This window comes from Cryptomeria japonica, chromosome 9, assembly GCF_030272615.1.
Source record: "Cryptomeria japonica chromosome 9, Sugi_1.0, whole genome shotgun sequence".
NCBI classification, from domain to species: domain Eukaryota; kingdom Viridiplantae; phylum Streptophyta; class Pinopsida; order Cupressales; family Cupressaceae; genus Cryptomeria; species Cryptomeria japonica.
Window position 1 is genome coordinate 472,502,781 of NC_081413.1, and position 126,966 is coordinate 472,629,746.

The 126,966-nt window shown below is 35.3% G+C and overlaps 3 protein-coding genes across 5 annotated transcripts; 2 read left to right on the forward strand and 1 right to left on the reverse strand.

The window, feature by feature from the left end:
- Positions 1-3,651: 3,651 nt before the first annotated feature.
- LOC131075950 (cysteine protease RD19A) lies at positions 3,652-6,046 on the forward strand. The gene is made up of 4 exons (XM_058012936.2): positions 3,652-4,151; positions 4,452-4,571; positions 5,109-5,352; positions 5,494-6,046. The coding sequence occupies exons 1-4, from the start codon at positions 3,687-3,689 to the stop codon at positions 5,772-5,774; spliced, it is 1,110 nt and encodes a 369-aa protein (XP_057868919.2). The 5' UTR covers positions 3,652-3,686; the 3' UTR covers positions 5,775-6,046.
- A 58,392-nt stretch (positions 6,047-64,438) lies between these two features.
- Positions 64,439-65,647, forward strand: LOC131858444 (uncharacterized). The gene is made up of 3 exons (XM_059211683.1): positions 64,439-65,201; positions 65,352-65,474; positions 65,541-65,647. The coding sequence occupies exons 1-3, from the start codon at positions 64,439-64,441 to the stop codon at positions 65,645-65,647; spliced, it is 993 nt and encodes a 330-aa protein (XP_059067666.1).
- Positions 65,648-80,782: 15,135 nt separating this feature from the next.
- Positions 80,783-121,198, reverse strand: LOC131075951 (N-alpha-acetyltransferase MAK3). Of its 3 annotated transcripts, none has more exons than XM_058012938.2 (5): positions 120,879-121,186; positions 108,486-108,606; positions 97,389-97,444; positions 83,483-83,568; positions 80,783-81,010 (listed from the first exon to the last, which is right to left on the reverse strand). In XM_058012938.2, the coding sequence occupies exons 1-5, from the start codon at positions 121,092-121,094 to the stop codon at positions 80,908-80,910; spliced, it is 582 nt and encodes a 193-aa protein (XP_057868921.1). In that variant the 5' UTR covers positions 121,095-121,186; the 3' UTR covers positions 80,783-80,907. The 3 variants fall into 3 exon arrangements, with proteins under 3 accessions (XP_057868921.1, XP_057868922.1, XP_057868920.1); XM_058012939.2 differs by lacking the exon at positions 80,783-81,010 and adding an exon at positions 81,630-81,946; XM_058012937.2 differs by lacking the exon at positions 80,783-81,010 and having other exon boundaries at positions 82,437-83,568; positions 120,879-121,198.
- Between the last annotated feature and the right edge of the window lie 5,768 nt (positions 121,199-126,966).

Below are 126,966 nucleotides of genomic sequence, written 5' to 3' on the forward strand. Positions count from 1 at the left end.
ACTTTGAGTCAAAATTTGCGACTTCATCCAAACCCATAGTAAGATTTTGGGAATCCCAAAAATCAAATGTAACCTGATTTACCGCAGTCCTTACGGATGTAACTTCATTTGTCGCAATCTAGCAAATGACTTTAGAATTTCCAAGAGATTTTGATCTCCCTTTGGATTTGGACTTGTTGCTCTTCTCATTCTTCTTGCCTTATTCCTTAGGTCTTCCATGAACAGTTAGGGCTTCCTTTGAACTAATGGATACCTTCCTCCACATCTCCCCACCAAATAGGGCACCCACAACATCTTCAGACTTCAAAATAATAGAAGTACTACCAATAGCCCTAGCAAGAGAATCCCACGAATCAAGCAAAGAACAAAGCAAGATCTGACATTTCTCCTCTTCATCCATCTTAACACTAATAAATACCAATTGAGCCACCAACATATTAAATGCTTCCAGGTGGTCTGCAACTCATCCACCCTCTTCCTTTCTCAAGGAATACAATTTCTTCCTCAATAAAATCTGATTTAGTAAAGATTTGGCTTGATACATCTCACCAAGCTTAGTCCATAACTTCTTTGCAAAGTTCTCTTCATGGACATTGATTAGAACAAAGTCTTCCAAGCACGGCCTTATTAGACCCTTGGCTCTACGGTCCATAACATCATATTGAACAGTTGTAGTGGGATCTCAGGGTCTTGAGACATTTGCATCAATAGCATCCCACAGATCTTGATCTATAAGAAGATCATCCATCTTCAGCTTCCACATCTCAAAATTACTTCCATTAAATTTCTCCACCTCTATTCTCCCTAACGAACTTGCCATTTGAAAATTCTTGCAACAAGATCAAAAAATATTTTCTGCATAACCTCCCACTCAAACCTAGATTAGTTAAAAAAAATCCAACAACCCACAACTGAAACCAAAGGTGATCAGGCTCTAATACCACTTGTAAGGAAGTTAAGTAGCAGAACAACTTCCTACACTAACCTTGAGAGGAGGGTAATGAAAAAAATTTATAGATCTTTACAACAGTTACAAAAACTTAACAAAAATAGACATAATAACAACATGCATACCACAACATAGTGATTTGCGTGGGGAAAACATTTTCGAGAGGAAAACCCCACACTCCAAAAGCAACTCAATATATTATTCAACAATAAATAACAAATTACAATGTACTTGCAGAGCAATCTCTTCATAGGAGTACCATTAATAAAAGATTTAGAGGTAACGCAATAGCCATAAGACTCTTACACACAATGTCTATCTCACGCACCTAATATATAGGAGATAAAATACAAGAAACCATCAAACGGTATTATAAAACTATGGGCTAAAACCACCCAATAAAGTAGAGTCAACCTTATCTCCAATCTAGATGCCCTATGACATGTCAAAACACACATCAACACGTGTTCCTTTTACAGCTCATTTATGTGTCTAATGCATTTTATATTTCCTATTTCAGGAGTCCAAACTTTTGAAGGCCATAACTTGTGAATCGAGTGTTCAAAAATTTGTTGGCATGCTTATCTGGCAAATCTGAAGCTTTGGGGAGAATTTCGCATCATCTCGTGCTCAAATGAAAACTTACTCTAAATAGTAACCTCATGTAAATGTAAGGTTAAGACACCATTTTCGCAACACTCTCTCTCACTCTTACCCCTCTATATATCCCTCTTTCTAGCCCTATCTCAACCTCTCTATCATGCTCACCCTATTGCAAACACATCATGAGCTTGTTGCTAATAAAACTTGATTATCTTCTCAATTCAAAGGTTTCAATTGAGTTATGATTGAATCCTTGTAAGTGGATGCACGATTGATTTTAAGCTATCACCTCTCAATTAAGTCCTTTGTTGCACAAACAACATTATGGCCACAAATTGACCTCATGCACTACAAAAATTTATCCAAAAAATAGACCAATTTTTTCCCAATTGACCTTCCACAACATGACGAATAATTTGATCGAAATCATTCAAAAAAAAATTCTATTTATTCATAATTATCCAAACAAAATGCAATTGAATACTATTTATAGTTTTATGTATCTATTTATTAATACATAATTCAAATTTTGTTTGAAAATCTTATGTTTTTTGTAATGTCTAAATTGTTTAATACATACACATAACAAGTATAATATTAGTTTTCTCTATAACACCTTATACTTTATCAATGCATGCTCCAAATTCTTAAAGTCATAATTGCTTTAAAACAAAAAAAAAAAGTATATATTACTATAATTATCAAAATGTACAACCATTGATATATTGATTTTGTTCATCTATGTTGTGCATTACATTCTACAATTTCTTTCAAATACTCTAAATCATCAATTCAACCATTTCACTTCAAACTCACTACTAATAAAATCGTTATTATTATTTAAAAATATATATTATTATGTATGAATATTAAATATTTTCATAATTTGATCTCTCTCGGTATATCTTACTTAGATTTTTTAAAATATAGGTATGCTAGTTTTATAGAAATATTTATATTTAATTTTTCATTTAATTTAATTTAAACTGAATCAAATCCCTACAATTGATTTTATTATCTATATTTTGAGATCAAAATGAATTATGACAATTGATATATCTATTTCGAAACAATATTATAAAGAATAAAAAGTGAAAAAACTATTTAATTTTTCTTTATAATACAAAAAAATCCCCCAAAAAAACTAAAAAATCTATCATTCCTAAAAATGTGCTCCTATAAAACAATATATTTTAACCAATCTAGATAAATAATTTTTACAATATCTTAAAATTAAAAATATAAATATCTAAACCAAAAATAATAATTAGTTAGACTTCAGTGAATGCAATAGTATTGCCTACATCAAGTACTAATAATCACATGCAAAACAACTGATAAACTGGACTTTGTCAAGTACTAAAAAAGACAACCCCCTCCATGACCCACCCACATGTTAATGGGTCCTTGATCTTGTAGTAATGTTGAATGGTTTTGAATGACTTCACCAAAGATAAGTCTTGTTGAGTGCAAGGGCCCAATATAAGAGATGAGGCCATGATCAATCATGTCCAAGACAACTTTGGGGAAATGGATACCCTTCAATTCTTCACTCTCAGTAACACAAGTTGTAATCTAACACTCATACTCTATACCAGATAACTAGAATACCTATATTTTGAAAAATTTAATCTCAAATAACTAGAATATCCGTATTTTGAAAATTTTATGTAAAAGACGTCCATATAATATGTTGTAGTCACCTATTAGCTTAACTAAAGAGTATAAATTTATATAAAAAACTTAAAACTAAAAGGAAAAAACTTGCTAAAAATTGAACTTCATTTGTCTTGGTGTAGGTAGTAATGTTTTAACAAGATACGTCTCTTTGAATAAAAGACACAAATTTGGCATGGACTCTTTTATTTAATATTAAATTTATTTATTCTTCAAATAATTGTTGAACGACTGCCCTGAAAAAGCGCTCAATCGTGATCACAATGTAACATCTTTATAATTGATTATTTAAAGCTATTCCTTTCTTAGCCAGTAAGGCACGCCTACTTTTCCAAAGGTCAAAACCGACAAGTCATAACTGCCATTCTCCATCCAACATTCTCGAGTTCCCTCATCTCGCCCTAATATATATATACCATTCTATTGCTTCCTTGAGAGAGAATTCAGTACAGTGAAAATGAAGATGCCATTGTTTATCCTTTCCTTAGCCATTTTAGTTTCTGCTAGTCTAGGAGAAGCTGTGCAGGCTTCTGATATCAATGGCGTACTTGTGGAAGAAAACCCAATTCGCGAGGTAACAGACCATGAGTTTGCAAAAGGGTTGTTCACTGCAGAGACCCATTTCGCCCATTTTATTAAAAAGTTCAATAAGAAATATTCAGGGGAGGAAGAGCATGCTCACCGCTTCTCCATATTCAAGATCAATCTAAGAAAGGCTATGCACCACCAGAATTTAGATCGTTTGGCTGTTCATGGTATCACTAAGTTTTCCGATTTGACAGAGGAGGAATTTCGTCACCATTATCTGGGTCTCAGGGGACCCCTCTCCATTAACTCCCCTGCCCCTGTGCTGCCCACTGATGATTTGCCTGAGGACTTTGATTGGAGAGAGCATGGAGCTGTTACTCCTGTCAAAAATCAAGTATTTTCTCAAATAAACTTTTGCCCTCTATTTTTTTCACCATAATAGGTTTAGCAATGAAAATGCAGGGTAAGGGATTATCAATCGTCCATGTTTGGTCATCTGCTGAATAGAGTCTTTTGATGATGCATTGATTTTACCCTGTATCTGAATTAGATTGCTCTCCAGTCAATGTTGCCTAACCTTTCCACTGAATTTGTATCAAAATATATTAACCAGAGGAAGATTCCTTTGTCTCCCTTGTTCATGCATATCTGTGATGTAAGGTTATTGAGAATATCTTGATATAATTTTGTTCAGGGTAGCTGTGGATCTTGTTGGACATTTAGCACAACAGGAGCCATGGAAGGAGCCAATTTCTTAAAGACTGGAAAGCTGGTTAGCCTCAGTGAGCAACAGCTTGTAGATTGCGACCATGAGGTCTGTTTCTCTTGTAAAGTAGTTGATAATTTCTTTTATAATATTTTTAAAAAATTTGCTTGCCCTATGGTATGCAATGCAAGGTGCAAGTATAAAGTTAGTTTGTCATTTAATTAAATTGAATTTGAGAGCTTCTAAATTTAATTAGTTTCTTATCATTGTTTCTAATAATATTTTATGATTCATCATCAAAATAGAAAATGGTGGTGATAAATCAAAATAGAAAATGGTGATAGAGTATGATTGTCTTGTTAGTATTTTTTCTTTTCATCATATTGGAATTCTGGTAATGAATCTTAGAGTATGATTTGAAATATTGAACTTACAGTTAAATCCAGAAGCTCTCAAATTCAATATGGACTCCAGAAATCTAATATCTTTAATTCAATTAGATTTCTGATGTGAATTCAAATGTATGAATATTGGCTCTGAATAATGATTTTTGCTTGGTTAAAGATTGATTCATGATGATTTCAGACTATTTTTTTTAAAACAGATTGTTGTAGTTGATTTAGATTTTTCTTTTGGGGTTGGCAGTGTGATGCTGCAGAACCAGATGAGTGTGACTCAGGTTGCAATGGTGGGCTTATGACAACTGCCTATCAATATGTCCTCAAAGCTGGTGGGCTTCAAAAAGAAGAAGACTATTCATACACTGGAGTTGATGGGACCTGCAAGTTTGACAACACCAAAATTGCAGCCAAGGTTGCTAACTTTAGTACTGTTTCCATTGATGAAGATCAAATTGCAGCCAATTTGGTCAAGAATGGTCCATTAGCAGGTGAGAACTAACAATAATGATATCAGATTTTATGTCTCTTAGCTTTCTACTATTCTCATGAAATAACAAGCCCACTTCCTTGTTTTATAACTAAAAGAGTAAGTTATACTCTTTGCTGATAAATACTTTTGGTTGATGCAGTGGGTATCAATGCTGCTTACATGCAAACTTATATAGGAGGGGTATCCTGCCCATATGTTTGTAGCAAAAGAAATCTAGATCATGGAGTATTGCTCGTAGGATATGGTGTATCAGGTTATGCCCCAAGTAGAATGAAGGAGAAGCCATACTGGATCATCAAGAATTCATGGGGTCCTGACTGGGGTGAACAGGGTTACTACAAATTGTGCAGAGGAGCCAATGTCTGTGGAATCAACACCATGGTTTCTACTGTTGCTGCAGCGACAATCAATGATGAATAGACAAACATTTGTCTGTCAAACTTTGTACAGATTTATTTTCTTTATGTATTGAACATTTAAGGCTGAAATCGTCAGCCAAAAATGCTTCACCCTGTGAATAGTTTGAAGGGAATTGCATGTCTATGACTCAAAAAATTTAATGTTGTAATGTTTTCAAATCTAGATTGCTCAGGCAACTGGCAACTGGGCCTTACTGACTTGGGGAATACAGAAAGATTTCTTTCATTATATGTAAATGTTGTTTATTTTATATATAGTTTCAATGTTGGCTATTTCCTTCTCAAGCATATATATATATAATTAAATTTAAATAGTATTTTTAGTTTACTGTGGAGCCGAATATGTAATTAGCATAAAATAAAATAAAATTGTTAGTTTGTGAAGTTGATTATTTTGTTAGTTAACTTGTTGGCATTAGTCTATTGTTCACGTTTCTGTAATGAAACTTTTATAATAGAAGAATATAATAAGAGAGATGCTACAAATACTTGATAATAATATATCACTTTAAGGGGGCAACCTCTTAAACCAATTCGAGAGGGCTGCCTCCAATTGTCTTCAATAAGAATACAATATTCAATATGATGATAATAAGTTAACCACTAGCTCCTATGCATACCGTACACACAAGCCAACATAGATATCTAAATACAAAACCTAGAACAACTTAATTATCTGAATAAGGATACAATAATGTTTAAATTACTTAATTAAGAGTTAGAGGTGGCCACAAACTGACCACTTTAGCCCTACATGCACTGTAGGATTAAGGGCATAGTAGTTCCATTGTAGCAATTTCCAATAGCTTTGGTCTAACTAATAATTGTTGCCCCCCTGCATATTAAATAACTGTAGATAAAGGAAATGTCTAAACTTGGCATGTTATCTAATCTATCCACGTGTAAACAAACTCTATTTGAACAAAACTTCTATTGTATTTTGTTTTGCAACTCTATCTAATTTTTACTTAGTTTCATCATAGTTTATCGAATGAAACAACTTGTACAATAGAAGAGTATAATTGGAAAATTATAATCACTTGAGAATATTATCTCATTTCGAGGGAGCAACCTCCTAAACCAATTTGAGAGGGCTACCTCCAATTGTCTTCAATAAGAATACAATATTTAATATGCTAATAGTAAACTAACCACTAGCTCCTATATATATCCTACACACAAGCCGACATAGATATCTAAATATAAAACCTAAGACAACTTAATTATCTAAATAAGAATATAATAATGATTAGATAACTTAATTAAGATTTAAGGTAGCCACAAACTATCCACTCATAACCTTATGCACTGTATAGGATTAAGGCAGTCGTAGTTTCCTTCTAGCAATTCCCAATAGCTTGGTTCTAATTGATAATTGTTGCCTCCCTTCATATTGAGTAATTTTAGATAGCGAAATTGTCCACTCTTGACATATTCTTTGATCTACCCACATGCAAGCAAACTCTATTTGAATAAAGCTTGTCTTATGTTTTGTTTTGTAACTCTATTTAGTATGTACTATTAGTTTCTATCATAGTATGCAATGGATAAAATACCCTAATAAGTAAAAAATTGGCACCATCGCGTGTACGAAGATGGGTTAGATTCTTAAAAATAGAAACATAAATGGGTAGACATCAATGAAACTATAGAAATAAATCAAGAGAGAACTATCTTATGAGAGATTTTGCATATTTGACTACCAAGTCAACAATGGTATGAGTCTGTAAGGCTCTCTAATTAGACACAACACCAGTCAATTTGTTCACTTCATCATTCTTCACAACCTTCAATGCAGACACAGTTCCAATCGAGTATAAACCAGTCATGTTCTTAAGGCCTCTTTCAAAATCTAATACGGTTGATCCAACCATAAAAAATCTCCATTAATTTTTCTTAATACCCTAATTATCTCCTCATCATTTAACATGGGAAAATTACTCCAACCATCCACCCTTATGCCCTAAACTAGCATATTATGCCCTTAATCTTTGCACACCATCTACTAGTTGAATTCTCTTGAAATCATTAAGTTAGTTGTGATCATATTCTTCCAAAGAAACATGAATATAACTGAAAAATGTCTTCTTTACATACCACCTTGTTGCACCAATCATATCGCACATCATCGAAACAAATAGTTTATATTCAGAACTAGGTCTTGCCTCACGGTTACCACTGATAATATTAGGGCTCACCGTCATAAAATATCCCAAACAAGAAAATTTAACTTTGACTGATTCTTCTTCACTTCTCTTCTTAGTCTACAATTCTTCGATCACATTCACACAAATGAATTTTGAACAAGCAGTATATAGTCATCATCTAGGGTTTCCTCAAAAAGCTGATACATTATATACACAAAATCACCGAAAAAGTTTTGAACCATCAAGCTTGCTTAGAATCCACCAAATATCACTTTCATACTTTTGTCATGCTAAGAACAAACCAACACTAAGACAAAATGGGATGAAAGATATGCTTTTAAAATCTCCCCCTCAGAAACAACTATCTAAGCTAGTTACTAGAAGAAGGGTCTACACCCATAGAAGGTGCAGATCCAACCTCAATCTTTTTTGTAGTCTTATCATCGCATTTCTTCACCCATTTCATCTTTATTTTCTCTTTTTATTTATTGATATCAATCTTCCTTGTCAGACCATTAGGATTTTCAATTTTGCTTCTGCAATGTTTCACAATATGACCCATCTTGTTACAATTTTGACATACCAAACCTCTCTAAGGTTTTTCACTACTCATTTTGTTGTTTCTGAATCTTCTATTGTTCTACATTCAAAATCTTTGTGTCCATATGTATTGCAAGCATATCACACTCCATTGAAAGAACGAGTATAACTCAAAATTTTGTATCCATTTCTCATCATCCTACTTCTACATTCAGTAGCTTTATGCCCAAACTTATTGCAAGAGTAGCATTTTATACTAGTAAAATGATTTCTAATTTGACTTATGCATTCACTAGCCTTATGTCCAAAACTATTACATGAAAAATAGTTACCATTATAAGATGAATACCTGATAGGAGCAGGAGGAGCTCTCCGAACAACTCTTGAGTTTCTGAAGCTTCAATTTTTCTAATCTTTGCTATCTTTAACTTTGTCTTTTCTTTTATCCTTTTTTGAACCTTCGCCTTCTTCAAAGCCAAGTCCACTCTCGTCTCTAATATGTTGTTGAGAATTAAGAACAACATCTAGCACTTCACTACCACCTTTGAGTTTTCATCCATTATCAATCTGATCTTTCACAGCTTTGAGTTCCTCCTTGAATTTGACAACTTCTTCAATCTTTTCACATTCTCTGGTATTATCATCAAGCTTCGTTTCAAATTCATCTATGACCTTCTTTCCTTTATCAAGCAGGGTTCTTCAAAAACAATCTCAACTGCCTTTTTATGTTTCTCTCTGTTGTCATCCAAGTTTGCCAAAGTATATCTCAATTCGCCTTCCATGTCCACAATACCATCCACATCGTTCCAACCATTCCAATCCATAAAATGCATGTCATTCAATTCTTCTTCAAACATAGTGTTTAAAATCCAAGATCTACCTCAACGGTTAAGCTAACTCTTCAAGAACCAAAGCTTTGATACCAATTGTTGAACACTACCAAAAGCATAGAGTGGGGGGTGGATCAACATTCACAAAAACTTGGTCATATTAAGTTATTTGAACAAACATTTATCCCAATACATGTGCATGAAAGCAAACAACTCAATCATCAAAACACTCTCATAAGAACACCAAGATTTTTACGTGGAAAACCCAAACTAGAAATAACCACAATGAGATTCAAACTCATAATATAATTTTACAATGAACAAGGCTTCCTGCCAAAAAGCTCACTGCGTCGGACTTGTTGACTAAGGCACACAACCTCAGGCGAGATACAAAAAGGACTTGCTCAACTAAAGATCACTTCTTCATGGCAAGATACAAAACTACTCTTACAAAACAATAGAAATAGTAGATCGAATTGTATAAAAAATAGCATTTGTTAGAATGCAAATGGCAATTCACAATGTATACTCATCTATATGCTATGTACATATCTAAATCTTTGCACTAGCTTCATAACACTACTTTTGCATCCATCACTTATACACACCAAATGTGTGAGGCTTCACACCAAGTCAGCACACCTTCCAACTAACATCAAGAGCCTTAACGCACAACCGCTCGGACCAATACTCACAAACTAGTACAACACTCGATCTGTTAAAAGAATATTGCCTTATCTCGAACCTAAACAAAGTGGTTCACCCCAAAATAACTACAACATAGTCACGATGAGCAAAGCAATCCCAATAGACAACATGATCATCATAGATATATCTAGTACAAACACTCATTCTAGACCACAATAAGTTTCACTAGAGCAAACACAAAAGATAAAAAAATTACTTCTTGACCAAGTAGGAAGCACCAGACTTTCGGAAACACATTAAATAATCACCTCATATCATCTCATATCATTTCATCATCACAACGTGAATCTATAATCAATTATGTAATATAGTATCATAGAAACAGACATCTGGACCAATAACCAAATACACCATGCATTAGTTGAACATATACATATCTGAATCACTAGCAAACAGTCGGTTCATATAGGATTGACAAAGGTTCGACATCAATGACAACAAAGACATCCATATATGCAACAAACAACATATTCAAGAGCTTGAACTACTCGATGAGCGTTGCCTAATTATTTCAAACACTTTCATAGTTATCCAAAATCTCTTTCTCATTACTCTAATCATGTTATTTCTCGCTCTTTTAAATAGACATTTTTTTCTTTACAAGGCAAGTGTAATATAAATGCACTTGGTATTAAAGATAAATTCAACCCTAACTAGTTGGGTCCTTACATCATCACCTCAATTCATGGTTTTAAAGCTTATGACCTTTCTAAAATGGATGCTAGGCCTCTTAAAGGACCTATAAATGTCATGCATCTTCATCATTTTCATTCTTAACTTCTTTATGTGGCATTTTATAATGATCAATCCTTTTTGGATTGATATTGTTTATATTATATCATATAATCATAAACACAAACTATTTTTATTAATATCTTCATGTGTATTTTATATTACGAGGGAATATAAGACCCATGTCTATAGAACAAAATGCATTATAGTGTTTAAATATGAAAAAATTGCAAACCTTTCAATTCTTATTGTTTCCATTATCGACACATTTTAATGTCTTGAATTATATTAGTAGCTCTCTTTCTTTTTTTAAATCGTTTGATAATTTATGCTACAGCTGATTAGTTTTAATTCATAAAAATATTTTTTTCATTTTTTAATCAATCTCTAAGCTTTATACAAGTTAGTTCATTTATCACATTTAATTTAGCATTGTCTTCAAGTTGTTTTATGTCATGTTCTTTAGTTATCATTTGCCATAGTCATAATTAATTAGTTCCATTTGTACAATTAATTTATTTTCTATCTATTAGTCAATTAGATCATTATTTTATTTAATTAAAAAAATTATCCAAGTTTGTTTGATTAAATCATAGTGAATTTAATTGAAAATTTGCACCATTTATAAAAAAAACTTGTATAACAATCCATAAAACATCAATACATGTAGATCAAATGCATCAATAGCATATATATAAACAAAGTCTCGTATATACAAATCATCACCATTGTATCAAAATTCGGTTTCTATAAATACAATATCATGTACAAAAATTTGCATCATTGTGTGTAGCTTTCTAACCCCTCCAATAGTGTTGGCACATATGCTAGAGGTGGGAATTTTTTGATAGAAGCTATAGATCAACAATATCTCCTAGATGCACTCTATGATGCACTTCATGGGCCTCTAAGATCACCCCTCAACTCTTTAATATTTTCTTTATGTCCTTGCTCCCACTCTCTCAAAGTTGCAACATGATCTATCAACTCCTATACTTTAGGAAGATCAAGGTAAGTGAGGATAGCAATCTATGCTCTCTAAAAATATCCACGCATCTAATCAAACCAGCTCTATAGAGTTTCTTGTGTCATCTCAAGAATCTCTACTCTCATCATGACCTAGTCTCACTCTCCCTTGAGTGCAATAACTTTTACCATGAGATGATATATGTATGTGGTCATTGCCTAAACATTTGATACTCTTTGATCTTTTTCAGCAATGAGTGTAGATAGCTTTATATCCCTTTGACTCTATTGCACCATATATTCCTCATATGTCACTCAAATATGTGTGATGGGCTCAAAAATCTCTAGGTGTTGACCAACAATTTGTTGCGATCTATATTCAAGTTGCACTACTTCCTCCAACTAGATAATGGAGACCATCTTGGTGATGATTCGATTGATAAACCTGATTCACTCTCATGTCCTCATTACAAAATCTAAATATAATTTTTGAGGCCATAATGCATGAAAGAAATTATATTCTAAATATACCATGTATATAAACAAAAATATCAGAAGTGATATATCGCATAGGTCCTTGATCTAGGATTTTGGATCTTGAGTAGAAGATGGCCTCAAAAGAGCTACAATGGTATTCATAGATGATAGAGTAGAGGATCTCACAATGGTTGCACCGCCAACTCCCCTCTCTCCATCTATCTTAGCATGTTTGCCAATATAGATAATTCTATTAATCTAGGCTATAATCTAGGATTCTCCTCTACTAGACTCTCCTTATTGTTGATGCTCTACTCCTCACTCAACCCCTATGCACTAAGATCTCATCTAAGATCATCCATGAAAAAATGGGTGTCAATCCAATAGTATACCACCATGTGATGTAGCCTAGAGTTACCCCTACATCATTTGCATCCAAAATTGAGAAAGTGTCATCTCCCTTGTTGTCTTGTTCACTTAATGTGATTTTAGAGACTATAGGATAAGGTGAGTTACCTACCCTAATTATTCTATGTTATGAGCACATGTAGGTAGGTATAGATATATGAAACTATTACACTTTCACAAACTACCTCATCACTTGCTCATAGTAAAAGGGCATCATAATGTAATCATATCTATCAAAAAATAATTGATCTATTCTTAATCTAGTAGGTTATCTCAAAATTCTTGGCCATGATCACATCTATATATAAGGCCTCCATATAATTTACGTGTTATGTAACCTGACAAATTTTATCTAAAAATTAAAAAGTTGAATCTCCAATATCTAGAATAATGGATGTGTATGGTCGAGGCATACCCAATGAGATATGGCCCAAGAAACCAACAATTCTTGTGCACATAATATGCTCAAAGATCTACATTTGAAGTAGTGTACAAGTCATTAGTCTATGGTCTTCATGATGCATGAAACACCCGAGATCAACATGCAAGTGGATAAGCATGCCCCATCCCCACTCAAAATGTCTAGTTCTCCTCCATAGCTAGGATGGAATGAATGAGCCCCCCATGTAGGTGTGTGCCTCTTCCATCCATTTCCACTCACATGGATTTTGGCGCAATCATGATGTGTCTCGCCAAAGGCATGAGAACTAACCCTAGTCAAGTCATCTCACATAAATATGACCATAGTGCCACCTGCTACCACTCATATGAGAGCATTTTGTTGCCCCTCCTATACAATGATTAGCGATCTCTTCTTCTTAATCATAATGCTATGGTCTCATATGGATAATCTCAATATGTTGTACATATCCTCCAAGGTCAACATCATCTCCCTTATCAAGAACATGATGTGGATCTATGTACATCAAATTGCTCCATTAGTTCCTCTAGCATAACAAAGCTCCAATAGATCCCCACCCATTAAAGGAGTGAGATATCATCTACCGAGAGTATTGATGACTGGCATCATACACCAATCACACTAACATTCGAGTCTTCCTCTAAATCTCTACCACATTCTGTCATACCATTCAAATGTAACGAGAGCATCCTCATCAAACCAACAATAAGATGGGTGATATTAAATGCGCAAAGAGTGCACCACCTTCTCATCCCTTTGGCCTTTCCTCTACTTCTTTAAAGTTTATTTTATCTATAAGGATGCCTTGGAAACATCCAACCTGTGATTTAGTGAAAAATTAGTTGATTTCCCATAAACCAACCCATGTTTTGTATATGAATTAGTAGTGTTGTTATGTATGGTATTAATCACAAGTATGTCCACCTTTTCCTAATCACATATAAAAAATAGTAGTTGTATAATTTATGAGAAATTTGAAGACTTGTTCCTTTAATCTTAGTCAACAACGTTTGTCCCATAGACGTCCTTTTCCTTCCTATATAGACTCATATTAATCACATCTTGCATATCACTGTAGTTCTGGTTGAACCTACAAAAAAAGAATCAACATCTTCAATGATAAGGGTTACCTATAAGGATGAAAAACCCTACCACATACTCCTTACGCCTCTAAATTCAAGAAAGGTCAGTATCCTTATCATGCAAGGGTAGAGGAACTAGTAGTTGGACAAATTGACTTCATAACCATGGGTACTTACATCAAATAATGGAAAACCTCATTCTTTTATGGAGGATGAGATGGCATATTATCTATCTATGACTATGGTTTGGAAATATAATTTGTCATACAACTTGCCACACAAACAAGTTCAATTAAAGGAGAAAAACAAATTTTAAGATCTAACCAAAACTTGTGGAATGGAAAGCCCAGTAGTCAAACAAAAAATACCATGTATTGCCAGCAAACATAATATCCTTATTTAAAATATAATTTATATGCAAAGTGAATGATTACAAAACTTTTTTTATAACTAAATATTATTATACCTTGTTGGATATTTTGTCATTGATGTCAAATGTTGATGGTCAAGGTTGTATGTGTTCTTGTCAAGTTGTTGATTATTCGTTAGATTTTCATCAATTGTTCAGTTGAGCTACTTGGTTGTGTGCTTGAATTGCTTGAGCTACTTGCCAACTTCGTTGATTTGCTTGGTTGTTTGGATGAGATACTTGGGTGTCTACTTCAGTTGCTTGTCTGTGTCTTTTAGCTACCTACCTATCTGGTTGAGCAGCTTGTCTGTGTGACCAAGTTGGTTGGGTGTCAGCTTAAGCTGGTTGCTTGTCTATGTTAATTGCCTATTTGTCTCTTCTTTAACATTTCATATTTGAATATTCAAAAGAGTCAATTTCTTTGAATCGAAAGTTTTGAGATAATATATGGTCGCTAAATTTACTATTTCCCCAATTATTGAATGTGGTCAAGAGTTTACACTTGTCACGACCATTATTATTTTAAAATTATTATTTAATAATAAAATTGATTATATATTTTTATTAATATTTTAATTAAATATTTGTTATTTTTTCTTTTAAATTTTAATATTAATAAAATTTATATTAGTAACTATATTTATTAATATTATTATAAAATATTTTATTTAAATATTAACTAGAAACTAAAAATAAAATAAAAATTAATTCATATTTTTTTAAAAAAAATTAAGAAAAGTATTTGTGAACTTAAGTAAAGTTCACATATTATAAAATAAAAAGAAAAAGCTACCTTATTAAAAGCTAAATTTTATAAAGGAAAGCTATCTAATATTTTAAGGGAAAAGCTAACATTTGATAATAAGGTATGTCCTCCACCATAAGCATTTCTTTTTGTGCTAAAATTATTACTTTCCTAAATAAAGGTTGTAGTAGTTGTGTTGGGTCTTCCTTCTTCTTTCCGCGTTCAGCTTCTATCATGGATGTCTGGAGTCTTTTCTTCCTTCATAGGATGCATTTCGGTACCCTTTGCGTAGGTGCCAATTTGGGATAGATAGGAAGGATGATGGATAGAAATTCGGTCTTACATCTGTCAATTGTATTTGCTTGAAAACAATCTATCAGTTTTCTTCATGCTTTTTTTTTGTTTGTTTGCATGCATGTCTTTCTTTGTAGCATTCTACCTTGAATCAATTTTCCTCACTCTTGAAAAAAAATCTGATACTTAACACCTTGGAGTTTTTTTCCAAATTTCTTATATTTAATTTCTAATGCGTTGATTAATGCATGAGTGTCTCTGTGTGACAAGATCTAATGGAACATAAAACGATTCTTTCTTTTGATTTTAACCCTTCTTACAAAGCATAAAAATTAGTAAGTTTGTTTTGGATTATGTTTCAAAGCATGGATCGTAAGTAGGTTATAAGTGTTGGCACTATTTCATAGTAGAGCATACTCAATGGTTATAACTGATTAGATCATTGTGACTGTAGTGACTGATACATCATTGTTGTCCTATTATTATTGGTTCCATATTGTGCTTATTATTAAGAATTGACCAAAGTGAAACTCTATGGCAACCCTCTTGAACTTGCTTCAGGTGTTGTATGATAACAAATTATAGAGAGAAGGATTGACCTTACAATGTAGAATCAACAAATAAATTAGAAGTATTTTACAATTAGTTTGACCTTTATTAAAGGTGCTAGTTATAATTATGTTTTGTAAGGCTCTTTTTACATTTTCATATTTGGTAATATATTATATTTATTTTGAAATTCCAACATAATTGGAGGTTAGAATATTGCATTGGGTTGGTATAACTGAGACATAGAATTAAGAAGAATATCAAATCTTTATATAAAAGATATCTCTTTTGGAATATTTTAGGTTATTCAATCTTACCTTTAGGATTGAGTTGACTAGTGTAAGACTTCATCTTTGTTATTCACTGACCATGATGCTAGCCTATGTGTACCCTGATCTTTCAACCTATTAGTTAAGTATGAGCTTTATCTAGTATTGTGAAGATTTGAGAATTTTATGACTAATGTGTTATGATATATCCTAATCGAGAAAAGTACGAAAATTCTCCTTTTGTTGATAATGATTGTGTTTAAATAAAGTTGTCTCTATGGGATTGGATGAATTCATTAGTTTACTTCAAATTAATATGCATGTATTGATAGTCATGTTTAACTGATTATGTATTGGTGCATGAAGGTTTCTAATATTGAAATATGTTGTCTTCAAATAGGTATGCTAGGCATCTGTCTATTAGATAAACACTTGTGATTAGTCATATGCTTGAAATAGATTTTCATGCAAGAATTATATTCACGGCAAGATATTGCTTGTTGATGCTCTTGTTGCCTATGAGTGCTTGTAATCTTGTATTTATTTATTTATAGAATTGAAGTAAATACATCATATGTGTACCCCTTGGAACAATTGTGATTAAGAAGGAATTAAATATCTTGAAAGGGTAGTTAAGAAACGTTTGTTGCTTCTATCTTCATATTTGTATTATATCCATCTTACATGTGTATATGATAGCGTTACATTAGTGCTAGAAGGTGGATATATTTTGTAGCACAATTTCCATTACTCTTGCCAATATCACATTGCTAGTCTTTCTCGTGTTGGGATGGGTATCTTTCATGTCATGAAAGATTTCATAGAAGTGTAACTACTTCATGGTAGGGTGGAAACGCGCTCCGATGGTGTTCTCGCCCATGATGTGGACAGTCATCATGTTTTGGTCCTTGTGAATCTATTGTTTCCGACCTTGTGGTTTAGTGTAAAGGTATATGTTTCCTTATGTTTATCTTCTTGTCAACTTATGTAATTTGACTTTATATCTTGAAATGTAATTTCTTGTCTCTAACCTTGTATATCTAGACACGTGGCAATGACATATTCTTAATTATGTGTATTTTGTGAATTATGTTATTTTGAAATTATGGTGGTCTGTACAACACTTGCCATTGCCTTCATATTTTCCATGTTCTTTGACTGTGTGGTTTGGTGTGCTGGCGTCTGGACTAGGAAATGTTTCTAAGTGCATTGTTATATGTTTAGCAGATTCCTTTGTGGTGGATGCTATTAAAAATGCCTCTTTGTTCAGTCTTACACCACCTTTTTTTGGGCTCGATATTTTGGTGAATCGAATAAGAGAATATTGTTGTGTTAGTAATAGCTGAAGGAGTTCACACTATTTTTTGGGGTGCGATGGCTGGATTTTGTGGCTATTGTACTTCAATCAAAAATTAAGTATACCCAGGTTTTGATTAGTTTGAAAGAAGATATGTCAACGCAAAAAAAATTATACTATGGTTGTTGGCTGTAAATTAAAAAGAACATAGACACAGTTGAGATTTTTGTTAAGGATGATAAGATTTGAATGGAGGCAAAATGGATTATTGGGATGCTATGGTTATGTTAAGTGTGCTCAACCATATTTAAATGATATATTTTGAGGATCAAAGTTCTCAAAAATTGATGCAAAGGTTGTGACAGTGTTATGTTGTGATATAGAGAAATGTTGTGATAGAGAAGTGTAGTGATAGAGAAGTGTTGTGAAATGGAGACTCTTACAAACTTCATGTAGAAAAATATTTAAAACAAGAAGTTTTGAGGTGCCTCTTTTTGGTGGAGTGGGTGCTTCACCAGTGCAATTTGTGTTTCTCGGAGAGTTGGTGTTGTTGGTGCTCTCTTATGTAATAAGGGTTGGTGTTCATCCGGTTGGTGCCCATTTTTTGTTAATAAAAGTTGTTGTATGTTGTGGTTTACTATCTGAAAGGATTTTCCACAATAAATTCAGTGTTTGCATCTTGATGTTTGCTCTCTTTAAATTATTATGTGTTTTCATACATTTAAAAAGTTTTAAAATTTATGGTATATGTTAGTCCACTATGGTATATGTTACTCCACTATGCTGGTAAAGTATTGTAAAAAGGCATGTGTTGTTGAAATTCAAATAAGCTACCAAAGTCACTTCAGTTGCTACTAAAACATTGTGAAAAGGCACACAACACAACTGAAGTATACATATGGCTACCAAAGTGTTGTAAGAAGGCATGTGAGGCAAATTGAAGCACACATTTAATTGATGAAGCAAGGAATTTGTTGCCAAAGTGCAAAATAGTGAGAAAATGTGCACTTTTTATTATTGATCACCTATTGACTTGGAAAAGACCATATTTGTAGGTCTTTTGCTCATATGGACTATTTTAGTGTGGCAGTTTGTCAAAAGATATGGATTTCTTGTTTATTGCATTCATGTCATTATTTTTTTTGTTGTGGTTTATGATTTATGTTGTGTAGCAACCAAATAAATGTTTTTGATTAATAAAGAAGCATTAACTAGAGTGTTGACCCTTTACATAGCCAAAAGGCGATAAAATTTAAAAACAACCCAAAGGCGACAAACAGACCAAGCAGGGTATAAACCCCAAACAAACAAGTCAGACAACCAAACACCTGTCAAACCTGCAACAACCCACCCCAACTCAAGAGTGGGGAGAAACACCCAAATCTTGGCAAAGGGGGGGTTGGGAAAGTGGTGCAGTCACCAGTTAGGAGGGACCTCAAAGAGATCAATCAGGACCAGGCAACAAGAGTAAACACAACAGAAACAAGAGGATATGATGGAGGCAATGCAGAACGAAATGAGCTAGATCATTAAAATTGATTATAGATAATCGGTAACATCCATATTACAAAATTTGGTTCACTAGCCTACTATACATGCTCAATTACAGAATTGGTCAATTCTGAACCTCTGAATCTAAGGATGCATCTTCTATGTTCTATCTAACTAATTTCTAATACTCAATTACAATTATTTATATGGTCTAGAGTGATCCGATCGGCCCAAGAGGGATCAAATGTCGAAGACCAAGATCAAACGTGTAAAACCAACAAGTCGACCTCTACCAAAAAGATCCCTCTGAAAAATCCAAAGGATGAAATGCAGATCAAAGGGAATGTCGGCCACACGCCAAATAACATTGGAATCGACGAACTGGGCTCCGCAAGCTATGGAAAGGATCTGGTAGATTCATTGATACAAATAGGTCCAAGCAGTTCTAGTGCCAGAAAACTGTCTCGGAATCCGAAATCGATAACTTGTTGGGAAATGATCCAAATGCTTTGTGTTTAAGGAACAAAGAAGATGATCGTGTCCTCAAACAAAATCCAACTCTACAAGATCTAGTGAGCCAATGCAAGAAAATGAAGAAATAAATGTTGAAACTGCAAAATAGAAAACAAACAGAAAGGAAATATTTTTGGTTGATGCAAGATTGCCAAGAACTGGGGATGCTCCTCATCAGACATCCGGGGTTGTTGAAAAAAGTGAGTCTCTCACTTTGTTGGGGTCAGAGGAAAACCAAGGTGGTCCACCTCTGCCTAAGAAATCCAAGATGAATCTTCATCGAGTTTGTCCTTCCACTTCACAAGATACTCTTTGTATTGACTGCTCTTGGTACTACACCCAATCTTACTATCCAAAATGTCTTCAATCTGCTCTGATTTCTTCCGAGGCAACTGTTTCTCTAGTTCTGCAATACTATCTTTGTTGAGTTTTGATTCATGGTACTGATGTAGGTCTGCAATGTTGAATATAGGTGAAATACTCAAACTATCAAGAAACTCCACTTCATATGCATTTCCAGAACTGAACTTCCTCAAGATCTTACAAGGTCCAAACTTCTTCATCTGCAACTTGTTATAGGTTCCAACTAGAAATTTTTCTTTTCTCAGATATACCATTACTTCATCACCAACTTCAAACTCCTTATGTCTCCTTATCTCATTTGCTTTCCCCTTATACTTGTTGTTCATATCCTCCAAATGTTGTTTGACCTGAATATGTAAGGCCACCATGTGATCTGCAAACTCTTCTGCTTCTGCACTCCTCTTATCTTCATTACTGATATCTCTCAATTCTGATATACCTCTAGGATGTGATCTAGTAACAATCTCCAAAGGTGTTCTCCGGGTACTCCTATTTACTGAATTATTGTAAGCAAACTCTGCTTATGCAAGAATCAAATCCCAACTTCCAGTTTTCTCTCCAACTAGGCATCTCAACAAATTTCCCAAGCTCATGTTTACTACATTTTTTTGTCCACCAATATGTGGGTGATAAGTAGAACTTAATTTCAAATATGTCTTCATCTTCTCCAATAATGTTTTCCAAAAATAACCAACAAAATTAGTATCTCTATCTAAAACTATGCTCTTAGGTAATCCATGCAATCTCACGACCTCCTTGAAAAATAGGTCGGCTACATGGACTGCATCTGATGTCTTCTTACAAGGTATGAAATGAGCCATCTTCGAGAATATATCCACCACCATGAATATAGAATTATTTCATCTCTATGTATTAGGTAATCCAAGTATGAAATCCATGCTTATGTCTTCCCAAGGTCTCTTCGATACTATCAAAGGTGTATACAATCCCACATTCTGACTACTACCTTTTGCAACTTGACAAATTCTACAGCTCTGTACAAATTTCCTAACATCCTTATGAATCTGAGGCCAAAAGTAATGTTCACTCACCAATGCTATTGTTTTGTCAGCACCAAAGTGTCCGACTAATCCTCCACTATGCCTTTCCTTTATCATATTTTCCCTCATAGAACTCTTAGGTATACACAATTCAACTCCTCAAATCCTAATATTGTCACTCTCATCTCTACTAACAAATTCCTCCTCCTACTCAATTCATCAACAACTTTGTTTGACTTCCCACTTTTATGCTTCAACACAAAGGTGTAACTCTGCAAAAATTCTATCCATCTCATATGTCTCTGAGTCAACTTACTCTGACTATTCAAATACTATAAGGATTGATGATCGGTATACAAAATAAAATCCTTAGGCAACAGGTAATGTCTCCACTTTTTCAAGGCTTGAACTATGACATAAAATTCCTGATCATACACTAAATATCTCCTTTTGGCATCATTCAACTTCTCCCTGAAATAAGGTACTGCTCTCCCTTCTTGACTTAACACGGCTCCAATTGCATTCCCACTTGCATCATAGTCCACTTGCAATACTTTGTTGAAATCCGATAAAGCTAACACAAGTTGCTCAGTCACTTTCTACTTTAGAAATTCAAAACTTTTATTCTCTTCAGTGGTCCACTTGAATTCCTTCTTATCTCTCCTCATTGTCTCAGTCATAGGACTACAAACTGAACTGAAATTTTTGATAAACTTTCGGTAAAAACTAGCCAATCCATGAAATGATCTTACCTCCCCAATGCTTTCCGATGTAGGCTATTCAACAATTTCTTTCACCTTCTCAGGATCCATCTTCAACCCATCCGCAGATATCACAAATCCCAAATATATTAACACTTCCTTCATGAAAGTACACTTCTTAATATTTATTAGCAACTTTTCTTCTCTCAACCTCTGCAAAACTTGTCTTAAATGCAACAAATGCTTGTCTTTTTTCTTACTGAAAATCAGAATGTCATCCAAATATATAATAACAAACTTACCCAAGAATTTCTTCAATACCTCATTCATCAATCTCATGAAACTACTAGGTGCATTAGTCAACCCAAAAGACATCACCAACCATTTCATACAATCCTTCATTTGTCTTGAATGTTGTCTTCCACTCATCGCCTTCTCTAATTCTGATCTGATGATATCCACTCTTCAAGTCTATCTTTGTGTAGTATTTGGCTCCACTCAGACAATCCATTGTGTCATCCATCCTAGGTAAAGGAAACTGGTACTTCATTGTGATCTTGTTTAAATTTCTCTTGAATCGGTACACATCCTCCATTCTCCATTCTTCTTAGGTGCTAATATTGTTGGTACTGCACAGAGACTCAAACTTTCTCTGATCAAACCTTTCTTCAACAATTCCTACACTTGTCTATTCAACTCTTCATTCTTTGTCGATGTCATTCGGTGTGCATCTTTGTTAGGCAAACTAGCTCTCGGAATCAAGTTCAAACAATGACTGATACTTCTCACAGGTGGTAATCCATCAGGACGTTATCTGAAATGATGTCTTCATACTCTGTCAACAACTCCTTTATTTCCTCTGGTTGTTATTCTTCATGCTCTGGATTCTCAGTATTCTTTGGAACTAAGGCAAAGCACACATTCTCATGTCTCATCCCATCTAGGAATTTCCTTTTGTCCACTAAACAAATTTTGGCATTCATACAGACTTCACTCTTCAAAGGCTCCTCCAGGGGTAACAAGGTTTGTTTCATCCCATTCGCTATAATAGTGTATATGTTCTTTCTCCCATCATGTATTGCATGTCTATCAAACTGCCACAGTCTACCCAACAAAAGGTGACAAATGTCCATAGGCATAATATCACACAATACTTTATCATGATAATTATCAATTTTCAATTTTACTAAACATTGCTCACTTACTAACAACTTATGATCATCCTGAATCCATGCTATCTGATAAGGCTTAGGGTGTTTCAATCTTTCCAACTTCAACTTATTTACCATCTCTTCTGAAACAAAATTATCTGAACTACCACTATCAATAACTACTTTACAGCACTTACCAGATGCCTTACATCTGGTCTTGAACAAATTTTGCCTCTGCAAGGGCTCTTCATCTTCTCTAGTATGACGAAAATCTCTCCTCATCATCAACAAATCTCCATCTTCTAGTTCGTTAGATGATCCAATGGGGATTTCTTCCACCAACGTTGTTCTCCCAATGTTATTTGTCTTCTTACATTTGAAAGCATGATGTCCTTCTCCTCCACACTTATAGCAAGTTCCTCTAAACACTCTCTTATCTTATCTTTTGTCATCTTTTCCAAAATTTTCATTTTGATAACCATCAGGTTCTCTTCTTCGATAGAAATTTCTATCATCCTTCTGGTATGAATTGCCATCTTTGCTTACTTCCTTGTCTTTGTTCTGATCTATACAAGTTCCTCTTCCTCCATGAAATATTCCTTTGGAAAACCTTCCACCTCTACCTCTTTGTCTCTGCTCATGTCTTCTATTCAACTTCTCTTTTGCTTTCAAGGCATATTGGTAAGCTTCTTCAACACTCTACAACTTGATCAAACTAAGTTCATCCTATATAGACATCTGCAATCCATTCAAATATCTCGCAACTTGTTCAACCTCATCATTGACATGTCCGGATTTGATATTCAATTTGTGGAATGCTTCGGTATACTCCTTCACACTAGATTCCTTCTGCTTCAAGTTCTGCAACTTTCAGAATAGATTTACTTGATAATCAGCTGGCATAAACTTCAATTTTAACTTAGCAACCATCTGCTCCCATGATTTGATCTTCTCTTTACCTCTTCTCTATCTATCAACCTATAAATTTTCCCACCAAAGAGATGCATGACCTTTCAACTGAGTACAAGTATATTTCACCTTCCTTTCTTCTGCAGTGTTCTCAAAATCAAAATACTTCTCCATCTCCGAGATCCAATCCATTGATTCATCTAAATCCAACTTTCCATCATACTCTGGTGGGGTAAAATGTGGTTTAGTGTTTGCCCTACTCAAAACCCTCGAGAACCCTTCTTCACCTGGATCAATCATCGGTGGATTTTCTACTTGTTCTATTGGTGCTTCTTCTTCATCTTCACTCGCATCTTCGATATGTCAGCCTCTTCTTTGGGTTGTCTCATTAGTTTCCAACCAGGCCACAATTCCTCGCAACATCTCCATCACAGAAGGGTTTGCATTCCCACATGCTCCACTATTCTTATTTCCTTTTCATGCCATATTCACACCAGTCCTCTACAACTGCAGGTCGGATCCACAATCTGCCACCCTACAACAAGATTCTCAGGACAATGCAATCTCCAAAACATAATCTCACTCTGATACCACTTGGTGCAGTCACCGATTAGGAGGGACCTCAAAGAGATCAATCTGGATTGGGCAGCAAGAGTAAACACAACGAAAATAATAGGATATGATGGAGGCAATACATAACAGAATGAATTCGATCATGAAAACTGATTACAGATAATCGGTAACATCCGGATTACAAGATTTGACTCACTGGTCTACTACATACATGCTCAATTACAAAATTTGTCAACTTTAGACCTTTGAATCTAAGGATATATCTTCTATGTTCTATCTAACTGATTTCCAATGCTCAGTTATGATGATTTATATGGTCTAGACTGATCCGGTCGGCCCAAGAGAGATGAAATACCAAGAGAGATGAAATACCGAAGAACAAGATCAAACGTGTAAAACCAATAGGTCAACCTCCACCAAAAAGATCCCTCTAGAAAATCGAAAGGATGAAGTGTGGATCAAAGGGAAGGTTGGCCACACACCAAAGAACATTAGAATCAATGGACTGGGCTACGCAAGCTACGAAAAGGATCTGGTAGATTCACCAATGCAAATAGGTCCAAGTAGTTCCAATGCCAGAAAATTGTCTCAGAATCTGAAATCGATCTTTCCAAAAAATGATCCAAATGCTTCGTGGTTTAGGAATAAAGAAGATGATCATGTCCTCAAGAAAATCAAACTCCGTAAGATTTGATGAGCCAATGCAAGAAAATGCAAAAAGAAATGTTGAAACTACAAAACAGAAAACATACGGAAAGGAAATATTTTTTGTTGATGCAAGATTGCCAAGAACCAGGGATGCTCCTACATCAAAAAGGGAGGCAAATTCTCTCTTGCGCCTACGAAAAATAACCATCCGGGCAACACTGTCATTAGGAAAATTCAAAGAAAATCAAATGGGGGGACCCCGCAGAGTCACTGCCAGACTGCTACTGCAAAACAACAGTAGACTATTGTTGTAGAAAAGCATTGCCAAGAGAAGAGCGAGGCAGTGGAATAGGAGCATCAAAAGTTGGATCCAAAGGGACAGATGAGTCCATGGTAGTAGTAGCATCAGCAGTAAGGGGAACCTCATCTCGGAAGGAGACATCATCCTCCAGAGAGGAGTCGACAGAAGAAAATTCAAAAGCATTAATCATCAAATGATCTTCAATAGTATCCTTCCACCAAGTTGTAGCACCTTTGCGACAGGAGAGAGAACAGCTTGAAGCTAAGTGACCTGTTCAGAAGCATCTTCGATGGCGAAAGGGGAGGCCCTCATAATCCACTGGTCGATTTCATGGCTTATCCCTAACCATCAAAACCACATCCCTAGGGAGGGGCGGAGATATGTCAATATCGATTAACAGACGAGACAAGATTGAATGACCAATGGAGGTTGTGGCATCATTAACTTTCAAGAAGCTGTCGTTGGACAAAAAAATGTTAGTATTCATTGTTGGTGATTGTTAAATTCTAAAAGATGGGCATTTTGGTGGTTTTCTTAGATAGTTGCACATGGACAACCATTCCTCTTCCATAACAATTGTTTGTTTTACAAGGAGTCGAACATTCTAAGAGAGAATAAAATAAGGATTTTTGAGACATTCAAGAGGTTTTATAGACTCAATAAATGACTTTCATACCAATCACAAACAAAACGTTTCTCCAAAGTTCTTGTGTTAGCAAGTGCAGAGAAGAGGCAAGGCAATGTGAATTTGAAATTGTAATACTCGAAAGGACAATTTAATGGTATTATACTCCTTGCATTGGCACCAATTAGGAATGGGGTATTGAAGGGAAACCTTTCTTAGAGTTTTCCACTCATATTGGGTTTTCTTCAAAGAAAGCTTTTCATCATGTGTATTGTTTCATGCGTGTTTTGTTATTTGTTATTTCCTTCTTGTTATTTGAATTGTATAGTAGTTTATTGAGAGTTAATAGGAGTCGATCTGTAAATCCATAGTTGGTGATTTATTAGGATTAATAATATAATGATTTATGGATAAATTGGTATCAAAAGTTTAACTTTTTATTGTTGACTATGATTTCAATGATTTATGTCATCCATATGGTTAGGGGGTAGTGAAAACTTACTTCCTTGTAAACCCAAGATCAAATCAAAGAAATGCAAAAGGGTTATAAAAGTAATGACGAGAGAAGGAGAAGAGGAAGGTAAATTCTATTCTATAAGACAAGAATGCATGCTTACAATCTCTTGTTTAGTGGAGGAGATAGATCAAACTACGAGCTTTATTAAAGCATGACTAAGAAGAAGACAATTATGTCTTAACTCCAGGAAGAACAAGTGAAAATTGAACCAAAGGAAGGAGAATCATCCCCACAATGTTTTCACTATGAAAGCTAAGATTGATATGTAGTTGTATAATAGAGAGATTGGTGTTAAGAGTTGGATCAATGGACATCTCAAATGGAGGTGTTACTCATCATTATAAGCTTAATTATCATTGATAAATCTTGTTGGGCTTAGGTTATCAAGTCATGTTCTTGCATGATATGAGTTATGAATTATACCTTGAATGTCGTAAAGTTGCTCCTATTTTAAAGTGAGAAACATTCAAGTTGTTGAAATAGCTATTTTATCCTACATTTTATGAAGCGGACAAAGTTACTTCATGGCAATAACTCTAACAATGACTAGGACAAAAGTGTACAATATACTAATAAGCTCTAGAATAGGGTAGAATTTTTGGGTAGAGATATCATAGAAAAAGACATGTTGATGAATTACATAAGCAAATTGTTTTAACAACTAAAGACACCAATATTCATCAAAGCCTCAAAGAATTAATCAAGTGTGTGCTCAAACCCATTATGATTATTTGGATTAAAATAAGGCTTCCTCACTCATAAATAAACATCAAAAACAAAAATACTAACAAGAAGGCTAGAATAATAGGGAGAAAAACAATGGAAAATCAAATAAGAACGTGAATATGAAAATTCAAAGAGACAATGTCAAAAATAAAACTAAAACACAATGTTCTCATTACAGAAATTAGGGCATGTGGAAGAAAAATGTTGGAGACTAAACCTAGAGTTGAAGACATCTTGGAGAGATTGGAAAAATAGATACTAGTAGAGCCATAATGAATGAAGGAAAATAGATTCATGGTGATACTAACTCAAATGTGATCTCTTGTGTTGTGTGTAAAAATAAAAGCATGGCAAGTGAGGATTCAAAACCAAAAGAGGAAAAGGAGATGAGTAAACTTGTTTCATATCAATATCCGTAAATGTTCTCAAGTCAAATTTAATATCCTAAATTTTTGTTACTGAATTGCAAGTTTAGGTTGTAGATCACATGTAACCTTGTGCACTAGGTTGGTGAAAAGATGGTGCGTAGATTGTGGTAAAGAGACAATGTATGGTAAAGTTTTCAATATGTTCCCAAGTCAATTTTAATATCTCAAAATTTTGTAACTGAATTGGAATTTTAGGTTGTCAATCACATGTAGCCTTATGCACTAAGTTGACTAAAATATGGTGTATAGATCATGGTGAATAAATAATCTATAGTAATTTTTTCAATAGGGATTGATTTTAAGAATGAAGTATTGGTTTTAGTATCATTGGATGCATTTGGTATAATATTTGGAATTCGATACATGTACCATCAAGATTCTACATATGGCCAAATAAATATAAGTTGATTATGGATGAAGAAGCCTAGACTCTGTCTAATCGAGAAGAAAACACAAATCATCATGATATATGTGATAAATTCAAGTACAAATTTTTGTTGCTAATGTTGAGAAGCAAAGGAGAATGGATATGTTCATCAAGAACAAGGTATAGATAGTTTTGTGGGTAAATTTTCTAAATTATTTGTAGAGCCTAAGGGGATGCCCACAAAGAGAGCTATAGAACATGAGATTCAATTACTATATGAGTATCATTTACCCAACTTAGGGTTTTATAGATAGAGTTTTGTTGAAGCACAAAAATTCAAGAAGTATCTTTCATATGGATTGCCTAGTGTTAGAGTGCAAAAGACATACAAGAGATGGAGAATGTTTATAGACTATAATTGGCTGAATAAAATTATTGTGAAGCTTAAATATCCACTTCCTACAATTGAAGATTCGTTATATCAATTGCAACATGTCAGGTATTTTATAAACCTAGAACTCAAATCTAAGTGTCATCAAATGAGGATCAAGGGAAAAGACATGTGGAAGACAACATACAAAACAAATTAAGAACTCTATGAATCATCAGCTTTGTCATTTAGATTGTGCATCACAATAGCTACCTTCATGTGTCTCATGAATGAGTTATTGGGATGATTAATTCACTTGTCTTATTCTTTATTTATCCCATCTAGCAAAGTGAGATTTTCAAGGAAAATTATTTGAAGAATGGTGATAAGTGTGAGTACACCAAAACTTCATTGGTATACCTTGGTCTCATGGTGGATAATAGAGAAATACAATTAAATCCATCCAAGGTTGAGGTGAATGTCATTTAGTTGAAACCCACAACTATGAGCCTACATGAAGCTTTGTAGGTGTGGCCCAATACATCTAAGTCCATAAGATATTTTGAAAATATTTTTGCCTCATTAAATGATGTTACAAGTAATGAAATAAAATTTTATAGGGGCAATAAACAATAGCAAGCATTCAACAAGATGAAGAAGAAATTTCATACAATATTTGTCCCTTCTTTACCCAATTTGCAAGCTACACTTAAGATAGACATGGATACAAATAATTATTCTATGGGTGTGGTATTTCTACAAAGGGTTAAGCTTGTTCATTATCATTTTGAAACACTAAAAGGGCCTATGTTAAACTACAACACTTATGAGAAGAAATTCTATGCTCTTGTTTTCATGGTGAAGAAGTGGAAGCATTACCTCATAGGAAGAGAGATTATGGTGTACACCAACCATATATGCTTGCAATACTTTCAAACACAAATAAACTTACAACAACAAGTATTATAGATGGATAGGGTTTTTTCAACAATTTCATGTGGTGGTCAAATACAAATATCGTCTAACTAACCAGGTAGCCATGGATAGATTTTCTCAGCCATATTTTTTATTGAATAATAAGTAGTGTATCCTAGCTAGTGCCTTCTTCAAGTAAAGTGTATTTCAACAATCACAAGAATGAGGTGTCCTTTGTAATGCCTGCCAAAAATACCCTAGAGAAAACAACTAAACTAACAACAAATAGAGAAAAAAAATTAAACATCTACTAATGCAACATATTAATCTACCATTACTCGTGCATTAATCATAACATGACATGAATTGCATAAACAACTTAAACATAATCATATTCTTAACAACATAATACGCAAGAGGAATAATATTACACTACTATCATTTCCCTAGGGTATCTCAACGCCATTACTTAACTATTATTATCACATAACACGTCCATAGTCATGAAACCATTACACTTAATTACTTCCTTCCTAACATGAGAATTGTGAACTATCAAATGCATATCCTACATATCCCCATTAACTCTTGATTCATTTTAAGGCACCAAATCAAATGTTCCTAATTTCCTTTAAAACACATCTAACATTATCATATCTTCTTTCTTCATAGAGTATCATCTAATACAAATCTAGTTCATTTATTTTAAAAGAATCATATAGATCTACAACTACTCATTCATATTCATAATACAACGATAACCAACATTAGGAAATAATATCTTTCAACTTAATACATTTACTCATAGTTATACATGAATCACTTATCATTCCACTATTTTTCATAGATATAAAAAAGAAGATCTGATCACATTACTTAATCATTATATTCCTTCCCAATCAACATTACATATGTAATAAATATCCAATTTCAACCATCATAATCTATTACAACTCATCATGATTTCAACCTACTACAAATCCTAATACATATGTTCATAAGATACTAGATACGTAGTCTTCTTTACAATTACATCTATCTCATGATACAAAATACATGATTCCAATCACAATTACATAGATTATGCTCCAAAGATATCCATCCACATGAAGAGAATATATAAATCCACATCCACGCATGCTAGCATCCTATGAAGAACATCCCAATGGAAGAAGGCATCAAACCACTCGACCATGTGGAACCAGAAGGACCCACCCCCATGTTAGGAGATGACACAAGGTTCCAACTAACACTCTAGACCTAGGCTGACACCTAACAACCAAGGGACTCAACATGATATCCACAAAAGATAAACAACCAAATACCAATATTTCAAGTCACACCACAAGGCTAATCATAAATCAATAAACTTTCAAAGTCATACCAATCAATCAAGGCATAAGGATCATGGACACATGTAGGGAAAGAGTGTCATCACATGTTATCCTCACAAAGAAGGGTCCAAGCCACACCTTGATAGACATGTGGATTCATCTCAACCTATGAAAAATCAAGGGATTTTGGCTTACCATCGCATCGGTCTTCCCAAGCTCGTCCCAAGTCTCTCCTTAAGGGCTATAAGGTGGGGCCACAAAAATTATTCATTATCTTGATTAAGTGAATCCTAATTACCCAACCCACTAATCAAATTATTATTGTTATCACTTGCAAATTAAACATAAACCCTCCATGTGGTTCCATGACAGGTCTAGACCCTAAGGATCCATACAAGGAATCCTCATGGAAGCCTATTTCTCATGACCCCAGTCCTACACATGCAAGAGCCCACTCTCCCTATCCATTGACCAAGATCTTAGATTGATACATAAATCACAATAACATCATAAAGAGACTCAACATATAAGATCCATCAAAAGAAACATCATACTGTTACAAATCTTAGCACAAATAGGGCCATAAAGCCAACATGAAATCAAGAGCCTCAACCAACAAAAGCACAACAATAAAAAAGAGTGAGGCTTACAATGTATTACTCATCAATATACAAATACCGTCATCTATAGTGAGGCATAAACATCCCACTGGAGCTCACATAAGATCAACCTCAACAGCAAGACAATCTTCCTCTTGCTAGAGATAACCACAATTATGCACAACCCTCAACAACAAGGCATGAACCATCTTGTCAGAGCACAATAAATAATAGAATGATCATAATAAAACCATAAAGATTTCTGAGAAACTCAAAACAATCACAAAAATCCTTTGGTACAAGCTCAAAATCGGAAAAGTGACTTTAGAAGGCAAAACATCGCAATTTGGTGCATCCAAAAAGCAAATTAGTGCATCCATGGAGCAAAATTACACATCCATCTCATCTTGTAACACATTGGTTCTATTTTGTATCACATAGAGGACTTTATATGGTGCATGGTGCCAAAGACCAAAAATGACAAAAACGGAAGGAAATAAGGTGACGAAACCACCCAGAATTGATCATGGACTCACCAAATGACTCAAATTCACTTCCAGAAGATGTGGGGGGAAAAAATAAATCTAAGAGAACACATAAATGATACATCAAATTCATACAAACAAAAAACCGACACCAATTCCCTACACCTCCTTCACACAGTCACACTCAAAAATGCGCAGAACTCAAGGAGACAACTCCAAAAGATAACATAAGGCAGAGAGGGGACTCATACATCAGATAATAATGGATTTAAGGACTCTTGAAGTCCATGAGTGATCTATAATTAAATCTTACAAATTAAATTGTGCTTAATTCAAATTACAGATTTATCCTGATCGCATATAGAATTGAATGGCTATGTTCTTTAACCGTTGAAATTACAGAGTTAGGTTCACTTAATCAGTTACAACTTTATGACATTAACTAACTGCTTCAATCTTCGTAATTAAAACTCAAAGAAGCAATCAAAATTTTAAAGAATAAAAGAGAATTATAAGGCAGAAGAGAAGCAGAGAGATCATGAGCTTGATAACGGAGTTTGCTCAACATGAGCTATGTCTCTAAGTTTGCTTCTCACTGTAAGACCACTTTATTGATGATGCCAAGCATTAACCACCTTACTACACCATCGAAGCTTTAAACCTGCATTACAATATCTCTCACAATCTCATCTTTCACCTTAAGACTTTCGTGTACTCCTCTATTTGGGTTAGGCTTTCATTGCCTCACAACCCAATTACACTCAAAGAACACAAATTGCAATGTCTGAGTGATTACAAAAATCTCCACACAAGAGAAATTCTCTAATGTATTCTCCCAAAACAATTATCTTCAATTCCCTCTCTAATCACCAATGTCCCATTACAAAGAAATTCCTTCCTTTATATGATATTTTACACGCTAAATAGGGGATAACCATGTAATAATTGACTTACCCCTAATTTGAGCCTTATAATCTTCCAACCAAGGCTTAATATTGTTTATGGATCAAATTTATTGAAGTCTCAGTTAATGAGGGGGTGATTCAAGCGCCCTTAAATATTGGATCACTGCAAAATAAAAACTAAATAGTAAACTGCCCGCAAAGTGCTCAAACTTCCTTGTGGGCTACAATGGTGGAGCATGGAAAGCGGGAGATAGGGGTTGGATTTCCCCTCTATAAATGCGACCCATGACAAATATATATTAGCATGGACAATGTGGCGTAATGGTGGAGAGTGTAGCTCGCAAGAGAGGTTTGGGGGTTCAAATCCCCAGCCCAAAATTTGCACCAACGAAACTGCAATAGCTTGAACGGTGAAGAAGTTGCCACATCAGAGTTTTTTTGCAAATTTTGTTATAAGTTAATCCTCCTAGATCATTCCTCCCAATTGATAAGCTTTTGGACTACCAAAGGTCTTCTTTTACATAGATGTTAAGTGAGAGCATTGTCGCCTCACTTGCCCAATATCATGTGTGCAACCCGCTGGAATTCTGAACATCTGACCCATCACAAACAAGATGAAAAATGAGATAGCGTTGTTGATACAATTAATAGTATACTCATTAATATTCATTGTCGCATCCACTAGCCACATAGAACTAACTAGTACAATAATAAGCAACAATACTGAATAAACTGATGTGGAAGAAAAAGTATCAACATGTCGGATCTCCTGAACAGGAACATCATTAGAAAATGAATCATTAACTCTCTTTTAATACCTTAGGTTGAAGGCTTAAATATGCTTACAATTTATCCCCACGCTGTGCTATATGTGACACCTTGTCATGATTAGAATCTCAATGCCTAACATCACTAGCTATTACAGACATGAGGATTAAAGCATTGCTTGCATTTACAAGTATCTTCAAATGCCTTATGTTTACAATAGATCTATTATTTTTCATGCGATGAGCTTTCACAATGAATTCAATTCCATCTTTAAACAATTTATACATGTTATGTTCCCTATAGAAAATGGCCTTTTTGTCATACAATTAAGGACTTCCTAAAACCATCTCACAAATGCCAAGCAGAATTACATATAAATCTACTTCCCTTTTGCAAAGTGAACAGTAAGGCTTCTCCTCTCTTTCTTCACAGAAGTTGTTTACTGCATTTTCTCCTTCCCTTTCTTGCTCCCTTTGTGTTTACTGGATTCCATGAAAAGACTGCCATGGCTATTCCTTGAGCTTGTTTCCAAATGGATAGCTTGCACACTAACTTCATTAAGGTTAGTTGGATTAAACATAAGTATTGTATGTCCCAAATTCTCATGCAATCCACCTATATACTTTAACAAAGTTTCTTGCGTGTATAGATGAATGCCCAAAATTAAAGCTCTTTTCCTAAACTCTTGTGTATATTCCTGCACACTTTGTACTTTCTCTTGCCTTAATGATTACCAATTCATTACTGCTTTTTGCATGTGACCTAATGGATAAAATCATTTCTTAAGTGCAGCTATAAACTCAAACCAAGAAGAAATTATTTTACCATATCGGCTAAGATCTTCCTAAGTTCGACTCTCCCACCAGATTAAGGTTGTGCCTCCTAGGCAAAGAGTGGCTAATTGGATCTTTCAAGCATCATCAGTAAACTTTTGAATCCAACAATAAACTTCAACTTGTTTTATCCAATTATCAAGTTTCTCTGCATCCACTTCTCCATTATATGTTGGCAATTCAAATTTAACATCAAGTTTCAACAAAGGTGAGTTAGATTCGGACTGTACAGGTTGTTTCTTCTTGGGAGAAGAAGTAGAAGAAGAAGATAAAGAAGATGAAGAAGAAGAATATGAAGAAGATGGGGATGGAGGTTCGGGAGGGTCACTACCACCTCCTACTCTTTTTCCTTTGTCACCTTTCAAAGGGGATTCACCTTCCTTCTTCTTCTTTTTGTCCTTTCTTTCCTTTTTCTTTTGCTTATCCTTGTATAACTCTTCCACCATTATCTTCATGTCTAGGAATGCTCTATGAAATTGTTCTTTGTTCTCAAAGACTTCAAGACTGGAACATTTTCCTTCTTCTGATTGTGTCATGGTTGATCTTTGAGTGACTTGCCTCGATCCAATCTCTGGATCAAATTCTTCAAGTCCACCTTCTCCTCGCTTTAATTTCAACCTGGTTAACATCCACCACTTGCAATTTCATGTTAAATTGCTATGATACCACTTGATCTGTAATTAAAGCTTACAAATTAAATTGTGCTTAATTCAAATTACATATTTATCCCGATCGCATATAGAATTGCATGGCTATGTTCTTTAACCGTTGAAATTACAGAGTTAGGTTCACTTAATCAGTTACAACTTTATGACATTAACCAACTGCTTCAATCTTCTTAATTAAAACTCAAAGAAGCAATCAAAATTGTAAAGAATACAAGAGAATGATAAGATAGAAGAGAAGAAGAGAGATCACAAGCTTCATAACAGAGTTCGCTCAACATGAGCTATGTCTTTGGGTTCGCTTCTCAATGTAGGACCGCTTTATTGATGACGCCAAGCATTAATCGCCTTATTACATCATCCAAGATTTAAACCTACATTATAATATCTCTCACAATCTCCTTTGTTTAGGTTAGGCTTCCATCGCCTCACAACCCAATTACACTCAAAGAAAGCAAAATTGCAATGTCTTAGTCATTAGAAAAATCTCCACACAAGAGAAATTCTCTAATGTATTCTCCCAAAATAATTCTCTTCAATTCCCTCTCTAATCACCAATGTCCCATTATAAAGAAATTCCTCCTTTTATATACTATTTTACATGCTAAATAGGGGATAACCATGTAATAATTAACTTACCCCTAATTCGAGCCTTATAATCTTTTAACCAAGGCTTAATATCGTTTATGGCTCAAATTTATTGAAGTCTCAGTTTATGAGGGGGTGAATCAAGACCCCTTAAATATTGGATCACCGCAAAATAAAAACTAAATAGTAAATTGCCCTCAAAGTGCTCAAACTTCCTTATGGGCTACAATGGTGTAGCATGGAAAGCGGGAGATGGGGGTCGGATTTTCCCTCTATAAATGCAACCCACGACAAATATATATTAGCGTGGATAATGTGGCGTAACAGTGGAGAGTGTAGCTTGCAAGAGAGGTTTGGGGTTTCGAATCCCCAACCCAAAATTTGCACCAACAAAACTGCAATAGCCTGACCGATGAAGAAGTTGCCACGTCAATTTTTTTTTGTAAATTTTGTTATAAGTGAATCCTCTTGGATCAACAAGACAAGCAATGCAAAAAGATGTAATGCCCCACCAGAAACCCTAATGGAAAACAACACAACTAGGCAACTAAAGGGTGAAAAAAAAAATTAAAAGATAAGTGCATTAATTATAACAATTGCACGTTTAATAACACAGTGGAAGTATTACACAAGATTTCCTAAGAGTTACCAATGAAGATTAATTCGCAGATTATATTAACACCATGTTTAATCCAATTGTTCATCTAATTAAGAAAATTAAATGCTTAAATTAAAAACATTCTCATAAATCTAATTTCCATAATGAAAGAATCAAAGTATTCCAATGCATTTATTTTTCCATAGATCATTTATACAATAGATTAAAGCAATTGAATTAACATACATTCCATTGATATAATATTACAATACCCATAAATACATGGCTTCCAAAAATACCACGGAATACAAAAGTTACAATGCCAAGGTTACATAAATGTTTGATACAATGACCACAAGCTTTCAACTGAACAATGATCACGAACATGAGTTGGTACAAGAGTCACGATCCAAGGAACACCAATGAAGATGATCCTCGCATGAAGGTATGAACACAGATATCCAATAGGAAGTGGCACTACCACCCGACCATGTGATCCCAAAGTGGAACCACCCCACTGTGCTGGGAGATAGCAGAAGACCCTCAAGCAAGAAAAACAAGACAAGTACAACAGTATAACATGACTCCGCAAGACCCATGTAACGCAACTCACATATACTAGTGACTCTAAGGAGAGAGTATCATCGTATGGCTTAAGGTGGTTACCCTAGGTAGGCCTCCATAGGTCTCGGCCCCCATCCTGGGTTATCTTGGTAACCTCTCCTGAACCCTCGGCTCCATCTAAGCATCATGCGGACCCTACCAATAAGTTCATGAAGACAAGGTGGTAGGTTTGTCATTCTAGGCCTTCTCAGCAAATCCTGAGCCTATACAAGTACTCAACCATGTGTGAGGCACATTATCTTAGTTTAATATTTTAGCTACCCACCCCCTAATCAATTATTAGGTTATCACTTCTTAACTGACTTTCGAGGGGTTATCTTGCCATCCACTTTGGGCGCGGCCCCCGCTCGAAAGCCACTCTCTCTCATAGGACACTAACAGGAAATGTTTCTCTCTATGAGAACACTATGGCGAAACTGACAACCTTAACTAATCTTGACCAAAAGCAGGTGAAAGATACACTATCAATAAACCATGATTGACCATATAGAATAAAATACACAATGGCTCACATCGACAGGTTTACTCAACAATCTCTGACCAAGGGGTATATCCATTTACGACAAGATGACAACTCAACTAAAATTGCAATGAAATAAAGCTTTGACTAGAATTAACATTTAGACTGAGATTCTAAAACAAGCAATCTTTTCTTAAAACAGCCAAGGCATAAATAACTTGCAATTAAAGTTACTTCAGGGAATATGAAAATACAACTATATAATAAAGAAAATTTCATATTGTCATTTGTCCAAAAAGCTAAATTTTACCACACAAAAATAATTTTCCCCTAGTCATATGTTTAAGAATAATTTCCAAATACCCCAATTAAATGATTTCCACAAAAAAACTTGAATTTCAAATTAGAGACATATATAATAATATATATATTCTTCGAATATAAACCATATAATTATATCATAGTTAAAATATACATGATAAAATAAAGATTTAATTTTCTTAAATAAAAATCTACATACAAAAATGAAGATTTACTTTCCAATAATGAAAAATCTACATGCTAAATGGAGATTTAAATTTCCAATAACTAACATTTAAAAAATTACACAATATCCTATTCTAAACAAAGCATAACAATGTTATATATATATATATATATATATATATATATATATATATATATATATATATATATATATATATATATATATATATATATATATATATATATTTTAAACTAAAAAAAAACATAGGTTGAGCCGTATGGTAGCCTGCTACCATATGGTAGTGAGTGCTACCCTGCGGTAGCACTGCTACCATATGGCAGCAGTCGCTACCTCACGGTAGTGTTGCTACCATATAATAGCACTGTTACCGTAGGTAGCAGTCGCTACCTTGGGTAGCTCTGCTACCTTATGGTAGCAGTTGCTACCATGGGTAGCCTCAGCTGTCGTGGGGTAGCAGGCTCCACCTCCCCCAAATAAAAAAAATATTAAATGATTTAAATAAAAACAACCATTTCAAACACATTAACCCAATAAAATTAAATTTATAATTAAATTTAGAACTCAAGGTGAACTAAATAAATTAACAACTAAATACACGGAGATAAATAAAATTTAATAAACAACTATGTTAAATAACAGAGATAATTTAAATCTCCGACTCAATCTCTGAGACAATAAAGAGAGGAGAAAACCCAAATCCAGACAAATTCATTCGAAAACAAAACCAAATTCGCTGGAAACTACATATTCTGGCAAACCCAATCTTTTTCTCCCAAATTTGAAAACTTTCATGCATGGGGAATTTTGGCAAAATTTTGCCAGCATAACTTTTCCCAAATTTCACAAATTTTAATCTACCATAACCAAAGAAATAAATTCTTTTCAAAAAACCAAAAATATAACCAGAATAGGTTTTAGCCAAGAACATGAAATGAAAAGGAATGGTTTGGAGTTGCATTTTATTTTTAAAACCAAATGGATTGAAACCTTCAATAGCTTCATAACCAATACTCCAACAATACTGCACGCATTTAATCATCTATTATTATTTTTTAAACAAACAACATTCAGAAGAAGGGAAGAAATAAATGGATTTTCTTAAAGCAACAAGAAGAAGTTGTCCAACCTGTAGAGCTTTCCAGGAAGAAATTTGTTGGAGAGCTTCTATCCTGCAACAAGCTTCCAACTTGAAATCAGAACCTCCTTCCCAAACAATCTCCAAAATCTTGGCCTTCTCCAAGAACATGCATTCCAGAAATCTCAAGACAATTTCTTTCACACACAACCGCCTCCTTCCCATGAAAGAAATTGTCTTGAGATTTCTGGAATGCATGTTCTTAAAGAAGGCCAAGATTTTGGAGATTGTTTGGGAAGGAGATTCTAATTTTAGGTCGGAAGCTTGTTGCATGATAGAAGCTCTCCAACAAATTTCTTGGAAAGCTCTACAGATTGGACAGCCTCTTTTTGTTGTTTTAAGAAAATCTATTTATTTTTTCCCTTCTTCTGAATGTTGTTTGTTTAAAAAAAAATAGATAATTAAATGCGTGCAGTATTGTTGGAGCATTGGTTATGAAGTTATTGAAGATTTCAATCCATTTGGTTTTAAAAATAAAATGCAACTCCAGACCATTCCTTTTCATTTCATGTTCTTGGCTAAAATCTATTCTGGTTATATTTTTTGTTTTTTTAAAAGAATTTATTTCTTTGGTTACGGTAGATTAAAATTTGTGAAATTTGGGAAAAGTTATGCTGACAAAATTTTCCCAAAATTCCCTATGCATGAAAGTTTTCAAATTTGGGAGAAAAATATTGGGTTTGCCAAAATATGTAGTTTCCAACGAATTTGGTTTTGTTTTCAAATGAGTTTGCCTGGATTTGGGTTTTCTCCTCTCTATATTGTCTCAGAGATTGAGCCGGAGATTTAAATTATCTCTATTATTTAACATAGTTGTTTATTAAATGTTATTTATCTCTATGTATTTTATTTAGTTTACCTTGAGTTCTAAATTTAATTGTAAAATAAATTTTATTAGGTTAATGTGTTTGAAATGGTTGTTTTTATTTAAATCATTTAATATTTTTTTATTTGGGGGAGGCAGACCCTGCTACCCCACGGCAACAAAGGCTACCCACGGTAGTAGTAAGGTAGCAGTTGCTACTGTAAGGTAGTAGCGCTACCCAAGGTAGTGATTGCTACCTACCATAATAGAGCTACCGTGAGGTAGTGACTTCTGCCATATGGTAGCAGTGCTACCACAGGGTAGCACTCGCTACCATATGGGGGTAGCACTCGCTATCATATGGTAGCAGGCTACCATATGGCTTAGCCTATGTTTTTTTTTTATGTTTAATTTTTTTTTAGTTTTAAAAATAATAATAATAATAATAATAAATATATAAATATAAATATATTTATTTATAAAGCATTGTTATGCTTTGTTTAGAATATTATATTGTGTAATTTTTAAAATGTTAGTTATTGGAAATTTAAATCTCCATTTAGCATGTAGATTTTTAATTATTGGAAAGTAAATCTTCATTTTTTTTTGTAGATTTTTATTTAAGAAAATTAAATCTTCATTTTAGCATGTATATTTTAATTATGATATAATTATATGGTTTATATTCGAAGAATATATACTCATGTAATTATATTATATTATTATATACATCTCTAATTTGAAATTTAAGCTATGTTGTGGAAATCATTTAATTGGGGTATTTGGAAATTATTCTTAAACATATGACTAGGGGAAAATTATTTGTGTGGTAAAATTTAGCTTTTTGGACAAATGACAATATAGAATTTTATTTATCATATAGTTGTATTTTCATACTGTCTGAAGTAACTTTAATTGCAAGTTATTTATGCCTTGGTTGTTTTAAGGAAAGATTGTTTATTGTAGAATCTCAGCGTAAATGTTAATTGTAGTCAAAACTTTATTTCGTTGCAATTTTAGTTGAGTTGTCGTCTTGTCGTAAATGGATATACCTCTTGGTCAGAGATTGTTGAGTAAACCTGTCGATGTGAGCCATTGTGTATTTTATTTCATATGGTCAATCCTAGTTTATTGATAGTGTATCTTTCACCTACTTTTGGTCAGGATTAGTTATGGCTGTCAGTTTCGCCATAGTGTTCTCATAGAGAGAAACATTTCCTGTTAGTGTCCTATGAGAGAGAGTGGCTTTCAAGCGGGGGCCGCACCCAAAGTGGATGGCAGGATAACCCCTCGAAAGTCAGTCTTAAGACGTGATAATCTAATAATTGATTAGGGGGTGGGTAGCTAAAATATTAAACTAAGATAATGTGCCTCGCACATGGTTGAGTGCTTGTATAGGCTCAGGATGTGGTGAGAAGGCCTGGAATGGGAAACTGTCATGCCCAGACCTTTGGGCACGAACGAGATAAAAAAAAAAAAATTTAAATCACAATTTAAAACATTAAATTAGCAAATATGAAATGCTCTAACATATTTTGTCTTAACTATGTTTAGAGTTAACTTTATCTACTAACTCAAGTAAAAATAATTTAAAATTAGATGTGGATTATTAATTCTCCAAAGAAATTATTATTGTCTCCACGATTTTAATCACTAAATTAATTTAATCAATTAATTAATGCAGGTAACAATAAGTCTACAATATCCATTAATTGATCTTAGGATCTGATTAATTTAGTCCTAGCACTTAGTTTTGTAACTGTTTATATTTTATTTTAACAATAATTAAAATGTAGTTTAAACTAAATCGACTAAAGAGTCTATTAGATTCAAAAGGAAAAATTCTCCTGTAGAGTTTAATCTCATCAAAATAATTTACCCTATTTGTCTTAATATTTCTAAAGGGATTAAATTTCATTGTATTTTAATTTAAACATTTACGATGGAGGAGGCGGCAGCGTTTTTTTATTTGGGCGCGGTGGTGGAATGTTGGGTGCCACCCACTGTGCGACCACATAGTGGTGGCGCGGGTACCACCCACTGTGTGCCCACACAGTGGTGGTGCGGGGCGCCGGCCCACTCTGTGTCCACACAATGAGATTCCCCCCCAAACCCCCCAAAATCCTTTTTTTTTTAAAAAAATAGTTTTAATATTATTATTTTTTTGTTTATTTAAATGAAATAAATTATATATATATATATATATATATATATATATATATATATATATATATATATATATATATATATATATATATTTTAAACAAACAAGTTTATTTTATTTAACTTTAAGAAATGAATTCATTTATATATTTATGCATGCATATAAATTTGTTGTCTATATATATATATTGAATCTAGGGCAATTTCTTTTTATGCAAATATTTTTATTATGAACATATAAAACAAATTAGATATTTTCTTCAAATTTAATCATTTTAATTATTTCTTTTTATTAATGTCCCAGTTGCCACTAGAAATAGTTAGGCTGTCTAAATATGGCTTTTCTTTCTGCCAAAATAAAGTAATTAATAGTATATATACTTAAAACAACATCTTTAGAAAATATTTATTTCATTTAATCTGATTAACTTTAGATTTTATTGCTGCAATAAACAAATGACAGAACCTGATAAACATAACAGCAACTATTTAAATGACAAAATTTAATATATTTAACAGCAACTAGATAAATGAGTTATAAATCTAATCTTAAAGGTATGCATAGGAAATAAAATTGATTCTTTTATTTTTGAAATTTCACATGCAAAATAGACTTTCATTTCCAACTGACATGCATACTACTAATGGCAACTCCAGGGATCTTAATCCAAGTTAATGTATTTCTTTTGCAACAAATTATTACTTAACAAAACAATTTCATTCATGTAGAGTACATTTAAAATATATTATAGCCAAAAATACAAATGGGATCTCTCATTTCTTTTCTGCAATTTAGTTTACAAAAAAAAAATTACATTTCTTTAAAACGTATTTCAAAGACACTATTGTCACTCTACGAATAGTTCTCTCATTTCAAATAAATGAGGACCTTCAAAATAATAATTACATTTACAAATATTTTTCTACAACAAATAACTCTAGCAACTTCCTCTTGTCCTTAATTTCTCTTCCATCAACCTGCAATTTAATCAAAGCTATGATCATGGAGTGCTCACCTCCCAGCCTAGGCTAACTGGTAGCCACCCCCGAGCTTGGAGAATCAAGCCCTTGATAGGTAACACACATGCAAACACAATAACCAAGGGAAAACAATCACAAACACATTTCCAACCCAGGGCTACACTGCACCACACACTGTGATGTCTTTTCAAGGGTGGTAGTGGACCAAGTACCCTGAGGAGACTGCAAGTATGGTAAAACATATAGCCACCTCATGGCAAACCAAATACATCATAAGTCTAACAACTCCACATCCTTATGCCCCCCAAGTCATTCATGCCTTATTTCCCTCCTTATGACCCCCAAATGCATAAACAAGTCATGCAGTAAGGGTCATATAAAATCCCTTGTGATCACTCTCATAACGAGAGCCTCTCACTCGAGGGCTATCACTTCTACCACCCACAAGACCATCCTCTCTCCCAAGAGTAGGAGGCCTTGATTACTCCCAAAGCACATAAAATGCATACAAAAAGTAAAACATAGAACACAATAATTTTCCAAGGAAAACATGCAAGGAACTAGCCTTTTTACACAAGCAAATCTTTTCAACACATCATGCAATATAAAACAATACAAGGAGAAAATATGACCAACCTTCAACTGTCCAAAGGTATGCTAAATTGGTTGAAGATGAGCAGCCCAATTCCACAAACTCTTGCCTCTCTACACAGCCAAATTTTTCTAAAACCAAATCTGTCTTTCTTTCAAAATTCCTGTCTCCAAAAATGGAGAGTGGGTGATTACCCGTAAACTCTCTCATTCTTGACTAAGAAGACCTCAGTGAGAGTTCTCACAGGTTTCTAAAATTGAAAAAGGAAAAAGAAGAAAAAGATCCAAAAGAGATCTCTCAACAAAATAGAAAGTTAACTAACCTAGATGATGCCTTCTAATTTTCCATTTTCGCACAACTTAAAAAACTCACTTTTTAGGGTGTCTAAATGGTCACATGAGAGTTGTCACATGCCTAAAATTACTCCTAACCCATAGGTATACCTTATGGGCTTTAGGAAACACTTCTAAACTACCCTTAGGAGTCCATTTAACCCCTTTTAAACCCCTCTGAAGTTAATTTTCGGGTCAAACCTAAGTTGACCCCCCAAAGATTCTTTACCCTAAGAAATATAGAACCACATTAAATTAATTGAAAAAGCTATGGTTAAACAACTCCCTCCAAGAGACAAATTTAAAATCCAAAACATAAATCGATCACATGTGTCAAGCGACACAATAAAAATACTTTTACAAAATTACACTTGAAATTTTGTCTCTTGTTGGATTTACACAAATTAACAAAATTCAATTTAACATTCATGCAACAATCACTTTTGCGAATAAAATACGATACAAATAGGGTGTTGTCTCTCCAAATAGACAAACCCTGGTTTTACGAACGTATATAGGTCTACGTTTGGTTCTTCATAATGTTTCTATGGTCACATGGATAATTTTCCTGTGCATCTCAATTACACATTAGTAATTCCAAATAACCTCATATAATATAAAACACATGAATAAGAATACACATCAAACACTTCACATACAAATTTACATTTAAACAAATCAATATATCTTATATCCAAATAAATCCACATAAGCATTTATCACAATCCACATAATTTTGTTCCATACATAAACATGCATCCTATTTCTATCATCATAGTAAAGTCCTGCAAATCCAATAATGGCATACACTATCTCAAATTCATCATATTCTAGAATCATATAGAGTTCTATATCATAAAGCATGTAAATAAAGCATCCATATATATCATTGCTTATCCAAATCATGAAATCATATAAGTTCTAAATCCATAATGCATAAAATAAAGTTTCCATAATAGTCTCATCACGAAAAATACTGAAATGCTAGAATGAGTCGGGGTAGGGCCTCACACCCTCCCCCTCTAGGCATGAACTTCCTCCTGGAGTTCATCAAAAAGGTGGGGGTACTCTGATCTCATACGTGTTGCATCCTCCCATGAAGCTGTAACCTCATCATAGCAATCCCACTGGACCCTAACCTGGTCCAGCTCTCGACCTCAAAGGGCCAACGTCCGTCGTGCGAAAATGTGAATGGGCTCCAAAGCTAGCTGCTCGTCCGACTCCACCTGCAAGGCATCCCAATCTAAAATATGAGACTCATCATAGATATACTTCCTCAAAACTGATACATGAAACACATTGTGGATGTGTGACAGGCTAGGTGGCAATGCTAAACAGTAGGCAACTAGTCCTATCCTCTCAAGGATCTCAAATGGTCCTACAAAGCAAGGTGCGAGCTTAGAACCCTTTCCGTAACGGATTGGACTCTTATGCAGTCGCACTCTCAAGAAAACTCTATCTCCAACCAAGTAGCTACAATCTATCCTCTTCCCATATGCATATTTCTTCTGTCTATCATGTGCCTCTCTGAGACGCTGCCTAATCAAATCCACATGTTGTTCCATATCCCGAACTATCTCAAGACCAATAGCAACTCTGTCCTCTATGCGGTCCCAACTCAGCGGTGTCCTGCAAGGCTTGTCGTATAATGCCTGATAGGGTGGCATCCCCAAAGAAGTGTGATGCCCATTGTTATAGGCAAACTCCACTAAGGGAAGGTAGTCTTCCCATCTGATCTAATGATCCATGACGTACATGCGAAGCATATCCTCTAACAGTTGGTTAACCCTCTATGTCTGACCATCCATTTCCAGATGATAGGTCGTACTGAAATTGAGCTTAGTGCATATATCTGCCCGTAATGCCTTCCAAAAGGAAGATGTGAAGAGGGAATCCCTGTTAGAAATAATCTTGTGTGGAACACCATGAAGTCTGACAATGTCTCGCAAGAACACCTATGCCACTGCTGGTGCTATGAAGGTAGTCCATACTGGTGAAAAGTGGGCCACTTTGGTCAACTTGTCAACTGTCACCAAGATAGCATCATGGCAACGAGATGACATAGGAAGACCAATGATGGAATCCATGGATATAGTATCCCACTTCCATTCTGGTATAGCATGAGACTGGAGCAACCCACCCGGATGGCGGTGCTCCACCTTGACTCTCTGACACTCGAGGCATGGAGCTACTAACTTAGGAATGAGCTGCCGCATTCCTGGCCAAAGGTATAATTGTCTCAAGTCAGCATGCATCTTCTTAACTATGGGATGTGCTGCATAAGGAGCTCTATGAGCCTCTGTGACAATGAACTCTCGCAATCCCCCGGAAGAAGGTACATAGATGCGCCCTCTATGGCGTAATAATCCATCTGGCTCCAAAGAATAATCCACATATTTCCCTTCTAGAGTATCTTGAGATCGTATCACTTGACAAACCTCTGAATACCATCCATCCTCTGGCAACTTCTGCAGTATACAGTCTCTCAAATCCGTGCCCATAGATATAGTGTATACCTCGTGACGTCTCCTACTCAAAGCATCAGCAACTACGTTTTCTTTCCCTTTGATGTAGTGAATGTCAAAATCATACTCGCACAAGAACTCCATCCATCTCCTCTGTCATGCATTAAGGTTTGGCTGAGTGAATATGTACTGAAGACTCTGATGGTCTGAATGAAGCTCAAAATGATGACCCAAAAGGAAGTGTCTCCACCTCACAAGTGCATGCACTACTGCTGCAAGCTCAAGGTCATGAGTAAGGTAATTAAGCTTATGAGTCTTAAGTTTCCTAGACTCAAAAGCTATAGCTCTACCATCCTGCATAAGGACTACTCCTAAACCCTCTAGGGAAGCATCTGTGCAAACCATGAAGTCAGCTGAGGGATCTGGTACTACAAGGATAGGTGTGCTAGTAGGTGTCTTTTTGTGTTCCTGAAAGGCCCTCTCGCACTTCTCTGTCCACTCAAATTTCTTCCCTTTACGCTGAAGAGAAGTAATAGGATGAGTGACTCTGGAGAATCCCTCAACAAAGCGTCGATAATAACCTGCTAAGCCCATGAAGCTCCTGACCTCTGTCACACTGGTTGGCATTGGCCAATCCATAATAGCTTTGATCTTTGATGGGTCAACTGAGATCCCATCACCGAAAATAACATGCCCAAGGTACTTGACCTCAGAGCGAAAGAAGGCACACTTCGACAAACTGCCAAACAATTGGTTGTCCCTCAAACATTGCAACACCTGTCTCAGGTGCTCCTCATGCTCTTTCTCATTCTGAGAATATATCATCGAGGAACACAATCACAAAGTGGTCCAGAAATGTGTGGAATACCCCATTCATGAGGCTCATGAAAACAGCTGGAGCATTCGTAAGACCGAATAGAACCATGGTGAACTCATAGTGGCCATATCTAGTGCGAAATGCGGTCTTGTGGATATCACTTTCCACTATTCTCAACTGATGGTATCCTGACTTCAGATCAATTTTGGAAAATACTTTGGCACCCTAAAGTTGGTCGAATAAATCATCAATTCTGGGCAAAGGATATCGGTTCTTGATGGTTACTTTGTTCAACTGACGATAATCCATGCGTAATCGGAGAGATCCATCCTTCTTCTTTAGGAAGATGACTAGTGCACCCCAAGGGGATACGCTAGGACGAATGTGACCCTTCTCTAGTAGTTCCTCAAGCTGCATCTTGAGCTCATTAAACTCATCTGTGGTCATCCTATAAGGTGCTCTTGAAACTAGCTCAGCTCCTGGAACAAGGTCTATATGAAAGTCAATCTCTCTACAGGGCGGCATCCCCGGTAGCTCTAAAGGAAACACGTCTGCATATCCCTTAAGGATAGGATGGTCGTCAATCAATGTTTCCTTTTCGTTCTCTTCCCCTCTATCACTAATGGTGATGGAAAAAAGCTGACATCCCTTCTGCATGCTCTGCTTAAGCTGCATTGTGGAAATCATACGGAGAGACACAGGTCTCTGAATCCCAGCGATAACTATGGGCGAACCATGATCATCCTCACACTTGATCTTTTTCAAGTGGCAATCCATCTTGGCTCTGTGGGCATAAAGTCAATCTATGCCAAGTACGATACCATAAGATCCAAGTGGATTAACTCTAAGGTCTACTATTGTGGTGGTATTGCAAATCTGAAGCTCACATGCCCTAACCTTTGATTCCACTGACACTCTAGCCCCTGAAGCTAACTCCACTTCCCCACTGACACCCTGTCTAGTTACCACTAGCCTACAACACTCCACAACCAATGGAGATATAAAGGAGTCAGTAGCTCCTTAATCAAATAATATAGATATGCTGTTACCTCTTATCATACCTGCAGCTTCAATGACCGTGGCCTGGTGCTTAGCCTGGTGGTTGTCAACCGCTGCAAAGACTCTATGGAACCTACCTGCATCACCAATGGTAGGCTCTAAAGCGGCCATCCTCTGATTTCCTATCATCTGACCCTGAGGGCAATCCCTCACCATATGCCCCATGGCTCCACATGTAAAGCAAGCAATGCATGCCTGAAACTGGGTGCCCTGAGGCCTAGAGAAAGCTTGTCCCCCTATCATGCTAGATCCACTGTACCCACCCCTGGAGGACTGTTAAGTCCTCCCCGAATGTGTAAGGAACCTGAGCTCTCTGATCTCACCTCTGACCCTGAGACTACCACTGCTTGGGCTTTGTGCCCTGCTGATACTGTGGAGGCTTTTGCCTCTAGTTTTGTTGTGACTGTTGTGGAGGAGGGGGTTTGGAGAACCCCTGTGAGTTTCTGTTATTACCCTTCCAATGGGGTTTCTAAAATCCATATGTCTGGGGTGTAGGGTTTCGGTTTTGGAACCGATCCCTAGTATCGTGTGGTCTGACCTGAATCTCTTCTGCTATCAGTGTCTTCTCCACGGCAACCCGAAGGATCCCTGGAGCGGACATCCTCACTGGTCCTGCTATACCGACATTCAGCCCTCTGATGAAACGGTTAACGAGAAGTTTCTCGTCCTTTAGATAGTCCACGTATGGAAAGAGCTCAAAGAATTTTCTCTAGTATTGGGTCACTGAGAGACCCTTTTGTTGAAGGTCATGGAACTCATCTATCCTACGATGTCTGTAATGTTCTGACAAGTACCTCTCTCTGAACCTCTCTGTGAAAATGTCCCATGTAAGAGTATCAGGAACTAAACCACACTTATATTCCTCCTGTCTCCACCATGTGGAGGTTGTTCCTCTCAATAAGTGTACTGCTACGCGTGCCTTTAGATTGCTCTCATAAGAGCGCAATGCAAAGCACCTCTCAAGGCTCAAAAGCCAAGCCTCAGCTTCTACCCCGTCGGTAGATCCCCCAAAAGATGGTGGTTGGAGGCGCATAACCTCCCTGATAAGATCTCCTGGATCCCGACGTGATCTCTCATAATATACTGGCTTTGCCACTAGAGGTGGTTCTGGTAGGTGCACAGACTCTGGCTCATTCCCACCCTGACTCTCTATAGGAATAGGAGGTGGACTCCTGCTCCGTTCCTTATCTGTCAATCTATGTCTCCCTGAGTTCTTATTTTCAACATGATGATCCTCTACTGGAAAACTATTCTAGACTATACCAATCAGGTTCTGGAATGCTTCTAAGATGTTTCAGTTTGGGTCAACAGGCTATTCAGGAGGAACCTCTGGGTTCTCTTCCGGAACCAATTCCTCCCTATCTACCTCTTCGCATGCCATGCGTACACACCAAGGACCCCTTCCGTGCTTGTGAGCTTGTCGCGTAGTCGGAGGCATCCTAAGAGGAAAATAAAATAAATAAATTAAATAACTAATTTCTTGAAAAATAAAAAATAAAAAAAATATTTAATTAACTAAATTTAAATATCCTAGAAAATTAATATAATAAAATTAATTAAACAATTAAAGCGAAACGTAATGGAAAAAGGTTCCTAGTGTTGGAAACCTTGCTCTGATAACAAAATGTCATGCCCAAACCTTTGGGCACGAACGGGATAATTTTTTTTTTTTTAAATCACAATTTAAAACATTAAATTAGCAAATATGAAATGCTCTAACATATTTTGTCTTAACTATGTTTAGAGTTATCTTTATCTACTAACTCAAGTAAGTAAAAATAATTTAAAATTAGATGTGGATTATTAATTCTCCAAAGAAATTATTATTGTCTCCACGATTTTAATCACTAAATTAATTTAGTCAATTAATTAACGCAGGTAACAATAAGTCTCCAATATCCATTAATTGATCTTAGGATCTAATTAATTTAGTCCTAGCACTTAGTTTGGTAAGTGTCTATATTTTATTTTAACAATAATTAAAATGTAGTTTAAACTAAATCGACTAAAGAGTCGATTAGATTCAAAAGGAAAAATTCTCCTGTAAAGTTTAATCTCATCAAAATAACTTACCCTATTTGTCTTAATATTTCTAAAGGGATTAAACTTCATAGTATTTTAATTTAAACATTTTATTTTCTTCTTTAATTAAACCCATATGTTTATTAAAAACATATATAAATTATAAACTCTTAAATAAATTTTAAATCTAAGATCTACCTTATTCTCTTATATTTTCAAACTCTATATATATATTTACACACACACACACACACATATGTATATGTATATGTATATGTATATGTATATGTATGTGTGTGTGTGTGTGTGTGTGTGTGTGTGTGTGTGTGTGTCTGTGTGTGTGTGTGTGTGTGTATCAATAACTATATATTTAAATACCATAATAATTTTCACATATTTATAAAAATCTTCATGCAAACCCTAACTAGATTGTATATTATAAAATACCTCATATCATATAATTTTCTTACTCTCTTCTATACTACCTTAGCTAGGTATGGCTAGGGTTTTATTTTTTTTTATTATTCTTAATGTTATGCAGGGGATCGAACGGATGCGATGGAGGAGGCGGCGGCGTTTTTTTGTTTGGGCGCGGCGGTGGGATGTCGAGCGCCACCCACTGTGTCCACACAGTGGTGGCACGGGGTGCCGCCCACTGTGTGTCCACACAGTGGTGGCGCGGGGTGCCGCCCACTGTGTGTCCACACAGTGGTGGCGCGGGGTGCCGCCCACTGTGTGTCCACACAGTGGTGGCGCGGGGTGCCGCCCACTGTGTGTCCACACAGTGGTGGCGCTTCGGCGCCACCCACTGTGTGTTCACACAATGGCAGCCCGCGGGCCACCCACTATGTGTACACACAAGGTGCCGCCCACTGTGTGTCCACACAGTAGTGGCGCTTCGGCGCCGAAACCTTGTTTTTTTTTAATAGTTTTAATATTATTGTTTTTTGTTTATTTAAATGAAATAAATTATATATATATATATATATATATATATATATATATATATATATATATATATATATATATAAAAGTATTTGTGTGTGTGTGTGTGTGTGTATTTTAAACAAACAAGTTTATTTTATTTAACTTTAAGAAATGAATTCATTTATGCATTTATGCATGCATATAAATTTGTTGTATGTATATATATTTATATATAAATATAACAATATTGAATCTAGGGCAATTTATTTTTATGCAAATATTTTTATTCTGAACATATAAAACAGATTAGATATTTTCTTCAAATTTAATCATTTTAATTATTTCTTTTTATTAATATCCTAGTTGCCACTAGAAATAGTTAAGTTGTCTAAATATGGCTTTTCTTTCTGCCAAAAATAAAGTAATTAACAGTATTAAATATACTTAGAACAACATCTTTAGAAAATATTTATTTCATTTAATCTGATTAACTTTAGATTTTATTGCTGCAATAAACAAATGACAGAACCTGATAAACCTAACAGCAACTATTTAAATGACAAAATTTAATATATTTAACAGCAACTAGATAAATGAGTTATAAATCTAATCTTAAAGGTATGCATAGGAAATAAAATTGATTCTTTTATTTTTGAAATTTCATATGCAAAATAGACGTTCATTTCCAACTGACATGCATACTACTAATGGCAACTACAGGGATCTTAATCCAAGTTTATGTATTTCTTTTGCAACAAACTATTACTTAACAAAATAATTTCATTCATTTAGAGTACATTTAAAATACATTATAGCCAAAAATACAAATGGGATCTCTCATTTCTTTTCTGCAATTTAGTTTACAAAAAAAAAATTACATTTCTTTAAAACGTATTTCAAAGACACTATTATCACTTTACGAATAGTTCTCTCATTTCAAATAAATGAGGACCTTCAAAATAATAATTACATTTACAAATATTTTTCTACAACAAATAACTCTAGCAACTTCCTCTTGTCCTTAATTTCTCTTCCATCAACCTGCAATTTAATCAAAGTTATGATCATGGAGTGCTCACCTCCCAACCCAAGCTAACTGGTAGCCACCCCCGAGCTTGGAGAACTAAGCCCTAGACAGGTAACACACATGCAAACACAATAACCAAGGGAAAACAATCACAAACACATTCCCAACCTAGGGCTACACTGCACCACACACTGTGATGTCTTTTCAAGGGTGGTAGTGGACCAAGTACCCTGAGGAGACTGCAAGTATGGTAAAACATATAGCCACCTCATGGAAAACCAAATACATCATAAGTCTAACAACCCCACATCCTTATACCCCCAAGGCATTCATGCCTTATTTCCCTCCTTATGACCCCCAAATGCATAAACAAGTCATGCAACAAGGGTCACATAAAATCTCTTGTGATCACTCTCATAACAAGAGCCTCTCACTCGAGGGATGTCACTTCTACCACCTACAAGGCCATCTTCTCTCCCAAGAGTAGGAGGCCTTGATTACTCCCAAAGCACATAAAATGCATACAAAAAGTAAAACATAGAACACAATAATTTTCCAAGGAAAACATGCAAGGAACTAGCCTTTTTACACAAGCAAATCCTTTCAACACAACATGCAATATAAAACAATACAAGGAGAAAATATGACAAACCTTCAACTATCCAAAGGTATGCTAGATTGGTTGAAGATGAGAAGCTCAATTCCACAAACCCTTGCCCCTCTACACTTAGCCAATTTTTTCTAAAACCAAATCTGTCTTTCTTTCAAAATTCTTGTCTCCAAAAATGGAGAGTGGGTGATTACCCGCAAACTATCTCATTCTTGCCTAAGAAGACCTCAATGAGAGTTATCACAGGTTTCTAAAATTGAAAAAGGAAAAAGAAGAAAAAGATCCAAAAGAGATCTCTCAACAAAATAGAAAGTTAACTAACCTAGATGATGCCTTCTAATTTTTCATTTTCGCACAACTTAAAAAACTCACTTTTTAGGGTGTCTAAATGGTCACATGAGAGTTGTCACATGCCTAAAATTACTCCTAACCCATACGTATACCTTATGGGCTTTAGGAAACACTTCTAAACTACCCTTAGGAGTCCATTTAACCCCTTTTAAACCTCTCTGAAGTTAATTTTTGGGTCAAACCTAAGTTGACTCCCCAGAGATTCTTTACCCTAGGAAATATAGAACCACATTAAATTAATTGAAAAAGCTATGGTTAAACAACTCCCTCCAAGAGACAAATTTAAAATCCAAAACATAAATCGATCACATGTGTCAAGCGACACAATAAAAATACTTTTACAAAATTACACTTGAAATTTTGTCTCTTGTTGGATTTACACAAATTAACAAAATTCAATTTAACATTCATGCAACAATCACTTTTACGAATAAAATACGATTCAAATAGGGTATTGTCTCTCCAAATAGACAAACCCTGGTTTTACGAACGTACATAGGGCTAGGTTTGGTTCTCCATAATGTTTCCATGGTCACATGGATAATTTTCCTGTGCATCTCAATTACACATTAGTAATTCCAAATAACCTCATATAATATAAAACACATGAATAAGAATACACATCAAACACTTCGCATACAAATTTACATTTAAATAAATCAATATATCTTATATCCAAATAAATCCACATAAGCATTTATCATAATCCACATAATTTTGTTCCATACATAAACATGCATCCTATTTCTATCATCATAGTAAAGTCCTGCAAATCCAATAATGACAGACACTATCTCAAATTCATCCTATTCTAGAATCATATAGAGTTCTATATCATAAAGCATGTAAATAAAGCATCCGTATATATCATTGTTTATCCAAATCATGAAATCATATAAGTTCTAAATCTATAATGCATAAAATAAAGTATCCATAATAGTCTCATCACGAAAAATACTGAAATGCTAGAATGAGTCGGGGTAGGGCCTCACAGAAACCTACCATCTTGTCTTCATGAAAGGATTGGTAGGGTCCACATGATGCTTAGATGGAGCCGGTGGTTCGGGAGAGGTTACCAAGATAACCCAGGATGGGGGCAGGACCTATGGAGGCCTACCTAGGGTAACCACCTTAAGCCATGCGATGACACTCTCTCCTTAGAGTCACTAGTATATGTGAGTTGAGTTACATGGGTCTTGCGGAGTCATGTTATACTGTTGTACTTGTCTTGTTTTTCTTGCTTCAAGGTCTTTTGCTATCTCCAAGCATTGTGGGGTGGTTCCACTTTGGGATCACATGGTCAGGTGGTAGTGCCACTTCCCATCGGATATCTGTGTTCATACCTTCATGCGAGGATTGGCTTCGTTGGTGTTCCTTGGATCGTGACTCTTGTACCAGCTCATATTCGTGATCATTGTTCATTTGAGATCTTGTGGTCATTGTATCAAACATTTATGTAACCTTGGCATTGTAACTTTTGTATTCCAAGGTATTTTTGGAAGTCATGTATTTATAGATATTGTAATATTATATCAATGGAATGTATGTTAATTGTGTTGCTTTAATCTCTTGTATAAATAATCTATGGAAAAATAAATGCATTGGAATACTTTGATTCTTTCATTATGGAAATTAGATATATGATTATGTTTTTAATTTAAGCATTTAATTTTCCTAATTAGATGAACAATTGGATTAACCATGGTGTTAATATAATCTACGAATTAATCTTCGTTGGTAACCCTTTGGAAATCATGTGTTACACTTCGGATGTGTTATTAAACGTGCAATTGTTATAATTAATGTACTTATCTTTAAAATAAAAATAAAAAATCACCCTTTAATTGCCTAGTTGTGCTATTTTCCTTTAGGGTTTCTAGCGGGGCATTACATGCCATGTCAGATTTTTTTTGCAAATTTTGTTATAAGTGAATCTTCTTGGATCAACAAGACAAGCAATGCTTAAAGATATCACACGGAGAATACAAGATTGTATTCACGACAACGCTCCCAACTCAGATTTTACCAATAATGTAACATATATATATAAAATCAGTAATTCCCGAATCTTAACAATAGAAAAAATATAAACATAATTCTTCCCCCCTACAAACAATCTTTTACAATCACAAAGTAGACATCTTTTCTAATCAAAATGCAAAATGAAGTTGAAGCTCCTACCTAGAAAAATAGAGTGATGGCAAAGAAATTTTGAAGTAGAGCAAATCAAAATCCGATGAATCCAATCAATCAATCTTCAATCCAACGAGAAGTCTTCAACAATCCAAGATCCAAGCTTCAACAAGATCAAATTCCAAAATGCAAGCCAAAATTACTCTGAATGCCAACCCTTGTAACGCGCAACCAAATCCAATAAATAGAAAATTAATTCAAAACTAGAGAAATATACCAACCAATTAGAAAATTCCAATAAACTATATAATATACCCACCATGCATAATTTTGAGGTAAATAATATAAAATATTATTATTTACTTACCCCCACCAAATCAACCAATAGAATAGAAGGGTGGGTAATAAATATATTATATCAATTAACCATATAGTAACAAGAGAAATAATAAATCAAAACCATTTAATAAAATAACATCATGGGCAAAATAAAATACAAAAGCCCAATAATCTAATAAATCAAAATCAATATAAAATAAACAAATAAATAATAATCCAAAGTCCCAATAAATAAATCAAATAACCAAGGGCAATAAATAAATAATAAATCATATAAAATAATCAAATCTCAATAATAAATATTAAATCCCAATAATAAATTAGACAAATAATAATTAAATGACCAAGCTATATAATAAATTAATTTCAACATTAATAAACTCTATTAATCAGTTATTAATTAATTAAACAATCAAATATTTACAACACCCCAAGATAACCTGACATAATAAATCAAAACTATAGAAATAGAAAATTAATTCAAACTAGAGAAAAAAATAAATCAAAACCATTTAATAAAATAACATCATGGGCAAAATAAAATACAAAAGCCCAATAATCTAATAAATCAAAATCAATATAAAATAAACAAATAAAAAAATAAAAAAATTTCAACATAATCTATAATTTGAAATGGTTTCTCCTGCTCTGCTCAATGGCTCCTCCCCTGCGGGTTCTACTCTTCCCAACGGATCCTCCCGCTCTGCTCAACGACTCCTCTGTTCTTCCCAACGGATCCTCCCTTGCGGTTGTTGCTCTACGCTCCTCTATAGAGTTGGTGCCTCGAACTACTATTGGTTGGGACATTGGTGGTTCTCACAATGATGGTGAGTTTTCCCCACTCGTGGTTGCTACTTCCGGTGCTGGTGGTGTGGCTGCTATGTCTGCTACATTGGGTGATTTTGCTGCTGCAAAAGGTCCTTCTACTGCCAAGATCCCTATTGGTGATTTTGTTCCTCCCAAACCTGGTGTCTCTGATCAAATTCTGGATTTAGATACCTTTGCGGCTTCTGCGGGTGCTATTAATGACCTTCCTGCGGGTGATAATGCTATGCCCAAACCCTTTGTTGGGAAGCGTAGCTTTGCCTGTGTGGCTAAATTTGTTGCCCAGCCTTCTAGGGGTATTTGTCCTCTTCCTTGTGCCAAGACCTCCCCTGTTGTGGTTTGTGGTCATGAGGTTATGGAGAATGTTAACTTCTATCAATGCAGCACTCCGGTCTGCAAATTTACTGGGTTTTGGCCTTCCCTCCTGAACCTCCATCGTTGGGTAAGTGATTCTTGGAAGCCCCATATTTCTTTTGGCAATGAGCTTTTCCCTTGTGCTAAGGGGTTTTTTTGTTGCTTCCTTTGCCTCTACTCATGATCGGGATTTGATTTTGGGTAAGCTATGGTCTTGGGAGGATCACTCTCTCTCCCTTAAGCCTTGGACTCCTTCCTTCAACCCCCTTACGGAATCTCTCTCTATTCGTCTGGTTTGGGTCTGCCTCCCCAATCTCCCCCTCCATTTCTGGGAACCTTCTAGTTTCGAGGCCATCGGTAACTCCATTGGCAGCTTCTTGAAGGTTGATGATGCCACATTCTCCATGGGTCATTCTACCTTTGCTCGCCTATTAATTGATGTTGATATATCATTGGCCCTCCCTAGGGATGTGGTTCTTATTATTAGGGATAGGCCTTGGACTCAACCGTTGGATTATGAGGGTCTCCCGTTTCGCTGTCGAAGGTGTTTCTCAATGGGCCACCTTTCTTTTGAATGTTCTCTCTCTCCGCAAAGGTGCTACTACTTGGTGGAAGGATGCTACGGAAGACCACTTGACGATTAATGCTTCAGATTCTGTTTCGGTTGATTGATCTCGAGATGAGGTGTCCCTTACTGCTAATGAAGCCCTGGTTGATGTTACTGTTGTTGCGGCCCCTTCTGCCCCCTTGGTTCCTTCTCTTGTTGCTCTTGCTTCTCACCTTCACTCTACTCCTAGTGATTCTTCTCTTGTTGTTGTTCCACTGCAACAACAGTTTGGCAGTGACCCTGCAAGGTCTTCCCTGTTTGTTTCTTCTTCGAAAGTTCCTAATGATAGTGTGGCCTAGATGGTTGTTTGTCGTAGGCGGAAAGGAAAATCTAACCACCTTTCCCAAGCCCCCCCTTGTCAAGATTCGGGATTTTCTCCCCCCTCTTGATTTGAATTGGGTTGTTGATGGTTTGACAGGTTGGTTTGGCCTGTCCAACTTTGTCCTTTTAGGGTTTGCACCCCTGCTGGGTCTTTTAATTTTGATGGCCTATGGCTTTGTATTGGGTCAGCGCCCTTGTTAACGCTGCTTTTTAAATCAAAAACAAATAAATAATAATCCAGAGTCCCAATAAATAAATAAAATAACCAAGGGCAATAAATAAATAATAAACCATATAAAATAATTAAATCTCAATAATAAATATCAAATCCCAATAATAAATTAAACAAATAATAATTCAATGATCAAGCTATATAATAAATTAATTTTAACATTAAGAAACTATATTAATCAGTTATTAATTAATTAAACAATCAAATACTTACAACACCCCAAGACAACCTGACATAATAAATCAAAACTATAGAAATAGAAAATTAATTCAAAACTATAGAAATATGCCGACCAATCAAAAAATTCCAATAAACCATATAATATACCTACCATGCATAATTTCGAGGTAAATAATATAAAATATTATTATTTACTTACCCCCACCAAATCAGCCAATAGAATAGAAGGGTAGTTAATAAATATATTATATCAATTAACCATATAGTAACAAGAAAAATAATAAATCAAAACTATTTAATAAAATAACATCATGGGCAAAATAAAAGACAAAAGTCCAATAATATTTTAAATCAAAATCAATATAAAATAAACAAATAAATAATAATCCAAAGTCCCAATAAATAAATAAAATAACCAAGGGCAATAAATAAATAATAAACCATATAAATAATTAAATAATATAAATAAATATTAAATCCCAATAATGAATTAGACAAATAATAATTAAATGACCAAGCTATATAATAAATTAATTTTAACATTAATAAACTATATTAATTAATTAAACAACCAAATACTCACAACACCTCAAGGCAACCCAACATAAGGGTCGAACGACACACTGCAAGATGCCACAAGACAACTCAACTGCAACACTAGACTGATTAGGATATCAACTAGGACCTATAGTGTAAGGAAGGAAGATTATGCCATCTCCAACAACTTGCCATTGAGATAAGACACACTCAGACCTGTGAGACCAGGTGGAGTCGATGTCCAGTACCTGCAATCCTACAACCACCAATAACCACAATACAACATATACAATAATATATCATGAATAAAGACTAGAGTATAATAGACTAATAATTAAATAAATAATTATTAGCTAATACAAGATAACTCTAACAATAAATAATCAGGTAAGTGATAGAGAATCGCAACATCATATCATACTCGTAGTGAGTGGTATGACATCATCCCTATCACCAAGACACTAGAAAACAATCACAATCATCAGTGTCAACTCAATCATCATGATCATAGAATAGGGCTAGCATAGTCATAATATCATCGAAGTCCCATAAGCAATACGAATCCATAGCATCTAATCATATAACATATGTCAATATAAAATGTCTATCACCATCCATAGCATCTAATCATATAGATAGAGTTATAAACATCAATCAAAACATCACATAAGTGTCTATATAAGTCTATCGATGCATAAATCAAAAGACGAGTCTAGGAGGGACACTACATCCTTTTCTTGTGACTGGGCAAGTTGTGGACTTGGGCAAGTTAGTGGAAGTAAATAACACAAAACATGGAAATTGTCAAAATTTCGAGGAGCAAGGGATGAGCAGGCTTCATGCTCCAAGAAAACAAGTGTGTGCATCACAACAACTTCAACTCAAATAAAGCACATGGAAGGAAATGTTAGAATTTGAGGACAATGGATCGTGAATACAAGGAAAGTGTATATGGTAAAAGGGATATATGAAAATTTGACTCTAAAAGATATCTTAGTGTTGAGTGCAAAGTGTTAAGGAGTCATTGTTTGAATGAAATGAGTCAATGTTTGAATGAAAGTCATGCTAGTAAAAGGAATTCTAACATTCCAACAAGGAAAAGAGATAAAGACAGGGAACTAATCAAAGATACACCAACATACAAAAGACTAATACCCGAATAAGAGAAAAAGAACAAGGCAAAATTGGATGGAAAGACATACAAGAAGAGAAACTCTAGAAGTTCGATAAAAGCACAACTCAAAAAATTTACAACAAAACCCCCCACAATTAGAAATTACATATAATTAGCATATAGAAAATGGTTAAAAAAAGCAACACTTGGCAAATATTGCAAAGGGAATACTCTCTTAGATAGATTATAAATGGTGGGTGAAAAAGGTCAAAAGCACAACATGGGAGCATAACAAAGAGGAATGAGAAAAATCAAATTGGGTGCCAACATTACCATCAATAAAGATTCTATATAAGGCAAGTACTATGTGTGCCAAATGAGAGAATAGGCTATTGTTGATGTGGGAGGCACATGCATCACAAATAACTAGGCATTTTAAGGTGAATAAAATTAGATAATCTCTACCATTAGTTTTATTACCCATGTTCAAAATATTACATTATGAAAGTTGTAAGTAGTTAACAATGAGTAATCCCAACAATCAGAAGTTGGGTGTGTATTAACCATTTCATTTGCCTAGAAGGCACTTGAAAAGTGTCTTCACGGACTTTGTTGGAGGTCTTCCCTAAACAAAAGGGGGTAATGATTATATTTTTTGTTGTTGTGAATCTTTTTAGTAAGATATGTGTATCGGTTGCTTGTCAAAAAATAGTGACAAGGAATAATGCAACAAAATAGTTTTCAATCATGTGCAGATACACTATGTTACTCTTGAAATTATTGTTTCCAATAGAGATTCTGGCTTCTTAAGCATTTCTTTTTGCATGTTATAGGAAAGAGTGGACAAGAAACTCAAATAGTATATTGCCTCCCATCCACAACTAGATGAACAAATTGAAGTTGTGAACAAAAAAATTAGCATATCTACTACAAGATTATAGAAGTGTTGAGTTGAAAATTTGGTGTGTATTTAACACTTACAATAGTGATATTCATGCTTCGCTAATATTTCACCTTTTGAGCATAAAAATATACAACCTATACAATGGTGGAGTAGTGCGGGAGGTCCGGTTTCAGGAAGCACGAGGGCTTCCTCTACAGAGGAGGAACTGGTTATAGATGGCCATTTGGTAGGAACATTAACAATGGTTGGAATAACAGCTATCGGAAGCAGAATATTCAGAAAAATTGGACATGGAAGGCTCTGAGGATTTCGAAGGGGTGAATAGATCTAGGGATCGCAGGGTCAGCCCTCCTAGGGCGCAAAAGGACGGTGTTTTCAGGATATCTTCTCTTATCCGAAAGTGGATTTTAGAATGATTCAGGAGAAATTTTGGTGGTCAAAACTTTCCTCCAAGGCAGCAAAGGTTTTAGAGGTAAAACCTAATGCAGAAGTTAGTAGAGTGTTGTATGTAGAGTTATCAAATGAAGCATGGAAGAAGTCGCTTAGTTTTTTGACTGACAAAGCTCTTTTCATAAAATGGGAAGGAATGTGGCCAACTTTTTCCAAATTTAGGGATTGGTGCAACAAAAGCAAGGGGGAGAGAATGGATCTCAAAACACTTGGAAATGGTTACTACCAAGTTGTTTGTCCAACAACGCAAGACAGAGACTGGATAATAGAGAATGGGTCATTTTTTCTGGAAGGGAAAGGACTAAATATCGAGCAGCCTGGAAGCCTAACTTCAACCCCTATGAAGCTTTGGTAGAAATTGTCCTCATCTGGATTAAATTGCATGGTCTCCCTCAAGAATATAAGGATCGGGAAACATTGAAGCAAATAGGAGATAAACTGGGTGAGTTTGTGATGGCCGAAGAATATGTCGACCCCTCTGATTTTAGTTTGGTCTCTAGGTTGTGCATCAACTGGCAGCTGATCCACAATCTCCCCAACACTTTAGAGATCAAAACAAGGTCAGGGTTTTCGAAACAAAAAGTAATTTTGGAAGAAGATATGGAGTCATACTCAAACTGCTCTATCAAAATCCATCTGTCAGATTTCTGCAAAAAAGATGATAAAGGCAAAGTTATGACACAACATCATTCAGAGGAGAAAATCATTAGGTTGTCAGAAGGCTACCATGGGGAACAACATTAGAATGAAAAGGATTGGGCAATTCAATTTTCTTCAAAATGTAGCAACAACTCAACAAAGTTTCTCAGGATGGACAAATTCAATTCACAGAAGGCTGCTATCAATGAATCTTTTATTAATTAAATGCACTCCTTTGGTCTTTTAAAAAACAAATTTTGGATGATGGATATAGAAGAACCTCTTCCTTTGAATAAATCAGGGTGTGTTGATGCCACCCAAGGGAGATGTGCGTAGGATGTTGGGTGGAGTTTGGAGAACCCCTTTTTTGAAGAAAGAAGATCGCTACAAATCGAGGACAGGGGGAATCTAGAAGAGGAAAAAATCCCTCCAATACAAGAAAGCAATAGCACTGGTCAGGAAGAACCCCAAGTGGAGAAAATGGATGCATCCTCAACAAATCTTGTGAAATAGGTGAAGGATCCTATTGTTAAGGCTTACCAGGAGATTCCCATGGCCCCAGAACTTGAAAGTTTACCGATCATCTCTGAAATGTTGATTGAAAATTCAGACCCAATTATGGAGGATCCGGTTTTTAAAGACATTCAAATATCATCGATAATAAATCTGGAAAGCTCTTTTGAAGGAGTAAAAGATAGTGGAGGGGATCTTCTAGATTCAGAGTATGAGGATGAGTCATCCTATTCACAGGATGGAGATGATGAACTGGGTTTTTCAGCCCTAGCAGGAACCTATGAAAAATGAACTCTAGCAATGACTCTATCTCTCCAATCAAAAGCTAAAGTGGGAGAGAAAAAAAAAAGGGGTGCCAAATCTAACAAGGCCAAGTTGGAAATGGTGGGTAATGTTGTAGGCCAAAGCCGAGAGCAATGAGGACCCTATCGTGGAATGTCAGGGGCTACAATGCCCCTGACAAGATTCACTTGATCAAACGGTGTCTTGATCAAGTGAGACCGGACATTGTTTTTTGGCAGGAAACAAAGATCAAAGAAGAGGATTTTGGTGTTTTTTCTTGGAAGTTTCAGTCTTGGAAATGTAGTCTTGTGGGAGCTCAAGGTGCCTCTAGAGGCCTTGCAGCTCTTTGGCGGGAGTCAATAATAGATGTGGCTGTCATTAAAACCACCCAATGGTGGCAATGGTTGAAAATTAAATCAAAGCAGTTACAAACTTGTTTTTTCCTTATCATCATTTATGGGCCTAACAACTCTAATATGAAATTGCAGTTGTGGGATGAGTTATCAAACATCATGAGGAATGATAGGGAAAATTGTTCATTCTTGGTGGAGAATTTAATGCTCTACTTCGCCCTTCAGACAAAATGGGTTGCGTGGGCTGGAATCGACAAAGTCAGAGAGACTTTAGTGCTTTTGTCATGAATTCTGGGTTGCTTGAGATTCCCTTCAGAACGGGGGAATTCACCTAGACTAATAGGAGGAGTAGTTTTCCGAACATAGCAAAGCGGTTAGATAGGTTTTTTATTGCTGTGGATTGGACGGAGAGCCTGTGGAAATGTGTTGCTAAAATTCTACATATAACATGCTCAAATCATTATCCTATTTGCCTCAGAATTCAAGAAGATAGTGCTTCGTAGAGATGCCCTTTTAAATTTGAAGCAATGTGGCTACAGGATGGCAATATCAGAAATCTTGTGGAATAGTGGTGGGGCATATTCCGAAAAGACCAGGTAATAAAGCCTTTATTTTTTTCAAAAAACTATAGTTTTTAAAGGAACAATTCAAGAAATGGAATAGAGAATCTTTTAGGAATATTTTCAATGAAAAGTTAGAACTAGAAGAAGAGCTAAAAGCACTTCATGAACAAATAATCAACCAGGGAATGGATGAAGAAGCTTTCATTAAAGAAAAACTTTTGAACAAAGGATACTCAGAGGTGTTAGCTAGAGAAGAAATCTTTTGGAGACAAAAGTCTAGGGAAACATGGTTGAAAGATGGAGACAAAAATACAAAAAAATTCCACACTTCAGTCAAAGTTTGAAAATCTCAGAACAAGATTTTTTCCATAAAGAATAATGAAGGGGTGATTGTTACATATTTAAATCAGATTAATTTGGAGGCAGTTAAACATTTTTCATATATCTTCAATGGTGAGGTGAACCATGGAGGAGATATGCATCATATTATGGGGGTTATTCCTTCAGGTGTTAAGGAAGAACACAACAAAATGTTAATGGACCCAGTGCCACTGGAGGAGGTGAAATAAACTATTTTTGGATTAGGATCGGACAAATCTCCAGGGCCGAATGGCTTCCAAGCCCTTTTTTATCAAAAATTTTGGGACATCTTGGCAAATGATATTGTGGAAGTGGTGGAGAAGTCAAGGAAAGGGGGTTTTGTTTTAAAGGATTTCAATAACACTTTTATAGCCTTGATTCCAAAGAAGACAGAGTACACATCTTTTGATGATTTATGTCCGATCTCTTTATGCAATACCATATAAAAGATAATATCCAAAGTTATGGCGAATAGAATAAAACTAGTCTTGGATTTGGTCATTTCTAGTGAACAAAGTGGCTTTGGCCCGTGTAGATCTATTTATGAAGGTATCATACTCGCACATGAAGTTGTTCATTCCATTCGGACGGCAAGGACAGAAAAGATGATGGTTAAGGTAGATATAAGGAAAGCTTATGATGAGGTGAATAGGGACTTTCTTATGCACTTCCTTTAAAGATTTGGTTTCAGTAAGGAATGGATTGCTTGGGTGCAAAGTTGTATCAGCTCCCCTCGATTTTCAGTCATTATAAACGAAAGCCCTCAAGGTTTTTTTGAGTCTAAGAAAGGTATTCCGAAAGGTGATCCTCTCTCCCCCTTTCTATTCATTATTATGACAAAGGATCTTGGGCATTTCATTTCCAAGAAGTGGGAAGAAGGGCTTTGGAAAGGTGTACAAATTGCAGCAGGAGTGAATCCTCTAACACACTTGCAATTTACAAATGATACTATTCTGGCAGGGGATGCGTCAGCAAGGGAAGCTCGAGTCATTAAGGAGACTTTGGATGTGTATGAAAAGACTTCTGGTCAGAAAGTAAATTGGTTCAAATCTGAAATTTTCTTTTCTAACACCAAACCATGTAAACTGAGGGAGATTTGCATAATTTTGGGCATGAAAGTGGTGTTTCTTCCAGGTAAATATTTAGGAATTCCTTTTTTTGAGGGTGCAAATAAATTTGATATGTGGAAAAATCTGATTGACAGCTGCATAAATATGATGGATGGGTGGAAAAGTAGATGGCATACTTCAGCTGGAAGAATTTTAATATTAAGATCTGTTGTGTCTGTTATTCCAATTTTCTCAGTGATGTGTTTAAAGCTTCTGAAAAGGGTTATTAATGTAATTCAACAAAGGATGAAAAAATCCATTTGGAATGGAGCAAATGATCATGACAAAATCCCCTTATTGGCATGGGATAAAATCTATCAAGCGAAAATCAAGGGCGGTGTTGGGTTGAGAGATTGGCACAAAATGAATATAGCTTTGGGGGCTAAACTAGTGTGGAGCATATACACTAATCCAAACCAAATGTGGGTCAAAGTGTTGCGAGCAAAATATCTGGACTATCCAGAAGATCATAGAATTTTCACAATTCGTAACCCCCCTAAAGGGTCCAACATATAGAATTTCATAGTGGATTGTCGAGGGGTGGTCACTGATCATCTCACTTGGCAGATTGGTAAAGGGTCGAAAGCTAAGTTTTGGGAAGACTCTTGGGCAAGTTTTTCAGCAATTAAAAATATAGGGGACTTCTCAGTGATAAAGGATCACCTGGTGCAACTTTGGGGTGATCAAGTTAAAGATTATATGAGGACTGTCGAAGGGGATTTTGGAAAGGAATGGGTTTGGAAGGATCTTGTGAAAACAGGTATGTCGGCTCATTCTTAGCGATGACTCATGGATGTTTTGGAATAGAGAAAGATTTTTCTTACAGGCACAGAGGATAGGGTGATTTGGTGTGGAGCTCAGGATGGGAACTATTCAGTTAAATTGGATTATCAATTTCTGGAAGGTAGGGAGGAGAATCGCTCAAGGATCTAAGACCTATTTTGGAGTAAAGACTACCTTTCGAAAGCTAGTGATTTTGCATGTTTAGCTGTTAAAGGTAGAATTCTAACAGGAGAGAGAAGGAAAAGGCTCAGTTTTATGGGCCCTTCCAAATGTGTGATGTGTAGCAAGTCAGAGGAGTTAGTAGATCATTTTTACTATTGAGATGTGAGGTAGCAATGAGGTGTTGGTCTGATCTTCAAGAGAAACTAAATTGGCAAGGCCCTCTTCAATCCTCCCTCAAAGAAGTCTTTGAAAGTTGGCCAAGTGAATCGATCCTTTCAAGTGTATGGCGAATTAGCTCCTCTTTAGTCATATGGGAGATTTGGAAAGAGCATAACCATAGAATATTTCAGGATAAGGTTGAGGATGGAAGTAGACTACTGCTCAGAATTAATACGGCTATTGAAGAGGTTGTAGGTGCAGCAGCTTCCCAATCTTTTTCGTTGACTTCTCCCTTTACCTTAATGGATAGGAATATACAGAGAGCTTGGTCGGAAATCAAAATTAGGCATGGCTCATTGGCTAACAACATGAGGCAAAATAAGAAAGCTTTGGATGCTTGTTGGAAACCTCCAGAAAAGGGTTGGTTTAAAGTGAACTTTGATGGGGCGGCTCAATCTAGCAGAAATGTGATAGGAGCAGGGTTTGTTTTGTGGAATGATTATGGAGACTTAATTAAGTGTGGAGCAAAAAGATTAAGGAGATGCACGAATAATGAGGCTGAAGCACAAGCTGCTCTACTAGCAGTTAGATTGGCCAAAATCCAAGGTGTTTGAAATCTCCATCTGGAAAGAGACTCCCTGATCATAATTCGGGCCATAATGAATGGGGAGATCAGAGCATGGCTTTTACAAGGCTTTATTGCTCTAATTAAACAGGATTTAAATTTTTTGAAAATTTCAAAATTAGTCACATTCGAAGAGAAGGCAATCAGACCTCGGATAGACTTTCCAAATGGGCTCTGTCCTTTGAGTTGGAAGGCGAAATAAGTTTGGAAGATTTCCAAGGGATCTCAACATTGGATGATGCAACAATGCGATGAGTAGGTTTCAGACGGTGGGCGAGTGATGTTAGGCTGGTGATGTCATCTTGCAGTAAAATATGTGAGGCTCCCTCTTTTGGAAAAGTTGATATGATGTCTCACACATGGGTTAGAAGGATGGTCTGCTTAGGATTGGAAATGAAAGTTGGAATTGGCAACGTTTACGACGTGTCCAATCTTTTAATGATAGTGAATGCACAGCTCTTTCTCAGAAATCACATTCAAAATCTTACACAAAGATTGACGAGCATGTTAAGATGGGTGGCTGATGATGTGAATCCTCCAAGGACAATGGGAAGTGTGATGGCATGATTAGTAGGGTGACATGTCAGATCAATAATTCAGGACTGTGGATTGCTTATAAAAAGGCGAAGTTCGCAAGGTTTATATTGTCAAAGAGCGAAGCGGTAAGATTCATGTGCAAAAATTGATTAGGGAAGAGGTGAATTGGCAGTGTTGGAATTCTTAAAAATAAAAACATGGAGGCAAATTTCACAGTGAGCACAAAAAAACAGTAGAAGGGTTTCTAGGGAGTTGTGAGTAAAGATAGAATGTTGGGGTTATTACGCTTTAAGGAAGCAAAGGCAGTTAACACGGCAATGGAGGTCGTGGGGCCTTATTTCATGAACAATTCATCAAGGTGGAAGGTGAATTTCAATATTATATCAATGGTTATAGCTTGGGCTCTGGAAATTGGTGAAGACATAGAAACGGTAAAGTGGGTTGCTACCTCCATTTTTTATGATGCTTTGCTCGATGGTTTGGACTCCATTTTGGAGTGGGTTGTGCCTAGAGTTGGACTGGACTATTCAGAAGGATTTGAAGATGCAAAGGATGTCGATGAATTTGGCATAGTTTCCTTTGTTCGGTGGATTGGGAAGGTGGATAAGGAGGCTTATGTGTTGGAAAGAGTGCATGCCTAAGAAAGACTCAAAGGGATAATTTCCTGTCATGAGAGGGAAGACAACGAGTTGACACGAGCATGGCCGAAGGTGATTCCCAGAGGCAGGTGATCAAGGGTAAGGAGAAGGTGAGCGGCTGGTGCAAGCTTCATAGATGATATTGGTTTTGTTTCTGTTTAGACTGAGTTGAAACGTTAAAGACTATAGATATTACATATAAAGTGTCGTAAGATAGTTTTAGTAGTTTTTACAGTGCATAGTAATATATGGCGGCTTTTAGTTGGTGTAGACGCCTAAAAATGTCTCATTGATCATGTACTAATTATTCGTCTTATTAGTTAAATAATTATTTAATTAATTTAATTAACTATTTCTTCTAATTTCATATTTCCTCATCATCTTACTAATTATTCTATTTCTTATTCTATCATCATTTAATCATTTTAACAATTTTCTAATGTTAATTAAATATTTATTATTTAAGTAATTCTTTTTAATTCCCCAATTTAAATAATCTTTATTATTTAAATAGATTATATTCTTAATTTCTATCTCTAATCATTTAATCATTAACCCTTTTTTAAATATTAATTAAATATTTATTATTTAATTAATTATGATTTAATCCTTTAAATTAAATAATCTTTATTATTTAATTAAAGTCCATTTCTAAAATAATTAAATAGTTTCTTTAAATTATTTAATTAACTAATTAATTCTTCTAGTTCTTCAAATTCTTCTAATTTCTTCTAAATTCAATTACATGTACATGATTTCAAAAACCAAATTGAAAATCAAAGTCAAGTTTTAAATATATTCAAATACTAAATTGAATTAAATAATTCAATATTTGAATTAAAATCTCATGCAAAGATTAAATTGAAAATCTAAGTCTAAATGCAAGCACATGCTAAATTAATTAATTAAATCATTATCTCTCCAGTCTCTATTTCCATCTTCTAGTTCTCTTGGTCATCCTCTTTATTTCTTCCAATCATTTTTTTTCTTCCTTCAATTAGCTTTTTCTCAATCAGTTCACTCAATTAATCTATTCAATCTATTTTGTTTCACCTCTAAATCAGCAGTTCAACTATCAATTTTCATGTGAGCTCACCTGAGTTCCACCTCTTGATCAATCTGTTCCACCTTTCAATCAATCCTCTTCAATTTTCTATAAATTAAGCATTCAATCTCCATTTTCAATAATCACAAACTTTGAATCTTTGTGTCACTTGCATGTTGTTAGCGCAATATCTGAGAGTCATCATACCACAGAGAAAAGAAGAGAAATGGAAGCTATATGCGACCTTGGAATAGGGAGTTTTATTGAATGATTTTAATTCATATTTGTTTGATATTGCATTATTTCATTGTTTATTTGTTAGAATTCTTTGATTAGATAGAGATTCGTGATTTCCCTTTGATTCTAATGGATATTTGAATAAGATGAATTTTATCGTACGACATTTTGGTGAACCCAACGTGAAACATAACTAATTTATCTTCTCTGTTCTCTGTGTAATTTTTGCAGGTCGTACAAAATTTTGCATTTTTTTACAGATTTCGCACGGATTTTGAGAACAAATTTTTCATCACACAATCGCGCTTACATCATCTCGCAATCGCATAGACAGGGCTACGCATTCGACCCCTCGGGGTCATGCATTCAATCTGACAAGGTCACGCAATCACCCTTTCCAGATCAAGCATTCGCAGGGAAAATTGTTGTTTAATTGTTTATTCTTTTTGTTATTTGATCTGTTCAATTATGTCTAAAATTGGGTTAATCTGGAAACAAATTACTTCTATTGCATGATTTTATTATATCAGTTTATGGCATGAAAAGTATAATTCAGGATTTCAGGTGCAAGAAGGACAAAAGAACAAAGAAGATAGATCAAACGCTATTAAAAGGTTCTCCAAGTAGAAAAGCAGATACAAGATTTGGAAGATCAACTCGCATTTGATAGATATAATAGCCTAGTTATTTCTTATCAAGTTAAATATAATCTAATCAATATTGAATGAATGATGAGAGATTTGGCTAGGGCCTCACATTTGGTTTTGCAAGTTTCTGATCGGGTTTAGCTTTATTTTATTTTTATTTTTTTGGTTTTTATTTTTTTATTGTCTGCCTGTCTGTCGCGCAATCGCCCTGTTTTTATCACGCAATTGATTTGTTAGTGTCATGCTTTCACGCTGTCAGGATCACGCATATGTTCTGTCAGGTTCGCGTATTTGATCTGTCAGTAACACGCAATCACACAGGTATTGTCACGCATTCACCTCTGTCAAATTTTAATTTTTTATTTTCTGTTGGTTTGATTTTACTACTAATCTCCTATTTATAGCTTGTGGTGAATTTACAGAAATGATTGGATTAGTATTAGATCAGTTGCATGCATCATCTAACACTTCATCTTTTGGTGCTTAAAATCAACAACAGTTAAAATGGACATGCATGCATAATATCACACTTCATTGTTTGGTGCTTCAAATTAACATGGGCTAAAATTGGCATGCATGTATCTCACACTTTGTCTTTTAGGGCTTAAAATCAACAAATGGTTAAAATTGACATGCATGCCTTCATATTTTGATTTGGTGTTTAAAATGGACATGCACATGTGTATTCAACACCTCAATTTGGGCTATAAAACGAACATGAATCGGGCTACATTAGATTAAACATTTTTTTTTCTCAATGTAAAGAATTTTTATCGTGTTTGGGGTGGACCTACTGTTGCATTAACTAACTTTCCACCCGCCTTTGGGGTCTTGGAAGAAAGGAAGGAGGTGACAACGAAATCCAATTTTATTTTATTCTACGTAGTGAGGGGTATCTTTGACTGGGAATTTCATCACCACACAGAGGTACTTCGAATTGGGATGCGTTGGGCATATCATCTCTCCCAGCGTACTCTCGAGCGGGTTTTTCAAGCCACTATATAAATATATTGGTCAAGCGGCTAGAGTGTTGAGTGAATTCGACGTATGTGGGGGCCTTCCCTGCACCGATAAGCTCAACTAAAGTCTTAAGTGGCTTGCTCTGAGAATCCATCGTTGGATCGGGACCCCTCGAAACCTTATACTACGAACCAATTTAGTTGCCAAAAATCCTACATTCAGTGATTTTGGGAGTGCGGATCGTACCCCATAGATACCCTTCATGTACCTTACACTATGATACAGGAATCCCTCGGCTATAAGATCTTTGGATCTTCGGGGTAAGAGAGATTGGCATATCCGAGAAGTGTGTGTCGTGGAGTGGAGCCAGTGCTACCAGACTCTCTATCTGTTCACTTTGTTTCGGTATTTTATTGTAATGGCCTCATTTGAATGGTGTCCACTTTCCAGCCTAAGATTGTATTCTGTGTTTTTTTATGTATTGTTGTGTTAGACCAGTATTGAGTCAGTCTTTTGGGCTATTTCAGGCCCTATCCTACGTATCTCTGAATTTTCTGAGTTTGTGTGAAAATTGAGTCAATGAGCTATACCTACCTCGAGCAATTGTTCTCAGATTTGGAAAACTACAAAAAATGTCCTATACAGAGAATTACTGAAAACAAAGTCCATTTTTGAAACCCAAAACTCAAAGTTTTATACACTTGTGACCCTAGGAAGTCCTTGCATAGTCCTCATTTACGTCCTTGCTATCATGATAAGTCTTTGCATAGTTCGCACTTACGTCCTTACTATAGTCCTAAGTCTTTGCATAGTCCTCACTTACGTCCTTACTATCATCCTAAATCCTTGCATAGTCCTCATTTACGTCCTTACTATCGTCTATAGTCCTCACATAATCCTTGCATAGTCCTCATTTACATCCTTATTATCGTCCATCGTCCTCATATAAATCCTTTTCTAGACCTCATATACATCAGAGGATCAATCAAACTCAACCTCAACTCAAACAAATTGGTCAAGTTCAATCAAACATTGTCACATTCAGAGAAATGGAGAAAACATCTTACATGTTGTGATCCTAGGTCCAAACCAAACAAGCAAACATCATGGATTGGAATTATACATTTCGTAGGGAAGGTGGAGGATTCATCCCTTCCATTCCTATTCCATCGCCATCCATAGAAACCTTAGCTCAACAAATCAAAACTTTGCAACAAGTGACTAACATGACTAGTCCTAACAACCATAGGGGTTGGTTAGAAAAAATGATGACAGAAGTGATGGCCACAAGGGGATCAATATCAGACCAACCTTCTTATTCTTGTGAGACCATTCGCACATGCCAACCTTCATTCATCAACAAAATCGTTCCTACCCCAGTTCAACCAACATTAGAGTCACGTAAACCTTCTTTTTCTTTCAACCCACTATATCAGTCATACCAATCATATCAACCCAACAATCAAACCCCTTTCAACCAAAATCAAACCCCATTCAACCAAAGTCCAAATCAAAATTCATTCAACCAAAATCAAACATCTTTCACCCAAAATCATACTCCTTTCAACCAAAATCAAATCGCTTTCAACCAAAGCCCAAATCAACCATATCTATCCACCATTTCATCATCCCCTGAAGTCACACAAGACCAATCCATGCCATCTCTATTCAATAACACAATCTCCCAAGGGTTATCCATCCTACAAATCCAATCTAATTCAAGTCATGATTCAGAGGATCTCATTCAAAATCCTTCTTCATCAGGCCAAAATGTTGAAACTTTTCAACAATCTCCCATGCATATCCAAACTCCTTCCCCAAGTCAAGAGGACAATCCGAAATCAGAAGAAATGAGTCCTGAAACAAATAAAGATCAAGAAAAAACACTTTCATCCTACCCAATTTTTTATCAAGATCCCACCGACCAAGAATCTTATGATGATCCCCTCTCTCTTTTCTATTCCATTCATAATGATCCAATTCAAAATCAAGAGCAAAGCACAAACTCCAATGATCCCTTTACAAACCAAGATCAAATCATACCTTTACCTTCATGTCCTAAACAAGATCCCATTATTTCTCCAAATCTTGATCAAGGTCCCTCCATCCCTTCATTTCCATGTCATAATCCTCCATGTTCTTCACAATATTCCCTCTCAAACAAACTTACCATTTCTCCTATTGATCCCAATCCCTCTACACAAGTTGTTCATGAACCCCTTATCAATGAAATCACCAATCTAGATCATACTACACATAGCAACTTGTCAACAATTGTATGTGTGTCATCATCAAATGCTAATGTAGGGACAAAAACAAGCATAACACCCGCTCATGTCACAACTTCGGAACTAGAATCAACTTGCCTCATACACCCACACTTGAAAGACCGAGAGCAAGAGAATCTACCACAGTTGGATTGCTTTGAAAATGATAACGCTATAGCTGAATTCATGGATTCGAGAGATGGATTTCCATCTAATGATCCACAAAAACCAAAAACTAAAGAAATCAACATTGGAGATTTTGAACATGTACACCCAGTTGAGTCCTTATATCCTATTGAAAAATACATCTTTATCCGACTCTTCAAAAAAAGGCCAATGAACTATCTACACAAAACTCCCTAATCCTATGAACAACATCAATAAAACACTGCATTGCATATAGTTTCTTTTTCAAGCACATCATATTCACAGATTTCATGGCATAAAGTTTCTGCATTTTCATATAGCAGCACCAATAAAACAAGGCAACTGACCAAGTTTATCATTCGTTTGCATTCAAGAGAAGCAAGGGTCATCTCCTTTCTTAGATATTTGGACATGAAGTCTTTGAGATCCTAAGATCATTTATTTTCAACATCACCCTATGACGACACTTTACTTATGGTTGGGTAGTGATTTCACTATTTGAGACTTGTACACCCAAAATCTATCAATTGCTATATCTCAAGCATATTAAGAAGATCTCTAATTCATTCTAGACACCTAGTTGACCATATGACTAGTGAAAAATCTAAAATTCTACTTAAGCGTCGTTGTAATTGTCACACCCAAGTAGGTTCCATTACTTACAAGTCAAGGCAAGAAAATAAACAGAAAAAAAAAGAGCAATGCCAAATTCATCTTAAGGCAAAAGAGCAATGATATATAACTGAAATATCATGTATACAAATGCGATAAAAAAGCTTGACTATGGGAACATGCAAGTAACTCCAACAGGGCTATGGACGCCTACTGGCAATGGAGCAATATTTGAGAAATTACAGTCTATAACCTCGTCGGAGCTCTCAAGGCTTGCTGGCAGCGAGGTTCTATTCGGAATGCTTTTGAAGTTAGGATAATCCATGTAGCTAGTCATATAGGATGCTAAGGATCTTCAGTGAACACAAGAGCAGGAATTAGCTCATTTGCACACACATGGGCAAAAGAAGATGAAAGTTTCAAGAACCAATGGGGAAGTTTTCCGCGTCTCCATTTATAAATCCTAGTCACTATGTGTGTTGATTTGGATGTTCCAAATGACCTTCGGAATCGATTGACCACTTATCTATGAAATTTTTTGCACCTCCATTTCAATTGGTGTAGTACAAATGATACAACAAATACAGTCAACTTTGCTCGAATAGGAAATGCATCTTCATCATGCATATTGCATTAACGTAGGTCATGTCAAAAAAGTCATTTGTCTCCACATACATTTTGCAAATCATCATGTCATACAGGTTTGCACACTAGGGGCATAACTAAAAAAAACCTAAAAAAAATATAAAGTCTTGAAAAAATCCAAAAAATCATATAAAGTCCTGAAAAAATCCAAAAAATCGTATAAAGTCCTGAAAAATCTAAAAACAGTGAAAAAGTCAAAATCCAAAAACATTGAAAAACTCAAAATCCAAAAAACACTGAAAAACTCAAAATCTAAAAACATTGAAAACCATAAAATACCAAAAACATCCATATAAAGTCCTGAAAAAATCAACCAAAAACATCGAAAAAGCTCTTCGCGAAGAACTAAAAATCGACAATCAATCAATCAGAAAAACTTGCAATAAAATGTCTTGCGAGAAACAAATACCCTATAGCAAATATCCAACAAACGCTTCGCACAAAGTTAACAAAGGATACGACTATCCAGTCAAACATCTGCAATCAGCTGATCAAATTGTCTTATCAATCGTATCATATCCATATCAAAGTGATCATTATCTTGTCTTAAACAGAAGAGGATACACTCGAAATCAGACGGGACGGTCTTAAACGGGGTTCGCAACTTTCTAAGATCAGACATTATCAACTATCAAATCAAGCAATTGAGAACGAAGGCACAAGGTCAGTATAGCTGCTGAATTTTGTCCGGGTCAGTCTTTATCTTTTATCAATTGGCGACAGATTATGTTCCTATGCTACTCAGAGATGTCCACAAGTGACTAGAGGAGCTATGATGGGCATTATTTTTTTCTTTGTTTGTTGTTTGTGGTGTGAACCGATGAAATTCTAGGGAAATTGCTCTAATGGGTGTTTGTAATAGGAGCATTCAGCTATTAAATGCCACACATACCTTGACCACTAGTGTAATTCCTAGAATGGAGGGTTTACTCCTTGTCTGCTACGTGTTTGTTTCTACAATGAGATATCTTTACATCTTGGTTCCTTATACCCTGATGTGCGAAGCGTCATTGTTCAATAATAAGGCTCAGTGATGAATATATATTGCGCAATAAAATATGTGACACGGGTTCGTGATTCTTTCAATTTCATTCTCATCTCATTTGTTTCTTGATAGCCTGTTGATTTCCCATCTTCTCTCTAAATTGTATATTCTTTCTAAACATTCTTCTCTCATCATTTTCTATCATCTAACATTATTCTATTTCATTCTAAGGTTCAGTCTCTCATATTCTATCTCAATATCATCTTCACATCACCTATCTCCATCTCTAATCAACTAATTATTATTCTATCTCACATTCTTTTCTTTTTTCGAGAGAGAGATTATTCATGTCTTTAATGCACAAACAATCTCTCGAGGGGGCATTACACCCTAAGTATCACCGGAGCATACTAGGGCAAAATTTTTCATTTTTTTTAAAACAATGTCGTTTCGACTTTGTCTCAAAGAGAGGCAAATGTAGACACCTAAAAATATCTCATTGATCATGTACTAATTACTCGTCTAATTAGTTAAATAATTATTTCATTAATTTAATTAAATATTTCTTCTAATTTCATATTTCTTCATCATCTTACTAATTATTCTATTTCATATTCCATCATCATTTAATCATTTTAACCATTTTCTAGTGTTAATTAAATATTTATTATTTAATTAATTCTTTTTAATTCCTCTATTTAAATAGATTCTATTCTTAATTTCTATCTCTACTCAATTAATCATTAACCCTTTTCTAAATATTAATTAAATGTTTATTAGTTAATTAATTATGATTTAATCCTTTAAACTAAATAATCTTTATTATTAAATTAAAGTCCATTTCTAAAATAATTAAATAGTTTCTTTAAATTATTTAATTAACTAATTAATTCTTCTAGTTCTTCAAATTCTTCTAATTTCTTCTAAATTCAATTGCATGTGCATGATTTCAAAAACCAAATTGAAAATCAAAGTCAAGTTCTAAATATATTCAAATACTAAATTGAATTAAATAAATTCAATATTTGAATCAAAATCTCATGCAAAGATTAAATTGAAAATCTAAGTCTAAATGCAAGCACACGCTAAATTAATTAATTAAATCATTCTCTCCAGTCTCTATTTCCATCTTCTAGTTCTCTTGGTCATCCTCTTTATTTCTTCCAATCATTTTTTTTCTTCCTTCAATTAGCTTTTTTTCAATCAATTGACTCAATTAATCTATTCAATCTATTATGTTTCACCTCTAAATCAGCAATTCAACTATCAATTTTCATGTGAGCTCACCAGAGTTCCACCTTTCAATCAATCCTCTTCAATTTTCTATAAATTGAGCATTCAATCTCTATTTTCAATAATCACGAACTTTGAATCTTTGTGTCACTTGCAGGTTGTCAGCACAATATCTGAAAGCCATCATACCACAGAGAAGAGAAGAGCAATGAAAGCTATATGCGATCTTGGAATAGGGAGTTTTATTGAATGATTTTAATTCCTATTTGTTTGATATTGCATTATTTCATTGTTTGTTTGTTAGAATTCTTTGATTAGATAGGGATTCGTGATTTCCCTTTGATTCTAATTGATATTTGAATAAGATGAATTTTATCATATGATACTTGGGTCAATCCTTTTCTACAAGATGCTATAGGGTTAGGGTGGATTTAGTCGCAGGAGGTAAGGGACTATGGTTTACCTTGTGTAAAGGAGCGACAAAGCTTAACAAAGTGGGATGGGTCTGTTGTTAATGGTGTTTTTTGATTTTGCCTAGGGGTTTTGGAATTTTCAGTGATGAAGAATGTAAGGATAATATCCAAAGTAGGGCTATTTTGCAGTCTGGAAGCCCGAAGTTTTGTTGTAATCTCTATATTTTATAGTGCAAGAAAATGCAAAATATTACCGACCAAAAATATATATATTTCACCTTTTGAGCCATGCTTTTGTTTTACATTACCAAACCCACTTGATATTTGCTTTGAAAAAATTAAGGGGTAGAAAATGGAGAATTGGAAGTTGATGGGGCTCATGAGTTCGTAAAGAATGTGAGACAAACTAAAGGTATCTCAACTCAAATACAAAAAGCATCATGATTAGCACCAAACAAAACTAAAATTTTATGTTGAGAACATGGTTTAGGTGTACTTGGGTAAGTAAAGACAATAAAAGCTTTCACATAAGCTTAAACTTTTGTATTGTACTCCACTTCAAATCATAGAGCTAGTAGGGCTTGTATTTTTTATTGAAATTTTCCTAAATCTAAAATATTTTCAATCCTTAATGTTGACAAGCTATACTTGTTTGACCCTTCTATGATGTGGATGAAGGAATTAGAAAAAGGGTTTCATTCTTCCTTAGATAATTTTTTACCTAAGGAGATTGATGAGTTGGAATAAATGTTGTTCTTGACAAGAAAGTGACATTAATTAGAGAAAAGGAGCAATTTCCAAACTAGACTAAAGGGGTGTGTCATGAAGATATGGCAAAAAGTACCCACATTTGATATAGTCTTAGATTTTTTAGGACCAAACACACCCTAATTAGGGAGGTACGATCCAAAATCGATTGGAGTGGTTCAAATATGAATGGAGGAAATATCTACACAAATTCTTGGTATTGGTCCAAATCATTTCCATAATGCTTTTGGTGGCATAATCTCTTCATTTCTTGTAAGAAAAATCCAAAATTAATATGTAGTAGTGTTGTTGACAAATTGTTTTTAGTTGTTTCTAAAGCATTGCTAAAGATGGAAATTGTTGTCAATGTGTTACTACTAAATTTCAACTAAACTGTCAATATAACTCTAGTTGTTGTATTGTAGAGAAGCATCTGATGTTGTTGAAGTTTGTGTAGTTGAAGACTTGTAGGAAAGAATACAAGGTTGTCGGAGTACACGTTGCTAAAGCACAAAAATTACTATCAAAATAGAGGATGGCATGAAAATAAATGTTTTTATTATCACCCATCATTAACTTGAAAAGGTTGTGTTTTGGTTCCTTTACTTTGTTAATTGTTTTAGAGCAACAAAATGCCAAAGGATGTGGGTTGATTGTTGCTTGATCATGTCATTCATTTTTTAGTCATGGCTAAACTTCTATGTTCTTTTGTATTGATAAAAGTGTATTTTGAAAGGGGATAGACCCTAGTACAACAAAACAACCAAGCAACAAACAAAATGAGCACCATGAGATATGGAACAATCTAAACAACCCATCAAAACAAATCAAGACACAATTACAACTCTAATTACCAAGCTCAATATCAACCAAAAAGAAAAAATCAAGGAACCTAAGGATCCAAGCTAGATAAGGCCAAACCCAACCCTACTCCACCTTATACCCTTCACTCTAGTATGAGATTAGAAGACAAATTTAAGAATACCTTTCTTTCACCTGTGTATAGATATTCACAAAATATCATCATCCAAGTACTCAAAACTAGGAGAAGCAGGCAAGGATATCTATGCACATAGTTGGAGCTAAGGAATGTGAAGTCGAATAGTGGATCATCAAATAGCCACCTCAAGAGTAGACTAAAGCAAATCTAAAGCCAATGGCATAGCAAATTAAATAACTTTAGTAGCAAATGGTTGGTACTCACCAATACGAGTTGATGGAGCAATAAGAGCAAGATTCATCAAAGTCGCATCATGTACAAGAGATCCAACATCTTGGAGAACATGAAATCCTAAGATAAAAAGCTGATCTAATTGTAACATGAAGCTTTGCAAGGATCTCTTGACTATTCATGCCTTCTCTTGATCGATTATGTAAGTAGCATTAAAAGTTCGTTCAATTTTGTATAAAAAAATTTTGTTAAAGGGTAGTACAATTTTTTTTGTTAACCTAACAAGGACATTCTAATAATTAGATAAATAAGGTTACTTCTTGTCAAATGACAAACTTTTAATAGCATTGTTTTCTACAAAAATTGAGCCCTACTCTCAAAGTACCATACCATACCATACCATACCATACCAATTGTTGGAGCCCAACCAACTTCTAACTCCTTTCACCTATGAGGGCTAGCATCTAAAAACCTCTCAACATACTTTACGCTATAAGGTTTCCAAGAACAACTAAATGAGTTGCACCCCAAGAAAAGACATCATTAGAGAGAACAAATAAATTATACTCACCTTCTATTAAATCAAAGTGGGGATTAAGATTTTAAATTGTATGATTAATTGATTAAGAAAAAAAATCAACCATCAAAGCAAAGGTAAAAATAAATTAAATTTACGACTTATAAAACCAATCAAGATCATGGATGATCTAAGTATGGGGAAATAAAGCACTTCTTCTCGGAACATATGCAAGTTCACAAAAGAGAAACATCATGTTCCTTCACATACTCATGTAAGATGTTCCACTTAATTTTTGGAAGCTCAACAGTGCATTCCATAATGCAAGGCATTGCTAATTGAAAGGGCATCATGAAAGAGAGCTTGTCCTATATCATACAAAAAAGATTGTCTAAAGCACATATCCAAAAGGAATTATGTGACTAGAGATTTCTTTAGTGTTTTTGGGCTCACCTAGTACTTTGCAATTGAGGGTAACATACTTAGCGAAGTTTAAGTTGATGATTCCAAAACCCACTTTGCTTTTACATCCTTCGTGAATTTTTAAAAAAAAAATCATTGTTTAACAATTCCACGTACATAATTCACTAATGCTAATTAATGATATAATTGGTTTGTCAAACAAATGGTAGAAAAATCAATGCGAAAATTTGTATTTAAATTATAGCCTTTCCCAACTTTGGCTTGTTGGTTATACCATTCCACCAAGTCAACAAAAGCATAAGTAGTATGTGATTGCTCATGCAAAAGAAGTCATTTACCCAATTTTCGCCCTTCTAATTATCCTTCAACTTCATAAATTCAAACATCCCATATATTTTTGGTGATTTATATCCCATGCATATTGGTCACACTCTTCATTCAAATAGGTTAGTTTATAGTTAATTTTACAAATGCAATCATCACTTCACAACTTTCCTTGCAAACTATGAGATTGTAAATGGCCATTAAGTCGAGAGATAAATACAAATAATGTTTGCTTAAAATAGTACACTTCAAGAGCAACCCAAAATCTACAAGCGCAATTCTTCAATGTGGTTTGTGCAAAGTGATGAAAACAATAGATAGAGCATTTGTGATTGCTCATGCAAACCAAGTCATTTACCCAATTTTTGCCCTTCTAATTATCCTTCAACTTCACAAATTCACACGTCCCATATATTTTTGACGATTTATATCCCATGCATATTGGTGTCACTCTTCGTTCAAATAGCTTAGTTTATAGTTCATTGTACAAAAACAATCAACATTTAACAACTTTCCTTACAAACTATGAGATTGTGAATGGGCATCAAGTCGAGAGATAAATACAAATAATGTTTGCTTATAAGTAGTACACTTCAAGCACAACCCAAAATCTACAATCACAATTCTTCAATGTGGTTTGATATGCGAAGTGATGAAAACAATAGATAGAGCATCTAGCTAGTCATGCTTACATGTGGCTCAAAAGATCAATTGCTTAGACATGTAGTATCCTCTTATTTATTTGATGCAAGAAAACGTGACAATTATAAAATGAGATGGATTCACCAAATTGCTATATGGCTCAAAGCTTATTTTCTTTACACAAGTCTTATATTACTCGTAGAGTCTAATTAACACAAAACAATGACGACTAACAAAAGCACTCATCTTGATGACACATGACATTCACAATCACTTAAACTGATCGACACATAGAGTAACAACCGGCCTTATTTTTATCACGTTGGTGCTCCAACAGCAAGCCATCGACTCCCCATTTGATTTGAGACATTTTGAAGCTGCAGCATGCATCATTTGTTGAAAATGAGACAGCAACAAATTAATGCATCTCAACAAAGTTACTTCAGGCATTTAATCCTCTAGCGACCCTTTGGACTCTAGCATTATGGTCTCTAGCATGAACATATCAACCGCAAAAGATGGAAGCTAGATTTAAGACATGGCCACAGGTTTAGTCCCTCTGATCCACTAGAGATCCAATCGGTGATGTGACTTGCACAATATTACTTCACAAAGTCATTGAGCACTCAAGGCAACATCAAATGATTTTGGCTTGTCAATCAGCTTTGGAAATATTATAAGAATTGTTTTAAAACACACTGCAAAGCCACGTTGGAAACAACACCTTGAGTACAACATGAAATTCTTGTACATGAGGGCACCAGAATAAGTTTCTTTAAAGGCACGTCATGGATCTTGATGATTTCAGCAGTTGCTATCATTAAGAAAAAGTGTGCATTGTTGGCTTGGAAGTTAAGCGAGGGAAAATATTTGGATTGCCCATCCTCAATCACAAGGTGCAATTACCACTTAAAGTTTTGCATCTGGAGGATGTACACACCCACTAATGACCAAATAATTGTAATAAATCAAATTGTTCTACACTGGCTTTAGAAAGACATGATTACTTTATTTTCATCCAAATTAGAATTTAAACGAGTGTAAATTAAAGAGCATTGCATCAAGGTTTGGAGTCACCGAAGATGGCGAATCAAGCAGAAAATGGTGTTCTCCCAGTAATACAGTGAAAAAATTGTCATATAGCTATAAACCTGCAACTAGTAGCTTGATTTGTCAGACCATGGTAATTAGATTTGATAACACGATTTGGAAGCCTGAACAGATGCAGTTCAAACATCTGGTGTGAGTTGGGATGGTTGAATAGAAAGAGAAAGTATTAGCAGGTTAGGGGCTATTCAGCTGGGTCTATTGGCCTGAAAAGCATTATAACATAAACTTCAGTCAGAACAGAAAAGTCAAACCCCATGTGGAGGGTCTTAAAGCGAAACCCATGCAATCATCAAAAATATTACAAAATATAATTTTCAATGTAATAAACTAAAAAGAGACTAATCAAAATCATTTATGTAAACATGGTGTCAATAAGAAAAATAACAAAATAAAAAATTGGTGTTAGGGGTCGTCCACATCACCGAAATTATAAAAGCTTTTGAGTTTCTGGTTCTTGACCATGTATTTCAGTCAAATTTACCATATTTTCACTCTTCCAAAAGAAAACACATTCTACTGCTTGATTTCAAAGTTTGAACAGAAAAGTCAAGCCCCATGTGGGAACAGGATCTTAAGGCGAAACCCGTGCATTCATCAAAAATATTACAAAAAATAATTTTCAATGAAATAAACTAAAAAGAGACTAATGAAAATCATTTATGTAAACATGTGTCAATAAGAAAAATAACAAAATGAAAAATTGATGTTAGGGATCTTCCACATTACTTTAATTATAAAAGCTTTTCGAGTTTATGGTCCTTGACCATGTATTTCAGTCAAATTTACCATATTTTCACTCTTCCAAAAGAAAAGACATTGTACTGCTCAATTTCAAGGTTTGTGGAGCAAAAATTGAATTTGAGAAAAAATAAGGGAGGCACATAAAGCCCAGAAGAAAATTGGATTTTTTGTGCCTATTAGAAGCTTACATCAGATTATTGTTATGATCAACTAAGTGATGCTTCACTTATTAAGTCACCTGCTAAATATCATATCATCCCCACTTCATTGACTGAAAATTGCATTCTTGGTTTCTCCTGCAAACAGACGGTGATACTTTCATACAGGGGAGGAGTTACATTTTCCACATTCCCATGCTCAGACATTTTCTCATTTTCTGGTCATGTCGTCCTATATTTTCTGGTCACTGCATGGTTAGTGCATGTATTGATTTCTTCATAAATGGACATTTCATAGCCCATTAATAGGAGAAACCTTGTATCAAGAATGTTACATCATTATCTTAGTTCTAACTTCTAACAAAACTCCTATGAGACACTTGAACAGGAAATATCAACCTGTGACTGCAGAAGGGTGTCATGAATGATTTTCTGCCCTAAGAACACAATGATATCTTTCTCAGGGATCTACTTTAATTTTAAACTGATTGAACCTGCACATCTGAAATTTACATAGGATATTCTATGCAAAGGTCATGCATTATAAGGATGACCAATTATTTTACGAAAAGGGTCACTAATTGCAGATATTTAGCACTTATATTCAATAAGAGAAAAACACCTGCCAAAAGGGTATCTTGAAAAAGATGATCATCATTCTATATGAAATCATGACAATGTTCTGAACAATCTTTATGTTGATTGCAGTGATCACTACCCTCGTGAGAAAATTGATGGGACAAATCCATATTAAAATTTTCTTCATTTAGCATAAACAAGGGATCAGGACGAGGGAATAATAATTTAAGCCGAAAAGCATCAACGCCATTCAAGTAATACCTAAATAATCTCTTTACACGGATGAATCCAAGATTCCCATACAATGCAAGTGCTCCCTTGTTTGTAACCTCTGCCTCGAGCGTAACCTGCCCAAATCATAATGTCAATACACTTGCCAAGAATTTGCATACAGATTTTAGAAACCTACAGGAAATTATCAGTAACAAAATTGTATCAAAAGTATGTTGCTCTTCCAAATTATAACTATGCACATTAACTAGTGATTAGCAAAGGGAAAATTGCAGACACAAGGAGACTTCAGTATAGGGACACACACGACGTGTCCATCTCATAGCTGCATCTCTATCGATTGCATTTATATATAATATGGTGGTAACCTTAATCACTGAATCCATACTCTCATTTGAAATGGTGTGCCAATAAACCCAAATCTCCATGTGACCATTGAAAATATATGGTTTGTTTTCTTAATAGAAATATTTCCTATCGATAGTTAAATAACCAAAAACACCAAAAACATTTTCAGATTATATAACTCAATGGAAGTGCTTAAGGTGTTCACCAATAAAGATAATAATTAGAAAGCTACAAATGCACAGGTATACAATGAGTATATTTGTGAACATACATTTAAGAGTACATACAGAATTCTCTACCTATGGGGTGGCCAAACATTGTAAAAGTAGAATAATTTTAAGAATTCTAGGAACTGACTTAGAACTGTATTATTACAGGGGGAGTAGCAGAATGTGCACATAGAAATTGGAATGTTCATAATCGAATATTGGAGACACTAGGGTGGTTCCTGGTGTGCAAGTATTCTGCAGTCCACAATATGCTGTTGTGAAAGTTTACTCAAGTTTAAATGGCCACATCCTTTACATTGCATTCATATTTTTTGTATTGTCTTTTCAACTAAAGTTGTCCTTTGATGACAATGATTTGAAGTTGATAACAGTGCAAATCTTTGTACATACTGCAACCTTATCATCAAAATCATTGTTAACAAAGTCCAAGATTGTCAAGGATACTGCACAAGGTAAAATGATCGAGTCATTGATACCGTTTATATGCTTAGATTATGGTACATGTTTAAGAACCCCGGTATGATCTTACTTACCAAAAGATCAAAATATATAGATTGACTACAAATAGCTGTTGCATAGAAAACCAAATTTCACATGACGGGTTGAATGTGGTCCTTCCTAATATCATTTGTGGTTAGATATGCCAAGGTTATTTGATGCATAAAACCAGTAAAGTGTTTTTAGTTACCACCCAAGCGGTACCATCCATAAGCATAACCCCTTAAAATTTGATGTCCTTTACTTCATGCTTTGTATTTAGTAATAGATGCCAATGTACGCTTAATGGTGACTTGCACCTTCTTACTTAAATTTGTAATACTACAGTTGACACCCAAGTTTATTTATTTTTGTTGTTTTAGTATATTGCAACTTTTGTAGTAGTTCAAAGCATCGTAGCTATGGCTGTCTGGAATCTCCACCACTTGCAAATTGCAGATACATGCTTGGTTATATCTATGAGGCTTACACCCAAAAAATATATCAAATATTGATCCCAAATAGAATAGAAAATAAAGTTGGCGAAATAAGGAGGACGTACAATTTAAGAAAAATAAAGCCTTACACATTTAGCCATTTTGTTCAATGAATGAATATAAATATAATCTCGTGTATTTGGTGTTGACTAAGCAAAAGGGAGTCAATAAGTTGGTAGTTTTGGCGTGACCTTGATAACATACATGCTCAATAAATTACCATCAGCATACATGCTCTATAAATATAGACTGGATTAATAGGTTCAATTTACCGATTTGGTGGCATGAATGGATACCCATATTACAATAGTCATATGAATATTGGATACCTTAACAGGTTATTGTGTTAATATCGTTCTTGATTCTAGCCAGTTGTAGTAGCAACCATACATATATCATGCTACTATTGTTTTTGATTCAGTAAATGTATCAAGGAGGTTTAAAACAATCTCAATCATCATAGAAGATAAATCTGGTTCAAAATACAATGATTAACTTTTGTGATTGCTTCTTATTTAGAAATTTTGATACTTGTGCTCATATCATCATATTGTACTTTCACATTGAATCCTTAAATGGAGTCTATTTAGCATGATTTTTTTATTTCTTAAATTTCTCATAAATTACCTTTATGGCATCCTCCCAAACTTCTGTAATCTTTAAACCTCTAATGGGAATTGACTCCACACCCACAAAGGATGACAAAACAAAGCCAACCAACATTGGTAGGAAACGTTAATAGGATTTATCTCTGTAATTGAGAGTAGCAGAACCCTTGTATAATAAAATGCTTTCTAGATTTTCATTCACTTTTCATCACAAACTGATAAAGGGATGAAACTAAATAAGGCTAAAAAATATTTAGGTTTTTCTCCAATTTTAACCAGAACATGGAAAAGGTATCCAGAATTGTAGATTAGAAGGATGGATGCTCAAACTCACCACAGCAATCCCCAACGGTATCCAAGAAACCAATTGACCTCTGCCTTCAACAAAGTGACAAAATAAAAAATGTAGGAAAAAGGATTATATGGCAAATATAACTAAACCTTTCTCATCCCCCAAGTCTATGGTACAACCATACAACAGTACAACTTATGAAAGGATCTTTAAGGCACAAAATTCTCGAAAATACAAGTTCAACATGAATGACACAAATTCATTTCAAAACCTATGTTACTGGGTTTGGTTCCAAGATGGCCTTGGGTTTGCCCAAGCTTCGGCCCGGGCACAATAGGTCTCCTGTGGGTTCATCTGGGCTGTACCTGGGTGAACCCACAAGGAACTTGCATCAAATTCAAAAAAAGAACTAGCATCAAATCGCTAATATCATCGCATCCTTGTCCAAACCAAGAAAATTCTGCTTCCAAGTAAGGTTGTAAATTGTCCACCGGAAAACAAGATATATTTAAGCTGGAAAACCATGATTATTTTGATGTCAATCAGTTCAAGTTAGCACAGCCTCTAATTAGCAGGTGAGAAAACCACAAATATTTTCATAGAGAAAAAATGTTCCCGTTCTTGCCCTACCCTATACCCAAATGGTCAATGACTTGAACATGGTCAATTAGTGGACATGAGTTAATGCTTGCTTTGAACCCCAGATTTGTGCTCTTTAGCTAGTGTTTCAACAATCTGTTGAGCAACTTGCCCAGAGTATCCAGCCCAGAATCCAAATATTTATTCAAGCCTGGAACGGCTAGTTCTGATCTATCATTATAAAGTAGGGCTAGTTGAATCACTATTAACTAAAGTATATAACTGGCAAACAGCAACAGTGGTGCTTGCAGCTGTGCAGGGTCTTCCAAGGATGCCATCCAAAGTAGGCCATCACCCATCCCATGGAAGGTTTTAACTTTTTCACTATTTTTAAGTTTCAGTTTTACTTTTTCTGTTTACTACATTTAAGTTTGAAGTTTAAATTATTTAGTTCTTATATAAATATATATTACATATTTAATATTTATAGTATTATTATTATATTATGTATTAATACTATATATATTAATGAGCATTATATATTTTTGCCAAGAGTAATTTGTACTTATATTTTCTGTCATGAGAATAAAAACATACTCTGAAACAGGGTTGCAGTTTATGGATCAGGCCACGTTTACCATGCCTTTCTTGGGCAATATGGTTCAGCCCTATAGAATGTAGTATATCATTTATTCTTGACTTCCTCCATTACCCTTAATAGACTTGGAATAAAATACCTTTGATGGCCCATTATAGGGAATGAATACGAGGAAGTTCTCCAAATTTCTCAGCTCCTGAAATAATGAGGTATTCCTGAATTTCCACCTACATAAGCTTCCCAAGTTGAAGCATCGATATGGCATGACCACATATTACTTGTACTTCTAATGATCATTGTTAGGGACTGTGACTTAATTTATCAGCAACTTTTGGAACATGTTTGAAGTAAAATATTGTTGGCACCACCTTATTAATTCCAAGTAGCAGTTTTCACTCTCAAAAGGCTGGAAATAATCTCTATCACTATTTTCAGGGGTACTCAACAAACTCATCATAAGCCAGCACAGTTACATGACTAAAATGGTGAGATTTCGCAAAAAAATGGTCAAGACAACATACCCCCTACACCAGAAGCATTCAAAGTGTGAAACTTCTAGTGGTAGAATTCAGCACACATTTTGCTTGCCATTTCTACCAGAAATGTCATTGTTTGAGGCTTTGCAGTTAAAGCTTTAAATTGTTGACTAACCAAACCATTAAGGGTCACAAAACACAAATTTCAGTTCATGATTTCATTTTGGAAGAATTAGAGAAATATTGTAACAGTTGAAACCTGAAAGAGAACCTGCAGTTGGTCCAAGACATGATTGAAACCTGAAAGAGAACCTGCAGTTGGTCCAAGACATGATGAAACTCCAACACAACCAACACCTCTGTAAGCAGCAATCTGAAGTATGCAATTGGTTCATCTTGGGATTACATCCCTAAAAGCATAACCCTATTGTAGAAAAAGGGATTGGTGTGCAGCCACACAAGCCTCAGGGAACCTTGTGTGAACCTTGGCAGCATGTTGTGTTAATGCAAAAGACTCGATAACACTCTGTGCTAGCACACAAGCTTCAGTAGCATCATCTATATCATTGTGTACCACCACGCATGACTTGGCACACCTTTCTGTGGCACCTAGTCAATCTTGCACAATCAGCACTCATTTACACATGGTATCTGCAGACGGTTTCTTCTTCATGGGATGGGAAGACCTACCATAAAGGAACATAACTGCCTAGCAGTTGGAAGTCAAATGGTTTGGGACATCAGCCGTTTCATCTTCTTAGCATGTCTTCATACGGTACTGTACATATAATATTCAATCCTCCATGAGATAACCAAATGGTCTAGACAAACCAATTTGATGTGTTCACCCCTTTCTGGTCACAAGAATTCTCATTCCTTGCCTTGCTGTTTTAAATTCCAATTGCATTCTATTCATATCTATTTGAATTGACGTAGCACATATTTGCTAAAAGTATTTCACTCTTTTCAATTGTGTGTTGGATTACTTGTGTTTCTCATTTTCCTGTGCATAATAAACAAACATGTCTTTCACTAAGATTAGTTTCTACCTGGACCACCTAGGATCCAAATTAGAAAGGGATGCAAAACCTTTGACCAAGATACTACAGGTCAAGATTAGGACAGCGTACATATGCTCTTGAACAAACTTAAGGAACAAAAAGTCTACTGCTTGAAGAAAGAACTAACTATTAATATCTCAAAATATCTTGCCACCCCTGGATGGTGATTCTAGAACGTACCGTGGCCACAGGTAAGGAAATTGGGAGAAACATTTTGTCAGCACATCTCATATAACATTTGGAAAGGCCCAGAAATACAACAAAAAACAATATTCCAGCAGCTTTAAAGCAATCAAAATCAAGTAGAGGGCAATATTATGACATTGAAAAAATGACCATTTTTTTATTTGAGGGCAAGACCTATAATGCTCTATTGTGGAAAGGTTGTCTTCGCAAGTTCAAATTTTAAGTACTGAAAGAAAATTATTTGGTCAGTTATTTCAGAAACATGGCCATTATTTAATGTACTACTTAAGCAGTTGTCGACTTTTATTAGAATGTTTTATGATTTTTTTCATGAAAAATACATGTATGCTAGTATAAGGAGCAGTAATTAAGAAGGTTCCTGAATTCAGAATTAATAATAAAGATCAGTTTATTTGTTAGCTAATGTGCACTATAAGAAAGGAGATTAAAGATGGGAAATTTTACTGGGATCCTGCGTGAAGGAGTTCTGTGAAAAAATGTCCTCAGCCAAATACAGTAATCACCATGCCCTATCAGGCTGGGCTTGGTGCACACGCTACTGGAATTGGTATTTCAAAATTATGTTAGAAACATAGAATATAAATAAAAGTTAATAAACTGGAATATAGCTCAGCAAATAATTAAGTAGTTGGCAGTTATTTCCCATTAACAGTTGCGTAAGGTTGTTGTTAGGCTTCTATAAAGCCAATGCATTATAAAGATCCCGAAGAATAAATATATCAGATATCATTTTATTATTGTCTAGAAGTTTTACAGTAGTTTCCATATTTCAATATGGTATGAAAGCCAAAGAGATGTTGGGCTGTATAAGGTGGTGGTGCTGGCAGTTATTAATGTGCAGTTGAAAGCTGAGAAAAGGTAGGTGACATTGTCTGCAGAAGGATGGTGATCTGTGGTACTTTCAGTGAAACCTCTAAACACAACATACAAAAGAATTTACTGCATAGTATTTGGAATCAGCTCTCAGGTGACATGGTTCTCCTTTATATTTGGTACCCAGCCTGATATCCCATTTATGCAATAGAAATTCTCAAGCAATGCTACTCAAACCACATTTTCATTATTCATTGGCTTCAGGCACCTCTGTGTTGTGACATGGCAGGAAGTGTGTTATGATTTTCTTGGCATCTGTCTGCAAAAAACGCTGTACAAATCTGTTGTAACCTGTTGCACTTGAATATGACATTTACTTCATATTTTGCATGAAAATTGATATATATAGGGAGGGCGTCTATTTGCTATATCTGTTAATTTTTCATTCATGCCAGAAGCAACCTGCTGTGCCCAGCAAGTCTCTGGCAAAGACTGGTATGTAGCCTGAGATGTATTTTTGCTCAGCAGCAGCAATCTTAAGTGAAAGATCCTGCATCTAGCACATAAAGCCTAAGCAGGTCAAAGAGGAGGTTGGAGGAATCTTCCATCTCGAACTAGCTTCTCCTCAAAGATGATACATTGAATGAGAGGCACCAGTTCTTCATTTGTATCCCTCCTTTGAACAATGGGGGCCTTGGCAGTTTAATGTTTCATTCTTGTGGATAATTGAGTACGTCGCAATCCACAAGAAGGGTTTTGTTTCTATGGATAGTTGAGTATGTCTCAATCCACAAACTTGGAGATTTGTAACTATGGCTAGTTGAGTATGTCATGATAAACAGAAAGAGTTTTACTGCTGTGGATAATTGAGTATGTCTCAATTCGCAGCTGAAGTATTGCATTGGGGATAATGAATATGTCAAGTCAACATGTGGAGTAGTGTTCTTGTGGATAATTCATAATTGAGTATGCCTCAATTCACTTGTGAACAGTTGAATATGTCTTGATTCTCAAATATTGTTGGACAATCATTGTAATTTGTATCAACTGATGATGTTTGGTTTGATGTGTTTTAAGTGAGTTGGGAGATTTGGTGAGTTGTGTGTACGTTCTAGTCTAATAGACTTCCATATGGACTGTTGTGTTCAGTCCATGCAGTGTTCTTTCCTTGACATGGATTGAGGTAAAATGGAGGGAATGTTGAAATTAAAATTACATCATTAGGTTAAAATATAAATATAAATGAGTTAAACTATAGGTAAGCAAATAATTAAGCAGTCATTATATCCTCTATTATGTTTGATTTGATCTGTTTTAAGGTGGGTTGGGAGATTTGATGAGCTGTGTGTATGTTCTAGTGCATTAGATTTCCATAAGGCTGTTTTGTGTTCAGTCCATACAGTTTTCTCTCCTTCATTTGGATTGAGGTAATACGAGGGCATGTTGAAATTAGTATCACATCATTAGGTTAGAATATAAATATAAATAAGTTAAAATTTTAAGCTATAGGTAAGCAAATAATTAATAGAATATTAAAATAATGTTAATTTTAGTATTAATGCTCAATAGTGTATATTCTATTTTGGTTAGATCGTCTTCGATCTTCTCAGCAGTTTCTTATTAGAAACTTGCTATTCTTGTAAATATTCTTGTATTATTTATGAGCGTCTTGCTCATTCTGTTAATTCAATCAATTCTTTGAAATCCATTGCGTGTCTCGCATTGTTTTATGGTATCAGAGCTATAGGAGAAATTTTTTCGAAAATTTTTTAATCCTAATTTCCAATTAGTGGAAATTTTCGAAATTATTTTCTGAAAAAATTCATCAAAGTTTTTTAGCTTCTGGAGTGGTATCGTCGGTTTTCGACCTGCAGGATCGTCGCATGTTGTCGCGACCTATGTCCTCGACCTGCAGGATCGTCGTTTTTTCGCAACCTGTGTTTGCAGGGTCGTCGCGTTTTTTCGCGATTTGTGTTCGCGTGCCTGCAGGGTCGTCTGCAACCTTCGCTTCGCCTATTCGCAACCTCCGGCGTCGCGACCTGTTCCCGGCGTCGTTCGGCACCTGCAACCTAGTCACGGCGTTGTTCGGTGACCTGCAACAGACTTCGGCTCTGTGCACGTCTGCAGGTTTCGGCGTCGCCACCTCCAGCGTCGCCCCCTGCAACTCGCCACTCTCTGCAACGCCGATGACATTTTCTGTGAAAACCATGGCGCCCACGACCTCTGCAATTTTCGATTAAGGTGTTTACCTTCATTTTTTTATCGAAAATAATTTTTTCTTGCAGATTCTTGGTGGGTTTTTCGAAACCTAATCTGGGTAGTTGTCCGTTTTTTCTGGGTGCCTCGATTTTTGAGCCCGTGGATTTAGATTCTGACAGGAGAATCCTTCTAGGTTTTTTGCACGCATTTTTGGGTTGTCCTTGGATTTTTTTGGGTCAGCCGGGAATTTTTTTGGGAAACGTGCAAATGGCTTCTCTCACCAACCTGATGTTAGAAGGCAGTCAACGCTTTAATGGCCACAATTACAACATCTAGAAACAGCGTATGTTGACCATTTTTGAATATAGGCGTCTTGACCAGCTTGTTTTGGGAAAAGAGCTCAGTCCTAGTACACCTGGTGCAGACCAAGATAAGTTTGATGAACGCAATCGGGAGGCAATTATGCTTCTCAAACTCTCAGTGACTGATGATTAGTTACCGCAGATTCCTTCCGGCAAGACAGCTTCTGACATTTGGAAGCATCTGAAGGAATTGCATGAGACATCCGACAAGAGCCGAGCATTCTTTCTAAAGAATCAGCTGTTCTCCATTATGATGGACGAACGTATGTCCTTACAGGAACACCTCACGAGGATTAAGGACATTCGAGATCAGCTCGAAGCTATTGGTCGGACTATGGAGGAAGAAGACATGGTAGTAATCACTCTGAAAAGTCTTCCGAAATCGTATGAACACTTCATTGAGACCCTCAATATTACTTCCACTAATGTTGATCTGAAGTTTTCAGAATTGTGCACCAAACTTCTATAGCAGGATCGCTGGAAACAACAGTTTGGTAGTGGTACTACATCAGCCTCCTCGGAAAATGCCTTCACAGCTCAATCCTTTCAGAAGGATAAAGGCAAATTTCAGTCCTCTCAGTCTTCTCAGCAGAACGGCTCTTCTCAGACACAGGATGGAGCTAAGAAGAAGAATGTGCAGTGCAATTACTATCACAAGTACGGCCATATGAAGAAAGATTGCCGTCAAAGGCTCGCTTTTGAACAAAAGAAGCAGGGAGGGTCACACTAGAAGGCACATGTTGCTGAACATTCCGAGCAGAAGGAGTCTGCCTTTTATGCCTTTATGGCTAAGAGGTCTTCAGATCATGCCAGGTCTTCTGCTTGGTACATCGACTCTGGTGCATCACGTCATTTTTCTCATCGGCGTGATTGGTTTACAGACTTCTCACCTTTCAGTGATTCCGTTGTCTTTGGCGGAGGTGAGGAGTATACAGTTGTTGGCAAAGGCACTGTTCAGATACAGTCTGGTGGCAGGACTCTCATTTTTCTGAATGTGTACTATGTTCCTGGAATGGAACTTAATCTGCTCTCTGTCAGCCAGATTATGAGGAATTCTCCTCAACTAGATGTGGTGTTCAGTGCTCACAAGTGTTCCATCATTGATCGGGAGACTCGTCTTACTGTTGCTGTTGGTCTAGAGGATCATGGCCTATATAGGCTTCTTGACACTAGTGATTCTCCTGAAGTGGCTCTGGCAGCTCGTGTGTCTCCTCTCAGCACTTTGTGGCATCAGAGATATGGACATCTCAATATTCAATATCTCTCTCAGCCATCTCGGGAGGGACTTGTTTCAGGGTTACCTGATATTCAGACTCAGCATCTTGGAGTATGTGGCGCCTGTCAAGCTGGCAAACAGCATCGGACTTCATTCCCACATGGAAAGTCTTGGCGCGCATCTAAGGTACTTCAATTACTTCATGCTGATATTTGTGGTCCTATGAATACATCTTCTGTTACCGGTTGCAAATATTTTTTGCTTATTGTAGATGATTTTAGTAGAAAGATGTGGGTGTACTTTCTTAAGCATAAATCGGATGTATTTAGTATCTTTCAGAAGTTTAAGTCCTTTGTTGAAAAAGAGTCTGGACATAGTATCATTACTCTTAGGACAGATAACAGGGGGGAATTTTGTTCTTCTGCATTCTCCAACTTCTGTGATACCCATGGCATCAAACGCCAGTTGACTACACCCTACACTCCTCAGCAAAACAGTGTTGTCGAGCGTCGCAATCGTACGGTTGTTGAGATGGCTCGCTCTATGTTACAACACAGGAGTGTTCCGAATAAGTATTGGGCTGAAGCAGTATTTACTACTGTCTACCTTCTTAACCGCTCTCCTACTCAGGCTGTTAAGGGGAAGACTCCAGAAGAGGTTTGGTCTGGTCGGAAGCCTCAGATCAGCCACCTGAAGGTTTTTGGCTCTGTTGCCTATGTTTGGATTCCAGATGCTAAGCGCTCCAAGTTGGATTCCAAAAGTCAGAAACTCATGATGACAGGATACAGTGATCACCATAAGGCCTACAGACTGATAGATATAGACACTGAACGTCTTATCTTCAGTCGTGATGTTGTATTTGATGAAGACAGAGGATTCTTTCAGTCACCTTCTTCTGAGCAGAGTTCTGAGGATCAGCCTCACAGTGTTCTTATTCCATTAGGTTCGCCTGATGGGAGGGATGATGCAGAATCTATTTTCGATGACGCACTACCTGAGTTCCCTCTGGAGAATAATCCTCCTCTTGCTGCTCCTGTTCCTGATCCTGAGCCTCTTCCAGCTCCTCCAGATGTTCGCACTTCTACTCTCCGGCCTAAATGGTGGGCCAAGACCATTGGTGATCTCAGGGATACTGAGCTCATTGAGGGTAGAACCTCCCGTAATAAGAGCAAACAGCAGCATACAGTCAATTTTGCTCTCATGGCTAACATACACAGTGTTTTTGAGCCTCAGACATACTCAGAGGCTAAAGGTATACCTGAGTGGGAACAGGCTATGGAAGCTGAGTTCCAGAGTCTTCAGAAGAATCACACTTGGGCCCTTTCTGATCTTCCTTCAGGGAAGAAGCCCATTAGCTGCAAATGGGTGTACAAAGTCAAATACAAAGCTGATGGAACCTTAGACAAGTATAAGGCTCGCCTTGTTGCTCGTGGGTTCTCACAGAAAGAAGGCATTGACTATGAGGAGACTTTTGCTCCTACAGCCAAAATGAGTACCATACGGCTCGTTCTTGCCTTGGCAGCCCAGTTCAGTTGGAAAGTCCATCAGATGGACGTCAAGAGTGCTTTTTTGAATGGTGACTTACAGGAAGAAGTCTACATGACGCAACCCCCAGGATTCAAGGTTGCTGGTCAAGAACAGAAGGTCTGTAGACTAGTCAAAGCACTCTATGGTCTGAAACAAGCTCCTCGGGCTTGGTACATGAAAATTGATAAGTACCTGACAGATCATGGTTTTCAGCGGAGTCCATCTGATGCAAACTTGTATATCAAGCATTCTAGTAATGATATTCTGTTTGTAGTTGTCTATGTGGATGACTTAATCATTACTGGCAGTTCAGCACAATTGATCACTGGGATCAAACAGGATTTGTGCCGTACCTTTGATATGACAGATTTGGGACTTCTACATTACTGCTTAGGAGTTGAAGTCTGGCAGACTGAGCACAGTATCTTTCTCTCTCAGTCCAAGTATGCCAGAAGTCTTGTGGACAGGTTTAGAATGCAAGATTGCAAACCTGCCTCTACTCCTATGGAACCCGGGCTCAAACTTTCAGCTCAGTCATCCTCACCAGTTGTGGATGAATCTCTGTTCAGGCAACTAGTGGGCAGCCTCATCTATCTTACTGCCACTAGACCTGACATCAGTTTTGCAGTGAGCTACATTTCACGCTTCATGACAGCTCCCAAGGCTGATCATTGGTTAGCAGCGAAGCGTGTGCTGCGTTATGTGAGTGGCACTCCTGATTATGGACTTCTGTACACTCGAAGTTCTGATCCTATACTCGGTGGCTACACGGATTCTGACTGGGCAGGTTCGGTTGATGACCGTAAGTCTACAGCAGGGTATGTGTTTAGTTTGGGATCTGGTGCTGTCACATGGACTAGTAAGAAGCAGCAGGCAGTGGCTCTCTCCTCGACAGAAGCAGAGTATCGGGGAGCAGTTAAGGCATCTTGTGAGGCGGTTTGGCTTCGACGAATGCTTGCGGATATGCATGTCTCCCAGGCAGGTCCTACTCCCTTGTTCTGTGATAATCAGGGAGTGCTCAAACTCGCCAAGAATCCAGTCTTCCATGAAAGAACCAAGCATGTGGAAACTCATTGTCACTATATTCGACAGCTGGTTGAAGACGGATCCATTCAGTTGCTGTATGTTCCTACCTCGGAGCAGCCAACAGACATCTTCACCAAGCCCCTTGGTCCTGATAAATTTGTAAAATTCAGGGGGTCTATAGGTGTAGTTAATAGATTGAGCATTAAGGGAGGGTAATAGAATATTAAAATAATGTTAATTTTAGTATTAATGCTCAATAGTGTATATTCTATTTTGGTTAGATCGTCTTCGATCTTCTCAATAGTTTCTTATTAGAAACTTGCTATTCTTGTAAATATTCTTGTATTATTTATGAGCGTCTTGCTCATTCTGTCAATTCAATCAATTCTTTGAAATCCATTGCGTGTCTCGCATTGTTTTAATAATTACGTAGTTGGGAATCATTTCCCATAAGCAGTTGAGTAGAGTAGTTGTTGGGTATCAGAAAGTTGATAGGCCTTTATAGAGCAACTTTATTGTAAAGAAATATCATCCCAAAGAATAATATCAGAAATCATTTTATTATTGTCTGCAATAATGGCATAATCTGGAGCTTTTTTGTGCTCACCATATTTCACAACACACCTACTTACTGACTTTTTTAATCTTGTCTTCTATCTGAAATACTCCTTTAATAACAATGCACATTCTGATTTAATGTTTTTGCCAAATATCTCAATGTTGTTCTTATTTTTCAAATACTCTAGTGTTTTTTTCAAGTTTAAACACAGTTTTCTTCAAAAAATCAAATTTCATATTTTCAGATTAGATTTGAGATTTTCAGGTTTCAGCTGTATGGCTTTTCAGTAATGTAACCAGAAAACTGAGGTTCAGGACTTTGTATTATCTTGGTGGAGATGAAATGAAATGACATTCTTAGAATGAATAAAAGAAGCTACGAAAGAAAGCATGTTAACAGCAAGAGAACATGGACATATGGCACAAAAAACTGATCTGTTACCTCTCCATTGGCAGGAGCTGATAATTGTATGATGATGAGATATGGCCAGCCACATGGAAAGCAGAAACTTAAAAGAAAAAACATTAAAAAAAGCAAGCCTATTGCAGCCATCACTATATTTAAATATAATATATCAATGCGCTTGATTATACACACTTGTACACTGTTCCAAAATAGCGTCCCTGTCCCAGTCCCCACATAAATGACCTATCTTTCCCTTTTGACTACAATTTTTGGTCAAGATCACAGATTTCAGGTCAAGAACGTAACACAACCTACAGTTGAATGCTTGAAACAAATTTGAAACCTTGATCAATTGTGGCAGGTTTAATAAATCACTTTTATTTTAAAAATAATACAAGGCAAAACTAATTCCCAAAATCTGAAAAAAAAATTTACTAAAGAGAGCATAAACCATACCTCTTCACATCCAGATTCCTTCATCACCTGGATGGATCTAGTTACAAGCTCTGTTGCTACAGAGTTCAGACAATAACAACCATCATTTAAGTTAAGAACATCTGCATAATTTATAAACTTGACACACAACATTAGATCATATGCTCTACCAATCTAATGTACATATACCTGATACTTTAAACATGCCAAACAAGCATATGCATACATTGATCAAAACCCTGAATTATATATTTATACTTTCATGTAAATTAATGTAGATTATAAGGTCATACAAAAAGACATATACATGCATGGTAGCCTCTGTTCAAAACTGAAATCAGATAGCTATAGACATAGATAAACAAAGTTAAGAAAGCTTATAAGAACAAGAACACAGCAAATTATCCTGGGAAAACCTTCCACCTGAGGGTGAAAAACCCAGCCACACCAAAAAATAATTTATTGAAGTTCAAAATAAGTACAAAGCTGTCAAACTTAGAAGACAGTCATTTTTATAATGATCCACAGTGCTATAAATAAAAGATGACTGTCAGAAAGAATAACTGCTTACAAAATAATGTGAAAAAGACAATAGAAGGAATCAGTACACCTCAAAGAACACAGCTCAATATAGATAATCTTCCCTGAAGATTATGGAGATAGTCACAGCATCCAACTCATGAAGTTTTAATCAAGAGATCATCAAGACGAAATGTCAATCCTGCTCTAGATAACCCTCGGCAAAAGTATATATAGCACACACCAAGACCCGCAAGAAGGATAAAATGTAAAGTGGAAAGCCAATCATTACCGACAAAGACCATGAGCTGGAGAACTTCAACAGAGGAAAGGAAATGTTTGTCCAGCTAGAGTCAGTGACAGCTAGAGGAAGATGAAACCGAAACTCGTAACAACTATTTAAGAGGCAAACCGAAAGCACATGAAGAGCTCAACAGGCACGATATTTGCTGAAGTTACTAACTTTAACACTCCCTCTTAACAAAAAAATAATAATTAACAGAGAATCAAGTCATGGAGTCTCTCAACATGACAAACAACAAAATTTAATCATGGATTCTCTCAACGTGATAGGCATCATGGATTCTCTCAACATGATGTTCACCATGGCTACTCCCATAGGTGAAATAACACAAGCTCTCATCACGGAGTCACTCAACGTGATGTTGTCATGGAGTCTCTCAACATGACATCCACCATGGCTACCCCCATAAGTGGAAAGAGCCTCAAGGGATTTCACCTCAAATTTCTCCATCATAGAGAAAATTGCATTACAAGGGATTTCACCTCAAACTTCTCTCTCATAGAGAAGAACTCATTAACAACATATATAAATAAAAATTCATTGAAGTTGATATTCTCTCTCAACAAGACCAACATTCTCTACAACACCAAGGTTATCTCGAAAATAACAAAATTTTCACTCTAAGAAGTGGCTTGGTAAGAATGTCTGCTGTTTGCTCTTCTGTGCAAATGCATTTGAGTTCCACTGCTTTCCTTTGAACCATATCTCTCTCAAGTAATGAAATTTGATTTCCACATGCTTGGTTCTATCGTGAAAAACGAGATTAACCAAAAGCTTTGCATAGCTTTGGTTATCACAATGAATCACAGTAGGTTCCAAAAACTGTCCAAACAATCCTGCAAGCAATTTACGAAGCCACATTGCCTTCTCTAGCTATTGTAGCAGTTGCAACATATTCAGCTTCTGTTGTACTTTGGGCCACACATGATTGCTTCTTGTCGCACCAAGAAATCGTAGCTGAACCTAAGCTAAAACAACAACGAGAAGTGCTCTTCCTGTCAGGTACACATCCTGCCCAGTTTGAATCAGAAAAACCTTGCAATTTCAGACCCCCACAAGAAGTATATATTTCAAACCATATCCCACAGTACCACGTACATATCTCAATATATGTTTATCTGCAACAAAATGAATTTGTCTAGGCTCACTCATAAACTAACTGAGAGTGTTAACAGTATAACATATGTCAGGCCTTGTGTTGACTAAATACATCAAAGATCCAATTAATTGCCTATACATAGTAAGATCAGCTAAATCTGAACTAGCTGCAAACTAATGTAACTTTTTCAGATTTGCTTCCATGGGAGTTGCCATATGTCAGGCCTTGTGTTGACTAAATACATCAAAGATCCAATTAATTGCCTATACATAGTAAGATCAGCTAAATCTAAACTAGCTGCAAACTCATGTAACTTTTTTAGATTTGCTTCCATGGGAGTTGCCATAGACTTGCAATCTAACATACCAATTTTATTCAAAATATCAATGGCATATTTTCCTTGACTCAAAATGATTTCATTTGGTCCTTGCCACATTTCCAAACCAAGATAATAATGCATCAAACCAAGATCTTTCATTTCGAATTCAGAAGTTAACTCTTTCTTACATCTAGCAATGAGATCATCCTCTCCAGTAAGAAATAAATCATCAACATATAGAACTAAAATTAAGGCATTATCATCAATTACCTTGAAATAAATATTTGAATATGCATCATTTTTTAGAATACCCAAGCTCAACAAATATCGATCAATTCTTTCATACCAAGAACGAGGAGCTTGCTTAAGGCCATACAAGGCCTTTTTCAATCTACATACATGTGATTCTTTCTTATGAATTACAAAACCATCTGGCTGCTCAATAAAAACTTCTTCAATTACACCACCATTCAAGAATGTTGTCTTTACATCCATCTGATGCAATTTCCACCCTTTAACAGCTGCAATAGCAATAATAGTTCCGATAGAAGAATAACATGCTACAAGTGCAAAAGTCTCTTCATAGTCTATACCTTCCTTTTGTGAAAAACCTTTAGCTACAAATCTAGCTTTATAATTTTCTATACTCACATCAACTGCATGTTTAATTTTAAACAGCCACTTGGAGGAAACAACAAATTTACCTTTGGGCCTAGGAACAATATCCCATACATCAGTTTTGATAATAGATTGATACTCCTCCATCATGGCATCCTTCCACACTTGATGATTAGAGGCTTCTTCAAAATTAGAAGGCTTGGATGCTAAAAAATGACTCATAAGGCTACATATCCTACAAACTTATTAGGCCTTTTACTCTCTCTAAATGTGCCACGAGGGGCTGCATATTTTTCAGCCTCTTCCATAGTGTTTCGAGCCCACAAAGGTCTTTTCTTATTAGTAGAAATATTACTGGGACCTGCAGAAGTATCTATAGAATCAATTGAATCAATAGGATCAGCAGAGTCTTTTAAATTTGTATTCTCCCTCTGAATCTCAGAAGGTGAATCCGGATCAGCCATATCTATATCTTGAAGAGGCTCAAAGTCTTCTCTATCAAATTCTATGTAAGACTCTTTGGATTTCTTGCAAGCTTCATCTTCATCAAAAGACACATCCCTGCTGATTTCAATTTGCTTTTGACCAGGAATGTAAATTCTATATGCTTTTGAAGATTCACTATAACCAACAAAAATGCCTTTCTTTCCTGAAGGCTCTAACTTAGTTCTTTTCTCTTTTGGAACATGAAAATAGACAGGACATCCAAAAATCCTGAGGTGACTAATGTTAGGTTTAATACTTGAAAAAACTTCTTCTAGAGTTATGTTGTCTAGAATTTGATGAGGACTACGGTTCTGAATGTATATTGTTGTGCTGCAAGCTTCTGCCCATAAAAATGTTTGAAGACTTTGATCATGAATCATAGCCTTCACTACCTCAACAATTGTCCTGTTCTTTCTTTCAGCTACACCATTTTGTTGAGGATTATAAGGGACACAGAACTCCCTCTTAATCCCAACTTCAACACAAAAGTTATGAAACAAACCAGAAACATATTCTCCCCCATTATCAGATCTTAGAATCTTAATCTTCTTGTTGGATAAATTCTCAACAAGAGCTTTAAACTATTTAAATCTGGACAGCACTTCATCAAATTCTTTAGACTTAAGAAAATAAATCCAACACTTAGGAGAAAAATAATCAATGAAGATAACATAATACCAAAAACCACTGAGGGAAGCAACTGACATGGGGCCACACAAATCAGAGTGAATTAATTCTAGAATATCCTTTGCTCTATTTTCACAACTATGAAAAGTACTCTTAACATTCTTACCTACAGCACATCCCTTGCAAACACCTTCATGGTTTTGATTCAGCTTTGGAAGACCAACAACTACCTTCTCCATTGAAGATAAAGTTCTGAAATTTAGATGACCAAATCTTTTATGCCAGAGCTCACTTGAGCTTGTAGAATCATGAGCTAAAGCTTGAATAGGACGGGCTGAAAGCTTGTAAAGACTATCATAACGAACACCAATCTCACGAGTAGACTGAATGTTGTGTTCTTCTTCCAAGCAAGAACTTTTCCATCAACAAAGGCAACATGATAACCCTTGTCTTCTAATGCTGAAATAGAAATCAGATTCCTCTTAATACTCGGAACAAAGAGAATATCATTCAGAAGAAGAGGAATACCAAAATTCAAATAAAAAGAAATAGAACTAGCACCCTTCACAAAATAACATGCATGATCACCAATGATAACTTGAAGATGTGAATCTTTTTCCTTCAAGTTGGAGAGGTGTTCACGATAACCAATGATATGACGGGAGGCTCCACTATCAATAAGCCATGTATCACTATCAATAGGAATGTTACTGGAGAGAGCATAAATAAATAAGAATCCTTCTAGATTTTCACTAGACTCTCTATGAGGAGAAACATTTTCAACATTAGTTGCAGTAGCTTGAGACTTGGGTCTGTAGGACATTCTCTAGCAACGTGACCAAATTTGTCACATTTGAAGCATTGAACCCTAGAGAGATGCTTTCTTTTCTTAGATTCAAGAGCTGAATCAGAATTTCTTTCTCTGTTCCTTTTGAAGTTTCCTTTCCTTCCTCTTCTTTTAGACGTATGAGCAGCAAGAACATGATCTTCTTCATGATGAGATTTACATCTGCATTCCTCTTGCCTCCAATCTGCATTCCTCTTGAATGCAATCAGCCCTTAATCGATCAAACTTAGGTAATCCTCAACAAAATGGTGTAGCATAGCAAGATCTTTATCCTCAATAGAATCACCAATAGTATTAAGCTGATCTTTTAATTCAGTAATCTTCATTAAGAAAGAAACAACAGATTCAGCTCTAGCCATTTTCATATGGAGTCGACGTCTCAATGCTAGAGCTCTACTAGTACTGATGAATTCATACAAACTTTGAAGACACTCGAACATCTCCTTCGCTGAATTCAACTTGGATATAACAAGTACTAGATGATCCTTAGCAGAATCAATTAGAATTTTCTTAGCCATGAGATTATTCTTTCTCCATTGAGCTTTCTCTGTGTCATCTGAAGGTTCATCTACAACAGACTTCACATAGTTAAGAAGATCATTCTCTTCTAGCACAATAAGAATCCTGAACTTCCATGAAGTGTAATTGGCTGCACCATCCAGTCTGTCTTCAACTTTGAGTCCATTCACCATGACGAAAAAAATTAAAAATAAACAGACTACAACTCCAAATAAAGAAAATTTTGAAACTAAGCAATCTGTTTTCAGATCTTATTTTTATACCCACTTTGATACCATGTTCAAAACTGAAATCAGATAGCTATAGACACAGATAAACGAACTTAAGAAAGCTTATAAGAACAAGAACACAACAAATTATCCCGGGAAAACCCTCCACCTGAGGGTGAAAAACCCAGCCACACCAAAAAAGATTTTATTGAAGTTCAAAATAAGTACAAATCTGTCACACTTAGAAGACAGTCATTTTTATAATGATCAACAGTGCTATAAATAAAAGATGACTGTCAGAAAGAATAACTCCTTACAAAATAATGTGAAAAAGACAATAGAAGGAATCAGTACACCTCAAAGAACACAGCTGAATATAGATAATCTTCCCTGAAGATTATAGAGATAGTCACAGCATCCAACTCATGAAGTTTTAATCAAGAGATCATCAAGACAGAATGTCAATCCTGCTCTACATAACACTCGGAAAAAGTATATATAGCACACACCAAGACCTGCAAGAAGGAGAAAATGGAAAGTGGAAAGCCAATCATCACCGACAAAGACCATGAGCTGGAGAACTTCAACGGAGGAAAGGAAACATTTGTCCAGCTAGAGTCGGTGACAGCTAGAGGAAGATGAAACCAAAACTCATAACAACTATTTAAGAGGCAAACAGAAAGCACATGAAGAGCTCGACAGGCATGATATCTGCTGAGGTTACTAACTTTAACAGCCTCTACCATATATATCAAGGAATAAGAGTACCTCGCCACATTGTTGTGTTCTAGAAGTGTTGAACAAGAATTCTGAGAGATAATAAGCATTATAATGGCAAAATGAAAAGTATCTGGAGTGGGTATTGGTGATGGTAATCCGAGCAAGCCATCACTGGAACTTAGGTAGTTCTGACAGCTGTTCTGCAGGAAACTTTGCATTCAAGGAGTGGATGCCCTTGTGTATTTGTTAGCAAGAGAACTGTTGGGTCTTGTGGGAGAGCCAAGGACTTCAGTAAAGGGTGTTCTTCATTGGAACCTAGGTAGTTCTGAGAGCTGTTCTTTAGGAAACTTTGCATTCAAGGAGTGGATGCTCTTGTGTATTTGGTAGCAAGAGAACTGTCACTAGGTCTTGTGGAAGAGTCGAGGACTTCAGTAAAGGGTGTTCTTGGAGGACACTGTAGCCCAGAGTCCAGGGGTGTTGTTGGAAAGTTGAGCATTCAGGGAGCTAGTTGTTCTACTGGCCTTAGAGGCAGAGTACTAACCTTTAGGTCTTTCTGGCAACTGAGGGAATTTGTCATAGGCAACTTTAAAGAGAGCATTATAACTAGGAGCACAAGGTTATTACTTGTGGATTTGTATGCATCATTAAAGTCAGCATAGCAGTTGCATGGAGCCCAAGGAATGGTAACTTCTGTTTCAAACATGCTGAGGGGATTGTTCTATTGTAAACTAGTGAGTCATGACCAAGCATTATTGCAGGGACCAACTCAGTACACATTGTAAATTCTGTATATCAGCAAGGGGCCTGCTCTATTGTAAAACTGTTCAACACTTGCCCACTTGCAATTAAAATACACTCTCTCCAATTCATAAGTTGTGTATAATTGATGTGAACACTTCTAGGTCAAATGTTATGCCATTGGGGATACCACTTTCACTGCAATAGTCTGTATGTGAGCAAGGACCATTCATGCTACCAAAAAAAATTCTGGCCTCAGAGCAATCTAGTTATCTTGTGTAAGCTAACTAAGGGTCACCAATGCCACGTGCACACTACCTACCTGACAGTTGGAATCAAAGCTAAGTTGGTAGCAATGCAGGGCCCTTGCCACAATTTGATATCATCTAGGTTTAGAGTTAGTCAGTCCAGTAAACCTACCATACTCTGGTATTTTCCATGGTTATCCCTACCTTTACCAGTGGCTAGCAGAACAGGCAAGGTATTTTTGATTGATTTGGGGTGAGAGGGAGAGTGTCATTCTTTAGGAAGTTGGTATGAAGGTAGAGCAGTGAATCAGCAACAAATTAGAATGTGTTAAAGATTAAGGAAATTTGAATACTGCTTCTCTTCCTTGGAGCGGGAAGTGAAGAGGCTGCCAAGAGTGTCTGAAAGAGAGTGTGATCATCCAGACAAAGCTAGTTGGTGATTTATTCTTTTAAAAAAAGTCATGACTGTCAAGGGTGGTACATTCAAATAGATGATCAAGGAACCAGAGCATTTAACAAGGTTCTCAAGAACATCATCTGGGACATGGAGGAGTGCCTAATAAGTCTTATATAGGAGGCAGGGTGAGAACAACTACATATCTCAATGTGTCTGTGAAGCATTGATGTAGAACTTGAGTTAACATAAATTGGCCAGCAAGACTGGTGGAATGGACAACTTTGAGGATCTCAAGACACATTAAGGGTCAATGGAAAACTGAGAAGATCTAAAAGACACATCGAAGGCTCAATTCTGGCCACAGAAATTTGCATTGCAGACTTGCAAGCAGCTTATGGAGTTGATAAAAAAGAGGCAGCAGAGTACATCAAGACATTCTCAACCTCAATAAAACACATGTCGTAGCAAGAGCGGTAATTACATTTCATAAAGGGGCAATGGGCTCAAAACGAGCTCAGGCTACAAAATGTACAGAACCTATCCATCATGATAGGATCCACAAGTCATTTGTTAGACTTCAAGGAGGAAGCACCTCACAAACACTATGGTTGGGGACTACAACTAGCATACCTATATTTTTAAAAATCTACGTAAAATACGCTGATGGATATCGAATTTTAAAAATAAAATTGAAGCAGAGGAAGTAATCTTTATCTAGTGCAGCCATTTGCTCTTTTTCTTAAAAAATCAAGATAAAGATCATGTGCATGGCAAACCCCACAATTATAAAATAAAATATCTGCCTTGTAAACAATTAGAAAATAATAAAAAATATATATTAAAAAAAAAACATTTAAACAGCAATCTACAGTGAAAGGAAAGTTGTCATTTCTGATTGGATAAAGAAGAAAACAGCAGTCTTATCCTTTTTGTTTTTCTCATTTAAATAGCAGTCTACAGTGAAAGGAAAGTTATCATTTCTGATTGGATAGAGAAGAAAACAGCAGCCTTATCCTTTTTGTTTTTCTTTCACATATAAGAATGGTAGTGCCATTGTAGAGAGGCGTAACAAGGGAAGCAGCCTCAAAGAACTGAGAACATGCCCAAATGGGAAAAGTTCTCCAACAAAAAGTTTTCAAGGAAAAATAGTCTACAAGTTCTGATTAAATGTCCAGCAAGGGGTGCATGGTCAAGCAAGGCTTCTAAGGACAAGAAAGCAACTTTCTGTTTCATAAGCAGCATCATTATTTCTGCAACTGTACAGAGAGACGGCATATGAACTTGATCGATAATGAAGTAATCAAGTGAAAAAACACTTGGAATGGGTGTAATACAACTCCTCAATGCAACAAGGAAGTTTGAGGAGAAGCCAAAGAGGCTGGAAAGGAAGTTGTAGTTCGTGGAGATTGTCACAGGGGTAACATTAGCAGTGGCTATGGTGGATACAAGTGCCACTCACAACTACTAATCAATCAAACAAGCAAAGGAACTGGGTCATAAAGTCAAGGACACAAGCTCATCCAAGGCAGAAAATCCATCAACAAAGACGATCGCAGGAACAGTCAGCGGTGCCAAAAAAGAGACTATTTTTGCTTCTTGTTGCTATAAGGGAAACAACAACAGTAGCTATGGTAGATGCAAGTGCCACCCAAAACTATGTACCAATCAAGAAAGCAAGCATGTTGGGTATTCGAGGAGGATACAAGCTCATTAATAGCAGAGGATCCATCTACGAAGAGGATTGCCAAGTTAGTTAAGGATACATCATCATTACTTGGAGGATGGCAGGGCCACTTCAAGCTCACAAGAATTGAGATGGGGAATATCAAGCTAATTGAGTATGCTTTTATCAGATCAAGAAGGAGGCTATTGTGTCTCAAATTGATAGCTTGATTGCATTGGGTTCAAAGCAAACATGTTTATCAGGAACACTAGGAGTCAGCTAAGGAAGGTTGATGAATTCAGAAATAGTGACCTCCAGCATAACTCTAACTTCAAAAAGGAAGATGGAGAGCCCACCTTTATATCTTCAAGAAAGAAGCAAAAGGAATCGTAATGTGGACAGTAACAATTGTTGGCGTGTTCTAAAAATAAAGTGTTCTGCAAACATTCTAAGAACTAATAAAGCATTCAGCAAAGAAGAGAATTGCTGGGTGAGTCCTAGCGATGGCAAAGTGGACAAGTCTTCTTTGGGACAAATGATTTCTAAGAAGTGTAATGCACGAGATCGACATTCAAGGATTGGATGTCTTTGTGTGCTTGATGGCAGGAGAGATATCACTGGGTTTTGTAGAGGAGTCAAGGACTTCAATAAAGAGTGTTCTAGGAGAACACTATGGCCGAGAGCACATGGATGTTGTTGGCAAGTTGAGAATTCAGGGAGTGGGTGTTCTAGTGAACTTAAAGGCAAATCAATTGTCTTTAGGTCTTTGTAGCAAGCCAAGGGGTTCATTGTAGGGAAGGTTTATAGGAAGCATTCTCTTTGGGAGCACAAAGGTTTTATCTAAGGGTTGATGGGCATCATGAAGGTCAATATCAGTATGGTGAATTCTCGTCATGGGGTGACTAAACTGGTGTCATGAGCTGGGGTAGGGAATTGTTCTCTTGTAAAACAATGACCAAGCATTATTGACGGGGCCCAACTCCATGCACAATGTGAATTATGTATATTGCTGAAGAGCCTTCTCTATTACAATATTGTTAAACAATTGCTCAATTGCAAGAAAAATACAGATTATTCCCATATTCATCTGTTGTGTACATCTAATGTTAATATCTCTTATGTGTTAATCTTCATATCATTGAGTATACAGTTTCCACTCTATGAACATGTATGATATAGGTCTTGGACCAATCTGGCCCTACAAGCTAAGGCAGGCTCACAATGGCACACAGGCGCTAGTGCCACAACAATATGTTTGGCTACTAGTAAGATTTACAATTTTGCATCTTCCAAATATGTCAAGGAGAAACACAATTAAGTAAATTCAAGGCACACTTGCCATGTTTTCCTTTACCTTTAGTGGGAGGAAAAGGTAGGACATTTAAAAAAACAAATTTGATGAAATTCTATTATATCATCAAATTTAAATACTTTTACTAATAGACTTTTATTTCACTTTCCTTCAATTAAAAATATGAATATGAACTTCAACTAATAAAAGAGAAAAATTCCCAATCCGTAATGGTTATTCATGAACTCAATTTACTAGAAGAAACTACCTCTTCCTGACTTAGTAAGACATTTGATTAAGTTCTTCAACCTATCTACTTTTCTTTTGTTTTTTTTAAAGGCCTTATCATAGAAAAGAGTGAAAGATGACACAATTGTACTATGCAGAAGCAAGAGCATGGATAACTGTAAGAAGAGTGAAAACATACTAGCATTAAACAATTCACTAAATAAAGAGCTTAATAATCTTTTTTCTTCTATAAATCATTAAAGAATACACCAAACAAAGAGCTTACCAATCTTTTTTCCTCTGTAAGGCTTGATTACAACCAGCATTGCTATGTAACCTCGAAATGTATTCCTATGCTGACCCATTTTACAGACAATAGTCCCCACACATTTTTCTTTGTGAAAAGCCTAAAAACATATCACAAGATAAAAGCATTTTAGTGTTTTTTCTGAATGAAAAACATTGTATTTTTAAAACCCCAATCTTGGAGCAACTAAAAATATTGAAAGCAATACAATGTAAGAGGCCTGCAATATGCTCAAAAAACGAGATGACCATTTGTAGCAATTAAATGTATACTTAATACATGATATAACTATTTGTACCAATGAAATGTTTGGCAACAAATTAGTAATTACTAAAAGCTTAAACATGCCACACAAATTCCTTTAGAAATTTTCCAACTTATATTACTTATAAAACAAAGAAGAACCTAGTTCAAGAAAAATTTATAGCAGATCTATATTCTATTATAAGCCTCAAACAAAATATCCAAGATGTCCAAATGGCAACTCAGATACAATAATAAAATGCTAAATTGCTCAGTCACTGTTGCAATGAATACACCATGGGGACCACTGGCCACTAAACAAAACAAAATTGTTTAAAACTTCAGGTAGTTCGTCAGTGTATCTTTCTCACAATAGTCACTACCTTCATTCCATGCAAGTCATTGGATAATTCAATAGGTTGTGTATGTCTTTTAAATTTTCATTATGCTACAACCCAATCCCTGAACTTATAAACCCTAGAAACCTTAATCCATCTCAACAATAAATTAGAGTAGAGTATGGCCATCTATGTATGATTTACGCAGCTAAATTGCAAAATTCAAGTAAAAGCCAAACCAAAGAGAAAGTTCAATGAGATTTTTCTATGAATCAGCATAAACACACCTTGTGTTTTAACATTTGCCAAAGCACTTTTAACATAAGTACCGTGCAAAGGGATCCAACTTAAATTTCATTGCCAACTCCCTCAAAGACATTTGTTTGAATGGACATAATATTGATAAAGATGCTTTCAATTGAAAACTATGATAATTTTAATGAACATAGGTTTTTATAATCCATGAGATTAAACAAAGAGCTTCTGAAACACATTATATTCAAATTTTCAATCAATGATTCAGACCAGACTTTTTGATCCATCATCATCATTATTCCCATCCTAATGATGGATCACATAATGTGATCAAAAACATTGATGCAGAAATTGAATAGGTTTTTTTCAAAAGCTCTTTTCTTAGCTACAGTAAATTAAAGATCAAGGAAATCTTTTTTGTGTAAACCAGAAGTAGGGAGCACCTGTTTAAAGTAACTTTAAACTCAACATAGCAAGCTTTGCATAACTACATGCACCAAACACCCAAAATATATTGAGTGCTTTGAAGATGCAACCAAGATATCCATGTCAATATACAAGGAGAAACTGAAGCTGTCAATTTGGGTCAGACAAGGCAAGAAATCACTAGATGCTTCCAATATCTACAAAGATGAGATCATCATTAATTTCAGTACACTTTTGCATTGGTATTTGTTTATCATTTCAACCTGCACATTGTTTGAGATTTAACTTATTTTCCTAAGGTTGTCTCACTATGGCTTTTGGGCACCCACTTTTACAATGCACATAGGATCTCTGAGATGTAACAAAAAAACACCATAACACAATACTCAAAGCTGCCATTTGGGACAAATAAAGTCCAGAAAATTATCCTGTTTCAAGCAAGTACAAAAGTCACAACCATAAATCATAAACTATTGTAAAACTGTGTGACGTATTTTTCCCATTCAAGCAAATACGGCACAGCATTATATCAGATTAATTGCAAGTCTATAACATCATACATTTTTCAAATATCTTGTGACATCCTTGGAATGTTCCAAATGAGAACTTAGGAAAATAGATGAAATCTCAAACAATGTGCAGGTTGTAATAATAAACAAATACCAACGCCAAAGTGTACTGAAATTAATGATGATTAGCAAAATATGATCACTGTGAATCCTTGTCAAGCAAACATGCAATTCCCAAATAGCGAAAACAACATCCTACAATACTGGTTTATATTTTTAGAGAGCTTTCTGTGCAAATTAAACAAGTAAACAACAGATCTAAACTATTTATTAGCTTATACAAATATGTAAACGTTGTATGCAACCTCACAATTAATTATAAATGATATTGCAACAGCAGAAACTTTCAATGATTGAAAAAGTACAGCAAGAATAAAGGTATAACAGCAGCAAGAACTGTGTACAGCTGACAACAATGTCCAAAGACGAAAACAATTTATAATCAGCTCAAATACCAACACAAAATGATGTAATTTCGTTTACAAATAAGGAGATCTAACTTCATGCAGCTGTATGGTGGCCAATCAATGAATTTCAACAAGGGTGTTGTATATGGCAGCATGAATAATGTGAAATCAGACTGTAATAATTGCAGGTATACGCAAATAACTGTTAAATGGCTAGTGCTAGGACTGAACAGTGGCTCCCGAGTGGTGCAGTGGCTGTTGGAACAATGCTAGATGATTGAAAACTACACTAACAATGCTGAAAACTCTAAAACTCTCAAAAATACAGCAAGACTTGGGTCTAGTTTGACTTACAACAGCAAACATTCACTATAAAGCTTAGGTGCAGCACCAAGGGTGGCTGAAACTGAAAGCATTCACAACATGCTGTTGCAGCCACTTGAAGCGCTAAAAACAATGTTAACAATGGCTGAAAACCTCAAAAGTGCAGCTGAACTAAGGATTGGAATATCCACAAACTGCAAATGTAAATCATTATAGCTGCACTGTAGCGACATTATAGCAGCAACATTTAAACTTGAAAACTTGGCAAAAAATGTTGATTTGATAATGTGGTACAATCTACTTGCAATTATGAACCAAACAACTACAATCAATAAGCCCAAATGTAATCCTTGAATAGAATTGCCTCAAAAGATATGAGATTTTTGTCCCCAAATCCCGTTATGGAAAACCAAGAGGGTTTTTCATCCTTCAAATCTCCAATATCACAGGTTTTTGTCCTTAAATGGAAGAAATAATCAAAATAATAAAATCACATGCTTTCATGAGAGCCTTGACCTCTCTTTTATCGGCATTCACTTTGAGACCTATCTTTTATTTTATTTTATTACTTAATTTACTTTTCCATCCAAGTATTTACAGATACTTATAAACTACATCTAAAGGCTCCTTTTGAATAACATTTTAAGTAAAGAGTTAAAAACACTAATATAAACATTACATAAATGATAAAACCTATAATAATATTTAAGTTGCCCTTTACAAAATAAAGTGACTGGGTCCAACATAAAATATTGTTAATCCTTTAAGTTCTGAAAAAGGGACATGGCAATCCCTTTGTTCCCACATGAAGTTATGCATTGTGAAATGATCTGCTTAATTATAATCATCTTGGAGGCATATATGAGCTCCATCCTTGCTGATAATTGCATAAGCGTATTCAGAATTGTAACAGCCATGTTTCATCACATGTTATCTAAATTCTCAGTAGTTAGAAGCATAGTTTGAGGACTCTCCAAAACTCTGCAGACCTCTGAGTCCTATCTCCAGCCGAGTCCACTTGCCACTGACTCCCGAAGCGAGTCCGGAATAGTTCTGGGAGTACTTGTCCGAGTCTCCCCCCAGGACTCTTGAAGTCCTAGACTCAGACTGCCGAGTTTTGGGCATGGACTCTCAGGTCTGCTTGGGTGCCCAAAAGGGAGTTAAAAAAAACATTAAAAAGTGACTTTTCCTTCACTTCTGTAATCCAATCTTAACCAAAACAGGGCTGAACACCACAATAGGAAAGGAAGGAGAGGAGAAGAGGAGCATTTGAGATTCAAAAAGAAAATGTTGAAGAAACAATTCATCATCATTTAGATACTGTAGCACCTTTTAGTTCATGGCCTGACAAATTGAGTTACATTAGAAGGGGAAAGAGGAAGATGTAGAGTGTATTTGGTTGCATTTATAAATTTATGATGCTGTTATACATTTGAAAGTTTGAAACTTGAGCATAAATTATGAAATTTCAAATATTGAGTGTTTGGAGATCATATGACATGTGTAATGTTTGAAATATGACAAATTGATAGTCAAGTTAGGCTTTTATGTTCTCTAAATGAATTAATTGTTTTTGGGAGGTAAAACTACGATTTTGTTTATTGCCAAGTCCTAGACAAGTTTTTTGCCGAGTCCCAAGTCCCGAGTCCGAGTCCTATTTTGGGCTGCTGAGTCCGCGCCAAGTCCAAGTTTTCAAACTTTGGTTAGAAGTATGATAGTTCTCTACAATATCCGTGACTGCAATCAGAACTGATCTAAAAATATGATCTCTAGAAAAACAAAAAGTATGAAGGGCAATGATTTTTGGTTAACTTCAGAATCTGATAACAAGTAATAATTGTAGGGATTAGATTAGCAAAGGGAGATATATGACATCAGAACCTAGAACCCCTTCTTGTTTGATTGCATAGCATGTAAAAGTTCCAGCCTTCATGAAAAGGAATTGTCATGGGCACGTTTGAAGTATTACCAACTAGGTTATTCTAGTTGGATTTACTTGTATGTGTCAGACACTGTTACTGTTGGTATTTTGCACATGATGGTTTGATTAGTTTTTTTTAATAATGTTGGATGGTATTTAATGACATTAATGGTGGTTAGTTATTTATGATGATGCTATGATTAATATCAGTATTTAATGATGATGCTATGATTCATATCGGTATTTAATGATGATGTTTTATTAGATTTTTATGTGATAATGATAATATATCGTGATCTAACAACTTCTGTCGAGTATAAGTTGGTTGCATGTTAACCGTCGAAGGCAAACATATGACCGAGGAGGAGCTTTCTAGCTCGCCAGCAGTGACCTAAGGAATGGAACCTTGTGCAAAAATATTAATTAGATAATTAATTTGGGGAATTAATATAAATTGATTAGAGAATTAAATAAGTAAAATATAATTAATCAAAAATAAATAATCAAAGGTTGAAATTAATTGAGTAATTAAAATATGATAAATAAGAGATAAATTAAAGAAAATAATTCCTTGAGGAGAATATTCAATGGTTTGATTTATAAAAACAAACTAGTATTAAAGTAATAATTATAATAGAAATAAATTAAATAGAAGTAATCAATTTATTAAATTGATAAAACGTAAATATTAATATTGACATGCGTAATATTAATATTTAGAAGAAATTATATATTAAGAATATAAATGACATGCAAATTGGTGTTGCATGAAATTAGTTAATCATGCGTAATTAGTAGATTTTCAAGAAAGACCAAATCTTGAATAATTAAAACATGCAATTGAGTTTGTAAATAAATTAGAATTACCATTAAATTAGAAAGTATTAGTTGAGAGATGAAAAAAAAAAGGGAGACATGCATAATTAGAGAACTAAATATATATTTTAGTAATTAAATTAGATTTTAAATTAAAATAAATTATGAATAACATTGTCATGCATTTGACTTCTAAAAATTAGTTAAATTCAGTATTTCCTAAATTTATAAAATTAATCTTATTTTCAAAAACTTAATACAATTAGTTAAATTTAGAAAAACTAAATGCACGAGATATGCACATGAATTTGTGATTTATTTAGAATCTTATTTTTGAGAGGTCTATGATTAGAACTTAACTTTTATTTAAAACTGGAATCATGCATCATAATTGTAAATTAAAAAAAAATAGAATTTATTCCTTCATAACTTAGCCTACATGTTTATAAATATAGGGAAGATTTTCTTATTCCACATCAAGCTGGCTGGAAATCTCAATTTCTCTCTGCAAATTTTGGAAGCCATTGTGTGAGGAAGGACGTCTTCCAATTGTGAGCATATCTCTCCCCATCTTCTCTCATCCAGGTTTTATTTTCTGACATGTTTAATAGTCTTTAATAGATTTTATTTAATTGATTTCATGATCTCAAATCTTTAATTCTGAGTGTATGTCGAAGCATAGGAAAATAAGAGTAGCGACTAAATTAGAATATGCTTTGTCTACCATAAATTTCTGGTCTGCTGCTATCCCTCTTCTCTCCTACACCCTACCACGCCTCCTCCATGTGTTTGGGTTTGAAGACAATAGCAAATTGGGGAAAGATGGGCGATGAAATTCTGCAGCCACATTAACCTCTCCCTGCCATCCATTGCCTTTTAAGTTCATAAATTTCAAGACAAAATATAAATTCTTATTGCTGCGTTCAACATTTATAGACAGCTTCCTTTGACTTATGAATTCTGTCGCACGTATCTTTAAAAATAGAAACTGGGTTTTAAAAAAATTTACTGGGTTTTTGCGTTTCAAAGATTTCTAATTTCTGTGAAAATTTTAGCGAAATTGGGATCTGGGTTTTTAAGAAACGACTGAAACACTACGACTGTATCATAACTGAATATGATATGTGCTCATCACTGAAAGTTGACTTCTAATTTTGTAATCTTGTAATTCCTTACATTTTAAAAATATAGGGTTAAAGATTGGTTGTGAAATAAATTTTTAATTAAATATTGATGTGTAAAATTACTAATAAAATAAATAAAGTTATAATTAGGAAAATATGTATTAAAAATTAAAATAGTTTTATTTGAATTCTAATAAAGTAATATTTTAAAAATTTGAAAATTTGATTTAATGAGGAAAGGAAATTTAAAACCATAAAATATATATATATATATTATCTCTGATATTAATCTGGGAGGGATTAATTTGTTTCCTGTCTATGAGGGATGTTTAAGGAATATGGTGCTTGTTATGGGCTAACCAAGGAAGGGTGAATTTTTTTCACCTCCCCAATAGGGTAATGATGGCCATCATAATCATATTTATATGTTTTTCTCCCTGCCATAACATATGTAGTTAAATTCAACAAGGTGGTTGTTAGTTCTACATGAAAGCATATGGTTCCATTCTTGCCAGTTGGTACCAGCTTGCTAGGGAGCTTCGTCATGAGGGACAGGAGCTTATGGGCATCCGGATAGCGTAAGCTTCATTGGTTAGGCGGATAAAACGCCTGGATCATATGTCTGTCATCCGGTTTGTAGGTGGAAGATTGTCCAGAGCAACAGTGGCGACACATCCGAAGACAGAGAAATAATGAATCAGAGGTTTCAGATAAAAATTGTAATCATTACATGATGTATATTGTATTGTAAAATTGACCAAAATGGTTGTATGTAAAAGACCTATAAGGTCCATGATGTAAAAGCGACAGAAGATCGCCATGCAATGTAACTAACAAAAAGAAAAGAAGATAAAAAGCTACTATCATACTAACCCACTAACATGCATGGATTACTTTCTTTAGACTAGTTTAGTTTTACTTTTTTGCATGCATGCATGGTTATATTTAATTAGTTGATTTAATTATGCGTTTTGCATGTTAATTTAACTCGCAATAATTTCATGCACATGATTACTTCTACGCATGCACACGCTTAATTCGATATCGTTGACATTTATGATTTATGCATGTTACTTATTCATCACGTGCATGTAAACTTTTTTTTTTTGCAACGTCGAATTTTAGTTGCATATTAATCATGATCTGCATGTGAATTTCGCATGTTAATTGCATGAATGTTAAAAATTCACTTAATTTTTGCATGTCAATTATCATGTTCATCGCATATGCATTAATGTTAAATTAACTCTAAATTACTATAATGGTTAAAATAAGGTTAGGACAAGCGGGTCCTTACATTTTGGATCACATTCCATGATCCATTCTTTTCTTCCTCATCTTGATTTGGCGGTTAACCACCATTTAGTTTAACCACTTTAATCATGCAATTTTCTTTGGCATATGAAGAGTGTCTTGAAAAAGATTATATTACTCATCCAAGTTGATCGTTTGCCCTAAAGAGATTTTGAGAGGACTAAACAAAATAGTGTTGCTTTTTCTTTGATAATTCTCTAGGTTATTAAAATGCTTCTGGAAAAAATTGTGTAATATTTTGGATCACATTCCATGATCCATTCTTTTCTTCCTCATCTTGATGATGGTTCACGGAGTATGATCTGAAACCATCAATGTGAAAAAATTAAAAATTAAACAGTTTTTTCCAGAAGTATTTACATCATTATAATGGACTGAAAATCTTATATTTATAATTAATTCTCTTGTTCAATTTTGGGAATAAGAACTATATTGAAACCCTATTGTCGAAGCTGAGTTTGTGTAAAAAAATTGCACTCTCCTGGATTCATTAAGCATTCTGGGATCCTTTTTTGATTATTTCCCAATATTCTTATAAATTCATTGAGGAAACCATCCGATACGCTTGCTTTATCTAGGGAAATAGAGAAAGCAGGATCACGTAAATCTTCTGTGATTGCTTTCATCAGCTTTTTAATTAATGCCTCTATTGTGACTTTTGGGGGATGCATCTCAGAAAAAAAGGTGTCGATCTTGGCCTCTTACTTGAAAATCTGGTGAAAGATTCATATGATAGTTACTGAGAACTCTATTTATCATTTGGGATCTTCTATGAATAAAAGATTTATGGAAATATTTTGTACTTCCTTCTCCCTCATATAACCATATCATTTAAGATTTCTGCCTACCATCACTGAGTTAATCTTTCTTCATTTCACAATTGTATTCTTAGTTCATATGTATGAGATGGTTTTTGGAGCTGAGAAAGCTTAGCTTGCACTTCTTGCTTGCTTTGAAAATATACATATTGCAATATTTTTGCAAGTTGAAATAATACATATGGAATATTGTAATATCATCATTTATTTTGCAAATTAAAATAATACATATGGAATATTCTAATATCATCATCTTATTTTGCAAATTGAAATAATACACATGGAATCTTCTAACATCATCAACTTATTGCCACCATTGACTGAAGAGATTGTGGAGACTAGGGTCTTGCATCCAAATGTTTTCAAATTTAAAAGAATGTCATGTCCCCGCCTATCAAACACTTCTTATCTGCCCTCTAGCATGAACAAAAACATAAACAAATAAATAAAGAGAACTCGTTGATCAGAAAATCGATCCATTTATGAGACTTCACGATTTTCTGAGGTGTTAGAACCTAGAAAGTAATCACCCCTTCCTCTCCTTCCTCCCTTAGGGTTTGGTAGTAACAAGGTTAGATCATAATATAGAAGGCTATGAATTATGAAATGTAGAATTAATTGTAAAAAGGCATAATAACTTGGTAATGCATTCAGTAATGTATAATAATTGTTGGAAATATGACAGCTTCCAAGTAAGGGACATCCCAATTGGTATCAGAGCTTTGATCCCGCCATCCTGCAGGGTAAGGCTAAAATAATGAATGCACTCCAGTCAGTAAGAAAGATCTGACAATACATGTATTTGTGTGTATGCTCCATGTCTGCATATATTTATGTGTATGCTCCATGTTTGCTTCATACCTGATGCGTTTCTAGCATGTCTACATGAATATCTATGGTTACTGTAACGTATTTCTATCATCATGAGATTTCTACTTTTTTGGTCAGTTTAGAATACGATGTGTGTAGATGTATGTCATGCTTCTCAGCATATGGGAAGTTTGCCTTGCTTTGTCTCGAAGAGATATCCATAGGAACAACAAAACAGTTCTTACAAAATACAATTGATGTCTTAAGATTACAAATCATCAAGGGGAATCCTCAAATTAAGAAGATTTATTCAAAATCATTGTTTGGGGGCAAGCAATTTAGGGAGGGGAGGACTGTCATGTCCCCACCTATCAACCACTTCTTATCTGCCCTCTAGCATGAACGAAAACAGAAACAAATAAATAAAGAGAACTTGTTGATCAGAAAATTGTCTCATTTATGAGACTTCACGATTTTCTGAGGTGTTGGAACCTAGAAAGTAATGTATCCGGCAAGAGGCAACCATGCTATACTTAAGCGATTGGATTAAGGATGAGATATAGCAGTGGAGTGATCTTAACTATGCAGGAGATCCAAGATGCAGCGATTCTGCTTCTATGAAGATCAACTCTATTGCAGGGAATAAATAGTAACAAGATATGTATATGCAAAGAATAACATAATTTATGACAGCAATTTATGTGTGTATTAATGAGTATTAATGCAAATATTCTTAGTAATATCGGACAAAACAGTCATTAGTTAAGAATGTGAAATAAGTTGTGAAGGGTCGCCACCCTGGCAAGGAAGATGTCTGTTCAGAATGACACAAATTTCCGTCTACTTTGAGAGATATTTAAGCAAGCGTATTGACCATTCCAAAGGCAACGAATAAGGGAAAAGATATTCAAGTTAAGTTATTGAAAGCTGAGCAAACAGCATTGGACTTACAGCCTCGTACGCTGAGCATACCCTTGCTGTTACAATATGGATTTATTGTTATTTCTGATTTATATATAAATGTAATTCTCAGGATAAGGTTAAGAGCATACAAGAAATAAAATACTTTCCTAAAGAAATCTGGTCATTTCATTAGCAGTATCAGTAGTAGATATCATAACTATAAGGAATTCTTATGTAACTAAATATCAGATGAAATTCATATCTTTCTGATTTAATCTCTATTATTTCTGCTAATGCCTATGGAGGATGGGCTAGATTTGTGCTCAGGGAGAGACGGTCTAATTCCAACCAATTAGGTAGTCCCAAGATGGGGTAAGGATCAGATTCCGTAAACCTTGAGGGTATAATCCCAAGATGGGGTAAGGGTCTACATCTGTAAACCTTGAGGGAGCCTATTGTAGTCTGGTTTCTCAGCACCCTGGCAACATAATCACCCCTTCCTCCCTTAGGGTTTGGTAGTAACAAGGTTAGATCATGATATAGAACGCTATGAATTATGAAATGTAGAATTAATTGTAAAAAGACATAATAACTTGGTAACGCATTCAGTAATGTATGATAATTGTTGGAAATATGACAGCTTCCAAGTAGGCGACATCATTATAAATTCTTTTGGTAGGTCTCTTTGCCTAGCTGGGATTTCGGGCAAGTGATCTAATATGTAGAACCTTGTACACCTGATAAAGACATTTTCCTCAAGTCTAACAATCTGAGATGGAGCTACGATTAATTCTCTGTAATGAAAGCTAAGTTGCCTCTAACTACACGATGTGTACTTCTCCTGAAGTTATGCATCCATAAAATTGTGCTTTGTTATCAATTATTCAAATTCTTCCAAATATTAATGCTGAATCTTAAGGATTCCTTGTCTCTCATAAGGGAGGACGTTTGTTAATAATCTCTCATGAAAATGACAGATTACAGTTACCCAGGTCTAATGGAGAACTCGCAAATCTAACAGGGAATTCAAGTTTGGCATGGCTTACCATCTAGAATTCACTGTAAATTCATCTCATTTTTAAAATGCCATTCTTGTCAAAAAAAAACATATATTATGACCATGCAGAACCCTAAACATACAAAAGAAAATTGAAGGACACCTCTGGCACATTTGTAGTCACGAAATATTAAAGTTCTCAAATGCTCAATATCAAAAGCCGAGAGAAGATTAGATGTTTGTTCTAACTGCACGTACCTCAGTTACATCACCCATATCTGCATTACATCTAGCCGGTTTGTCTCTACTAGTGTTGTGCAACAAAGACATTGAATTTTACTCAAAATTGACAGTGTTCACAAATAAACAGAACCCAAATCAAAAGTCCCAACGGATATCATGCAAGATATTTGATCTGAATGTAGCTCTCATCACATTACCTGTGTGCATATTACATCTAGATATATTGTTTGACTGCTCCTGTCTAATAATTCAAGAGGTTGTAGCTTCAAAATAGTAATAAGAACAGACTCCAGTTTCGAATTCCCCCGGCAAAATAAAGTAGCCCATAATTAGTGAGATTGCGGTCTCATGATTTAAGAGCATATTTGAACGCGACCTATGTTTACAAATATACCTTACAGGCTATATTAATGGTCTCCTACAAGCTAGCACGAGATTTACCAAGCAAAAATAACACCTTCGAATTCCACTTTTAAAAAAGCAATGCTCGAAAGCAGGGAGAGCCCAAACTAACAGTTCCCAAGGAAAAGAATCGGTCTTTCACTGAGTTTGCAAATAGTACATAATTATCTAGGGGCATATAAGAGAATTCTCTAATTAGAAAGTCCATCCAGATCTTGGACTCTACTAAAAATCAAGTAGTGAACCCAATAGAAAGACTGAAAAGTGTGTGTGCGCGCTAGCTTATATAGATATAGAAACAGCGTTCTCCTAGGGTTTATTGAAGATCGGTTCATTTTTTTTCAAAAGGGATATCAGAGATCTACCACTTAACACAGATTTGAGTCAGTTAAGAAGGTGGTTGTCGTTGTTTCAGATTAGCTAATAGATTTTATTAACAATGAATCCAACATACATACATACCAGGAAACAAAGATGAGGCCAGAGGTGGACAAAGTATCTGTAAGTGAATATGGAGTAGGGCTCGCTCAGCTCTTGATCAACTATGCTCATTATAAGTGGCAACTGTTCTTCCCCCTCGTAGCACACATATTTGATATCTGAGGGAGATATATCTACTACTATTGCAGAAGTTGTTTCTGTGACTTCTGAAGAAGAGGAAATCCCTTCTTGGGCCATAGCCCATTGAAATGGTTGGAATAATTTCTAAATTTATTCAACTGGATCGTATATAACCTTAAGTCTGTACAACTATAGGTATATATAGGGAAGCATTATATAGAAAAGCATTATATAGAACGAGGAACACATCCCTTAAAGCTTAATTTAGGGTTATACCGGATATTAACATTTTTTTGTTTATTGGGCAGTTTACATTTTTCTAAGACCAGTAAAAAAATATTGCAATTATACATTTTTTTATTTTCTAGGGGAAAGGTCAAGAATTTTAGTGTGTTTTATTTTTTTAGGGGAAAGGATCCATTAGTTGAGCATGTACCAATTGTTGTGAGGGTTGTTGATATTTTTTGTTCCAAAAATTGAACAAAAAAAAACCTATTGTTTGAAACAAAAAATATCAATTTTTGTTAGGAAATGTACCAATAGTTGTTAGGAAATGTACCAATAGTTGTTGAGAAATGTACTAATATTGTAAAAAGTAACCAATCAGCTGCATAACTATTGGGGTCTCTTTTGCACGCCTATTGGTCTCACTTTTTTGGGGGGCTGTTTTGAACACCTTGGCAAAAAGCATGCTGATGTGGCATCATATTTGATGATGTGGCCCTGAAACCTTAGTTATAAGTAGGGGACTTGCCAAGTAAGCTCCTGTAAAAAAAATCGGAGTGATTTGAAATTTCCAAGTAGAATTTTGAGAAGCACGAAGTTAGGGTGCACAACTACTGGGTCCTTTCCCCTAAATAGGTTCAACAATATTGTTTTTCGAATGGTAAAATTTGTATATTTATTATATTATTTTAGATTTAGTTATGTGTTTATTTTGAGGAAATGTTGTGATATATATAAAAAATATAAAACAGATATCATTTTCAAGGTGTGTATTTCACTCAAAAATAGACACTTAGAAAATGACATACTTTATATCTTTTACATATATTTATCAACTAACATACCTATCTTTCGAAAAATCTAAATAAAAGATATTGAGAGATATCATTATAAAGGTACATATTCCATTCAAATATAAATGCATATATTTAGAAAAATCTATGTAAAAGATGTTGAGAGATATAATTCTAGAGGTGCCTATTCCATTCAAAAATAGACACTGCAAAATGATGTATCTTGTATCTTTGTATTTTTTTATATAAACATATATATGCTAGTATAGATAACTTAAATTTGTCTATTTAGAAGTCATAAGAAGATACTCGTGTTATTTTTATTAAAAAAAAAAATCTAAATGAAATCTCTACCCTAAAAATATTACTACAAAAGATCAAAAAACCAAGAAAGTGATGAATATTATTATAACATTAAGCATAGCAAGATTAGTCAAACTATTTACTATTTCAAAATTATGAATCACTTCATTATTTTATCATTTTATTTTAACTTTATAACTATTTAAAATTTATTTTAATACTTAGTGAAAAAACACTTAAATTACATAATAGTTTTAATTACTTTTTATTATTATGTATTTAATTTTAATTTTAATTTTTTATATATAATCATAGTTTAATTTAAAGATAAGAGAAAGAGTAGGATTAAACAATCATATGTGATGGCTCATTGTTGCTCCATCCACTTCATGTGCTCTCTTGTTGGCGATGGTTATGTGCCCCCCAACACTTGTAATGCCCTTCATTCTATCTCTTCGATTGCATGGTCGTCCCTCGAGCACAGAGATCGAGAGTTTCCAAATTTCAAGAGTTGTTTTAATGGTGGTGCAAGGCGTGTCAAGGGTTTGGAGAGAGATGTTCGGCAATGTCCCTCTCAAGTTTGGGAACATGATATGTTGCCTCTCACATTTGTACAAGCTGTGGTGGGTGTTCGAAGGCCTACCAAGAGGCAAGGGTGCAGGATATTAGAGGATTTGGGGAAGCAGCCAATGGTTAATCAGCCTCTTGAACCAAACCCTGGGAAAAACTTCAAAAAGGCTATATGCATGGATCCTAAGGCCTCGTGCATGGTGGAGATGACTCATGCGAACCTTCACTTTGATTCTACAAGTAAACAAAAATCTCATTTTCGTATTCACCCTTCCTTATCAGGCCTAGAAATTTGTTTGGATGATTTAGCTATGGACAGGGAGGAATTTTTAATGGCTCATTCTTTGATCCATCGCTTCATAAAAGACATGGCCAAAATTATGTGATTTGCATGCATGGGCTATGGAGATTTGGAAGGAATACCTAGTAGGGGAGTCAATATTTTCCCTTGTGCCAAGGGGTTCTTTATTCTAGAGTTTGATACCCAAGAAAAAAAGGAGATGGTGTTGGAGAATGGTCCTTGGATCTTCCAAAGGGATTTTTCGTGTATGGAGCCTTGGTTTCCAGAATTTGACCCATGCACGAAAATCTTCACTACTACTTTTTTGTGGGTGAGGCTTCCATATCTTCCCATACAATTATAGGAATTAGATTGCCTAAAGGCCATTGGGAATGGTCTTGGAAGGTAACACTACTCTTCCATTGAAACCATCAACTATCAAAACTCAATGTGTGCTTGTATTTGTGTGGAAATGGATTTATCTAGTGGCATTCCAGCTGAGATTTTATTGAAGGTGGGTACCAGATGTAGGAAGCAACTTGTGGATTATGAAAAATTCCTTTCAGATGCAATGTTTTCTTCTCAACAAAATATTCAGCATCCCATTGTCATAAACAACATTCTAGGGGATATCAAAACTCAAGCAAGTCGACATGGTGGATTAGTGTTGAAGCTTAGCATTATACCATTCCGCATAATACTCTCAAGGATCTAGATTCATCTCAAGTTCCTTTGAAGGTCAAGAAGGTATCTTCTCCTCCTAATGAGCACCCTTTGCTTCTACTAAATTTCGATTTACAGCGAGCATTGGCAATGAAACCCCTCTATTTGGTGGTGGATCCAACCTAAAAGAACTCAAGGCTAGCTCAAGTATCCCAAAGTGTTTGGGGGTTGCAAAGAAAATGTGTGATAGATTGTGTACTTGGAGAGTGCAACAATCAAGATGGCCAAGGGTGGACGAAAGTGAAGAGGAGGAAGCACATGTCACACAAAACCAAATTTCTTTGTGTTCCTCCAAAAAAGGGGAAAATGAGTCAACATTGTCTAGTATTATAGCCCTCAGATTGATCTATTGTTCTCTTTGTAGGGGTAGGAGATTTGCAAGGAGTAATTTAGAAGTTCCACTCCATTAAGGAGATGAACATTTTGGTCTTGTGTGGCTCTCGTTGTTAAAATGGAGAATGCATGGGGATTGATGAAGATATGTAAAATCAGTGGATATAGGCTCCATTTTCAATGTTTGTAGTTTCTTTTAAGAATCAATAAATACAAAAACTTTTACTGATAAAAAATATATATTATAATCTATAGATATTTTTTTATATTATTTATGAAATAATAAAATATATTATTTAAATTATAGGATAAAACATATTTAAAATATCTCAAACTTTTTGTACTATTTTATTTCTATTTAAATCTAAAATTGTACTTACTATTTTTTTAATACCTCTATGCTTAAATGAATAATATATACTTTATTTTTCTTTTTTTTTAATTTAAAATTTTTATTTTTTTTAAATAACATTGAAATAAATTATTTATTTTGTATTTAACTATTTTTTCTTTTTATCAATCATAGTCGAAACGGTATTCGCTTTTTACTAGAGCTATGAACCAGTGAGACCATATTTTTGAAGGGCATCATCCTCATGTTTGTTTCGCAATAACACCCTTATATCTCCTTGCATCATCTTGTATTCTACGCCCAGGCATCACCTTATCTCTCCATTACCTGTGTGTGGGACACATTGGCCTCGAGTAGACTCGAACCCAAGACCTCCCATGTAGGAGGCTTGCAACTAACCGCTGCATTGTGGAGTCATCCCCATATTTAACTATATATTTACTTTAGGAATATCTACTATTTAATTTACAAATTTATTTCATTAAAATTGTTTTGTTCTCTATAGTTAATAAACATTTATATGTAGTTTATACATTTTATTTATTTTATATTTTTATGGTGTTTATATGTTGTTTATTCAATGGTTTTGTTAACGTACTTGTGTCATTGCACTTCACTCTGTGTTATCATTATAGTTATGTCTCTTATTGTAATATTGTTGGAAGTATGCTTTGATGTGTTCTTGTGGTTATCATTGATGTCAAACTTGTTGTTCCAGAATGGTGCAAAATGTATGTGGTGCAGAGTTATCTTGATGTGTTGTTGGTGTAGTTGGTGTTTTGGTTGTTCTAGAAGTGTTTGGGTCTGGAATCTGTTGCTAATGTTAAACGTTATTGATATCTTTATCGGATATAGTTTCGGTATCATAGATATGATGGTTATATGGTCCAGAAACATCTTTGTGTTCTCTAGGTGTTGTGGTGTTGTTCGTTGTTAGTTGCAAGATCTTATGCTTGACCTATCCTTAGGTCCAAATATGATTTGTGGAAGCATGGTTGATGTGTTATGGGTCTCATCGTAGCGTGTGGAGATCCAGATTTGAGTCATGTGCATCGAAGCTTATGTTTCTTTATCGATGATTGCTTATATTAATGTGTAGTATGTGAATATGTTGTTGGTTAGGTTTCAATGATTGCGAGTCGATGTATTAATCCTTGGGAGATGTGTTTTGGTCCTCTCTTTCTCGTGGAGTGGATCACCATGTGTGTTTTTGTTTTGAAAAGTATATTTTGATTCTGGCCGACATGGTTTAAGCTTTGATTATCTATCTTGTATATAAGGCATATGTGTGTTTGAGTTGTAGGTGTGTGGAATGTGTGAGAGTGTAGATGGTGTGGTAAAGTGCAAAGATCAAAGGAAGTTTGAGTAGAGCGAAAGAGTTGTGTTCGAATGATATGCAAGCTGTGTTGAAGACTATTGCAGATAATTGAGACAGAGTGTTGGCAGATGAGATTGGAGTTGTGCATGTTGATGTTAGTCGCTTGATGCAGAGTTTAAGGACAACTTCATGATTAGATCCTTCTTTTTAGATCATTTTTTGTATCTTGCACTGAGTGCATTTAGCTTCAAGTTTTGCAAGTCCTCTTTGTATCTTGTCCCATGAGTAGTTAGCCTCGGTGTGCAAGTCTAGAGCAATGAGCTCTCTTTTGTAAGCATTTCTATTTACAGTGGATATATTCTTGTGGGTTGAGTCTCATTGTGGTTTTTCCTTGTTTGGGTTTTCCACATATAAATCTTGGTGTTCATGTGTTGATGTGTGTTTGTTCATATGCTACAGTAATTTATTTGTTTAGACTGATTCACCCCCCTCTCAGTCCTTCCTTAGGTTCAACAAATACATGGTGTAATATTATGTATAATTTCTTAATAAATATAGGTTAAATGAGAAAGAAGAGTATTTAGTGTGAATCTTCTAATTTATTTAGCCTTTACATAGCTATATACATTTTTTTGTATACACTTTAGTCCTTATTTAATCTTAATAAACACAAACTCTAATGTATATGGCCAATCCTTACATTTATCACAATTATCTATACAAATGTCTCCATATAGTTGTTAGCTATCAAGATTTACCCATATGCCCATCCAAGGTCATTTTTGTAGTCATGAAATAATTCCCTTAGTTGTGGACTGAAGCCTTTCCTTTCTAAAATTTAATTCCAAAACTTGGTTGATTGGTTGCATTCATTTTCTCACTTTGTGCTAACTAAGTACATTTTTTACATAATTTATTGTTGTTTGCTATTATCTAAAGACATTCTATGCATTCATTATAATCATCTAAGGATCTCTTAATTCTCAAGGATTCTAGATTGCTATAGTAATCAATAGCAACACATTTAAGTTTGGTACATCATAAAGAGTAAAGAATTTACATAAACAGTTATTGGACCCTTGCTTATTATT

Bases quoted from the DNA above. Each gene is read 5' to 3' on its own strand.
- LOC131075950 (XM_058012936.2), top strand. From the start codon at position 3,687: ATGAAGATGCCATTGTTTATCCTTTCCTTAGCCATTTTAGTTTCTGCT. The intron at 4,572-5,108 runs GTCTGTTTCTCT...TGGGGTTGGCAG, and splicing joins TTGTAGATTGCGACCATGAG to TGTGATGCTGCAGAACCAGA. The intron at 5,353-5,493 runs GTGAGAACTAAC...TGGTTGATGCAG, and splicing joins CAAGAATGGTCCATTAGCAG to TGGGTATCAATGCTGCTTAC.
- LOC131075951 (XM_058012937.2), bottom strand. From the start codon at position 121,094: ATGGCCCAAGAAGGGATTTCCTCTTCTTCAGAAGTCACAGAAACAACT. The intron at 108,607-120,878 runs GTATGTATGTAT...ATATGTTTTTAG, and splicing joins GGCCTCATCTTTGTTTCCTG to GCTTTTCACAAAGAAAAATG. The intron at 97,445-108,485 runs GTAAGCTCTTTG...TGAACTCTGTAG, and splicing joins TTACAGAGGAAAAAAGATTG to CAACAGAGCTTGTAACTAGA.
- LOC131858444 (XM_059211683.1), top strand. From the start codon at position 64,439: ATGACAAAGGATCTTGGGCATTTCATTTCCAAGAAGTGGGAAGAAGGG. The intron at 65,202-65,351 runs GTAACCCCCCTA...TTAAAAATATAG, and splicing joins TCATAGAATTTTCACAATTC to GGGACTTCTCAGTGATAAAG. The intron at 65,475-65,540 runs GTATGTCGGCTC...TTTTTCTTACAG, and splicing joins GAAGGATCTTGTGAAAACAG to GCACAGAGGATAGGGTGATT.